General features: G+C 39.4%; 5 protein-coding genes across 15 annotated transcripts; 4 read left to right on the forward strand and 1 right to left on the reverse strand.

The window, feature by feature from the left end:
* The first annotated feature begins 667 nt into the window (after nt 1–667).
* Nucleotides 668–31694, forward strand: LOC146550803 (uncharacterized). Of its 4 annotated transcripts, none has more exons than XM_085260299.1 (17): nt 668–762; nt 4005–4089; nt 4173–4254; nt 4336–5497; nt 5616–5847; nt 6012–6308; nt 6460–6637; nt 21186–21720; nt 22139–22298; nt 22386–22502; nt 22641–22745; nt 22905–23061; nt 23172–23784; nt 23884–24037; nt 24147–24236; nt 24341–24536; nt 24686–31694. In XM_085260299.1, exons 3-17 carry the CDS (start codon nt 4206–4208, stop codon nt 30742–30744), a joined length of 10104 nt encoding a protein of 3367 aa, XP_085116425.1. In that variant the 5' UTR covers nt 668–762; nt 4005–4089; nt 4173–4205; the 3' UTR covers nt 30745–31694. The 4 variants fall into 4 exon arrangements, with proteins under 4 accessions (XP_085116425.1, XP_085116427.1, XP_085116428.1 ...); XM_085260301.1 differs by having other exon boundaries at nt 6015–6308; XM_085260300.1 differs by lacking the exon at nt 668–762 and adding an exon at nt 807–965.
* A 502-nt stretch (nt 31695–32196) lies between these two features.
* LOC146550804 (uncharacterized) lies at nt 32197–37724 on the forward strand. 5 transcript variants are annotated; one of them, XM_085260308.1, is made up of 8 exons: nt 32197–32376; nt 33439–33525; nt 33625–34010; nt 34106–34262; nt 34365–34431; nt 34546–34702; nt 35592–35733; nt 36145–37724. In XM_085260308.1, the coding sequence occupies exons 1-8, from the start codon at nt 32314–32316 to the stop codon at nt 36265–36267; spliced, it is 1182 nt and encodes a 393-aa protein (XP_085116434.1). In that variant the 5' UTR covers nt 32197–32313; the 3' UTR covers nt 36268–37724. The 5 variants fall into 5 exon arrangements, with proteins under 5 accessions (XP_085116434.1, XP_085116432.1, XP_085116436.1 ...); XM_085260309.1 differs by lacking the exon at nt 32197–32376 and adding an exon at nt 32434–33123; XM_085260306.1 differs by having other exon boundaries at nt 32299–32376; nt 33439–34010.
* col9a3 (collagen, type IX, alpha 3) lies at nt 37097–64766 on the reverse strand. 3 transcript variants are annotated; one of them, XM_085260305.1, is made up of 36 exons: nt 64463–64766; nt 63875–63940; nt 63697–63778; nt 63519–63597; nt 60972–61038; nt 52106–52174; nt 50804–50839; nt 50178–50249; nt 49989–50042; nt 46859–46894; nt 46408–46431; nt 46166–46219; nt 45348–45401; nt 45126–45167; nt 44965–45021; nt 44402–44455; nt 43847–43900; nt 43662–43715; nt 43522–43575; nt 43338–43391; nt 43205–43258; nt 43067–43120; nt 42922–42975; nt 42775–42819; nt 42632–42685; nt 42460–42513; nt 41672–41725; nt 41518–41589; nt 40935–40970; nt 40696–40740; nt 40148–40180; nt 39388–39534; nt 39222–39276; nt 38919–39101; nt 38168–38245; nt 37097–37992 (listed from the first exon to the last, which is right to left on the reverse strand). In XM_085260305.1, the coding sequence occupies exons 1-36, from the start codon at nt 64586–64588 to the stop codon at nt 37808–37810; spliced, it is 2391 nt and encodes a 796-aa protein (XP_085116431.1). In that variant the 5' UTR covers nt 64589–64766; the 3' UTR covers nt 37097–37807. The 3 variants fall into 3 exon arrangements, with proteins under 3 accessions (XP_085116431.1, XP_085116429.1, XP_085116430.1); XM_085260303.1 differs by lacking the exons at nt 60972–61038; nt 63519–63597; nt 63697–63778; nt 63875–63940; nt 64463–64766 and adding an exon at nt 52931–53180; XM_085260304.1 differs by lacking the exons at nt 37097–37992; nt 38168–38245; nt 38919–39101; ... (26 more) ...; nt 50804–50839; nt 52106–52174 and adding exons at nt 56342–59784; nt 59874–60022.
* Nucleotides 64767–76459: 11693 nt separating this feature from the next.
* Nucleotides 76460–79622, forward strand: kcnk15 (potassium channel, subfamily K, member 15). Its single transcript, XM_085260679.1, has 2 exons — nt 76460–77082; nt 77328–79622. Exons 1-2 carry the CDS (start codon nt 76791–76793, stop codon nt 78326–78328), a joined length of 1293 nt encoding a protein of 430 aa, XP_085116805.1. The 5' UTR covers nt 76460–76790; the 3' UTR covers nt 78329–79622.
* Nucleotides 79623–86142: 6520 nt separating this feature from the next.
* LOC146550807 (uncharacterized) lies at nt 86143–120643 on the forward strand. Of its 2 annotated transcripts, XM_085260235.1 has the most exons (4): nt 86143–86198; nt 87423–87705; nt 100430–100551; nt 120401–120643. In XM_085260235.1, the coding sequence occupies exons 1-4, from the start codon at nt 86188–86190 to the stop codon at nt 120579–120581; spliced, it is 597 nt and encodes a 198-aa protein (XP_085116361.1). In that variant the 5' UTR covers nt 86143–86187; the 3' UTR covers nt 120582–120643. The 2 variants fall into 2 exon arrangements, 1 of the variants encoding a protein (XP_085116361.1); XR_014890211.1 differs by lacking the exons at nt 86143–86198; nt 87423–87705; nt 120401–120643 and adding exons at nt 88665–88846; nt 89049–89136 and having other exon boundaries at nt 100430–100506.
* Nucleotides 120644–144179: the final 23536 nt, after the last annotated feature.

Consider the following 144179-nt stretch of genomic DNA (forward strand, 5'->3'; position numbering starts at 1 on the left):
TAATAGAAAGAAACAATAATGCCAGTTATTAAAGACAATAAATTGAATGAATTACGACACACTCAAAATTTTTTCTATTAGATCTGAAAACGTTGTGTAATACTACAACCTGAAACAATAAATAGATTGCGTTGGCCTGTACATGAGATAAAGGGAAAGAAATTAACAACACCTGTGAAATGGAATAGTCCAAATCACCAAAGTCAACTGGACCTGGGCTTGTTGCAGGGATCTGAAGTTACTAAACATTTTGTGAGTGTATGCACTAAAACTTAGGACCATATAATAATAAATATGTGCGTGATGAAAGTCGGGCAGCACGCTAACGTCCTTACTCCACTCTGTATGCTCGTATGCGTCTAACCCTTTCACTCATTTGATTTTTTTCGTTGTCCTTTTTTTTGCCTTTTCGTCAAGTCTGTCTTTGTACGGACCTGTCGTGTTCTCCGTCGTTTTGTACATAACTGTTTTGGGGCAAATAAAATGCAAGTAGGGATTAAAACCGCAGAATTAATGATTACCGGTGCTGTAAATACTAGCGCTTGATGCAGTGTTTTGATTTTGTTGCCACGGGTACCCACAAAGCAATGCGCGAAAGTCACGTGGTCTGACGAAGAAGAAACCACGTCGCTCTCCATGCGAATACTTCTCGCGAGAGTATGTTGCAGCAAGGTCCAGAAAATGGAAGGCTGTACTGTGGGTGCTAGCTAGGTTGCCGAGCGACTCAAACCATAGCTGGAAAATATATAAATTACATCGAAGGTATGATTTCCGTGTCTGTGTACGGGCGTTCAGCATTTAATTCCGTAGTCGGTATCGCTAGTGAGACGTAGCGCTGCTGCGTAGAGTATTTATTAACAGGTGATTTAGAAGCTTAAGTTTAGCTTTAGCTACGCTAGCTGCAGAGAACAATGTCGTCGCCACCACATAGAAGACGCCTCTCTTTTACCTTTATGGAATAACTTGTGAGTGTTTGCGGGGTTTCAGGGCAAGGACGTTTCGTTTGCGGTTTTACAACTGAATTAGGTGTGGCAGTTAAATTAGTACGTGCTGTGGTTTCATTTGGAGTACAGAAACATTATGGACTTCCCAGCCACACTTTGCTGAGTTTTTGCATAAACGTATCGCTCCTAGCAGGCCAGTTTTGCAATGTGAAGCATCAGTGAACACAGCAGCTGGTTGCACCGGGTAACATTAGCAGCAAGTAGAGCTCAGAAATTAACCACAGTGAGAAAATGAACTGTGACTTTCATCACCATAAACGTCTCTGCGAGTTGCATCTCATAAACTGTTAATGCAGACTACAGCCGAGCTGAATTTTAAACTCAACAAAGTAATTTGTCTACGAAGCAAAACAGGGACACAGCACGTGTTTACAGACGTGCAGTGCTGTGAAAAGTGCAAACATCTTTTCCTTTACTGTGGCAGTATGGGAAGACTTAATACAAGTTAAATCCTCAAAAGTACAAAGGGTAACGTGATAAATTATACACATTAAACAACATTTCACCCCTCTTTTTATAACTGTATCCTACAGTTTGTTAAATTATATAGTTATTAATATGCAGTTTGTTTCTATTTAAAACTCCGAAAATGATTCAAAGATATTGTTAACATGATTGTGTGTTATGTGGTTTAATCTTACCTTATCTTAGCTTAAAGGTATCTGTAACCTTCCAACAAACCTACTTGAGCAAAAAGTACAGATTTTGCTACAAATTGTATTTAAGCTGAATTGTAAAATATCATTATTTCATGTACATTTTCCACATACACCCAATTCAGAAGTGGAAAACACTTAAATGCAGTGCAAAGAAAGCACTTGTACGGTGCTTGAGTAAATGTACTGACATCTTTGCGCATCAGATGGATTAAGCCCAATGTTGGCATTGTTAAAAAATCAAATCCAATTGTTTCACAGTTAAACTATAGGATGATTTGATTGGCTGACTGTAAGTTGTGAAGTCAGATTTATTTCTAAGCACATTTTAAAAACACTTGCTGACCAAAGTTCCAGAAAACGATGTGGTTATGGGATATGGGTAAGAGATTGAAAAAAGAAAACACAAAGTGGAAAAAAACATGATGAAAGCAGGACAGATAAAAAAGTAACTCAGTCTGGTTTAAAGCCAAAGGAAATAAAGGGTTTTCAAAGGGGTTTTGAAAGTGTCTGATGTCGGAGAGATCCATGTAACTAAGTGTACAGTGAACAAATGCTCATTTCAGGCATGAAATGCAGTCATGTGAAAAAGAAAGCGGACTCTATACAGTCCTGTGAAAAACTAAGTATTCCCTTAATGTTTTCATAAAAATTAAGAGGGTAAGGAGAAGCCAGGTGGTGCTAAAAAACATACACTTGATTAACTGATCATTATCATGTTAACACAGTACCAGAAGTGGATGTCCATGCAAAATCACTTTAAGGTCAGTGCTCAAAGAAATCCTAAATGTTGATTCTGTTCATCTGGATGTGAAAAACATTTCTTCACTCAGTGAAACGTATCTTCCACTGAAAACGCTACAACTGTTTGGGATTTCTTCTGGGTTTGAACAGCGTGGCTTCCTTTGAATGTCAGCATTTCTTTCTTTTTTTTCTGGATGATTGAGCATACATCAAGACGTACTCTGAAGAAAAAAAAAAAGAGCTACATCTCATGCTCTAAAGGCCTCAATATGTTAAATGTTCATAACAGTACAATAAGAAATGACTTATTTGGAAGGGTTGCCAAGAGAAAGTCTCTTTTCTTTATAAAAGTCATGGCAGCAAAGCTTAGGTTTACAAAATTGCATTAGAACAAACTCCAAGACTATGCTGACATGTAAGCACAAATTCCTCATACCCACTGTGAATCACAGCATTGGAGGGATGAGGATTTGGGGTTGTTTTGCAGCCATAGGACCTGGGGACCTTGCAGTCATTGACTCAACCATGAACTCTTCTATATACCACATACCTGGACTCAAAATTGAGGCCTTCTGTTTGTCAGCAAAAGGTTGACTGACATTGGGTCATTGGGACAAGGACCCCAAACACACCAGCAAACCTACAACAGAATGGTTAAAAGAAATTCAGAAACATGGTGTTGCAATGGCCCAGTCAAAATCCAGACCTCAGTTTGACTGAAATGCTGTGGCGGTTCTTTAGGAGATCAGTACATTAAATAATGCCTGTAAACCTGTGAACTTAAACATTATAAAGAAGAGAGGTCTAAAGTTTCTCCACAATGATGTGAGAAACTGATAAAGTCATACAGAAAATTACTTCCACTAAATACAACTAAAGGTAGTTATATACACTATTAGGTCTTTTATTGAGTCATGGGAAAACTTTTACATGACTAACATTTTTCAATTCATAAATTGGTGACCCTCATGGTTTGTTCAGACATACCCACAACAGTCATGGAGACCACTGTGCAAGTGAGCTTGGAAGTGTGTATACACATAAAAACAGTATTTGTGTTTAAGCAACATGTCATGCATTTTAATGTTACTACAAGGTGGACAAATATTGGTGAAGAGTGGTTTTCCCCACATGTTGTTGCTCCAAATCAAGATGCATGAAGTTCAAGGAGATGGATGCATGAACACAATCTTGTAACTGCCTTTCTTTTAAGGCAACTGCATGAGTTTTAGACTTGTGTTAAAAATTATACATGAACATTGCATGGTGAGACTTTGTAAGGCTTCCACTGCTCACTTTCATAAATTAAGATGCAATCAGAGTATTGAATAGGAGTTCATGTCAAAGAGGCCCATTAGCTGGCCAGGAGCTAAAGTTAATACAGGCTATCAGAAATCCTTTTAAATCCTCAGTGTTGAAACTGTTTGTGGTGCTAATGAATAAACTATGTGATGTGGAGTTTATTGCAGTGCTCTTTCATTGCAAAGCAACAAATGGAATTGAGCTTTTTAACAAAATTGTTTTTTGCGTATATTTTTTTAAATCACCTGTCTCTAATGTAGATTGGTTTGGGTTTTTTCTCCATCCATGATTTTTACAGGTTCACAGCAAGAAACATTGGGATGACTCTTTACACACCCTAAACACATTTGGTGTTTGCAGCTGTCTGCATACAGTTTGCACAGGTACGTGTTTTCTGTTTTATTTCTTGTTTAACTTAGTGAATTGTGAACATAGTTTACAGACACTAACTAAAAGGATCTTGTAGGTTTGAACAGCGTGGCTTCCTTTAAATGTCAGCATGGACATGATGGACAACAGCAGTGTTGCTGATGATAATAATAATTCAGGTACAATCAGCCTGCCAGTTGCCTAAAGGTGAAACGTGGGTGTTGCTTTTGTTAAATCAATTTCTTTCTGTTTATCTGCAGACGAACGGCAGATGCCCTCAGAAGAGGCCGAGTCAAGTGTTAGGCCGACCTTGTCACAGGTTAGAAAGTCTTGGGGGTTTCGACGAACAACCATTGCAAGAAGGGAGTTCATGGAGGAGGTTGGAGACCTAACCTCCAGTCCTCCAATTGTTCGACGAGGCAGAAATCGTCGGACCAATCAAACAGCAGCCCAGACCGCTACAGAGACCCCCACCACCCAGAAAGCTACTCGTACAGCAAGGAGTGTTATTGATGAACTTCAGTGGTCTGCCCCATCCTCACCTGTCTCTGAGAATAGCAAAACTGGTTCAGAAACTTCCGCAGGAGGCAGCCTTGATCCCAGCTTATGGCAGGATTTTGGGTCTGCTTTCCACACTGCCTTCACACTGCTTGGGGGCAGTGAGGGCCTGTCACTAACAATGTCAGATGAACTGGCGGTTCCTGACATTTTAGAAGCCACTGAAGCCATTGAGTCTCCTAATCCACAGGCTATAGATGAAACTGAGATGGCTGATAACATTGATGACATGGAGATTGCACAGCCAGTTGCTTCTGGCAATGCAGAGGGAGAAGAGATCCATGATGTGGTTTTAATCTCAAGTCATGAAGAGGATAGTGATGAAATGACTTTGTTACAGATTAAGGAACAGCTGGCTTCTAATAGCAGACAGGAAGACTCCAAAGCTAGAGGAGGGAAAGGAGGAAAGGGAAAGGCCAGAGGAAAGGGGAGAGGTAGAGGAAGAGGTAGGGGCAAAGGTAGAGGGAGGGGTAGAGGAAAGGGGAGGGCTGTGGAGTTTCAGTCAACCATTGCAGATGATAAGGACAGTGATGATGATGTGGTGCTGGTTAATTTAACTGAGCAACAGCATTTACAAGAAGTGGAAAAAGAAACTGATCCACAAAGTCCTCCTGAAAAAGAGGGTTCGGCTGCTCTCTTTGATACAGCCCTAAGTCCTGCTCAGCAATCAAACTCAGACTGCATGATCATAGACAGTGACTTTGATCAGATTCCTGAGCTAACTCCCGGTCAGTTTGATGAAGTGCCAGAGGAGGAGGAGAAGAAAGATGCTAAAAATACAGAAGAGTTTTCAAGGATATCACACAATGAAGGATATGACTCAAATGCTCTGTTCTGCATCTGCAGACAGAAACAAGATAAGAGGTACATGTTTATATGTAGTAACTGGATTTCTTAGGCTGAGCTGTTCTTTCGGACGATTTGCATAGTTCAGCTGTGTACCATTTTTCACTTCCTATTATCTATTCACTGCTTTTTAAAGGTTTATGATCTGCTGTGACAGCTGCCAGGAGTGGTTCCACGGTGAATGCGTCGGTGTCAGTGAGACACAAGGCCATCAGAGTATGCAAGAGTACGTCTGCCCGCCTTGCACTATAAAGAAACAAAGCCAGTCTGAGTCTCACCCTCAGCCAGACCCTGAGCTTAGCTTTCCTGAATGCTTGACACAAAGTCCTGCTGTTGAAGAAGCACAAGAGGACCAGCGAGCAGTTAAGGTTTGAATTTAATTTGGGTTGTCATCAATCTTTACACTGCCCATCGCCTTCATTTACAAAACCTTTAGCATTTTCTTTCATTCCTGTGTGACCACATACGTGTGATAGATAATCTTCATGAAGAAAGTTTGCTCTCTGAATTTAAGATGAACATCTGTTTTCAGCAGACTGTGCTGGTAGAGGAGGAAACAGAGGAGGAGGAGCAAGAGCAGGCTATTGAAGCAAGGCCAGACCCTGATGCTCAACCTGAAGCTCAACCTGAGCCTGAGATGGATAGCTCTCTTCCCTTGTGCATCGGACCTGGTTGCTCTAAACAAGCACTACCAGATTCTGTTTACTGTGGCAATGACTGCATCCTTCAGCATGCTGCTTTCACTATGAAGACACTCTCTGGCCCTAAGGTGCCCAAATCCAAAGGACGGGCACAGAGAAAAGCTTCCATGTCAAGACCTGCTGCAAAGGTAAGAAAAATTAGCTTGCAGACTGAGAAGAGTATTGAGGTGTGTGGGTAATAAGATTTTCATCTTGGGCTCATTTCTATAGTTTCAGGTAGTTAGTTTCAGCAACTGAAAAATCATATTTTTTCACCCTATGTAAACATTTCAATCATAGGCTCAAAGGTCAAGTCGGACATCAAAGAGGCTAGCAGAAAAAGCTGAGCTGCGAGGTGAGGAGGAGAAAAAGGAGGATGATGGTGAGCAGGAGGCGGCTGCATCTCCTGTCATCTGTGACCCCAGTCTCACAGAAGCTCAGGCTACCTCCACACCAGCATCAAACTTACACACAGCGTGTATGTATCATTCTATACTCACACACATTCAAGCAGTTTACACATCATGCACAAAGTGCCTGTTTTGGAATTACAGCTTTACCTTCCCCTTTTGAATCAGTAGAATTCGCAATGTGCGCGCACACACACATTTTTACTTATTCCCTGGTTCATAGCAGGGGTCAGCAGTGGGTAAGTATTTTCACTTTTATAATTCCCCTGTTCAGTTGCAGTAGCACAGATGTTCTCATGAAACAATCTTGACAAGTCAGAATGCCAGTCTTACCGAAGCACATGCATATAAAATCCGTGTCATAACAAAAATCCCTAAATGAGCAACACACAGCTGCGCTTGGTGACTGTGTTCAAACAATGCTTTGATCTTTGTCTAAACCTTTTGCAAATGTAAAACTATGAATGCAAGCTGGAACCAAGTTATTGTTGGGATGATCTCTATTTCTACAAACAAAATATCTATTGTGATGCAAAGGGCTCCTTAAGAAATACTATGTTAAATTGATGGACGAAACAGCACATAAAACGTACAGTAATGCTTAGCTCTAGCATGGTGCTCCCATATTCACAGCATTACTCATTATTTAATAATTTAAGCATTTTCGTGCATTCTGTTTTCATTATACTCTCTAAAATTCAACTATAACAAGTTGTAGCATCAGAAACTGAAAGTTTCCATTATAGATGTCTGGCCATGCAGTATAATGACGTTGTTATGAGATTTATTTTTTAGAATCACAATATATGATTCTGTAATTGATTGATGGTTACATATAAGGGAATATAAAGAAAAAATGCATACTCAATTTTAAAACTATGCAAGGGATTCATGTGAAATTTTGGCTCCAATGTCAGTTTAAAGTCACAAAATCAGTATATATTTCTGTTTTAATTTATTCCAACATTTTGCTAGTGTATAAAACATCTTTAGTTCTTTATATTCAGTTAGAAGATTGTTAGAAGACAAGTGCAATGGTCAATAAGTCATCTTACCAAAATCAGCATTCAACAAGACCGACGTCAACTTATAACAGTAATATGGTGCATTGCGACATACATTAAACACTACATTGCATATATTTTATTCCACACTATATATGACATTCCTTTAGGTCTTTGCCCAAAAGCTTGTTTTTATGAAAATTGATATGAGGCTTTCTTTTTTCAGTAGGTTTTTTTCAGTATTGAATAATAATGAGAAACTTTATTTATGCAGAACTTTTTCTGAACAAGGTTAAGTCTTAGACAGACAGAAAGAAATTTTAAATGGATAAAAAATACTTGTTCAAAACTAAATCAAAGTAATGAAAGGTTTTGGTTTCTGAAATAATTTAGCGCTAGTTATACAAGTTCTTCTTCTCAAATCAACTGCAGCCAACATATGATGGTGGATGTAAGGGTTGATTTTTTTCTATTTAACAAGTTAGGATACACTCATCTAAAATTACATGCATGTTTTCCACTCCTGTAAAAAAGCAGACCTCTTTTCAAGACCGCAGTTCAAACACTGTATAGACCTGCTGCAGCTGTCCTGCTGCTGGTTTGACCGTAGATAACATTAAACATTCCGGTTTTTGGTATTCCTGGGTTTACATGTATTAAACTAAATCACCTGCACACCAAACCACATTAAACCATCAATCACACACTGCTCCACAATGCCACCAAGTACACTGGCTTTGTGAAGTCCTCATAATGATGTCTCAAGTGCCCAGATGGTATAATTTTTTCAAAGTTGATCGTCTGTTCAAAGAAGTGCCCTAATATTCCAGCAACCCTGCCATAAGGATGCATTTTGCTTTCAGACATTGGTCTGATTCCTCCAACATGCAGCATCTTCCTGGTTTATTTTGTGGGCAGTCAACATTGGAGCATAATCTACCCTTTGTGTTAAATACACATGCACAAGTTGAAAACCTCTCTGTCTCACTGTCACGCAACGTTTTGGGTATTTCAAGGAAAACTTTATTTTTCCAACTTCCAATGCCTTCAGTCGTCAACACACAAACAACCACAAGCACACACTCTTGGATCAGTCATTTCACAGACACACCAGCCTTAAGTTGGATAGGATTTGGAATCAATAGAGACGCTGCAGCTGGTATGGAGGAGGAAGAGGAGGAGGGGACTGAAGGATTCATGAAGATTTTGAAGTGTCAGCTGGCCACTGTCAGCAAAAGGCTCCATTCCTCTGAGAAAAGTCTTCACACTGCTGCAAATGAAGAAAAAATACTTCACAATGCACGCACACGTGCACACGCACACACACACGCACACACACACACACTGGGAATGAAAGAGGTGTACATCTTTTTTTTTTTTTTTTTTTTTTAATTAATTTATTTTTTTAAACCTGGTACATTCATAGTGTTAAATAGCCTTACTTAGGCCATGTTATCCCACATTTAACTTAAAAATTTAAATCCCTACACTCTTTTTTTTGCTCTTTCAAACATGTACAAAACATATTTCTTTACAATTTTATACACATTAACAACAATAATTAATTAATAATTTTGTGAACTTTGGGCTCTGGCCCAACTTGACTGGATTGTCAAAATTAAAATTTTGCAAAATTACTCAACAGACTAAAAAACACAAAGGTGAAAACAACAAATGTCGAGATTAAAATAGTCTGGTTATGACAAGATAACAATATCATGTCTTTCTCACATTTTGAAAGATATAAATAGGTAAAAGAGGGAGAAAGATGGGAGCATGAAATTTAAGCTATATACTGATGGCAAAGGAAGTCTACTCTACACACTTGCACAAACACACAAAACAACTCAAGAGATCAAAACAGTAAGTTTCTTGAAAACATGAACTCAATTTACAGTAGCTACCCAGCAGCCCATCGGAAACCTGGTTGATCACTGGTGGTAGCCACTGCTTAATGCCTCATGGAGCCTCTGAATGTGTGGAGCTGTGTGATCACTGGCACAATTCTGGCAAAAGCTGATGGTTCGGAGTCATATCTCCAGCTTTTGTTCTGTGCCACACAGTGTCTCAGTGGGATAGATATCAGACAGCGATGCAGGCTGAGACATAATTTTTCACCAGTTTTTCCTCAGGGTGATTGTGATGGCAGCAGTCAATTATGACCTGTTGAACTGTGGTGTCACTTAATGTGATGATATTCTGCACAATTCATTTGCTGCAACATGAGCCGACTCAGAAATGGAACGTTGAACTCATATGGCTTTTACCTTTGTGTAAGGAGGAGCTTGTTGAGGATTGCCCCTTCCCACCATCAAAGTACTCTCAGGGATCTCTCGCTGTGGTTTCTAATCATATTAATTATATTGGTACTCCTAAATTAGAAGACAAAAAAATTTTCTTTGTTCCTACTTGGTATGCAGAATTTCTTTTACATCAGAGTATATATAACAAATTGCATTTCTAGCTGTCCCCTCAATAAGCATCTGCACCTTTCAGAAAGATGTAACCTCTTTCATGTAACCTAACAACCAAAGGAAAGAGCATGTTATTGCAAAGCTGAAAGCATGGTTCATGGACGTTGAACCTCTTCATAGTTGCAGAACAGTGATGGAATGGATGGGGTTTCCTTTGGATAGTAAATGAAATCAGATAGGTTTTCCATCTGTGTCCCATTAGTTTTCATTATTGGTGATACAGTACATGGAACAGCAATTTAGCATTTTTGCTCTCAGATACACCAATCCAAAAAGGTGGTCATTCGTATCCCATTTTTTCTTTGGAATTTTAGCACTGCTCCGAAAAATGCATAGTGCACTACCAAGCAAATTAAACCGCATAATGTTTCACAAACACTCTCAAAAGCAGGCGAAATAGTCTAGTGTCTGTACGCTGAACAGTAGTATTGCTTCGTGTATTGATAATTCTTTTATTTTTGTTTTGGAAAGAGATGAAAGTTCTGTGTTAGAGCCAAAATGCTTTAAAGAAGTTTTTCTGTACTGCTGGAAGTCAGTGCATGGCATTGTTAAAATGAAAAAAAGAGAGAAAGGGTCCGTAGTTTGGGTGTCTGAAGGGTCTGTTTTCACACAGATACATTCATAGAAAAAATAAGTTCTTAAAACACCAAAGGAAACAATACAGAACCAAAATGTGACCAGCTATGATTTTTTTATTTTTTTATTTATCTTGAGCAGCGTTTATCACTGTTGCTACACATTTGATCAACTTGACCTAAGACCATATTCATCGCAAAAAGTTTGCTATTTACAACAGGTTCTGTCTCAAGTTCATTGCTCAGTAGGCAGGGAAAACAACAAAGCATAAAAATCCATTTTAACATATATTTCTTAAGTTAAAACGTTTAGAATTGGAATTCCTTGTTGAATTATAAAATACATCGAATAGATGTGCTACTTCTGTAGGTGCCTCTAAAATAGTACACACTATGAAAATAAGCAATAAATAAAACAACATTCATACAATAAATCGAACTCTTTCAGTTGAAGATAATTATGACTATGAAGACAAAAAATGCTATAGTACATTGCAGTAATTAGTCTTGATTTAGAGCAGTGACTGCATCTGGATAAAAAATTCTTTACCTGCTTTATTTTTCTTGTACAAATGGATTTGGCCTTTTTTTTTTTTTTTCTTTTCAAAACTCTGATGGAGTTGAGTGGTCTGCTGCAGTAGTCCCTGTCATACTTGTGTCATAGCACATCTTGTCACACATGACAAAACACAAAACCAATGAAGCTGAAAATGCAAAGCCTTGTTGGATTATGATCAGTTTGGAGTTGCAGGAAGGGACAAGGTCTGTGGTCTCCATCCATTCTTTACACTTGTAACCTTTAAGAGTATGTAATAATATTTCCCTGAATAACCTTTCTGATTGGAGAAGCCTTTAATTAGTAATTATAGCTTTTCAATTGATTGTGTAGCTGCACACACATATGATGTGATGGATGAGTGATTCAATGGGTGTCATGATTTTTGTGATGATGGTAATGAATTGTATCAGACGTTATCTGAGTGAAGCTCTTGCTTAGAGTATATTTCTTACTTTTCCAAACTTCCCAAACCAGCATCCAACTTTCAGCCCACTCCTCTGAACACATGTCACGAAGTAAGCATGAATACCAGATATTTCGTATTCATAGAGCTTGCACATGACAAATGCTTTCATATGAGACCTGAATGATTTTCTGGATAACATACGGGCATGCAAGCATTTTTCCCCCACAGTATTTCTTAGGATATTACCACACATGTTGCCCAGACAGTTTCAGGAGAACGAGGTCCAAATATTATCCAAAGTTATCCTTTATTCATAAGTAGCACTCAGCAGGCTTCATGTATAGTCATAGTTTGCTTCATGCTTTCTCACTTCTGAAAATATTCTGCTTGGTTTGGACGAAGGAGCTGCCTGGGAATGGTGTACACAAACATGACACCCACTCACAAACTGTGAATGCATTTAATCGTTGCCTGTGCCATTTTCACCTGCCTGCAATCAGACATCACACAGACTTTGGAAAGGGAGCTGGCAGGCTGAAGAAAATTTATGTTCAATCCAGCTGTGCTGGACATTTATGTGCATTCTCCCATCCACCTCTGCTGGGCTGTGTCGAGAAAAGTTTGGGAGCTGCGCTGCATGTGTGAAAATTATAGCTATATGTCCTCATAGACTTCACTGTTTTCAGGTTGAGCACCAAGCTGCAACCTTATGGTGTGTAGTGTAGCTTTTGAGGGAAAGACTTTTGATTAGTTTGATTGTTTACACCAAGAAAAGAGGGGGCTGTATTATATTTAATTTGAATCAGAGCACAAATACTTGATTGTTAAATTCCATTTTGAGAAATTTTGCCTCAGCGGATTGAAGGTTTTTTTTTTCATTTTTATTTTATTTTCGGGGCTGCATCTTAAACCTCTTTAGTTTTGTCTTGCATGCTTCGAAAGGCCTGTATATATTCAGTGTGTTTTTTCCAACAGTCGAATCTTTTTAATACCATCTCAAACCTAATTGTAAAACACAAGCACCCTCTACTGGCCAAACAAATAATGTGCAACCATGGAAAGAACACTGCTGATGTTCTGAGTAGTTCACATTTTTGACATCTGCTCAGTGTGGAGATTTCTTGACATTCTTGTGTGATAGCAGAGAATTAGTAACCTAGAGTATTTATTATTGAATATTATTCTAAGTAGTATCATTTTGAAGAAATTAAATGATTTTTTTCCATCAAAAAACAAACATATGTGCTAGCATACCTATAGTTGCAGTGTTTGAAGCGTTCACTATTTTCTCCTGAAGGGGTGGGTGTGTGTGTGTGTGTGTGTGTGTGTGTGTGTGTGTGTTTGTGTGTGTAAGTATGTATAGCAGAACAGTGCTGAATAATCTCTTATTTATGAAAGGAGATATTTAGAAACGCAGCTTACAAACATTTTTAAACTCTTTTGGGTTTTGGGGTTTTTTTGTTCAGTGAAATTTGGTGTGAAGTGCTCTCAACCTACTTTACCCCTATTTTGATTTTGTGTTGGGAACGTGAAAAGATCAGTAACATTATGCCGTCTTAGTTTTAAAAAAAAAGTTTAATGACCAGAAGGGAATAGCTTGATTGAAAAATAGCCCAGCATGTTATTCATCATTAAAACACAACTTGATTATAAATGTATTAAATTACTGAAATTCTACTCTCAGTGAGTCTTAAAGATGTGAGGAGGAGGTTTACAGTTTAAATTTTCTTCTGGGTCCAACTTAATTATGTTTCTCGCCTCATAAAATCAAATTAGGGTAGTGTCATTTCCAAAAACGTTGTGATTCTTCTTTAATCTAATTTATTTGAAGTTGAGAAAAAATATTTGATTTTAAAACTGGAAACTAAGGGAAAATCATTTGATCTTTTAATTTTTTTTAAGCTGCCACACTGCAGAGGAGACATGCTGTTGTAGTACTTGCATAATGTGACTTGGTAATGTCTTACTGCAATGAGCAAGCCTCAAGCAGTATATGTTGCTGCAGAACTTTCAAATATCGGTCACAGATGTGTAAGTTAGCCACCCATTGTGCACCAATTTACCCTTTAAGTAGAAGCTGACCATTGATAAATATGACAGTTCTAATGGATGCTCTATTTCTTCGTCCAAAGCATGCCAATTCCATGATTCACATTTATTTTTTATTTTTTCTAAGTTAGAATTTTTTTATTTTATTTTTTCGTATTTGTTAATGCAGGGTCAGAATATGTTTGCTTGCAATTTGGGTGTGACTCTGATCACAATATTTTGCACTATGGAATATTTTTGATCCAGGCAGCCAGAGGATCTGAAGATTAGTATTGGTTTTTAGATTTGTCCCCTGTGTACAAAGATTTTCTCTGAACTTTTCAGTTATATGTATCGTAAATGAGAAAATCTCCAATCTTTGCATTTGGTTCATAATTTGTTCAATCATTTGCCACACAGTTTTTAACACATTGGAGAACTCATCACTGTCGCCATTTCTGAAAGTTTCAACTCCTCTTGGATGTTCTCCCAACAAGGTGCTAGAAACTAAATTAATTTTGAGGCCTCAACAGGTTTTTTTAAAGACTGAAACACATTTTCAAGATCATCATCCGACCCATATCCAGACGTCTTCCCATGCGGATGCTATTTTCAGTCCCATTTAGTTCCCTAGCACTTGTGCATCTGTACTCCTTACCAGTTCTTTGTCCAGTATGTCAGCAGTATAGGGTTATGGTGATGGATGTCAGAGATCACCTATGGGCAAAGTGAGCAGCTATAGCTCTCAGGTCAAGGCATTTTTTCACAGATCTCATTTCCCAAGTAATGCATTAAATTATCATTATTATAAGATTCATAAAAAATTGAGTCTGCCTCGCTCTTGGTTCATTTTGCACCTCCACATATAGCCGACACTTGCAACACAGGTATCTGAGCATGCTTGGGTGCACACAAACAGGTACATGTCTGGACTTCTGTGCTGCTTTGAAGTCACTGAAGCAATGAAGCTCAACCATCATCATCAAATGAGAAAAGATCTGTATTTTTCGACTGCTGGACTCAGCTGTCTAGGACTAGGCAGTTGAAGAATGAAAGTGTGACAGATGAAATATTTTACACACAAAACACAAGCTGGACCAAAAATGTACTCCTGGTGTGTGTGTTTCTCTTTCACCTGTGCCCTCTTCTCCTGCTTGGGCTACACAGTGTGCATTATTGAGGGTATGCTACTGGCCATTAGCAATGCCGAAAGCAACAGTATGGCATCTGGACTGTGGAGGAAATCACCCAACCATATTACAGTTATCCTTTAATTTGATTTTCATTTTGTGGAAGTGCATAACTTGCAGCGAGCAAAGATTGTGTTGCTTAAAAAAATGTGTACTGGCACATAATGGCGTGCAATTATTTAAGTTCATTCCAGAACTCTGCGTGTTGATGGTCACAGTCTGAATTTGTAATACATTAATGTTTAGAACCTGGGTTCAAGTTAAAACATTTGTATATCACAAATGTCAACATGCAAGTGGTCTTCCAACGGGTGACTTAAAAATAGCAGCAGTGCTGAAAACCCAGAGATGTAAGAAAAGAGAACCTCAAAAAGAAGACTGACCCAATTTTAATAACAGGATTATTATATTTTTACTTAGACTAATTGCTTAATTTAAATAAAAAGTATATACAGTGTATGCAGTATATTGTTTGTATCTCAGCTACTCAAAGGTTTTATTGAGAAGAAAAATTTGGTTTGTGCAGTGGGAATAAAGCTAAAGCAAAAGTTGATTTTACAGATAACACTTAATTGCATTGTTGTAATAATTTCTTAGTGCTGGAGTCATTGCAGGAAAAAAAACTATAAGATTTAAATTCATTTCAGTTTTGTTTATATATAGCGCCAAATTACATCAATAGTTGCCTTGTCGCACTTTATGTTGTAAGGTAAAGAACCTACAATAATTATTTAAAAATCATTACATTCATTGTTATTTTATCTTATTCTTTGTGCATATGGATGGATTAGATCATAGGTGTCAAACTCTGGCTCGCGGGCCAAATTTGGCCCGCAGCCTACTTACATTTGGCCCGCGAAGCCATACCAAATTACTATCAGAGCTGGCCTACTGGTATTATACAGCTAATATATATATTGTTTAGTATTAAACTTTGCTTGTTCCATATTCAGTTTTTCAGCAAAACGTGTTTGAGTCCATAAGAAAAGATTCATTCTTATATCTGGAGGAATAAATATATTTCAATAAATATTAACGTTAGCCCGCGACTTTGTTCCAGTTTTGAATTTTGGCCCACTGTGTATTTGAGTTTGACACCCCTGGATTAGATGGATTCGTATGCTTAAGAATAATGCTGTAAAAAATATAGTTAAATTAGAAATCGCACTGTTTAAAATAAAAAAATCAAATGCATCCATTTTGACAGGGCCTTGTGATGGATGAGTATATCCTGCTTGGAAAAATTACAAAATGAATAGAAAAGGAAATTATTACACCAGTCTGGCTAAAAAAGAAAGAAAAAAAGAGTGGTACAAAAAGTTATGATAATAACTTGGTAAATCTGTTGCTGTTAGTAAATACACCAATCAGGCATAACATTATGAGCTACTGCCTAAAGCTGGGCATACACTGTGCGATTTTGAGACACTGGCCCATTTCGAGACTATTTTTCAGTCGTGCGACCGTTTTGGGGATCGCCCCGAGTTCGGCCTTACTTGTGTGTCATGCATCCCATGTTGTATACATGGGATAACGAGAAGCGATTAAAACCTCACGATCAGCTCCCGATCAGCAATCATATGGTCACAAGAAAATCAAACCTGTTTGAAATCCTGTCGCCCCCTCGTGAGGGTTTCAACGCAAACTCTCACACTGCGCATGAGCAAACACAGAAATGGAAGTGAAAAAGACGGAGTAGCATGGCAGCGCAGCGCGTAGAACTTTTCGATGTGGCCTCACAAAATTATCACGACTGCATCAACCATGAAAAGAGTTGGATGGACATTGCTGCTCAATTGCAGCTGCCTGGTCAATGTTTTTCATTAGCAATATAGCAAAGTTGATGGTGGTGGTGTGTGTGTGTCTGTGTGAGTGAAAGACAGAAAGAGGGGGAGAGCAAGTGACAGATTTTGTGTTATAAACCTCATGTTATAGACGCACAGTGTGAGCACTCAGGTCGCATCAGAGCATCGGGCCGTATAGTGTGAGACCGTGAATAGGGACCCATGAACTTCTAACCCCTGCGATTCAATCGTACAATTTAAGCAGGAGCTGAATAACGCGACTGAAAAAATTGCACAGTGTATATATAAAATAAAATGTGGTTCATCAGATCAGGCCACCTTCTTCCATTCCCCTGTGGTCTAGTTCTGCTGGTCACGTTCTGTTTTTTGGCGGTGGAGGGGGGTCACTACAGGCACCCTGACTGGTCTGTGGCTATGCAGCCCATTACACAACAAACTCCAATGTACTGTACGAACCAGCATGAACTTTTTCGACAATTTGAGCCTCAGGAGCTTGTTTGTTGGAACAGACCACATGGAACAACTTTCACTCCCGAAATGCATTAGTGAGCCTTGCCCTCCCATGACCTGTTGCTGGTTCACCACGGTTCCTTACTTTAATCACTTTTGATAGATACTGCCTGCTGTAGACCCAGAACTCTCCACAAGAGCTGCAGTTTTGGAGATGTTCTTACCTAGTCATCTAGCCATCACAATTTGACTTTGATCAAAACTCAATCCTTACCCTTACCCATGTGTCCTACAGAAAAAGGGGGGACTGCTGTCAGGTTGTGTTTGGGTATGCCTGTGGTGCAGCTTTCAAAACGACCTCATGGGAGCTAGATACTGATTCATTGCTATTTAAACTTTAAGCCAACTGCAGTTAGCTGCCACATCGACGCTCTGTGTTTTTCACAGTGCAATAACTGATTTCCTGACAGATTTAGTACATCTGTCAGTAAATACACCAGAAAAACAACAAAAGCAATATTTACAATTAACACGTATAGTGAGCAGGGAAAAGTAAAGCTGTTTTTACTGAAGTCTGCAGCAAATATCAGTTGTTGACACCTGGCCCACTCTTGTTTTTTCACTAATAGTAGGACACTATGAAGACACCTCATCTGATAGTGGTTAGGTTAATCAAAGAAATAGTAGATGGAACCTTTGCCTTAAGTCCTCATGAGGATCCTGAATGTCAAGGTGTTAATCGGTTGGTGTTTGTGTTCATTTTCATTATAATGATGTCTGACGGTATGGGACAGTGGAAATTATGCAAAGGATGAGAACAGGATTAAAGCAGAAATGTACCTTCAGAAGACCAAAGTTTGTGACTGAAAAACTCCCTTGCTGAACATTTATTGAAACTTCAGCACAAATACCTAAAGTGACGACATTCTTAATTTTAGTCAATAAATAAGGAGTTTCATAGATATGTGTTCTGAACAACTGAAAAAGATTTGCATCATAACTTTGCACCTACTCACTGTGGCAAATGCTTGTTTCTTTCTCACTTTGACTCACATACACAGTAGCCTAATCACACAAATAAAGATTCTTCATGATTTAGCTCATAGAAGTGACTCACTTGCATGTTTGTTCCTTTGCTCTATCCTTATTTTTTTATATTGTTCATTTTGTCTTAAGCCTTTCTGCTTGACAGTGGACAAAAGAAAGCAGTAAAATCTCTGCAGATGACGCACTAAATCCCTGATCTTTTATTTTCTTGCTTTTCCAAATTCTTTTTACAATCTACGGTGCTTCCTGTCTCTCTGAAGATGTGTCATTGTTTCCTCTTTCTTTTAGCAATTTGGGTTTTCTAACCATAATGTTCATCATTTCTGGAAGTTCACTTTTTCTGTTCATTTAATTTTTATTGATGTAGTGCAAACTCACAATAAGTCACCTCAAGGCACCTTATAATCCAAGGTTAAGAGCCTACATTACTCATACAAAGTCTCCTTGATTTCCTTCACATTGCATTGATTTAAGCCTCCTGCTTCATAATAATGGTCATGCCATACACTGACCTAAAAAAGCTCATCTTTCCCATTCCTGCTAAGCTGAGGCTACACTGTGCCATCCGTCCTAATCCCACAATAAATACTCAAACACTTCCACATGTGAACATTAAGACTTCCAAACCACACCATACAACGTCAACAGGACTTTGTGTGGTCTTGCAGAGGTTGGATGGTATTTGTCTGATATTCCAAATGGGACCAGTGTATTATATGTTATGCATAAAATTCATCAGTTTTATAAGTGGAAAGGCTGAAAAATGCACGCATTATTTGTGTTAGGGTTCAAAAGCTGTGTTTATAAATAGCAATTTAAAAAGTTTTGCCTAACAGAGTAGTATGCAAAGCTGGGATGTTTTATTGCACTTGTGCAGTTTATCAATTTATATATGCAATACAAATTGCATATATTTTCTTTTTTTTGGTGTTTTAGCTGTTGAACAAAAATAATTTACTCTCACAATAAAACTGAAGTTAAATATGTAAAAGTATAATAAATATAGTAAAATCATTATCAATCATTTTTAAAAATTATTAGCATGGTTAAATATGGGATTAACTATTTAGAATAACCTGTAATAGTCACATTACCTGTCCTCAGGGGCACTTTGATTATACAGGTTTACACACAAGCCTTTATTGTTGGTTGTCTTTGGTTGAGCTAACATAAAATGTTGTCATTTCATTCAGCTGTAATTCATAAATAGCAACAATTAACTTTATATCAATACCAAGTTCAGGTTTTGGGCTGGATTATTAACGTCCTTTTGGAAACATCCTCATCAATACAACTGGCTTTATATTGTAATGTTTTTGCTTATTATCCCAGTGGCTCTGCACTAATATATCAGAGCTATTTGTATGTGTCTTATGCACAGACAGCTATTTACACAGCAAGTCCAATACACAGTAGGAGGCAGTGTGATTTATGAAGATCTGATGTTAGTTTTTCTTATGAAATTTTATTTGGAAGAACTTGTGTTATTATGTCAGGCACAGGAAGTCAGTAGATTATGATTTTCCTCCTTATAGCAGAACTCTAAAGCACATTTATCAAACATTTTGTGTGCATGTGAAATTTGTAATCTAAATATAAATGATACATTGGGTCTATTTTTCAGTAGTTTGGAATCACAGAACTATGCCTGTGTGGTTAATTCTCATTCATAGTGATAAATGTGAAGTGTGTTCATGAGACTCAACACGCTTTTTTAATGCCTCAGCATTCCACAGTAAACAATAATTGCTGATAAATTTTAAAAAGCCTTTGAGAGGAAAACAAATACACCCCAGGAGTGCTGAGGTTTTGGAAAGTCTGTCCTTTTTTTTGTACAAGAGTTACCAAACACATAGTACTGAAGTCATACAAAATGTACATGGAATATAGATGTATACAAAAAAGGATCTTTTTCTTTTTCTTCCACTGAGTGGAACCGGAAAACAATAACTGCACATATACAGTTCACTTGCTAGCATTACTCTGGATAGACAGAGTAATATAGTTATATGCCAGAATGAAAGTATTCATGGAGCAATGAGCAAACAAAGACTTCTCCACAATAGATTTCAAATATCCGCCTATACTGGGCTTTATTGTGAACTCAGCATCTACAAAAAATAAATAAAATGGGTGATTGCCCCAACAATAGCATATAAAAACACATTTTACTAAGGTTTGATATTTGATTAACCAAAAATTAAACACATAAAACTCAGTGTATTCAGAGTTGTTTGAACTTTAGCTCAGTTTGTTGTTGTTTTTTAATGCAAAACTAAAAAATAAACAAATAAATTAAGATAAATGCAAGACTTCTCACTGCAAACAGTGAGGAGAGTAAAGCCAGGCAGTGCTAATGATGCTGAAAAGCAAATATTAAGTGTAGCTGTACATGCAAATTTAAAATGCCTAAACTGCTCTTGGATTAATCATTGTAGCTCCAAAGTACAACATTTTACCTTGTTATCATTTAGAGTATGTTTAACCAGGCTGAATTGGTTAATCTAAAAAAAACAAAAAAACAAATTAAGAAGTGCTATAAATTTCCTTAATATCATTGTAGGTAAGCATTTGATGTATTATACAATAAAGTTTGTGTTTTTTTAAACAGCAGGTTTATGTTAAATGTTCATGAGCCTGTACTTGTGAGTCTCTGTGCCTGTAATTTAGTTTTTGCCTCTTCTAATTTTACAGTCATAAAATCACCAAAAGGAATTTTTTAAAATCACCTAACCTATTATTATCTGGCCGTATAAACTACAAGTTTATTCACACATCTGGCAATTTGAATCCGAATCTTATAGATGGGACTCTGAATCTGATACAGAACTTGTAAATCTTTATATTTACTGTTTAGTATCTGAGCAGTTAATGGGGTGCAAGACCAGTTTTTATTCATGGATTTGCAGTAAGAAATTGTGATTTTTTTTTTTTTTTTTTTTTTTTTAAAGATGCCACTTACTTGTTTATCTAGTGTGCCATGTTGGTTCTTATCACAGTTAGATTTATTTGATAGACTGTTCTGAGAGATTTCTTCATATTTACAGAATGGCCTCTTGTGCTTTTTTTTCCCAACAGCTAATAAGGACAGTGAACAGGTAGAGGCTGAGAAGGAAGCTGTATCTCCTTCAGCACAATCTCCAGAAGACCCTTCACTAGATGCAAGTCTCCTTTCTAAACCTACCACTGAAGCAGCCCAGCCACAAAGCCACTGTGAAGAAGGAGCAAAGGAAACTGTAAACAGTGACTTGCCAAAGCATCAGTCATCAGAATCAGATCCCCTAATAACACCCGCCCCAGAAAAATCTAGCCCGACTCCAGCCACATCGTCCCCAACCACCTCAGCGCGCAGACATCATGAGACTGGGGCTCTTATGATAACGAAGACCACATATGTTATACCAAAGAAGCAGTCTGGATCTCAGTCTCCATCAAGCCACACATTAGTCTCAGCATCATGCCAGAAGCTGTCTTCAGCCCCCACACCCCTGAATGAAACCCGAAATCTGCCGGTGCCACCCGCACCCAGTGCACCCTCCTCCAGGCCCTCTCAACCCAATAACCAGGTCAGACAGAGTATCCAGCGCTCTCTCACCAGCATCCTGTTCAAAAGGTGAGAACTATATCACTGATTAAATGAAAGTCACAGCCTTAGGTTTTTTTATTGCACATATTCTGCTTTTTTGGGGGAGTAAATGTAACATGAGATTATTAAAAACATATAATAATAGGTCTAGTAGAAAAAAATGTAAGTATAGTATCTTTTTGTTTTTTAAAAATGACACTTGAGCATGCAGTAATGAACTGCGCTGAGGGAACCAACATTTGTTTTATTTGCCTTCCACAATTCAGAATCATTCTCATCTCGGTGACTGGTTATTAAGTAGCATTACCAACACAGTGAAAATAAGTGTCCTAGACAATTTAACAGTTTTCTCAAACTAAGCTTTAAATTTTTTCAGTAAATGTCTCTCAGTCTTGAAAAACAGCATATTTCTGGACTAACTGTTTTTCTTTTTCCATTTGCTAAGGGTGTGTGAATGTGAGGATTTGGAGATGTCTGAGAGCGAAGCTGCAAAGCTTGTTGCAAGCATTGAGATGGAGATGTTTGACATATTTCGCAACACAGACAGCAAATACATGAACAAGTACAGAACTATAATGTTCAACCTAAAAGACCCAAGAAACAAGGTATGTTGAAATTTGTTAACACCAATTTTAGTTTATGTACATATAAATATAAATCAAATTGACAATCTACTTCTTTATGTCTTCTAGGGCTTGTTATACTGTGTGGTACATGGCGATATCAATCCTTTCAGACTAGTTAGGATGAGCCAGAAGGATATGCAGGCTACCAAGGCACCTGAGCCAAGTGTGAAAGAAACAACAGTGGTAAATAGTATTAGTCATAAACCATATCAGTGAAATAAAATTGTATTGTATGCTTCTACTTGATATCAGGCCCGATAAAGATCAGCCAATGCTTTTGTCATAAGTGATTATCTTAAATGGTTGCTTATGTCTTTCTAGGTTAAGGATACAGCTGCTAAAATAAGTTTGCCCAAGCCTGAAGCAGTTAAGGTTGATTTACCCAGTTTGAATCCTGCAAAATCTGACAGAAAACCTGATAGCATGGTACGTACCTATCTTATTTAAATTAAACAGTTGGATACACAGTTTTTATGGTGATTATGCTGTGTCTTTTACATCATATTTTTTTTCATGACGCGTTACATCAACATCGACTAAGAATTGTTTTTTTGTGTTCTTGTGTTGGTATATGTTGCTTTACAGGAACAGAAGAGAAGTCTTCCTGCTCCTGCAGTCAAGCCCAGGGCAAGCCAAACAAGCCTGGCCAATGCAGTGCCAGATGTTCTTGCCTGCATGCTAAAAGACACAACATCAGAGCACAAAACTCATCTATTTGACTTAAAATGCAAGATATGCACAGGTAAATTTAAAAAACGATGAGAATAAATGTAAAAACTACTAGACATCATTGTCTGCTGATTAGCTGTTAAATTCAGATTTTTAAAAGTAGTTTGTCGTTCCTTCCTAAAGGCCAAATGCAACCTATGGAAGAGGAGGAACCTGCAAAGAAAAAATCCAAGCTATCTGTATCCAGAGATAAGCACGAACCATCTTGGAGAAAGTCTGCAGGGGGTGACTCCCCACTTCTGGCACCACCTGACTCTCCTGACATGGATTCTCCAGCATCCAACCTATTGGACCCTTCATCCCATTTCAATATTGATTCTGCTGCACTGACTATAGTGGAATCACCTGCTTCTCCTGTAATGGATTCTCCAGCCTCCCCCACTTTAGAATCTCCTGCTTCTCCTACCATAGAGTCCCCTGCATCCCCAACTCCAGATACCTCTAAAGCTACTGCACCAAAAAGACCATATATACCAGTTTTGGTTCCACCTGTTTCCACGGTAACCATTACACAGCGTCGTGATCCCCGCACTGCAAACAGGTTCTCAGCTTCGTCTAGTAGCACCTTTGGTTCCAGTAACACAACTCATAAACGGGCAGCTCCTTATGCTCTTGTTAAAGAAAACATTGCATCGAACGTAGCATCATCACTACCACCAACCAAAACAGTACCTAAATCCATCTTAATGAAGCCATCTTCCACTGCTGATCCCAGACTTTATGGACCACGCTCGAGGTATAAAGAACTCCAAGCCAATGTTTTTTTGCTTTTTGTTTTAAATTTGTCCAGAAGCTGGGCATTGTGTACATGTGATTGTTGTGGTTTCTGTTTCAGAACCGTGATCTCTGAATCTCCAGCTGATGGTGAGACAACTCAGTTCCTGGCAAAGCAGGAAATACTGTGGAAGGGTTTTCTAAACATGCTCACTGTAGCCAAGTTTGTCACCAAGGGATATCTGGTGTCAGGATCTCCTGAAAATCTTAAAGCGGTATTGTAATGCATGATATTAATTACATTTTTTACTGGCTATATCAAAAGGATTTATAATTGTCACTGGGTGGAGATATAAAAAGCATTTATTTTTGTGGTTTGTATAGGATCTACCTGACACTATACAAATTGGAGGACGAATCATGCCTCAAACAGTGTGGGACTACGTTGCAAAACTAAAGACCTCAGTTACAAAGGCAAGCAGAATATACTGTATTTCTTTTTGCATCTTACCACATATAATAATGTTGAGGCTACATCAGTATTTTACATGCACTTTTGTTTGCTTTGTATTTGTTAGGAGTTATGTGTGATCCGGTTTCACCCTGCAACAGAGGAAGAGGAGGTCGCCTATGTCTCCCTTTTTTCCTATTTCAGCAGCAGAGGTCGTTTCGGTGTGGTCGCCAATAGCAGCCGTTCCATCAAAGATGTATACCTTGTCCCACTCAGTGCAAAGGAACCAATCCCATCTATGCTACAACCTCTTGAAGGACCAGGTGTGAAATGCTTTGACTGCTGCCTATTCATAAATAATTGACATTTTTCTGTTTTATATGTTTGAATATGTGAGGGTTCATACCAAAACCATACCAGAGAGTTGTTAGACTTAGTGTGTTTTCTAATGTGTTATCTAATTTTTTTCCAGGACTTGAAAGAAACCGCCCCAATCTTCTTCTTGGTCTAGCAATCGTCCAGAAGGTCAAACGTCCAGGAAGTTTGCCACAGGAAATGGAAGACAAAAGACCCAAAGTTCATATGTCCAAGGACCCTATGTGGATCCCAAAACCACCAGTCCTTTACGGTTCTGACAAATTGGAGATATTCCAACCCTATGATCCAGAGACTCCTGCTAGTACCACCCCTCCTGGTTCACCATCATGCCCTGGGTCACCAACAGACTCTTCCTCCTCTGGCTCAGTCACCATACCATCTCTATTAACTTCTGTTAAAGCGGCCCCTTCTGTTTCTACCTCAGCCACTATTGCTGCAACACAGTCCACCTTTAACAGCAGCTCTGATAAAAATCCCATTATTGCATCCAGTGATAAGACACCACTACAGACAATCTTGAGTACCTTGTTTCGTAGTAATCAGGCTGACTCCACTGTCTCTGATGGACGTTCTACAAAAACAACAGTAACTGTTAAGAAGAACCCAGTGCTTTCTGGATCAGTGGTGGATCCAATTGTCCAACAGTATGGACACAAAACCAAAGCCAAGGAGATTGAAGATGAAAATGACTTTGACCGACCATATGACCCAGAGGAAGAATATGATCCAGCAATGGGATATGCAACCGTTGCTCCACAGACCACAGAAAAAATTAAAGCTGATGCCCCAGCATTATCAAGCTTTGTGGAAGATGATGTGGCCTATGATCCAGAGGACGACACTATCTTTGAATATATTCAAAGTAATACTCCTGTAGCAAAGCCCCCTGTTACAACTCAAACATTTGATTCTCCATCATGCCCAGTGACGGTTTCCACTTCTTCCCCAGCACAAACTTCTGCTCCAGTTGCAGTCATGCCACAACTCCCTACGGGCACAGTGGTTGTCTCAGCTGCAACACTAAGTGAACAACAGAGGATGCTTGAGGAACTCAATAAACAAATTGAAGAGCAAAAACGGCAGTTAAAAGAGCAGGAGGAAGCACTACGTCAGCAGAGAGAGGCTGTGGGAATGTTCATGGCTCACTTTTCTGTTTCGGATTCACTTATGTCTCCCCCACAAAAATCTTTGCCGCTTAACCAACTGTCCTCTCTGCAGAAAGGTATTATAAAAACAGAGTCAAAATCTTCAGAAACAACAGACAAGGCTACCCCCCTTACAGAGACTGTGGACAATTCAAATTTGGATTCACAAGCTGTGAAAGTAGAAGACGCAACACCTGTCAAAAATTTAGGAAATGATACAGATGGTGTTGCAAAGCAAGATGAAACACAGAAAGGTGTGGAATCTGACAAATATTCATCTGCTGGAGAGATTGAAGATTCTGATGTAGCTTATGATCCTGAGGATGAATCACTTTTCAATGAAATTCAAGATGATGTTTTTAAGGGGGGAACTGTAACAACTATGGACTCTGTGTCTAGAGCAAGGTATGGTGGCTCTCACAAGGGTATGTCTCCAAATTCATACCACAGTAGAAAACGAAGGTCATCACCAAAAAAGCGGAGTCATCGGGAAAGGGACCGCCACAGAAGTCCTTCAAGACAGTCACAGCATCGTTCTCGTTCTCGGTCCCGAAGACGCAGAGAAAAGGATAGACACAGAAAGAGTGAAAGAGACAGGTCAAGACACAGAGTTAGAGATCCATCTGAACGGCAGGGACGCCATCGCAAAGATCATACCACACGCCGGCATTCTCTTGGGCGTAGAAGATCCTCATCTTCTTCTAGAAAAACAGAATCTGTGTCAGTTTCACCAAAACTGAACAGAGGACCCTTGCCTCAGGTCCCTGAGAAATCAAAACATGCAAGTGTTCCATGCAGTTCTCTAGACTCTGCTGGACAATTTGAAGAGAGTAACATATCACATGTTACAATCAAAAGTGATCCAGATGGACAAAAATCAGAGTGTAATCATGTTGAGAGCTCTGAAAAACACTCACACGAACCTCTATGTAATGTGAAGCTTGAGATTTCCGAACCACCAAAATTTCAGGAGCTTCAAAAGATTTCACTGAGTGACCATGATATGACACAGCAAAATAAACTCTATAAACAGGACAATTTGTTTCACAGCAAACTTGACAGTACAATTCCTCTTAGAGAAATTGATCCACCTATTCGAGATTCTCCCCAAAGCCCAGATCCAGAACCACAGTTTGTGAAACCTAGCAGCATAGAAAAGAATGACTCTGTTAGAACTGATGAAGTCAGCGATTCAAGGGAAGATATTAGAGTCTTTGAAAATAATTGTTTGCCAATTTGTGGTCAAGCAATGGTGTCTGTTGGAGATGTGATCTCAAATATTAAAAGCATGGATTTTAGAGCATTGAATCTGAAAGCTTTTGGTGCCAAGGGACAAGGTCTGACAGAGACACATAATGAGACACTAGCAGACAATCCTTGCTTCAAGCATTCAGAAACAAAGGGTCAAGAGGGAGGATATTCAAATCCAAGTACAATCTTAGGAATGAGAGAACAAGGTATTCAACATCAAAATACTGTAATAACTGGTTCATGGCCAGCCTTGAGAGATTCAGAAATGAGAAGTGAAGCACTAGATAGTAATAATGCTGGTGTGCCTTTTATTTCTGGTGTAAATCCAGAAATAAAATGCCCAAGTCCTGATGTTACACAAAATATTGTACCTACTGTTACAAATTTGTATATGGGAGAGGCAAGCCTCCAGCGCAAAAGACAAGTTAACATCATGAAGGGCCCTTTGTCTGACAGATCTGCACCTGGTAATGTTGGTCCAGGTCCAAGGGATTCTTTATCAGCTGTGTATCATCTAAATACAGATATGAGCGGGCTGTTTGAAGTTAATGAGAGAAACCAAAATGTTAGTTGTGTGCAGGAAGGTTTACAGTGTCCAAAGACAAATGAACATAGATCAGAGCCAGAAAACATAGATATCAGGAAAGATGTGAAAAAAATGGGAACAAAGCAGTCATTTGGGGGTCCACAGGTAGAAGCTATGGCTCCAGATAGTAGTGGAGGTGGTAGAGGACAAAAAGATAAAGATGAAGGTCAGATTTTTAGATCTGATGTAAGTAGTGGGATGAGGGAGTCAGGTCCATTGTTTATGGGCTTAGGAAGACCTCCAAAGACAAGACATGATGGCAGTATGGCTTTTGAAGAAAGGTGCCCCCGTAAAAGTACTCTTCAGCCACATGGCACAAATGCAGATTTTGGCAAGCTTGGTGGCAGTCATGCAGATGCAGTTAATTCAAACATGTTGAATTCAGATTGGAGAGGTCAAGGACTAAGGGATAAGGAGAATCAAAATAAACATATAAGTGCTCTAGATTGGAATGGCCCAGGATCAGACATAAGAGATCATTGGAGAGGGTCAGATTCAGTCAGGGAAGCACCATTGGTACAAGATGAATGGAGTGTCCATTTGTCTGATAGAAGAGGTTCAAACATGGAAAGCCAGGGACCTTACACGGGAGGGAGTGGAGGCCCAGAATTCGGACAACCAGGGGCTGAAATGAGAGGTCCAAACATGCAGTATCCAAAGCTTAATAGTGGAGGACCAGAGGACTCACACCTCATGGAAGAAGGACTTGAAAGGATAGACCCCATTATAGACAATCAAGGACCTGACTTAGGAATACCAGGGGCTTCAGATTTTGTGGGACCAGAACCTAAAAGAAGAAGTGTAGCCATGGAGGTTGCTGGACCTGACAAAAGAGGTCCTGTGGGTCCACATTTTAGAGGATTAGGACCTGAGAAAAAAGGTCCACATATGGAGCAAAAAGTACATGACATCAGGGGTCCTGGCGGTCCAGATTTCAGGGGAACCTGGGGTGAAAGGATGGGTCTGGATATGGCTGGTCCAGGGTCTGATAGTAGAGGTCCAGGAATTGAAAGGAGAGATTCCATGGAGGATCCTGGGACTAATAGGAGAGGGGCTGGGTGTCCAGAATTTAAAGGACCAGGGCATGAGAGGGAAAGTATGTCTATCGAAGGTCCTGGACATGAGAATAGACGACCTGGAGGTCCTGGGTTCAGGGGACCAGGACCTATAGAAGGTTCTGGGCCCGAGAGAAGAGGACCTGGAGGTCCTGATATCAGCAGGCTAGGGTCTGATTGTAGAGGTCTTGCTATGGGGCCTGGCAGAGTTTCACAAGGTCCAGATTTTAGTGGGCCAATAAATGAAATACCAAGTTTTCCTATGCATAGCCAAGAACCTGAAAGGAGAGGACCTGGAGAAATAAACACAAGTGGACAGGGTCCTGACAGGAGAGGTTCACATATTGGTGTTGCTGGGCCTGAAAGAATTGGTCCAGGTGTGGGAGATCTAGGGCCTCACAACAGAGGACGAGGTGGACCACATTTCAGGGGTCGTGGAAAAGAAGTTGGGTATCAAAATATGGAGATTCCAGGGCCTCATAGGAGGGGTCCAGAATTTGGTGCACAGCGGGTGGAAAGGCCAGGTTCTGATGTGGATCCTGGGCCTGACAGAATAGCTCTAGTAGGTCCAGACTACAGTGAAAAAAGATATCCAGATATGGAGGGCTCAAGACCAGGTTGGAGAAAATCAGATGGCCCTGATTTAAGAGTTCCAGGCTACAAACATGAAAGTTCAAATACTGAAGATCCAAGACATGGGGGAAGGGATGACTGGGTAGCGTGTGAACCTATTCAAGAAAACCCAGATTACCATGCCCCAGAACCTGATAGATTGGGCCAGAGCTTTAGAGGTCGAAGGCCTATGAGGAAAAACATTAGAAGACCAGGGCCCGGCTTCTGGGGTTCTGCTCCTGAGAGGAGAGGGCCAGACACAGAGGAACAAAGGTTAGATGAAAGAAGGACCAATATAGAATTCTTAGGACAAGACAGAGAATGCTCAGTGGATGACTGGGAAACATATGCTAGTAGAGGATTTGGACCTATCCAAGAGGGTCAAGATGAACAGGACCAAGAAGATATTAATCAAGGCCTATTTAGTGAATGGAGAGGCCCTGAAAGTAGTGGACCAGGTCCCATGCAGAATAGACCCAGTATGTTATTTCAAGGACCTGTAAGGGGTCGTAGACATAACTGGAATGCTCCTGGCTGCAGAAGTGCAGGGCCTGTTGAAGAAAATCCAGATATGGTATGCCCAGGGCCAAGTAGGGGAGGTCATGGAAATGATTGGACAGAGCTTGATAGAGAGGGTGCTGGGGAATTCTTTACAGGAGAAAGAGATCTAGACAATAGAGGACAAGACAGAAAAGCAGGGCCAGGATCACATATGCACAATCATCCAGATATGGGAAATGACTGGAGGCTGCCAAATGTCAGGGGAAAAATGAGAGGGCCAAACATTAAAGGGCGTGGGGCTCTCAGAGGAGGTCCAGGCCTGATGAATTCATGTCTAAACAGGAGGCAATTTGAGATGGAAGGCCCTGATAGAAGACCTCCAGCAGGTCGAGATCTAGGACCCCCAGGACCTGCAAACAGAAATCTAAGCATTGAAGCTCCAAGGTGTGATGGGAGATTTTCAGATAGTGGTGATCTAAGATCTGAAAGGCATAATGTAGAACCTGAAAATCCTGAACCAGGTAGACAAGGATTTGATTTCAGAAGGGAAAGTAGAGGTCCAAAAATGAGAAGTTTGGGGCCCAATAAAACAGACAGCAGGGGGCCATCACCTCAGCGTTCAGATTTTAGAAATGGACCTGGTAGGTGGGGTGACAACACTAGGTCTGAGCCAGATCCAAATAATGACATGCAGGTGTCAGATATAAGGGGGGCAGGTTATGTTAGTAGGGGCCCAAATATAAGGGGGAGAGATCCCAGGCAGAGAGGTCATACACCCATTAATGAACGAAGAGGTCCTCGTCCCATTGCAAGATTCCAACATCCTGGAGATCAACATTTGGCACAGTTTAATAGGCCCCGTGGCCCAGGTCCAAATAGCGGAGGAAAACCATTCCCTGGTTTTGAAAACCCACAAAATCAGCAAGCCATAAGACCTCAAAGACACAGAGGTGCCTTACTTCCCACTCCAAAAGAAGGTCTCATACGTTTCCCCAAAATATGATTGCTTGGATTTTGGCATGAAACTAAAACACATTTCCAACAGACAGAGCGGAGTAGATGTAGGTAAATTGATAACATGTAAAGAATGGGTAAAACCTGCTTGTAAGAAAGAAGAAAGAAAATAGCACACCTGAAGGTCCAATCATAAGGGAAGAAGAAACAAAGGATAAGGTCAATTTGAATGAAAAAATAATAATGGGTTTCAGAATTAAAAACAAACAAACAATTAACCTCTATTATCAGTGTTGGAAATTAAAGCAATGGTGAGCCAGATTAGTCACTGGGAAAAACATGCAGACCTTTAAGGACCTAAAGCTGAAGAATCAGACATCTAAAATTGCTTAGCATTGTTAGACTTGACAGAAATACCTTATAATGCCCAATGAATGTATTTCTTTTCTCACTGAGACTGACTACCCATGTGCTTGTTAAATTTTAATATGACATACAGGCAAAGCCATGCAAAAAATCCAACTTTGTAACTTGATAGAAAAGTGCTCAGAGATTACCATTTAAGTTTATTGTGTTGTAGTTTTTCTGTTTTCAAAGTAGATGCTTTTATTATTGTTTTTTTGATTATTAGTAAAAGTCCTGCTAAATATAATTTTCAGTTGTAAATTTAACTTTATTTGTATTTGTAGATTGACAAAGTCATAAATGTTTTGTACAGAAAATGTACAGTTTTTTTTCTGTGTTTGTTTTTTTTAATAGCCAGACTGTCAATATGGTAGCTCTCATCTTCTTTTATGTAGTTCTGTTGGTTAAAAATGACCCGTTCCATTTCTTTTAGAATGCAAGAAGTCAATAAAGTAACACACTTTATATGAAGTCTTATTTTGTCACATTTAGATTGATAGCTTAAAACCAGTTAATTTAACAAGCAAATCTCATATCAAAGAAAAGTGACAGTTTTACTACCTTTATGGCAATAAATTATTCTGAGACATAAAAGCTGGATTATTTTATTTAAATACAAACTGCTAAAACTATTCGGTGAAACATTTCAGATCTTCTGATCACTGTAAAGATTACTCATGACTCTGAGGTATTAATTGTTACTGGTTGTCTTGTAAAGTGGGTGCTGATTCACACACACACAATGGATTCAAACTTCAGGCAAATTAAGGCAATACTTAATTCGTTTTTAGGTTTTCGAGGCCTCTTGCTGGGTAGTGTGGAAATCACAATATGCGAAAGTGGGTCTACATATTTTCTGTAACCCTCCACATGTATAAAACTTGTATTGCAGGAGTCTAGTTTAACTCAAGCATTGTTACTGCTGTTCTGTTGTTTTCTGTCATTTTACTTAGGATTAATTTCTCTGTTTTCCATAGTAGTGTTATTCTCAGGTCTTAAGAGATAATCTGTATAAAGTTTGAACTGCAACTGGAAATAATCTTTTATTTAAAATAAATAAGGAAGTCATTACAGTTTTTGCAATGTGAATGAGTATTGTGGAACAGTTTTTGTTATGTAGAAAAGTACTATGTTGGCCAGTTGTGCTGTTAGGGGTGGTGCTTAAACTTCTTTTTCTTTGTAATATATATTTAATTCATTTTCTCAACGACTTATGGAAGGTAGGGTCATTTGTGTGGGGGAAACCTATCCCAGGTTGCTCAGAGCAGGAGATGAGGTAAATCTGGAAAGTTCACCAGACCATAACAGGTTTAACACATGAGACACAGTCTGTTTTGGACCCCACGAGGTTCAAACTAGATAGTTATTTTATATATCTAAAGACTTTAAGATATTTTTTTATTGTGCTAATTTTTTTTTAGGCGCAAATGCTTTTATTCATTTAAAAAATGACACTCTTTCAGTTTTTATGAATCAAATAATCAAAACAGAAAATCTGGAAACCAATCTATCTATCTATCTATCTATCTATCTATCTATCTATCTATCTATCTATCTATCTATCTATCTATCTATCTATCTATCTATGCGCATGTATAAATGTAGTTGTCTAACCATGAAGTTTCAAGAAGCTGCAATCAATGTATTTACATATTCTGTTTTTTGTATAAAAATGTAACATATTTAACTATTTTTGATCGCCAAAAAGATACTGAATGACAGAAAAGCGTGGAAAAAGTAGGACTATTCCGCCCCCTAACTGATCAATAAAAAAAATAACATTTTCTAATTTGACATAAGTAATTTATGATGACAGCTGTCGGTTTTCTTTAGGACCCCTCGTATATTTTCCGCTTGTTTTTGTGTTTAAAGTTCCGCTTACGAGCTTAAAGAAATGATTGTATACTGAGATAATCGGAGGTTTATCTGTGACGGGGAGAAGGTTAGCGCCGGTAACTGGACACGGTCGTCGTTACAGCCTGAGGCCAAGCATTAATACGTGCTAATCCCCGAACAGAAAGCGGTACAAAGACTTTATTAATTCAGTAATAACAACCTTTTATGCATTTGTATAACTTAAGACTGATTGTTTTAAATGCCCTGGAGTTTCTAATAGTATTACAAGTTTTAAAATGGCGGTACAGCCTGTTGATTTTGCCCAGGTTATGCCAACGTCTCCTTTGCTAATTGTAGCTAAGCTAAAATTCACGACAACGTACCTTCACGACCTAAATTATAATTATACAATTTCTTTAGCTAACATTAAGAGTAACTTTAAGTAACAAAGTATTTAGAGTAAGTGGTCTGTATTATATCTAATATTTTTCCTGATCTGTAGGGAAATATGTCCTTTTCTTCAACCTGTAAAAACATCAATGTGTTACCTTCATCGAGAGAACAGATAAGTGACTCTGCTGGAATGATTGTGAGTCAAGGTGGATGCTTTACCCACGAACATGGGGAGGTATTGGGCAGTGAGCTTGGGCTGATGGAGATGACAGAGGTTGACTGTTCTCACCTTCAGCATCTTCTCCAAGCCCATGTGGAGGCACAGTCAGAGTTTCCAGATGTCAGATGTCACCTCTCTACAGTGATGGTCAAAGAACAGGCCACATCCACAGTGATTTCTCCCTTCAGAAGCGCTCAGGCTATTGATCTATCAACTTCAAATGAAGACCACTGTATAGTAATGCCTGGAGAAAAGACACCAGTGTCTTATGGAGAGGTGCCAGGTTTTGTGCTGGCCAGAATTAGAGCTGAAGAAAGCCCAGCTGAACCTTTTACCAGTGACAAGAAGTCTGTACAGAATCGCACCAGACCAGCTGCTAGAGTTTGCTTAGAGAAAAGATTTAGCGCCATGTGTGCTGAAACCACAAGACAACAAGATATACAGTCTGCAGTTCTCAGCAAGTAAGTTTCAGAGATATGTATATACTATATGTGACTATCATTTTATTAAAGTATAGCATACATGTACTCATTTTGTGTGATATGTCATGTTTCAGTTTTTTGACAATACTTCAGCAGTCTGCAGAGGTTCAAGAGACAGTCACGCATCCTCCAAAGCAGAAGTGGGTGAAAATGGACAGAGCAAATTCTTTTGGGGTGTCTAGTTCATATATAGAGGGTGTTTATGGCCCAGTCACCAACACGTGTGGACAGGTATGCTGGGGGAAAAAAAAACAAATCAATGTGCTTTTAATATTTCTTAATGGTAAAGCAGAGCCCACTGTTTAATCCTTGGTTTTTCTGATTTAATTTCAGGTTATGATCCCCAAGAGCGTTTTAAATTTTCACCCAGCAGAAGAGCTGCCTTTGGTTAATCTAGAAAGTAATAATTAGTATTCTAATATTTCTTCATAAGCCATAACTGTGTTGTTGGCTACAATTATGGACTGAAAGGCTGTGTCTAACTTGGTCTCACATGCTTGGGTTTTTTCCACAGAGGATGCGGTGATACCTGCTGCGGTGATACCCAAAGCTGCTAAAGCCGGCCCAGACTCTGCTGGAGAGCCACAGAGCAGCAGGAGGAAAATTGCTAGATCTAGTATGTTGCTCAGCCAGCGCCGGGAGAGACACAACAGTAAGGAGAGGGAGCGCAGGTGAGCAGCCGAAGGTTACACATGGAAGCGTCCCTGCATCCAGTGTGCAACAAGATAAACATTTGCATTTCAGGAATATCCTGGGATGCTTAAAGTGTGTTAAGTGTGCTTGCTTTCAAGGTCAGAGATTTAAAAGGCGTTGCATTTAGGCACAAAAAGAAAACTATTTACAAATTTTAAACATTTTGTCCTCTATTTCGGGTGGAACAGTGGTGCACTGGTTAGCGGTGGCTGTAGTTGAATATGTGTGGTTGTCTGTCTCTGTTTTAGCAGGTCATCTATTAATTGGAAGGTCGGTGGTTCAATCCATGGCTTGTGCAGTCTGCATGCCAAAGTATCACCGGGCAAGATACCGAACCCCATATTGTACTCTGATGCATCCTTCAGTAATAGAAAGTGCTTGCGTGAATGGGCGAATGTTGTATAAAGCGCTTTGAGTGCTTGAGTAGAGTAGAAAAGTGCTAAATAAGAACCAGTCCTTTTACCAAAAGTGCATTCATAGTTTCTTCTCAGAGCCTCGCACTCACAGTGTGGTGATGGCATGATTTAAGTGAACTCAGTCCTCGTTTGAATATATTCAGATAAGTAGTGCAACAGCAACGCATCAGAACTGAACATCTTTTGGGTTGTGATCATTAGTTTTAGCTGCTTTATGTGGAAACTTGATTTATTTTGATTTAAAATAAGAGTGTCACTGAGGACTGAAAAGAAACCTGATTCCTATGCAAATGCTAAATCAGTTTAAAACCGATACACTCAGAAGTTAAATGGTTCATGATTTGAAACTGCTGACGAGTTACCAAAGAATTCTTAGTGACTGATGACTGATTATTAAATATACAGGACTGCATCGCTCAAAATCATCTGCATTGTCTGCGCTGTCGTACAGGAAGAGGATTCGTTTGTGCTGTGATGAACTGAACACGTTGGTGCCGTTCTGTGACTCGGAGACGGACAAAGTCACCACCCTGCAGTGGACCACAGCTTTCCTGAGATACATTACTAAAACGTATGGAGACACTTTTAAAGAGGTGGGCATGTGTAGAAAAGTGATTGATGAAAAGTGTCCTCTAACTGAATTATCTGAGACTAGAAAGCTGTGGCTGGAAGATAAGAGTTAATTACATTTCCCCTTGCTGCCTGTCTAATTAGTGAAGGAAACTTTGTGACTTTTGTTATTTAGAGTTCAAACTAAAGTCTTCACATTTTTACAGTTTAAAATCAAATAAACTTTATTGTTTTAACTGAGAGAAATCATCTGCTGCAGTTAGATTATGCTGAAAAAAAATGTACAACGCAGCAAATAAAATCACGCCATACTTACAACATGCACTACCGCCACCAGAAGGGCGATCTAGACAGCTACAGAGTTGCAGGAAGATAAAACATCTCTGGTACTATGTGTCATGAACCACTTCAACCTCCAATTCTTCTGTTTGCAGGAGTTCCAGAAAGTCTTCGCTCATGAGAGAGAACGCTTTGGTAAGTCCAGCTCAGGTCAGGACCCAGTGCACCACAGGATGGATGAGACACTGAGCAGCATTTCCCTGGCAGCAGAGCAGTGACCTCTCCTCATTGTTTTCTTCTATATGTCAGCCACTAAACTAAATTCAACTGTCAGAGTAGCTCAGGCTTGCCCAGTGAGGTGTGGGTGTGGGGTTAAGATGAAGTATTGTTGACATGGTAAAATATATCCTTTCGATCTCACTGCAACGATCTAGAAACTGGAAGGATTAGTTCAGGTAGTGTGAGGGCCGAGTTTAACACATCAACCTTTTGGAAAGGAAGGGCTTTCCACACACAGATGGCGCTGTTTCTCTTCGAAAAGCACAGGCGGCGCTCTAGTTGGCAGATGCCGTCCCTTCAACTATTTTATTTTGATAATATGTGCAGTATTTATACCCTGTATTCAAAATTGCACTTTAATGTCTTGTTTTCTGTTGGTTTTTATTCATTCAGAATGTTTTCTACTGAGTGCCTGCCAACATCTGTTCTGTATTTGGATATTTAAGCAGTTTGGTATCAAAGTAAGTGTTACTTCCTAGTTAGTTAATGGACTTTTTTGATTTCAGTGTTTACAGCAGAGTATTCTGAAAAGCAGACTGTTCATTTGATATGTAGAGAAGAGTAATGTTTTACTGAAAAGTGGCTTTATTTGTTCTTTCTTACAACATGTCGCTGTAGCATCTTACTGTACATACAACAGTCACCCACAAATAATAAATAGTATTTAAAGTCATGTATATTTAATAGTTACAGCACCGGTAGTACATAGTGGATGTGGTCATTGCAGATTGGGGAAAAAAAATAAAATACTTTGTTCCTAATATTCTTAAACTGTATTTTACAATGTGTGATTTATGCTTTCAGGAGTTTATTTTGCTTTTGATTCTGAAGTCTGAAGAATCAAATTCACATGTCATAAAAAAAACAATAACAGAAAACAAGCTGTAAAAAAAAAAAGAAGACTCAAATCTTTTTTTGTCTTGCATTAATCTACACAATGTCTGGGAACCTGGATTTTTGTTTTTTATTCCTTTTACAGTACATACACAGCTCCTCCACAGAGGCTTTTATGCTTCTTGCACTTATTTCCATGTTGAGGTAACATCTGTGATTTACATAATGGGCCATGATAAATGCACATTCACATCAGAGACAGTCACCATTTTTTTTAGTGTTATCTGCAGAAGGATGTTAATCAAAGTGTTTGGGGCGTTGAAGCAACATGTACAAAGTTTTTATACACAAAGGACTCATCATTCACTTTCCAGGTGTTTGTAAGTCAAGTCTTGTCATGTGATAGTACTTGGATCAATGCAGTTGTTCTCTTGCACTTCTCCTTACCTCTCTCCATTTCATATCATAAAGTTGTTTGTTTGTTTTTTTGTCTCTCAGTTGCGCTGATGTTCATGTCACTCGCTGGATGTTCCTCTATTTTGTCAGAAATATCACACCGTCTGATGTTACTCTTCCCAACTTGTGATGCATGTATTTAAATAAAGAGGACTTTTTTTTTGTGGCCACTCTCTTCTTTCATTCCTTTTATCCTCACTTATAACTCTCACCTCGGAGTGGATGGTGTCAGGGTGCAGGAACTTATGCTTAATTGTTTTTGGGGTTAGAGGATTTCCCAGCAGGTGATGTTCCCTGACAAGCTGATGTGTCACAGATTCCAGGAGGTCCTTGGTGCCCAGTCCTGCCTACTCTGCCTGGCTCTCCGGGCTCACCTGGATCTCCTGGAGAGCCATCGCGCCCATCTTTAACAATTCCAGGTACCCCTGGAAGACCTGTGGGAATGTGCTGTAGTTAGAAGTTGCAGGAGTGATAGAAGACTTATACACTTATGTCTGTTTGACAAGTCAAAGTCTGAGATGAGTGGATGTTTAGAACAGTAGTTCAAATGTAGGTATAAAAAAGAAAATGACTGGTTCAGATGGAAGTTCTCCGTATGAGAGCACATACCTTGGTATCCTTGGTCTCCGGGAGGCCCATCAATGGCTTTACCAATGAATCCCTTATCACCTGCCTCACCAACATTACCTGTTGTGAAAGCAGAAAATTTCAATCGGTGGTGGAAACAAAGTGCATTTACATAGGTGTTGTGCTAAAGTACAGTTTACATGTTTCCTTTTTATACCAGTTTAAACTTTACAGTGAATTCAAACCTTTGTGTCTTGCTGCCTCTTATAAAAATCCCAGTGGGGCTTTTTGTCATGACTAATTAGCTTTTCCACCAAATATGGCTCTCTCTTAACCCCAAAAACTCGGGATGGTTTTATGGAAGTAACTGCTCGAGGCTTAGCTAGATCAAATGATCCAATATTTTAGTAAGGAAAAGCAAACAAAAGTAAGAAAACAGAATTCATATTTGGGTAGCAAGAAAGTTTTTTTAGCCCAATAATCATCTCACAATCTTTTGCTGGTAATCAGCAGCCTTAAATATCTCATGTATTGTTTCTACACTGAAGTAATGAATGATTAAATCTCTTTCCAGCTAAAATGAATATTTTTATTTTTGAATAGTTAAGTTGTTATGTTGCTAATATATCTTTTAATACAACGTGTTTACTGGTACTTGTGTACTATTGCTATTTGAGTGAAGGATCTGAGTATGTCTTCTATCATTGATGTTAACCATCTGATTATGCAACCGTAAGGCTAAACAGCAGTGAAATTATTTTTGTGCTCCTGTGACATGTTTTATTTTTCATACCTCTGGGACCTGGATCTCCAAGTTCTCCTGGCAGGCCTCGGTACCCTGGTGGACCTCGGGCACCTGGATGCCCAATAGAGCCTGCAACTCCTGGCTTTCCTGGCGGCCCTGGAGGGCCGGGGCGGCCCACCATTCCAGGTGCCAGGGGTCTTCGCAGGTTGGCAGCCAGTTGTGCAACCTGATCTACATGTTGGAGAAGCACCAAAAGGTAAAAACCCCACATTTAAAAAAATATATACCGGTACATATATATATTTGACAATAGAATGAGTTACACGTGAAGATTGAATTAGGATCTCTCACCATCAATCATTGGGCCACATAGCTCTCTGATGTGTTGCTCACTTGCCAGTTTACCCTGAAACACCAGATTTGAGGCAGTTTATATGAAACCATTTACATCTATATGTTCTAACCAGGTAGTTTTGTGCAGTCAAAAAAGAAAAAGAAAAAAGAACAGCACACTTACAGGTACACCTCTCTTTCCTGGAAGTCCAGGCACACCCTGTTCCCCTTGGAAGCCCATTGGGCCTTCTTTTCCTGGAAGCCCTCTTCCCCCAACCTCTCCTTGTGGACCTGTCACGCCTTTAGGCCCCAGTTCACCTCGCTTCCCTGGCTACAATCAACAACAATTATCTGTTAAATCGCTCATTATGTTTGCAAAAACAAATTGATTTATTCCAAACTGAAGCTGAAAACATCCATAACATTTGATCGCTGACTAAACACCAAATGAGGAGCAAAGTGGGTCTGTTGAAACAACGCGAGGGTGGCATCTTGTTGCTTGATAATTACTCCAACTAGCACAGCAAACAGTAAATGAGACTAAGAGAGGGTGGCTCATCAGTGCTGTCTCTAATTACATAAATTGTGCTGCAGCTTAATGTTACTCGCCTTTCCCTCGTGGCCATAGCAGCAAACAGGCCAATAAAGCTAAAGCAGCAATACCTATCTCTAATTAATCCTATTAAACATGGAATGTGAGGCTGAATCATGTGCAGTGACTCTGATAAGTAGGCAAAAGCTCAGAGCTAGGTGCCAGTTTTAAATGTTTAGTGAGGGAGCAGAAACAGAGGGAGTTTGGAACAAACTTGCTGCTAATTACACCCACACACAACATCTGATAAATGTTTGGTGTTAATAGATGTTAATAGTTTGGTGATAAAAAGCTGATTTCTAAGATGTAAAAGCACAAAACATTGCAAAATGTGACAGGAAATATAGCTCACCTGCCCTTTTTGTCCCACTGGCCCAAAGGGACCCTGGAAATAAGGACATTGTTTTAGATAATTCTGAAAACGTTATATTACAGAACAGTATGCAGCATTCAAACAGTCAAACATTGTTTGGTACAGCATCTTTCATGCAGCTTTGAATAAAAAAAAGAGGGGATAAAGACAATAGATAAGAGCCCAAAGTCATGCTAAAATACAGAGAAATACACTATCAGAATAAGTAGATTTAAATAATTGTTTATAATTATGTACAAATATCCATATTTTCAGTGTTTTCTGATCCATTGGCAGCAAAAACTAAAAGATACCTCCCTAAAACTTTTTGTCCAGCACCATAAAACCCGTGTGAAAGGACCCGTAGAGCCAAATACACTTGTACAAAACAATGAAGTGCGTTAAAGACATGTGCATGTACTTGAGTAGGTGGAATGGTCTTAGCCTCTGTACCAAGAGTACAACTAACTACTGCAAACACAGTAACTGCTCTGTAGGTTACGAACACCGCACAGTGTTAGTATTCAGACAATGACGAAAACACTTACAGGATCTCCGTTCTCTCCTGGTAACCCATCACTTCCTGCAACACCCTGAAATGACAACGTGAGATCTGAACTGCATGTGACATAACTCATAACTGAAGAAAGTCTTTCATCTTATAAGCTTATGAAAAATCGATGTATTTGCAGGACTATACATATAAAATAATCATTTCTTTAGTTTACTTTTCAAAAAGCTGGATGAAAACTATCACAGGACATCAGTGGAGATGTTGGTGACTTACCATGTCTCCTTTAGGTCCAGAAGCCCCGACTGGGCCCTATAGGATTGAAAAAAAGAGAATGAGAGAATAAATAAGAGGCATGCAGAGATATTTATTGAAGGCCGGCTGGCTGGGAAAAGGATGGGGGTGGGGGATGAAAGGAAGCACGGTGGGCTGGTTGAGGGGAACCAGGACTGGTATAAAGGCTGGCTTTGTTCTGTCCTCATGTTCTGAACAGGAGGCCACTTTGTGTCTGTGCTGGGCTGCAGTTTGAGTTTATACCACTAAGACTGAGACAGGATGGTAATACAGTGGGATACAGTGTCCTAACGTGAACACAGCTGGACAGTCACACGTCTCCACTGTGATTGTGTGGAGATACGCGGGGACACACCCACACATGTCCATGTTTGTTTTATACTGGGGTTGTTTTTTTTTTTTTAGCAACAAATAAGTCAGTCACTCCATCACTTTACATTTCTTGCTGTCATATTCTACTTCAGCTGTAAACTGGTCACATTTGCATTTTGGACTACTGGGGTGACAAAATAGACATTTTAAGATGTTACAGGGACATCATTCTCCTGAATAATTAAAAACCCACCCTGTCACCAAATTCTCCACGAATTCCCGTTGGTCCTGGAAGACCCGGATCTCCCAAGTCTCCTTTGACTCCCTGCAGCACATGACACAAAGTCATTAAATTAAGAAATAGTAATAAGAAAAAATGATGATGATAAATCATTTAAAGCAACTACCTGGAAGCCTTTCACTCCCCGAGGCCCAGGGTTGCCCACTGGTCCAATACCTCCCTGTCAGAAAGAGACATAGTCATGTCATTTTTCTAGAAAACATGAAGCACTAAAAAAAAAAAAAAAAAAGCACTGGAAATTAATGATGCTTCCTTCTTTTGATTCGGGTAAGAGAAACTAAACAAATGCAGGAGGTCGTTATGTGAGGCAGGATTTATTATGCAGTGCGTTGTGTGATAGTAGGGGTGTTAATTCCGTTGCGAGTTTTATCTTTCTTTCCTTGCCGCAGGCTCTGATGTGAAAAACAAAGATCTCTCTGTTTATAAATTCTTCCCTCATGAATACCTGCTCTCCCTGTAGGTATCGCTCCATTACTCCACCTTAGTAAGTCACTGAATCAGAGAAAAATACTCCTAGCACTCTTCGAGATTATCATTCACATGGAAGGCCAGTGGTTCATTTAATTCCAATTTAGTACCATGTTGTAGACTGCTCCTCGTTTTAGCCTTTTACTTTGGGCTCTGTTAATCCCATCTCTTTTTCAGCCATTGTGCTTTAAAAACTGCCTACTGGTCATTAAAGAAGCAAACTTTAAAGTATTGGAAACTCCTAAGCCTAAATTCTATAAATGGGTTATAATCAAAAGATGTGCAGCAGGAATTTTAATAATGTGGCAGAGCTTATATTGAGGCTTTTTCTGATTTTTTTTTTAAAATAGCAATGCTAGAATTTCAGCAATGCACCAACAGGTAGTGCACGATTTCACTTAATATACAGCGTGATCATTAACTTACCGCCACTCCTCTTGGACCTGCTATCCCCCTCTCTCCTGGGATGCCAATCTCACCCTGAAGAGAAGTGAAAGAAATTGCAAGACAAGTCAGAAAAGTTTAGAGAGCTCACCTGCTGGGTCAAGTGACACATTTATTAGACTGTAACTCCCTAAAAGCACCATCAGATACATACAGGAATCCCTGGCTCTCCAGAGGGTCCCATCTCCCCGGGCTTTCCTGGATCACCCTGGTGTAAAGGAACGAGAACATAACAGTTTTCCTCCATGTTTCTAATCATAGTTTTAAAGTTAGAATAGATTTTGTGGTGATACTCACAGCTTCTCCTTTAGATCCTGTTGTACCAGCCTTTCCTGGCAGACCCTAGAACCCCCCAAAAATGACATGAATGTACATCATAAAGCACAGAAAGTGAAGGTGATTCTCATGGCAGTGATGAAAGTGGTGATTATTAATAACACTTACAGGAAGGCCATTTGGTCCTTTCTCTCCAACTACCCCGTGGCGTCCAGGATCGCCCTGTCAGCAGACAGACGTCATAGTTGGTGTAAAATCTCTTTAATTAAGCAGTTAAAGCAAAAGATTTAAAAAAAAAAAAAAAGCATCTTACCTTCTCACCATCCAACCCTGGGGTTCCGTCTTTGCCATCTCTGCCAGGAATTCCCTGTTGAATCCATCAGATATGACTCGCATTGTTCTGACAGGTTATATAAATATAGAATCTTAAATTCTGTATATTTGCACTTACAGGCTCTCCTTTGGGCCCTGGTCCACCAGAAGCTCCTTTGGGACCAATTTTACCCTGTTAAAAGACACATTGAGACTTGATATTTACATCTTATGTATACGCTCAAATCACAGATCAAAATTCTTTTACATACTATTTCTCCTTTGGGTCCTTTGAATCCCTGTGGTCCTTTTTCTCCGCCACCACCCTGGAAACATCAGATTAAACACACACACAGCTATTCATTGATGGGATCTGCCATTTATTTAAGCTGTGAACTACTAACCAGGACTAATAAACTCTTTCTATTTTTGTGATATAAACATTGGGAGACTCACTGTCTTTCCAATAATGCCAGGGATGCCAGGCTTGCCTCTGAAACCAGGGAAGCCCTGGGGACAAACAGAGAACGAGGTCAAAAGAAACACCCTGACACAAATCTACATCTACTGAGTGAAAACAGGTAAAAGCTGCTTACTCTGTCGCCTACAGGTCCCATTGGGCCTTGTAAACCTCTTAGACCACGTGGACCCTGAAACACAGCATTTGAACATTTTGAAAGCACAACAAAAGACAACAACAACCTATTATCATCAAATAATTCTTCAGAAAATCCTTTTCGTAGTGCATTAAATCAGCAAAACTTATGTGGGCAAATCTCACCTGCAGACCCACAGTGCCAGGAAGACCTGGTGGACCCGGTGGTCCAGCATCACCCTACAGACAAAACAGGGCAAAATGTAAACATTAAATCACAGAAAGATGTTGATTCTCTTTTCAGCCATCCATCCATCTTCATCCGCTTTATCCGAGGCCGGGTCGCGGGGGCAGCAGCCTAAGCAGAGAGGCCCAGACCTCCCTCTCCCCAGCCACCTCCTCCAGCTTATCCGGGGGAACACCAAGGCGTTCCCAGGCCACCTGAGAGATATAATCTCTCCAGCGTGTCCTGGGTCTGCCCCGGGGCCTCCTCCCGGTGGGGTATGCCCGGAACACCTCACCCAGGAGGCATCCTTGTCAGATGCCCGAACCACCTCAGCTGGCTCCTTTCGATGTGGAGCAGCAGCGGCTCTACTCTGAGCCCCTCCCGGATGGCCGAACTTCTCACCCCATCTCTAAGGGAGAGGCCAGCCACCCTTCGGAGGAAGCTCATTTCCGCCGTAATATAAAATAATAATAACAGAAACAGGAAAAAATCTTCAAGCCATATATCTAACTCACTTTCTCTCCATCTTTTCCAGGTTCTCCCTTGTCTCCTTTATGCCCAGTGTGACCCTAAATGAACACAAACACACACAGAAGTGAATGCCGTCATAGGCCGAGTGCTTATATTTACACACTGGGAGATTTCAGCAACATTTTGGGTTTACTGTGATCTAGATCTAATAAACTGTATGACAATAACACCTCTGCTTCTTCTTTTCACCACACAGCTTCCTCTGTGCAGTTGTGATGGACTACGGATCATTTAAGCAATGCTCCCACAATTCAGCTCATTTTAAATTTAATTTTAATGGAATGCCAAACATTTAGTTTTGTGCATTTTAACTCCATACATTGTTTTTTTCATGAGCAATGCCATGCTACATTGCTGTTGGTAGGTTAGTAGATATAGGCTGTAGCAGCAGATGCATTCTGAGAAGGTCATCTTACATTTCTGAAACACTTTTGTTAGTGCTACTTAAATTGCTTTTTATAGTATGACTCTTTCCTGTCGGCCACCTTTGGTCTAGCATCGTGCTTAAAAAACAACACAAAACAAAACCCCCCAAAACTCTGTTTACCTTGAATCCCGGCATTCCCGGAGGACCAGGCGGGCCAGGGGGACAGATTGCAGGACACTGCAGAGTACAGAGACAAAAAACTGAGACCTCTACAGCCAGTGCATGTAGAGAGCACATCTTCATTTTTCTGCAATCACACCGTTTTCACAAGAAACACTTACCAGAAGGTCTCCATTGAGATCATGAAGTGTACCGGGAAGACCCTGAAAGATTGAATAATGACAACACACACAAGTGAGAAATACGGCGACATTTACTTTAAACGTGACTTTGCTGCATTCTTTGTTTTTTAGTGCTTTTCCTGATATCCACTGGGTGACTGGGAAAATATGACAATGTGGCTACTGTACCAACACCAGATATACAATGATAACTGCACTTACTGGGAGTCCATCTGGGCCAGTAGGTCCCGGTAGTCCTGGAAGACCCTCAGGACCCTGAGAAACACACAGAGGAGCATCAGGGGAAGCAGAAGCACCTTCAGCATCTCAGGATAAAAGACGTGATTATTTAATTTGGAAGGTTGTGATGGAACTAGATTAAAATCAGGAATTTTCTTTGTACTATACTCAAAAAAAAGTGATTTTCTTGTTTTCATTTCACACTGTTGTTTGAGCTTAACTGTACAGAGTGAAGTAAACTTGAAACCTCTAGAGCAATCAGAATAATTTAATTTAAAAAGGAAACGTCTTGCTAGACTTTTTTTGTAGAAAACCCATATCAAACACTATTTATGATTATTCAGTGAACAACCGATGACCCGTTGCTATAGTAATTCTGAGAGTAGCCTGAACATTGCACTGACGTCTAACAGGCCTGTGGGGTCTTTGGAAACCTACTGAGCTTTTACAAATGAGCTGAGTTCAGCCTAAATAAAGTGTGACCCAGTAGAAACACTGACGATGTGTCCTTCTCGGTCAGTGGTTATTCTTATCCTCCTGCTACAGTATACAGAAATTTAGGGCAATGTTGTCGTGGTTGATTTGAAGCTGAGATCACAGGATCTGTTAGCTTTACTGTAGCTTATTGTTTCTGCTGCAGAGGCTCGTGTATACATTTTCTGCGATTATCTTTTCACATTAAAAATCAAGCGGAACATAAGAGTTTCCTGTAGTTACAGAAATGAAACAGACTACCTCATTCTTATTTGAATGAAGAAATCACTTAATGATGACAGGAGATCTTAATTAGAGACACTCACCACTGGGCCCTGGGGTCCGGGTCCGCCTGGCAACCCGTTGGTGCCGGGAAGTCCCTAGAAACAAAAGAGACTGGGTGTTCGCATGCCACCAGAGTACATATGCCGCACACTGTCTGAACTACATCAAAGAATAACGAGCATCTAATCGCAGAATGCAAATAAGCAAAAATGAATAAATAAAAAAAGGACACCACAGGTGTACTCCCCCAGAACAACATAAAAAGACAGTGCTGTGTACTCACTGAAGCTCCTGGTCTCCCTCTGCCCTACGGAAGACACAGGAAGGCAAATTAAGTCACAAACACCTGGGAAATGATTAGATTCACACACTGAAACAATATCCACCATGAGAATATTTCTCATGGATTGTTGCTTTGAGGCTAGTGTGCGCTTATGTATATGACATCTGAGTAATCCTAAGACAAAATGTGACACTGAGTGTCACATTTTGTCGCGAGTCAGGCAAGAGCTGATCATAAACCTGACTTAACAGGAGCACAAGTACAGAAAGGTATTCTCTCAGCATGAAATAATAAAGTCGGAAAAAAGCAACTGCTGTAGGTTTAATAATTACTGTGGGTAAAAGTATTTTAGGGAAATATTCTGTGTAACAGTAGCTTCAGTCATGCGCTTACTTATAAGAGAAGAGGAAAATAAAGGCTTGTTAGGTTTTACACATGTGGGGTTACTTACAGGAGGTCCAGGTGGCCCAGGAGGACCTGCTTCACCCTGTAGATACACAAAATCACAATCAGCCTCTCAGGCATAATCACACCTAGCAGAAACTTTTAAGGCCCATTCTATTCAATTCAGTTCAGTTTATTTATATAGCGCCAACTCATAAAAACACTCACCCCAAGGCACTTTATATTGTAAAGTAGAGACGCTACAATAAATGCTCACATATAGACATAACAGAAATTCCGATTTTTTTCCTTTTTATATATATACTTTAGCTTTAAAGTAGCCTGTCTGCAACAGTTTGTGTTTTATGTGTTAATAAAGTCTGCTATTCCAGCAGGATGAACAGTACTGGTGATAAACATCAACTTATTCTAAATGAAAAAAATAGTTTCAAACAGTACAACGTCTATCTCGACGCAAGCTTCCATAGTTTTGGCAATACATTTCAGCCTAGTGTTAGGTCAGGAAGAGCCAGCCCACAGTTCTGGTAGATCACCTGATCTTAACAACAGAGCTACATCAGCTGAACACTCATCTGATGCCACTTTATGCATCCAGTTGGTTAATATCATGCAGTGCTGAATTTGTCTTGGTCTGTCTGCCGTTTTTGTGCATTTGCAAGCCACTTTGCAACCCGTGCCCACCCAAACACCTGCTGTCATGCTGTATCAGATCTGTGATCTGCTACTATTTATGGCATATAAATGAAAAATAAAGGTTGGAGGACTTGGATGGGTTGGGGATGGAGCAAATCATTTCACTGCTCATGCAAGGGGCCTAAATTCAACTTGGTTTAAGTTAGGCATTAAGAATTACTACCTTGGATTTAGAAAAAGGTTATTGTCTGGGTTCAAATTCAATGGCTGTGATCTCTTTTAAAGGTTTGATTTCTTGTTTGCAATGATGGTTCCTTCCTGCTTTCTCTGGACAAAATATGTGCCTCTGACACAACAATTACAATACAATACAAACAATTACAACAATGCAATACTCTTTTCTGGCATCGTTGTATTTTTACTCAGTTGTATACAGCATTTGTATTCTATTTTTATTCTATTGTATATTTTATTTTATTCTACTGTATATAGTATTTTATTTTATTCTATTCTGTACAGTTGTGGACTGTATTTATTCTTATTGTATTCTAATTTTTGCTTCATAACTTTTGCACTGTCCACTTCCTGCTGTGACAAAACAAATTTCCCACATGTGGGACTAATAAAGGTTATCTTATCTTATCTTATTATCTCTAAATATGTCACTCAAAAATTTGTGCTCACATGACAAAATATTAGAATTAATGTCCATGAACATGAACATAGAAAAAATATGAGATTCTTGCACTGAATTGGAGGCGTACACTGAGCAACGTTATGTACCTGAAAAAATGAGATCAGCTAACTACCTGAATATGTGGAACGACCTGGTTTTTCCATCAATGGATTTTTTGTTCCCTGATGGCAGAGGCATGTTCCAAGATGCCAGTGCCAGGATTCTTCTGGCTCAAACTGTGAAAGTGTGGTTCACGAGGCATTAGACATCATTTTCACTCGTGGATTGTCCACCACAGATTCCAGATCTCAACCCCAGAGACAATCTGTGGGATGCACTGCAGAAGACTTTAGCAGATGGACTCTCCCATCATCAGTACTGGAAGATGTCGGCAAAAAAAACGTGTGAATCGTGTGAAATATGTGAGCTAAAGGGCTTTTTTGGGCTGAGCTGTAAAGACTGCTTTTTTGTGAGCATCTCGTGTGTCGTTATGACACTTTTTCACACGTGCATGGGAGGACGGGGAGGTCTCAGAACAAAAGCATATCGTCAAATATTTAGTATTGCACATTACAAATAAAATATTATTTGAACTCATGTGTAATATTTATACAATGATGCCCTCCCAACTAAACAAACAAACAAACAAACAAACAAACAAACAAACAAACAAAAGAAAGAAAGAGCAATAGAAAGATAAAAACAGATAATCTCATTGGCTGGGCCTAAGTTTGGTTTTCTAGCCAAGATTTAGGCTAGCTGTGGAGGACACAGTGATAAGATGCTTTTTCAATAATTATTTTTCAAGTTATTGGACTAAATGATCAAACTGTGGTCTGCTGAGGTGCCCCGTCTTCTTTTCTTTTAGTTCTCCTTTGTTTACTTCCTCCCAGCTGTATTTGTGGTGCCTCAGAGGACGATTGGCAAAATGACTCCAAACAAACAGATGTAACACAGCAATGTTACACTAATTCGCTCCATTCCTCAGCGTGTAATAGGACATACTGTCACACAAATCATAAACAAATGGTTGTGATGTTGCTGTGTATACACTCACACAGATTTTACTTTGTCTGATTCAGTTAGTTGTACTTTGACTCTGTCAAAGACTTTAGCACTTTAATCCTGTTTGTCTTTGCATGACTCTTCAGTACTATGAGCCAGCAGTAACAGTGTAGTCGTCTGAGTAATCAGTGACATGGGTTGACACAAGCTTCCTCATTAAGTTGGCTAATTAGTGGAATTGCTAAGGGGCTTGGAGAGTGAGAGCATTATCTGTCTAGTTGGTCACTTTGAAGCCATTTTATAGTGGCCACACGGTCTTTATCATATCATATGTTATATTCATATATTCACAATGGTAAAGAAAAGCCTTCCTGTTTCATTTTAAGATGCAGCAGCAGTTGATGTCATAGGTGCTGTAATTCTGTCTTCTCTTGTGCCTCTGATAGGATAATACCAGTTTACCCTCGGCATTGGAGCAAGAGTTCATTATCTCCCATGGTTTCACAGATTGGTGGGAAACTGTGTGCATTCCTAGCCGGATTATGGAAGCAGTAGAAATAAATCCGATTCTGATCCCTCATTAAAAATATTCCCACTAGGAGGCTGAGCCAGCTTGACAAATCCAGGCTGACAGAGAAAGCACAGACCTTGTCCCTGTTAGGCCTCTTAAGCATCTTCATGCAACAGAATCAACATGCAGAGTTTGCATGCATACGTTCCTACATGTGTCTTGCAAGTGGCTGACTTCAGCTAAATTATGAAGGCCAGTGTGAAGTAGATAGGAGGTCTTTAAACCCAGCTAGTGCATCTTTAAATTTATTCGCAGTGTCCCAGAAAGCTCATAAAACTGAGAAAAACTTACTGGTTCTCCTGGGGGTCCATCCCTGCCAAGAGGACCATCGGGACCTGTCAAACCCTGGAGAGGAAGTGCAATGATGTTTTAAACAGTAACTGGTCATTTTATAGCATCTCTATGTTTGTGTACAGATAAAAACAGAGCTGGTGTCCTGTTAGTTTAAGGACTGGCTGTGTTTGCTTATCAGACACTTACATCGACACCTGGAAGTCCCGGCAGTCCTTGTTGTCCTGGTCCCCCTGGTTTTCCTGCTTTCCCTTTGGGACCCTACAAAAGCAGAGTGAGTAATTTACATCCCAGATAAACAACTGATTTCTTCTTCTTGTGTCACAAAATCATCATCAAACTAAAATAAAGGTAAACACGTTAAAGGGAAAACCTAAAAGAAAGACTGTAAAGTAACACATTTCTGATTTCAGGTTATTTAAGGCACCAAGGTGATGTTTTCTTTTGACTGAAGGCAGGTTAGTCTGATTACTTATGAAGCAGTAGGAAAGACTCCTAATAATGTTACGCTTAATTTATTTGTTTTGCACATCTAGTTAATTGTTAGTGAGTTGCATATTCACTATTTAAATTTAAATGGCAGCCTTTCTTTGCTCCATAGTTCATGGATATGCATTTTACTTCAAGTGGAGGAGAAACAATTCTGTCTCTGGATCATGGTCTTTAAACAAGTTGCAGCTATTTAACACCATTTTACAATAATTTGACCTATTTTGAGGAACTCAAAAGGTGCAAGAAAAACACTTACAGTTAGGTGCATGCTTATAGTTGTGGCTGAATAAAACGCACTTTGCTAAAATTGTTGGAATACTTACTGGTTTCCCTGGCAGACCGGGAGGTCCTGGTTTACCCTGTTAATCAGATTTAAAAAAAAAAGAAGTAAATTTGTTTTCAAGCTAATCTTGAAAGAGACAAATTTCAAAGCCACTGCTACACAGACCCAAAAACTTTAGTGTTTTATTGGAGAGCTAGCATTAGCCCATCTTTAATACTCATCAGTAACTTAGTGTTGTAGGTAACTGAAGCAGTGAGACTGTGGGTTGCTTCACTCTATACAATGTTTAGCTTCTGCTGTGACTGGGGAAGAGCAAACACTACCAAACCAGTCAGCGACCTGATGCTGACCGGTCACATGACAGTTTGGTTTGTATAGGGGAGGGGTGCTGAAGGTGCAGGCAGGAGGTATGAGGTGTAACTTCAGATGGTCTCACGGGGTTGGGGAATGTATGAATGGGCCCTCTGTTAGCCTAAGCTTCACTGGAGTCACAACTAAAAGTTTTCTGACAGGCATGGACAACATTTGCTTTCAGTGTTTTTCTTTTTTTAGTTTAGTTTGACAAAAATCAGAAAGGATAAGGGAGTACTCTGCAACGTTAGCAAAGTTGTTCTTTTTACTTAGCTTGCCTGTAATCCAATTTCCTCTTCATCCCTGTGCAAATAAAGCCTTGTTTTATTGTTTTACTCTCTATTAATTTTTTTACTATAACATCATATGCTTACCTGCAATAAAAACCTTAAAGGCAAGGCATCAGGGGAATGTAAAAACATTGTCTGTATTCTCTGATTTGTCTAACTACATGCTATAATGGCCTTAACACTGTATGAGTCCTGTAATCATCTTAAGGAGCACTGTAGACAAAATAAAATGTTTTTTTTCAAGAAAACATAAGTTTTTCTAATTTAGAACAACTCTGTTCACAAGATAAACTTAAAGCCTGCCTACCTAATAGCCATCATTATTATTTAATACTTGTAGGAGGGGTTGTGGGAGGAGTCACTCAAATAATGCTAATAAATAATATCACCTATCCACACCTAAACACAAGCAAACCATAGTATACCATACGTAACTGAGTGTGAATTTCTATATAAACTAAATTTTCGGTTAAAAAAACCCCAACATCTGTCTGTATTCTTATTCTGTACTTTTACTCCCAATTTTGCTTAAAATATGAAAATAAATCTAAAATAAATTAATATATGTGGGTTTATTACCCACAAAAATATAAGTGCTTACCATCTACTCTTAACTCCCATCGTCTTGAACTTTGGTGCATGTTTAATAGTCTAAGTGACAGAGAGGTGTTTTTATATGCAGACACCCTTGGTCTACTCACGTCAGTGCCATCCCTTCCTGGTGGCCCTGGGGGTCCTTGTAGGCCAGGAGCTCCTCTGAGGCCTGGCCTCTGGAACATGAAATTAATGAGAATCAACCCTCTTTTGATGGAATGCAGTAAAAATTTGGAGGCAACAGAAAGTGGTGATAAATGTTTGGCATATTTTGACACAGTGACTGTGAGACTGAATAAGAGAGAGGGAGAGAGATAGAAAATAATACAACTGATATTAACGATGTAACGGCAACCATATACATCACGATGAAAATCATTATTCAAATCAGTGCTGTAAGAACACTATGAGAATCCTCTTCAATTAAACCTGTACTGCTATGATCACCCAATACAACAGTTTTGCTCTAAAGACTTGCTCCACAGCTCAGCTCAGTCAGGGAGTGAACAGAGGTTTCATTGTGCGCACTGATCTCCAATCCGCGCATTCCACAGGTTCGGCCTGACTTCACTAACTAGCGCAAAAGAGAGCCACCTGCACACAATTACACTGCAGAGCAACAAACCTGCAGAACCAGAGAGACCCCTGTTCATTTTAGTTCCTCTTTAATTTGTCAGGATTAATTACAATATATGTACAACTAAGGAAAAAGGTTTACAGAAAGCATCAGGTTCTCAGGTAGTGTGTAAATGTCTGCCTGAAACCTGCCGGAAGAGAGTCACTTCTGTCATCATCATCATCATCACTGTCACCAAAACAAAAGACACACTTTTTAAATTACTGGCTTACTACATGAGATCTGCAGGTAAAAAACAAACCCATCACCAATGACGCGCAAAGAAAAAGAAGGGTAATAACTTAGTAACTCTTACCTGGGCTGAGGATGATATCAATAGTTGGGACAATAAAAGCACCCAAAGCGCAGAAAGCACCGCCATAGCTCCCCACTCGCCCTCACAAACCCGAGTTTATACAGAAAAAGTCAAATCCCCGGCCCTCGGTCCTCTCTCGCTCCCCCCCAGCGTCCAAAACGGAGCCTTCCTTCACCTGGCGGCGCACAGCTCCTGAATAGCTTTCTCTTTAGTTCCAGATAAACCCGAGCCTCCAGCCGAAGGGGCTGAACTCAATCTAGCTGGCTGAACACAGGCGAGAGGGGGGTGGGAGGTGGAGAAGGTGGTAGTATGCAGAGGGGAGACAAGATTTCGGACTCTGAAAATGTGGGCCGAATTACCCCCCAGAACCACCCCCCCCCCCAAAAAAAACTTCACACAGTGAAATGTATGTGGAAGAAACACAGGAAATAAAAAAAAAAAAACCATTGGCCAGCAGGGGCGACACCTCTGGTTGTTAAAAGGAGCCTGATTATCCAGAAGTAAACGGGGAAAGCTCTGCTGCTCTCCTGATGTATCCAAACGTTTTCCATGAGTTTTTAGTTTCTTTTTAGATTCTTGTCTTTTTAGGAGTCGAATAGAATAGTTAACAGCTGGTTGAGTCTTCACCCTCAGCATCTGAGAGAACAGCTGTTTGATACAAATACAGGATTCTTGATAAATTTCAGTCTGGCTTTTAGAGCTTATTCCACTGAAACGTGTCACCAGTGAGTGACCAAGCTATGGTTGATAGGTTGAGATACTGGGTGGGTGTATTGGGGTCTGCTTTGGAGTGATTCTCATCAATTTGACAAAAATTGCCACATGGTTTTGTTTTGGGGCCTTTAACATTTCTGTTATATCTTCTGTAGCACATTTTGAACATTTTAAGGACATTTCTTATCAATACCACACGATCGATCGATCTAGAGCTATTAAGTCCTACTACAGATATTGCACAGGTGCTTAGACTATTGAAACTTGGGTATCACTTTATGTCACACTAAGCATCAGTAAGGTGCAAGTACTTAATTCATCATTTATATACCATTACTCCTCAGTATGTTATTCATAAATACAGACATTTATTCATCTGTTACTCCATGTACAGCTATCACTGCTAGTAATAATCATAATCATCATCATAATAATAGTATCTGTATGTAGAAGTGGCATACTACGGAGGAGTATTGCTATACAAATACTTACTAATACCTTAATGATGCTTAATAGTTTAACATGATTATGAAGTGCTACCAAAAGTTGGATGGCTAACAATTTTCTCCATCTTAATGAAAACAGAAATCCTCGTTTGCGCTGATGGTAACAGAAACTCTAGATGCCCTTGCTACTTTTGCTAAATCTTCTATCAAGAACATTGGGGATAAGTTTTGACTCTGCTTTCCCTCTGGATGTTCTCATTCTAATCTCTGGTTTGCTCTTACTTTTATTACTTCCCTTTATTTCATCTCTGGGTTTTATTTTTAAGTCATTGTCATCTTTGGAGGTTGTGAAGTGAACAAAACATTTGCAGGTTTTTCAGAATGCCCCTGCAAGGCTTCTAACCAAATCTTCTAAGTACTCACATGTCACATCATTGCTAATTCATTTTTACTGCCTCTCTATTAATTCAGAGTCCACCTTAAGATTCTCCTTATGAGCTTTAGATCCCTGCATTGACAAACACCAGTGTATTTTTGCATTCATCCATCCATCCTCCACAGGTTTCTGAGATCATGTGATCAGGGTCATTTCAGAGGCAGGAGACTGCAAGCTGATTGCACATAGGTGCAATATTTTTGGTCAGGCAGTGGTCTCCAACCACTGTTTTGTCTAGTGTGACTGTAGCTGGAAGGACAACAGTGGTTGAAGACCGTGGCATGAACAATGCAGCAACATGGTGATAAAATGGCACTAAGTTGGAATCAGTCTATCAGTCTGCGACTGAATGAAGTCAACTTGAGTTACTTGTCTTAACAAAGCTTCCCTGGAGTTTTTCTTTAGACAAATGAAGAAAAAAAGTATTATTATCTGTGATAATACAGCAATTAACTGTGATGAGCTGGAGAAATGGCAATATTGTGGTCTACATTCACAGAAACTAACATCAGCTACTTTCAGAGTTCAGCCATAACCTCACAATGACATAGTGGCTGCAGGATGGCGATTTAAGGCAAAATGATGTAAGCACTAGGCAACCTTGCTCTTCTATAGAAGTGTACTCAAATACAACCAGTTAACAACCAAATGAGTCAATGGATGGAGCCCAGCAGGCAAGCTAGCCAGCAGGCTGTCACAACTACTTGAAATCAGTTGCCAAATGCAAAATCGGTGAAGTCACTGGACAACCAGTTTAACTATTTGCAAGAAGGCAGTTGTCCTATTTTTACTCTAGTGTGACTGAGCCATTACAGTTTACAGGGGCACAACAAAGCGCATCCATGGTTGAGCTATTCACGTTAACCACTTGTTGAAGCAGAGAACAGTTCGATGGATATAAACTACATTCTCGCAAGCTATGGACACTTTGCTATATAGAACATCAGGAAATGCACAGAAAAATAAGAATGAACAACCTATTTAAAATGAAGGTTGTGTAAATGTTGTTAAGACCCAAAGACACTCAAATGATCATCGACCAACAGTTTAGAAAGAGCATTAAATCCTCAGAATTCAGTTGCTTGAACAAGTAAATATTTGGTATTTAACCATTTAAGCCATTAGGCGTTTCAGCCCCACTTCAGATAAAGAACATCATCATATCTCATCAGTGACATAGTAGCTAACACTCACAACCAGCCAAGATTTGACAGGTTATCATAAAATGTGACCTTGAGAGCAATTTGGTTGAATAACTGTTTGGCGATCGCTGTGTGTGACCTTCTCTAAAAGATTTGACCTGTAGCATAAGAGAAGTAGTGACTGTTGTAAATTATGGACGGACACCATCAGCTGGATGAGCTAAAGCAGCACAAAATTAGTGACACATTGCAAGTTTTGTGTAATTTAAATGTAAAATATTGCATTGAGGTATGTCTAATATTCCAAAGAGGGGAAGGGTATATGTAACGACTGAGGGTGGGCATAAAAACAATGCTGAAACTCCAGCAGTGTGTACCTCTAGCTCTCCCTTACGCCCTCGACTCCACACTGCTCCTGAGTCCTGAACAAGTTGTTGTGCATCAATATCAATCCTTTTTCTTCTTGTCGCTGCTTTGAGTCACATCTTTTCACACAGCCAAATTTGTATACTAAAAACAACTCATATTTCAGTCGACATAACAGTTTCACAGAAAAAGCAAGGGTCTTGGGAATTGGCGCAAATGCTGTCTGCCATCTCGGTGTGTTCTTAAGAAATGCAATTTTAACACAAAATCTGGACTCCGACATCAGAAATGCATTTCAAAAAAAATAATCAGAAAATAGTACAGCTTTATTCTGCTTCATTAACGGCCAGGTAAGTCAGGAGGGAAAAAAAGGAATATATAAAGTCATAACCATTTCATTTTGCAAATACAGTAACTTGAACAATAACAGTGGAAATTAAGTGCAAATATAAAAAGATGCATCGATATAATCACCCTGGCTTGTAAGTTCACAGACTGTACCCATTTCAAATTAACATACAGCAGACTTTAAATTATATCCAAAGCTTTATCAATTCTGCCACAAAGAATTACACATTGTACAATCAACCAGTCTTATCACATTTTTGGCAAGGATTTCAGTTGTTCAAAAGTCTACCTCCCAAATCCGCATGGAGACATACAGACTGTGCAACACTACTGAAATATAACTTAAATGATACCGAGTATTAATTCCATTTTAACAGCAGGATCCAGCAGAAACACAAGAATCTCTCTCTCGCACGCACGCACGCACGCACGCGCGCGCACGCACGCACACGCACACGCACACACACACACACACACACACACACACACACACACACACACACCTCAAAGAGGGGAAAAAAGCTCTTCAAATTCATTATTTCTCAGTGCAAAAAAAATGTTCAAAATTCAAAGTATTAAGGTGTTAAAAACGCTGAAAACTTCATTTCATTGATATTCAGTAATAATAGTACTTTATGAATTCTGCAAAATTATTAAGTATCTGCTGCTGACAGTCTTAGTCATAACGACTTTAAAGGATAAGACAGGCCATATTCTATATTTTTACTGTTGACAAAAAGCAGAAGACCAAAAATAGCAGTAGATTTATCCAACTTGCATATTGCAGTCAGGCTCTAGGTGCCAGAGAGCTCCACTGTCATTCTAAAACTACTGAAAATGCATCAGTGACCCACCATTTCAATCTCCCAGACACTCTCCTGCTACTGTACATAACATACAGTATACTCAGAGTATATAAATTACTCAGAGTCTAAGACCTCAGTCACACAGGCCTAGAGACCAGTTGGCGACCAGCCTGATCTCTAGGGAAAAATATATATTACCTGACTGGTTGGTGAACAGCTGCTGACTGTTGCTGTGTGAAATTGGTTGTAAAGAGCGTGGTGGCATCAAAGAACTCCTTGTGATTGCTTTGGGTGCTAGCACACCAGAAACTGAGAAGGTTTGTATCAAAGTAAAAGTTGCATCTTGTTGGTTTGAGCATCAAAAGGCACAACTGTTACTTTAAAGGCGAATGTTCTATATTTTGCGTTGCAAGCCAGCGTCATCCATGCAAACTACTAGCGACTGCAGCAACCTGCTAGTGACCAAAGCACCCGCACACAAACCTTTGGTGCAGCACTGTACATCTCTCTGCCACCAGCTTCCTTGAGCAACAGCAAGCAACCTCCTGCAACCACCCATCAACTTGTTGCACATTTACCCGTTGGTTACCAGAGGGGGTCTCGAGGTCCCCCTTGTTCATGAAAGTGGGCCTTTCATTAACAATTTCACAGCAACTGCTTGCAACTGGTCAAGCAATACTAATTTTCCTATAGAAACCACTGGTTGCCAGGCAGTTGCCAATCGGTCTCTAGGCCTGTGTGACTGAGGCTTAACTAATCACACACTTTGGTGACGCTTTGGTCCTTTTTTTTGGGATTGGTTTAAAAGTCAAAAATATACAATACGTCGTGTTTATCCTTTAATATTGTCTGATGGCCATGTAGAAATAAGAGTCGAATCCGGTCCCACATTTAACAAATTAATCAATTCATATACCCATCAGCCACAACATTACAACTAACTACATAACACTGTGCAGGTCCTCCTCATTCCACCAAACAGCTCTGACCAACCTCATCCAAAGCATGGACACAGTCTGGTGGTGTCTGACATAAAGAAGTTTGGGTCCTGATCATTGAGAGTTGGGTCCTTCATAGTCTGGGCTCCGTCTGGCATGTTGGATTGGGTTCTGGGGACATTGGTGTTGATTGGGTCAACACTATGGGTGATTTGTCATTTTTCCTGAGCAGTTTTTGTGGTGTGTTGGGTCACGTATCCTGCTGGGTGAGGAAGTACATCAACTAGGCATGTACGTGTTCTATAACAATGTTTAGGTAGGTGATATGTATCAAAATATATAAAAGCCAGGACGTAATGTTTCGCCGCAGAAACTGTAAGATCAGTGCTATTTACTTCAACCTCAAAGTGGTTTTAATGTTGTGGCTGATAGCTGTATAGTCCTTCAAAGTTAACATCTTAACATTAAATATAGTAGAAATAAGGCCTAGAAAGATTTTAAGCCATACTTTGTCCCTATATTACATTTTTTCCATTTAATTTAATATGAATCAGTTCATTAATGAGTTCCCCACATTCTGGTCTGAGCTCGTGGGGTTCGATTCCATGTCAATATCCTCGGGTTCCTTCCCATTTGTCTGTTCATCCACACCGTTGTCGGTTTTCATCAGTGACCCGTTTGTTGCAGACATACTGTCCTGCAACGTTTCGTCTGCTTCTTTTTTATGTGACACTTGATTAAAATCAGTCCTAGGGATTTTTTCCTCCCTTTCTGAAGACAGAGAGGGCGGGTGTTTTGAAGTCTTATGAGGAGTTTGCACTGACGGGCTCGTTTGACCAGTGGCTTTACTAGGAACAGCTTTTTCCTCTATCTGCCCACCGGCTAAGCCCCCAGCCAGGCCATTGCTTGGCAGCACCTTGTTATCTTCTCTTTTCTTCTTCGGTGGTTTTTCGGGTTCTACATCCTCTTCCGTTTGCATATTGATGTCTCCATCCTGGTCATTTGAGTTACTTGTAGATTTCAGCTCACTGTCTGCACAGGACTCGCTTTTCCCTGTCACAGTGTCGTTACTGGGCGAATGTTCCATTTCATTAACGTCATCTGAAGAGTCATTTCCATTACCCAAAATTTCATTATTACACTCAGTCTCCACACTTCCATTTTCGATTACTTCAGACTCTGGTTTAGGCTCAGGGGATGCCTCGGATGGTTTGCTTTTGTCCTTAACTGCAGTTTTAACAGTTCCTTTCTGAGCCTTTGCAACACTATCCAGTCCATCTTCCTTCTGTTGCAGGGCTGCTTCTCCATCTTTGCCTTTAACACGTGAAAAGACTTCCTCCTTTCCATCACCATTCCCTATAGTGTCAGGTCTCTTCTCTGCCTTTCTGAATAGCTTCTGAACCTTTCTGGGACACCACACAAACTTGTCCTTTGGCTCAAAGTGAAGGTAAGCAAAGCGCACAAGCTCCTGACGTTTATGCTTGTCCAGCACAGCAAACAGAAAGTAGTCGAGCACGCTCCGTTTAACACTGCTCAGAGTCTTTTTGACCAGAGTCTCCTCCAGGAAGAAGCGCACCAGAGGAGCCTGATAGTGCTCAAAGCCCAACTCCCCGAGGCTTTTCAATATGCGAGTTATCCGCAGGTTGTTGTGCATATTCCTGCAAAGGACAAGGCAGTTGAAGCTGTAATCACAAAAACAACTACTACATATGCGGGAAATTACTGACATGAGAATAATAATACTTACCGCTCCAGATTTCCAAAGCGCTCCTTCCAATTTTCTGCACGTTTCACTTCACCCGTCTCTTTGTTAACCAAACGGATTCCATAAAAACCCAACATGAGTTCATAGGACTCGACTAGTCGCCTTTTGGCATCTTCATTCTTCTTGAAGGCCTGGTGAGAATTTACAGCACATTTAAAAAGAAAAAAAAGAAAAAAGAAAAAGGAAAATAGATTTACTGGCTAGAACTGTATCAAATATGAAATGAAATTGTCAAATTTTCAGTGATGCATCTTATTTGACCTTTTGACCTCTACGGTAACCTTTTATTGGGCGCTCCTAGAGGCAGGAAAGCCACAATGCTGCAAAGAGGTTACATCACATATTTTGTTTCCTTTTTCAACATGCTGTTGAAAGAATCGTAGAACTTGCCTAGTGACATGCATATAGCCACTGCATTTGCTCTTTTGTTTCCTTACAATGTAAAAGAATTAAATAAATTTGGCTGTGGAGACACCACTGTAGCCAAGTGATAAAACCAATGCATCAACCTGCAGCCATATTGTAGACACTGACAGTTCTCATGCTACATTTTTTTAGGAATAGTTACCAAACAAACAGCCAACATTACTATGTGATGAACTTATTATGGAAAACATAAGAAATTTAACCTGTCCAACAAACTGACTTTGTTTCACAGTTAATGGTCAAACAAAGTGGGTTGGGGGGCTGGAACGAGAGGCGGGGTACACTCTGGACAGGTCGCCAGTCTGTCGCAGGGCTAACAGAGAGACAACTAATTATGCTCACAGTTACACCGACGGTCAGTTTAGGATCGCCAGTTAACGTAACCCACCTAACTGCATGTCTTTGGACTGTGTGAGGAAGTCAGAGTACCTGACCAAGACAGTAATTTTAGGAAAACTATAGCAGTCTTTTGGTTGATTTAACCTGGCAGTTCCAGTCCAGATTCAATAGACTTCATTTCATTCCGACTTTGGACTCTGACAACTTTATGGCATTAACCTTAATTCTTTTTCAGTTGCTTTGTGTTGTGATAGAAAGTCACTGTTGACCAACTCTGCTACTGTTTGGTGAGAGCGCTTTCCATTTTACACTTACCTCAATTTCCTTCTTGGTAAGTTCTGAAGCCATGTAATTAACCCCTGGTTCTCGCAGTGGAAACAGCCTTGCAACAGCAGACAGTTCAAGAGAGAAACAACAGAAGACCAATTAACTTCTAATGACACGACACTTTAATTCAGTGGTGCTGACGCCAGATGTCCCTGCGAACAGTTTATGACCCAAATATAATATATTCTAGTGCCTTCATCCAATACTTTAAAAGAACATGTATATCCTATAATTTCATAAATTGCCTCGTTCTTAAAAACATTTTTAAACAAAACACCACTGTGTAAACAAACGTGACATCCTTCAGTGTATTAACGTTTATTTTTTGGCAGTTTACAGTAACAAATGTAAAAACTATTAACGTGCCACGAAAGGAAAGGGTATATGTAACAATTCTTTTCCCACTGTGAACACTCCATCTATTTCTGGTATGTACTATGGATGTGGAAAAGCATTTGCTACTTGACATCTTGTGCACATGTAGAGCGTAGGCTTCTCTCATTTCTCCGTCTCCTCAATCCTCCTGCCTGTGATCTGGAAATCGATCTCAGTACTCCATGCTCAAAAATATCTCAAATCCTAAAACGTGTCAGGAGAACAGAGGCGTATCGATGTAGCTATAACTGAGGTTGTACAGGTGTGTCCTAGGCACGCAGCTGGAATATACAGTACTTTGCAAAAGTCTCGAGTCAGCCCTTATTTCTTTATATTTTGCTAGGAAAATAGGTGTTAGCGATTTACTGAAATGTGCAAACATGCATGGAAAATCAGTATATAAAAAGTAAAAACTGAGTTTTTTGACAGTCAGCATCTGGTATATAAACAAACTTTCTTGTAATTTATTTAAGTAGTCTTCAGGAATTGTTTTCCAGGCTTCTTTCTTGCCTGTTCAGTTTTCTGTAAAGATGATCTTGCACTGCTTCAATGATGTCCAGCCTGTGGGAAGGCCAAAACATGACTGATAGTTCTCCACTACAATTCCTATCCAGGTACGCCTTTAGTGCATTTGCACTGAGTTTGGGATCATGGTGCCAAATGAAAGCGTTGCTTATAAGACTCTTTCCAGATGGTAGTTTATGGTGGATCAAAATCTGAGGGTACTTTTCTGCAATCATCCACCTATCAATTTTAAAATCATCGCTAACAGCACTGACTAAAAGACAGCCCCAAACCATGACACAGCCTCCACTGTATTTTGTAGACACTCACCATCGAGTCTGTCTCCTTAACTCCTCCATAGATATTGACATATTTGAACCTTAAGACCCATTGCCATTGATTTTCAGTGCAGTTCTTGTGTAATTTGGCATACCTCAGCCTTTTCTCCCCAATTCCCTTTCACTGAGGCCATTTCTGATAAGGTTTCAGTGAACAATAGACTGACCAACCAAAGCACCAGATGCATCTCCTGTGCCAGGTCTTTGCTAGATTTGTTTCATATTTTGTAAAGGCATACTTTTATGATATAGTTCACCTCCTACTGTATCCTTCACTTATCTAGTTTCTTCCAATTTGTTTTTAAAAATACACACACACACACACACACACACACACACACACAGAAGATATGCCAGGCTTCTGGCTAATAGCTCTCTTTGTTCGTTGCAAAAATACAGTTTTATGCCTTTCGAATTGTTATTTTTGGCTTTTCCACTAGATTCAACAAAAGAAATAGGAAAAAAATCTGTTTTTGTGACAGGCTGTGAGGACTAAAGTGCTTACAGATACAATTCAAAATTGGTTCTTTGCTGAGTTGTCTGCTATGTGTAGACAGCAGTAGATCACCCCTTGAAGTAGATGCTTTTTTAGGCTTAACAAATAGACTGATTCTTATATTATTTCTACTCTACCGGAGCACTCAGAGTGCTTTATACAAAATGTCTCCTTTGCACAAACACTTTTTCTATGCTTAAGTACTTTTTATCTAACATTCAAACTCTGATAGATGCTAGGAGATTAGTATCCAGCCAAGGATATTCGCCATGCAGACTGGAGCACCCAGGGATCAAACTACCAGCCTTCTCATTAATAGATGTCCTGCTCTAACTATGTCTCCTTAAAAGCAAAATATAAAGAAATGACAGGTGGCTTAGGACTTTTGCACAGCACAGATGGAAGGATGCTACAAACAACTAGTCCAATCATTATTCATGAGTAGTGTTAGTTACTTAAATACAGTAGACTGTGTAACCAGCTTTAGTGAAAATTAAAAAAAAAAAAGAAAAAGACAGTTACATCTGACATCATAAAATAAAGCAGAAGTTGGGCAATAACAGAAAATAATGCAAGTGTGGCTCATTTCCTATTTAATCAACCCTACTGAGAATTAATAATGTCTCTTCCTGTTTGCGAGGAGGGGAAGCAAGGAATGAAGGAAGTACAAAATGAGAAACGAGTGAATGTGTTTGTGTGCATGCGTAACAGGCTTCAGACTACAAGTTCATCAAGATGGCAAAAGTAAGCTGTGGTCAGTTCTGTTGCCGTTAGGCTGGATATGGCTAAAGTACAAAGTTCAAAGTGTCAAACAGTACATACCACTGGATGTACGAGTGAACTCTCTCCAGCCGTTTGTAGTCGTTTTTCCATTCTTTAAGAAAGGATTCAATGTAGATATCTGCGACAAATGAGACAAAATATTGGTATCATCACCACAAGCACGACTTTCACGCATACAGCAAATATTATATTATATGCAAACATATGAGTATTTTACCATCAGGAGCAGAGGGAAACTTATTGAGATAAAACTGCAGATTGTTCATTTTGTCCTCTGAGCACTCCTCGTCTGCAAGATTCTGTCCAAACAGAATAAAGGAGACTTTAACATCTTTCAGCTATGAGCACGATTTTTTTGTTTTTTTGTTTAAGAGATGAGCTGAGGTGTAACTTACGGGGTATCCTCTCCTGTAGTTTTGCATGTCCTTTGCTGCTCTCATGTTTCTGGGCGTGTGGTGCCACTGCAAATATTAAGCATACATAATAAAAAACATTGATATGCATCAGGCGTCTCACATAAATTAAATACAGGTCTTGCATTGTATTGCATTAAAAGTATAAACAACCTGAACTGATATACTACAAATCAAGGGGTCATTAATAATTGTGTCACGACCTATGCTGTTCCTGATAACGTCATAGGAGTTGCCATATAAGGTCGGGTTAATAAAATTCCCACTGTTGCAATGAATTAAGTCTAGATGTTAATTAATTCCTCCTCCATTCTAACTATGACTCACAGACTACTGCTAACTGTGAGCAGGCCAGAGTAAACATTGACGACGATTTTCAACTAAAAAGTAAACTAGCAGCAAGCTAGGCTAGTTAGCAAAGTCGCAGCAGTGATGCGTAAAGCTAACGTTAGCTTTCCACAACAGGCAACAGAAAACGTAGCATTGCATGTAAAAGAAACGAGCTACACTAAGGTACAGTAGGGTTTTTTGTCCTTTGTCCTCTGGCTGAGTAATAATAAAAGCACGTACTAAAGCCCAGCTCGATTTGTTTTTGTCTTGATTTGACCGACGGGTTTGGCTCTCTCCGGCCGGGTCGTCTCCATCACTCTCTGTGTCCCAGGTGGAGTCGTACTCACAAACACAATCGTCCTCCATGCTTTAATTTAAAAAAAAAAATGCGACTAGCTAAGGCTAAATTGTCGAGTAGCCTGGTTTAGCGCTGCAACCGTTGCTGAATGAAGCTACACTTGCATGTTCAGGTTAGACGAGGACGGCCCTGACCATCCGTCTTTCAGGTCTACCATCATCAGATAGCAGCTTCGCTGGCGGCTGCAGTCCTAGTGCTGCTTTCAGGAGCTTCATTGAAAAATCAACCACGTGACTTAACTACGTTTACTAGCACTTTAATCCACCTATATTTTATATTTATTAATTCTGGAAGCTATGCATTGCTAAAAACCCTCTCTTAGTAATTGTTATCATATAAATCTAACTCCATTTTGGTGTTATTTGCAATCGTTTGTGTTTTTAAATATACTCATTAGCAACGCGCTTTTCCGATACACCCCGAAGACATCAGCTTACTGAGCTGGTTGGCGGTGTTAAAACCCGCAAACCAGCTGAGTCAGATAGCATATCTTAAATGCAGAAAAAACTTTCACTTTACTGTTATATAATAACGAAGCAACAGGGCAGGAATGAGAGATGAGGACTGATTAACGCATTAATGAAAAAGAAAAAAGAAACAGCTCTACATAAAGAAAAACGATATAAAAATAGGAAAACTAACCAGACCAATAAACCTAAAATGTGTCTTACTAATTTATCTCATTTAATTTGTAGATGACATGTGAATCTAATGCCCCTCCTGTCTGGTAGCTGAATGTCTCAGATATTAAAGGAAGGTCAAAAATCCAACAATAGTGATCTGGCAACTTTTATAAATGTGAAGGTTTGCTTAAAATGAGCAGTTATTTGCAATCTTGATTATAATATATATTTTTGAGCAATAGCAACAAAAAATGCAATCTTTCAATTTCCTACTCACTCACAAAGCCATCTACTTCTGGGTCAGGAGGGAGTTATTCTGTCTATAAGGATGCACACTTTTCCTGTTGTCATTGGGGCAGGGGGGCAGTATATCACACAACAAGCCAGACAACCACACACACACTCACACAACAGTCCAGCCAATTTAGAACCACCAATTAACATAACAACAAGCATGTCTTTGGACCGTAGGAGGAAACCCTTGCAGGCATGAGAACCCACTCAAAAATCCCTCAGCAAACCAGGAAGTTTGAAAACTGGGAACCTTCTTATGGTGAGATGATATCACTTACTACTATTACTATTTGTCTGACCAACAGCCTAAAATCCCAAGTTAATCTTTTACTAGTTATTAAACAGTGCAACTTTGTTTTATTATTTCAGCTTAAAAAAATGACATTATCAATTAGATCATGACATTTTTTGTCTACTAACTAGTTATTTAATTGATGCCAGAAAATGCACACTGACAAGTTATGTGATTGTGTATTTTCTTTCGTGCAATATCTTCAGCATAACGGTCTAATAACTTGCATTTAGGTTTCATACAATAAGAACCTGCAGCATAAACAAGGATTAAGAGGTGATAACATATAATTGGACCATTATATCATTTTTTGACAGTAATTGGACAGAGTTATTTATACGAGACGCCAGTATTTCAGCATTAGAAGGTATAAATAGAATCATGTGTTATCACAGGGGATTCAGTGTTGAATAGCCGCTGGTGTGGGTTACTATTTTTGGTCTCAGTTACTGTGGAAACCAGAGGGCTCTGCAGGCATCCAGTATTTGCTGTTGCTATTTAGTACCTCTGCCTCATAAAACAGATTCTCTGTCGCCTTTTCCCCCCCAGCAAGTTCAGTACAGATGAGAAGCTCTACACAGAGATTAGAAAAAGCATGTAAGCCCATCTAGCTGTGTTTGTCAGAGATTTGATAGTAATATAATGCCTAACCCTTGCCACCCCTTCTGACTATGAGCTTCCGGCAACAGGCTGGTGGTTGGAATTAAGGATCATCTGCAACAGAACAAGAAGACACCTGGACCGGCTGAACATTTGTGGCTACTTCTGCAAAAAGCACCATATGTTTAAGCCAATTTTAAACTAATTTACTTAACTAGAAATGATTAAAAAAAACCCCACAAAAAACACAAATTCAATAAATCTGTTGCACTGCCATCCAGAAACATAAAGGCATGCATGCAAGACTTTCTTTTCACAGTAAGTACACAGATTTTCTTGGGCAACAGCACTTTTACCAGTAGTATATATGGTCATATTTCCATTTGTGATCGATCTGCAAGTTCTTCTTTTTTTGTGTTGCAATACTCCTGTTTGGTAACTTTAGGTAGTAATTCAGGTGCTTAGCAGCTGGAGGTACATAATTAGTCCTGACATGTCTGTTTTTCAGCAAGATTATGCAAAATGAAGCTGAAATTCATGAAACCTGGTGGAAAGTAGAGTGGAGCAAAGTTTGCATAGAAACTTCTTTTAGCTAATTTGCTCCCTTTTTTTTTATTTTATTAATCCTTTATTTATTCAGGTAAAAAATCTCATTGAGATTAAAAATCTCATTTCCAAGAGAGACCTGGCATCATAGCAACAAAAGTCACATACCACATAGGTATATAACATTTAAAACAAATACAATATCCCATACAAACATGTGTAAAATATACAATTACAGATCAAATTAAGAGTACATTAAAAACAATCACACTGAGTAAAAGAGCTGTTCTCTCGTTCCTTTAAGACAGACTTAAACTCTCCCAAGGTAATCCAACATGTCCAACATAAGCAGGCACACAGCTCATGGCCCGGCTGCCAGACCACTGACATTTATGTGTTTCTCTTGATCCCTGCATGGCTCATAGTTTGTTCACCAGTGGCTATTTAATGATCTTACATCTTAAAGCATAGGACAAATGCACACAGTCACTTCTGAAAACCCATCTGAAAACCTACTAATAAGGACCTAGTGGCTCTATGACGTTTGTGTGGATGGTTTACAGCAATTAAAGTTTCAAATGGGCACAATCATGGTGTATGTATTTATTTTAATTGCCAGTTGTTGACTTTACTATGGTTAGCCAGGCATTATAAGTCTTACAATGAGGAGAAGATAATGTGCCTTATGGACAAGTTGATATCATTAATACACAGCTGTTTCTGTTTCCTTTCCTTCCTCATACAAATAATGTAAATGTTGAAAAATGTGTGCCTTTATGCACAAACCCTGTATCTCTGATAAAAACCCAGTCCCAGCATTTTAAAATGTAGTATTTAATTTATTTATGGCATCTAAATATAATTATATTTAGCATTTACATACTCATTTATGCACTGTATTCTACACATGTTAATGGAGCACTGAAAGATTAAGTTTGAGTGCATTAACTTTAATAATGACCTTGCTGTTATAATAATTCTGACATTAAATGTGGTCACCAAATGATGTGCAGACTTTGTGTGTTAAAATGTATCGACTGCATATTATCAGAATAAATCAAAATCCTAATTACGTGCAAAATATGCTTTCGCTGGCCATTTAAGAACTCTGTGCTTCAAGTGTCAAAGGGCACACTTTATAAAGTGTCCATCAAGAGTAATACAAATGTTTGATGCCTTTTAGGTTTTCACAAAGGAAATGAAGATTTAGCTCAACCTTTATTGAACATCTTTAGTTCTTGGTGCCTGACTCTGTGGAAAAAGAGAATCCATATCTCCCTCAGCTGTTTAACAGGGAAAGCCTTGCAGAGGTATTACCATGAGTCATATTTTTTTTTTCAGTCTCATCATATCTGGGTGCTTTTATTTGAGGGAACTGGGAAAATGGGAATCAATAGTATGCATTTACACCTGCGGTACAGAATTCACAAAAATGGTTTAATTTCTGATAAAGCACACGGAGGAAAGAAAAGTTATTCATTTTAAGCGAAGAGTAAGAACAGGAAAAAAGAGAGCTGCCAAAAAAGATCAATTCTCATATCAGACAGAAGTCACAGACTGAAGGATGAACATTCAAAACTATTCTTGGAGAGCTGCATAGACTGTGACTTCATGTGCAATTTCCCTTTGGAATTAATTAAGTAAGAGAACTGATGAAATCAGGTATGATCAAATAGTCTGTGTTATGCATTTAACCCTTGGTCTCCCTTGTGTACAGCACAAAGATGACAGGCCTGTGTGTCTGCTACACCCCAGCAGTTGTTATAACTGTAAATTAGAGACATATCCAGGGGGATAATCCGTACTATTGCCTTCTTACCGGCTGTGTTCCTCTCTTGAGATAAAGGTCAAATATTTTTAATGCTGGTCTTGTGTCACTTTGTGGAGTGCAAGTATTTTTAGGAGATTCAGCTTACCTCCAGGAAGAAAGCAGCTCCCGTAACATTTTGTAAATATGTGTGCAGAGTACCCTGAATAAAAGCTTATATTTTGATTGTTATCCTGTGATAAAATTCTTTCAGTCAAGTTTTCAGCAAGTGTTGAAGAATTTAATTTCAGATCACTCTGCAGATTATTTCCATACCTGGGCTATGTGTGTCTATTTTGGCCCTGCTGTTGCAATAAAAACTTTAATATAGACTTACACTACTATATATATATATCTATATCTATATATCTATATATATATATATCTATATATATATATATATATATATATATATATATATATATATATATATATATATATATATATATATATATATATATATATATGTATAGGTGCAGGCTGTGTAAAGATGCCCCAGAGACAATCCAGCACATAACAGCAGGGTGCAAGATGCTAGCTGGCAAGGCATACATAACCAAGTGGCCGGCATAGTGTACAGGAACATCTGTGCCGAGTATAATCTGGAAGTCCCGAGGTCAAAATGGGAGATGCCCCCAAGGGTGGTGGAGAATGACCGAGCTAAGATCCTGTGGGACTTCCAGATACAGACGGACAAAATGGTGGTGGCTAACCAACCGGACATAGTGGTGGTAGACAAACAGAAGAAGACGGCCGTAGTGATCGATGTAGCGGTTCCGAATGACAGCAATATCAGGAAGAAGGAACACGAGAAGCTGGAGAAATACCAAGGGCTCAGAGAAGAGCTCGAGAGGATGTGGAGGGTGAAGGTAACGGTGGTCCCCGTGGTAATCGGAGCACTAGGTGCGGTGACTCCCAAGCTAGGCGAGTGGCTCCAGCAGATCCCGGGAACAACATCGGAGATCTCTGTCCAGAAGAGCGCAGTCCTGGGAACAGCTAAGATACTGCGCAGGACACTCAAGCTCCCAGGCCTCTGGTAGAGGACCCGAGCTTGAAGGATAAACCGCCCGCAGGGGCGTGCCGGGTGTTTTATATATATATATATATATATATATATATATATATATATATATATATATATATATATATATATATATACACATACATATATATAGCCTTGGCCAGCCGCTTGAGGAGGTACACCAGAGAGATAGAAGGCAGGAGAATAAACCAGCTGTTCTCCACAGAACCAGCAAAGGTGTACTCTCAGTGGCAAGGGAACAATAAGAGAACAGCACCACCAAGGCTGGAGACGGAGCAATACTGGAAGAGCATATGGGAGAAGGACACAACCCATAACGGCAATGCTCAGTGGCTAGTGGATCTGAGGGCAGACCATAGCGACCTCCCTGAACAGGGTCCAGTAACCATCACAGTGGCAGATATCCAAGAAAGGGTCTCCAGTATGAAGAGCTGGGCAGCACCAGGGCCCGACATCGTTCACGCTGTAACAGCCACTATGGTGTGGTGTCCCTTTAAGACACCCAAGTCGAGGGTTGATGGTGTCATCAGTTTGTGCCACTGGTCTCTCTCTCTCTGTGATTGTGTGGACATGTGCTTGCACGCTAGTGTATGAGGAGGGACGGATTTCATGTTTTACCTCTCCAGACACCTTTGTTTGCCACGTTATGGGTTGTACGAACACTGTGCGCTATGTTTGTTAAGCCGCAGCCGTTCAACCGGGCTTATATGGTTGATGAAGAGAAGGTATATTAAAGAACACACTGTGGAATTCCCAACGCCAGCGTGAGTGTGTACTCTTTTGGCTACCCTGCTAAGTGTTTTGTCGCCTCCTCTCAACCACTAAACGCAAACCGACGTTACAAAATGGCGCCCGAACATCTTCTCTTGGACCTCAGTATGCAGTATCTTCGAGCAGTTGATGATTGGTACATAAAAAGGTACGACGCGGCAAAGTGGCTGTTCGCCATGTTTCGCGGGAACGGACCAGGCTGGCCTGGACGAGGACGTCGGGAGGATCAAAGGGTCGCGGCGGTGCATTTCCATGGCAACGACTGGAGCTGCTCCAGCATGGTTTGTGGACTGTGGCGCCGTTCTCTGTTTGGCCTCTTCGTCGTGGCTCCATTGGATGTGCGTGGACCTGCGTTTCCTGGGCATGGGTTCGATGCAGCTTTGCCATAGTTCCTGAATTTGCATTTTTTTCTTATGTATTTCGTGTTGGTTACTGTTGTAACATGACTGTTGTTTAGGTTTTCTACAGTACTTTCTGGTACTGTTTTCACATATTATGCTGTCTGTTGCAAGTTTGTGAAGTAGAAGAAACGCAATGAAAGAAAAAGGGAATTTCATTCTGTAATTGTCCTGGCTATCCTAAGTTTATTTTCTTTCTTTAACATTTATTTAAATGGACATTCACCATGTGGGACACTGTCATGTATGCCAGTTTGTCAATATTGCACTGTACATTTCCCTGTTTTGGTTTTAACTTCTTATCCTGCTGACCATGTATGGAGGCTGGTTAAGTCTGGACTGTACCAATGCTGTACAGGTGTGTAACAATTCCTCCACGACCTGCTTACTACCTAAAGTAGCTATGTGTGGTGAAAGGGGGTAGCGGGAGGAGGGTCATCTGAGTCCGGCTGAAGGCAGCCTTTGTTAACCCGGGGGGAATATGTAACAGCCACTATGGTGTGGTGTCCCTTTAAGACACCCAAGTCGAGGGTTGATGGTGTCATCAGTTTGTGCCACTGGTCTCTCTCTCTGTGATTGTGTGGACATGTGCTTGCACGCTAGTGTATGAGGAGGGACGGATTTCATGTTTTACCTCTCCAGACACCTTTGTTTGCAACGTTATGGGTTGTACGAACACTGTGCGCTATGTTTGTTAAGCCGCAGCCGTTCAACCGGGCTTATATGGTTGATGAAGAGAAGGTATATTAAAGAACACACTGTGGAATTCCCAACGCCAGCGTGAGTGTGTACTCTTTTGGCTACCCTGCTAAGTGTTTTGTCGCCTCCTCTCAACCACTAAACGCAACCCGACGTTACAACGCCTACTGGCTGAAGAAGCTGACTGCACTCCACGAGTGTCTGGCAGCACAAATAAACCAGCTGCTAGTTAACGAGAGACACCCGGAATGGCTAACCGAAGGTCGGACGGTCCTGATCCCCAAGGACCCCAAGAAGGGACCGGTCCCATCCAACTACCGACCAATAACCTGCCTCAGTACTACATGGAAGCTCCTGTCAGGCATCATATCGGCTAAGATGAACAGGTACATGGGTCAATACATGAGTGGGGCACAGAAAGGGATTGGCAAGAATACCAGAGGTGCAAAACACCAGCTACTGGTAGACAGAACAATCAGCCAAGACTGCAAGACCAGACTGACCAACCTGTGCACTGCCTGGATTGATTACAAGAAGGCCTATGACTCAATGCCCCACAGCTGGATACTGGAATGCCTAGAATTGTACAAGATCAATGGGACCCTAAGAGCCTTCATCAGGAACTCAATGGGGATGTGGCGTACAACACTAGAGGCCAACTCCAAGCCCATAGCACAAGTCACCATCAAGTGCGGGATCTACCAAGGAGATGCTCTGTCCCCACTGCTGTTCTGCATAGGCCTGAACCCCCTCAGTGAGATCATTAACAAGACTGGCTACGGATACCGACTACGGAACGGAGCAGTTGTCAGCCACCTCCTGTACATGGATGACATCAAACTGTATGCCAAGAGTGAACGAGACATCGATTCACTGATCCACACTACCAGGCTATACAGCAATGACATTGGAATGTCGTTCGGACTGGAGAAGTGTAGTCGGATGGCAACAAAGAGAGGGAAGGTAGTCAGAAGTGAGGGGATTGAACTACCAGAAGGCAACATTGCAGACATAGAGGACAGTTACAAGTACTTGGGGATCCCGCAGGCGAATGGGAACCATGAAGAGGCCGCTAGAAAAGCTGCAACCACCAAGTACCTGCAGAGGGTCAGGCAAGTCCTGAGGAGTCAGCTGAACGGTAAGAACAAGATCCGGGCCATCAACACGTACGCCCTGCCCGTGAACAGGTACCCAGCTGGTATAATAAGTTGGCCAAAGGAGGAGATAGAAGCCACTGACATAAAGACAAGAAAGCTCCTTACCATGCATGGAGGGTTTCACCCCAAGTCCAGCACCCTGAGGCTGTACGCTAAGCGGAAGGAAGGGGGTCGGGGACTGGTGAGTGTCAGCACCACAGTCCAGGATGAGACAAGGAACATCCAAGAATACATTGGGAAGATGGCCCCAACTGTCCGAGTGCTCAGTGAATACCTCAGGCAGCAGAAACCCAAGAAAGAGGAGGGAGACGAGGAACCATCATGGAAGGACAGGCCCTTGCACGGTATGTACCACCGGCAGATAGAGGAGGTGGCTGATATCCAGAAATCCTACCAGTGGCTGGACAAAGCTGGACTGAAAGACAGCACAGAGGCACTAATCATGGCAGCACAAGAACAAGCTCTGAGTACAAGATCCATAGAGGCTGGCAAGACCCCAGGTGCAGGCTGTGTAAAGATGCCCCAGAGACAATCCAGCACATAACAGCAGGGTGCAAGATGCTAGCAGGCAAGGCATACATGGAACGCCATAACCAAGTGGCCGGCATAGTGTACAGGAACATCTGTGCCGAGTATAACCTGGAAGTCCCGAGGTCAAAATGGGAGATGCCCCCAAGGGTGGTGGAGAATGATCCTGTGGGACTTCCAGATACAGACGGACAAAATGGTGGTGGCTAACCAACCGGACATAGTGGTGGTAGACAAACATGAGAAGACGGCCGTAGTGATCGATGTAGCGGTTCCGAATGACAGCAACATCAAAAAGAAGGAACACGAGAAGCTGGAGAAATACCAACGGGCTCAGAGAAGAGCTCGAGAGGATGTGGAGGTTGAAGGTGACGGTGGTCCCCGTGGTAATCGGAGCACTAGGTGCGGTGACTCCCAAGCTAGGCGAGTGGCTCCAGCAGATCCCGGGAACAACATCGGAGATCTCTGTCCAGAAGAGCGCAGTCCTGGGAACAGCTAAGATACTGCGCAGGACCCTCAAGCTCCCAGGCCTCTGGTAGAGGACCCGAGCTTGAAGGATTGACCGCCCGCAGGGGCGTGCTGGGTGGTTTTTTTTTATATATACATATAGATCAACACACTGTTTTATTCTTGCAGTGTATTTTCTTTATTGATAAAGACAGTATGTTATACTGTGCTGACACTGATTTAACCGATGTGACTTCTGCTCAATCAATTCATTGTGACACAGCTCTCACATATAGAATTTATATAAGAAGGTTATGTCAGCATCTCTTTTTTTTTTAAGGGTCATAATTTAAATATTTAATAAGACATAAAGAAATTAGAGTATGACATGTCCAGGCTGTCAAGCAATCTGATTTAGATTTTTTGCTACAATTTCTTATTTGCTGTCCTAAATCGCCACGCTATAGAAACAAGAAATTCATTATCTCGATTCAAAAACCCACAGCTGTCCGTGTCTTTGTGTCTAGCTGCTTCTTGCATCACACGTATTGTCCCTAGATAATTTTCTTTCTTCTGTCCTTGCAGCCTGTTAAACAAAAAGACCCTGAAAGGTTTTTTTTCTTTTTCTTTTTTTGTAGAGGAGATTAATTTTTACAATCTCTCCTCCAGGATTTTGACAGATTTACATTTTTGTTGTTGTAGAGCTGACAGATGGGTTTTATTTAGTGGAAAAAAAATGGGCCTTCAGGCATGAGGTTCTCTTTTCACTGCATGCCATGTGCAGCTTTAACAAGGTTTTGCAAAATCTGCATACACTTACCAACTACCACATGCACTGTGGGTGTAACTGACTTTGTGAGATAAAAACAAAAACAAAAACAAAACAAAAATAGCAAATGCTGTGCGTGGACAGTGCACAGCTCTGCATAGCATAGCTGTTTATGTTCACATTTTTCTCCACAAATAATTTAGCCTTATAAACTTACCAGCTGTCATGTGGCAGCTGTCAGAAAGTTAATATTAATGTAATGAATATGGACGCAAACACAGTATAATCCAGCCCTTGAACATGTACTACTTGATTTCAAGTTTTCATTGTGATGTGTCATACTGTAGTATCATAAATATTAGATTGAAAAAAGCAAAACACAAGTACTGTTTAGGGAACAAAGGAAAACACTGCCTTTAATGCATCCTGCTGAATGTGTATAAATATGACCTCACCATAGTCTACTTAATATTTTCCTGACATATTAATTTGTAGGTCTGCGGGGTTATAATAAAATACACCTTAGAGAAAACAGACAACAGGTATAACTCGATTAATGAAGCTTCTGTTTAAGTCTAAACACTTATCCTTCAACTCTGTGGGGATTGATGGGCCTTCTCGCTTTGTTCCAGGTCCTTGGGCTTTGAAAACGATGTGAATACAAGCTGTCTGGATTGATGGGTGGCTGTTGGGGCTTTGTGTTCCTCTCTTATCAGCTGAGATGTAATTGATTTATGGAGCGCTGGTTTGAATCAAAACAGGGATGTAAGTGCGCTGATTTTGCCACAAAAACAGGACCACGGAGAGCAGGTTGCTCTGTTTGACAGGAACAAAAGCACACACAATAATCCACCTGCTGCTGCCCTGTACTGACATACAGAGGATTCTTCTTGCTTAACTTAAAAAAAGGTCTAAATAAGGATAATTTATGTTGTGATGCTGTGACAACGTTATTAACGAAACCGGCTTCATTACTGTTAACTTATTAGTGTCAACCTCACTGATAGTCCAAGTCTGTGCCACTGGTACAAGTAACCATAGCAACCAGCATCACCTACAGAAAAATTTCTAGAAGCGTCTACAATAGCAGTGCTTTTTTTTTCTCTTTAGCCACTGCACATGAACGCAAGAGCTCTCTCACATAAGTAACGCTCTAAGGAAACTGATTTAAAAAAGGAATTGAGATTGTATTAACTTCCGTTTGTATTTTTGACCACATTGTAATTTGGGATAAACTATATATATGTATATATTTACTTTATTCCTTCAGTCTTATTTAATTTTTACTATTAACTTGATTCCTTAATTTTTTTGTTGTTGATATCTTTATTACTTCATTTTTCTCGCTGTTTTATTACTGATCTATTTTATAGAACAAATCCAATACGCCAGATTTCTAAACACTGTCTTACCTGATATTTTATTTGTTTCCATGTCTTTAGCTCATGAGGACCTTTATATGTTTATTTTTTATTATTTAAGGCTTAAATTAGGCTTTCATTTTAATGTTAGTACAGTTGAATGGATTTTAATTAACTTTCGTTTAACCTGGGGATTACTTACTTCACGACCAGATGTTAGAACTTTGAGCTTTTTTATTTTTTATTTTTTATTTTAAACTTTTTTAATGGTTATGTTGTTCCCCAGATTTGGTGTCTGCAAAGATTTTCAGTCATATTAAACGCACCTGAACCTTTTCCCTGCTTCACAGCCTCTTGAGCCTCCACTTAGTATGTGCAGTCACAGTGCCAGGTCAAATGTGAAATCCCACTGGTTGCTGTCCATGGTGCTGAGCAAACCTCTTCATATTAAATAGGCATAGAAATTGCTGCACATAACATAACTGAACATCCGCGGAAAATATTACTTTGTATTTTGTGCTATGTCTTATATATCTATGTTATATAGATATACACAAACATTTTTCCTTCTTCTTCTTCTTCTTCTTCTTCTTTATTGGTGATTGTTTTGCGCATGCGAAAAGGCAAGCTGAGGCCACTAAAACAGATAACGGCGCAGAGAGCCGATAGCTCTCGGTACGCACAGGAAAATATGCGCGTTTTAAAAACAAAGGAGACGTCTGAACCATAACACAGTCAAGAGTTAAAGGCGTTATTTTCCCACCCGCCCCTCGTGAAATTACATTTCACGCAACAGGCTGCAAAACCAATGTGGAGTCTAAGCTGAAGAACAGTACCACCTGTAACACCGTGCTCGTGCTTCCGACTTTCGTGCCGATGCCGAGAATGAAGAAGCAAAACGTCCGGACCTTGTCGCTCATCCTCTGCATGTTCTCCTACTTGCTGGTGGGCGCCGCGGTGTTTGACGCGCTGGAGTCTGAGTCGGAGAGCTCCCGTCGGCGCATCTTGGAGCAGAAGCGCAACGAAATGAAGAAGAAGTACCGCTTCTCCGAGGACGACTACCGCGAAATCGAGAGAGTAGTGCTGCAAGCTGAGCCCCATCGCGCCGGGAGACAGTGGAAATTTGCTGGCTCTTTTTACTTTGCCATAACAGTAATCACTACCATTGGTAAGTCAATGTAAGGCTTCTTCTGCTTTTTTATTTTATGTTTTTGGAAATGACGGGTGATGTGTCACTTTGCTTGCTTCGTAATTCACAGCACAACATTATTTTTTCTGCAAGAATGCAATATTTGAGGCTTGGTTTTAATGACGTGTTGATTAAAAATAGACAGTTGCTCCATGTTTTACCAACTAAGCGTTGCTTCATGATGCGTCACAGTGTCATTACATTTTCCATCTCTTTGCATTAAGGTTATGGACATGCAGCCCCTGGAACAGATGCTGGAAAGATCTTCTGCATGTTCTATGCTGTACTCGGCATTCCTCTCACTTTGGTTATGTTCCAGAGCCTGGGAGAGAGGATGAACACATTTGTCCGCTATCTCTTACATAAGCTGAAACAATGCCTGGGCTTTCGACGCACTGAGGTGTCCATGGAGAACATGGTCCTGGTGGGCTTTTTGTCCTGCATCGGAACACTGTGTGTGGGCGCCGCAGCCTTTTCCCACTTTGAGGGATGGAGCTTCTTCCATGCTTACTACTACTGCTTCATCACACTCACCACAATTGGCTTTGGGGACTTTGTGGCTTTGCAGAAAAAAGAGGACCTCCAGGAGAAAACGCCCTATGTCGCTTTCAGCTTTATGTACATTCTGGTGGGATTAACTGTTATCGGGGCATTTCTTAATTTAGTGGTGCTCCGTTTTCTCACCATGAACACTGAGGATGAGCGACGGGATGCACAAGAAAGGGCTTCAATGAAGAGAGACAGAGGCCTTTTGGATGGGACCCTGGGCCTTGGTGTTTTAGGGGAACAAAGCAGAGATAGCCACAGTGAGAGGAACAGGAGCAACATGGTGCACAGCCATAGCACACTTTTCCTCCCGATGGAGGAAGGAACCAGTCGCACCAACCTCATCTCTTCTCCGGTGGATCAGGAAAGACGAAAAAGCCCCTGCAGGCACAGGTTGCATTTCCAGATAAAGGCAGGCAGAAGCAGACAGGAGTCGAGCCTTAGCTCCCTCTGTTCCTGCATGTGCTACCGTTTAGAGATTTGCGATAGCCCTCTTATGTCCCACAGTGAACATCGTGGCTGCCACGTTAATTCTGTTTATTACAACTCAGTTTCCTACAGGATTCAGGGCTGTTCACCAAGTTCCAGGGACAACACTGGACTAACTTCGCCAGGAAGCAGGATCTCACTTGGCCATAGTTTCCGGGAGTTCCCTCATTTACGAAGAAAGTCAGTATAAGGAGCATTATTGTGTTTGCACAAACTGTAAACAGTATTTTCAGAGACACTGTATTTTGTGTTACTTCTCCATTGTGCATGAAGACAATAGTTCTGTTTAGTAAATAAGTTGTCTGTTGTGGCTATTGAAAATAATTTTATTTCTAAAGCGAGAAGGATTTTTTTTCTTTTTTTCTTTACTTTCACTGTTTTTTTTTCTGTTGGTGATTCTGCTGTTTTGCATGCATGTTAGGCACAGTGCAGTGCATGCTAAAGAGAATGTATAGCACAAAAGGTGACTGCACGAGTGCCATGTAAAGATGTAAAAAGTCAGCCTTTTTAATCTACACTTTTAATCAAAAGTATTTTGGCTATGAGGGTTATGACTGTATAACTGTTTGGTGAAGATATGTGAACAATCCTCAGTGGAATTTGCTCCTGGTTTGGAGAGAATTAAATTTTTCGTGCCATAGATGGAAGATGTCATAAAAAAAAAAAATAAAATTCCCCACTTGCCCCTGTGGGCGGTCAATCCTTCAAGCTCGGGTCCTCTACCAGAGGCCTGGGAGCTTGAGGGTCCTGCGCAGTATCTTAGCTGTTCCCAGGACTGCGCTCTTCTGGACAGAGATCTCCGATGTTATTCCCGGGATCTGCTGGAGCCACTCGCCTAGCTTGGGAGTCACTGCACCTAGTGCTCCGATTACCACTGGGACCACCGTCACCTTCACCCTCCACATCTTCTCGAGCTCTTCTCTGAGCCCTTGGTATTTCTCGAGCTTCTCGTGTTCCTTCTTCCTGACTTGCTGTCATTCGGAACCGCTACATCGATCATTACGGCCGTCTTCTCATGTTTGTCTGCCACCACTATGTCCGGTTGGTTAGCCACCACCATTTTGTCCGTCTGTATCTGGAAGTCCCACAGGATCTTAGCTTGGTCATTCTCCACCACCCTTGGGGGCATCTCCCATTTTGACCCTGGGACATCCAGGTTATAATATATATATATATATATATACACATATAAATGCCTTAAGGAACTTTGACCAAGCACATGACAAATGTGGCTTTTTACTCATCGAGCATTGCAGGTGTGAAGTGGGATGCACTGCTGCACTCTGATATAAAGAAATTACGCTTGTTAGAGGACTAATCTGAATGTAGCACACAACAGAAACGTATATGTAGCAGGTTTTTAGTGAAACTGGAAAACTTTTTTTTTTTAGCAAAGGAAGTGCTGTTTCTTTGTAGACTTGATTTGTATTCAATGTGAATGTCTGTTTTATTGTTTTATTAAACCAAAGAAAAGGGCCATTAAATGAGTGGCTTCTTTTTCTTTACTTTTTTCAAACTTATTGTTCATCAAACAAAATCGCTCCTCTTTGTATGCAGTTATTTTCCTTCACTTGTCTTCCACTGATCAGTTTTTAATCTACTGGAACATCTCAATATGTGGTAAGAAGAAAAGAAAAAAATAAGCAGGAAAGAAGCAGTTTTCTCTTTGTTGACTTCCCTTTATCTGCAGAAACATATCTGAGCAAAGGCATATAAAAAGGTGCCTTAATGAAGGCACTTACTGTGGTGATACTTCATCATTTGTTAAGATGGTATAGGGTTTACATAAAGAAAAAAACAACCTAGTCCATTGGCTTATTTATTTTAGGTCAGTAGACAAGATTAAAATTAGACAAATTTATTTGAAATATCAAGATTTTTTAGTTCTCTGTGTTATGTCAGCTTCAATATATCAAGTGCATGCTTTACACTCAATTACAGCTGTTAAAGCACTGGTAACATAAATATTTTTGTTAATCTGTATCCAGTTTAACTGTACCTTCACCATTTGTTTGTTCTGCAACTCATGAAACGGTTGCCCAGTTGTGTTAAAAATTTGAAGGTATTTCACAATATCATCCATCCATCTAAACTACCATAGGGTGTGAGGCAGTGTTCACTCTGGACAGGTCAGCTGTCTGTCCAAGGTGGATAAACTACCAACTGCAGGCTGCTGACAAATGGAAATCTATGGCCAATTTACCCAACATGAGGCAACAGTGCAAATCAACAGCATACTGTGGTGGAATTTAATAAAAGTAAGCCTATATTTATGCATTGTAACTTACTTGATCCAGTTACTGGAATTACACTGAGCCACTGAAATTCTGATTCAGTGAATGCACTTTACACATTGTTTACTTTGTGTACTGCATAGATTTTACATTACATTACATTAAGAAAATTAAGATGTATTATTAAACTGCACCGTTCTGCTGTTAGATAATAAACTACCTAATAAATAGAAATATATTAAAAAAAACAAATAAAACAAAAATAGTTTCTGAATGCTCTCTTCATCATGTCACCATGTGTGACACACACACGCACACATACACTTATATATACACTGTAAAAAAGTTTAAATTACATACATATTATATTAAAACACCACCCCCAAAAGCAAGTTAATAACTACCTGTGGACTTAAATACATATGAACTATTCATATGTAGTTCCCTTGAGACTATTGCATTAAATCCAGCCCAGGAGCCCTTTTATGTTATTTATACTTCTAACTCTCCTGAGTACCCCTGTCTATTTGAGATATGGAGTAAATCAAAAGTGGCAATAAACAACAAAAATAATAAATAAAACTACATTCTCGAGTGGAGCACCCAATATTTCAAGCCATTAAACACTACGTCTTCTCCACTGTCATGAGATAAAATCACATTACGTGTCGTAATGTCTGCCCATTGCCTCCATTTGCTATTTTTAAAACCTGTTTTTGGTTTGGAATGGGAAACCAGAAGTCATAAAGTCTTTACATAAGTGTCCCTGAGCTTACATTTCAAGCCATCTGTTGGTCTGCTGGAACAGAAAGCTACTTTACATATAAATGTAAAACTGATTGGGCAATAGAATCTGAAATGGTGATTGGTTCTGAAATGCCATCTGCTCCTGCTGCTTGTGAATGCACACAATGGCATTTACGCTCTTTCTTATATTGTCACATCACTAAATCTCATCCTTTCTTCGCTGAGTACAACAAGCCCAATCACACAATTTGTTTGTCTCATACTTTAGAATATGAAGTATTTTGATCTTTCTGTATGGCAGAGAAAACGGAGGGGAAATCTGCTACAATACCTTTGACAAGGGGGCCCTCTAAAGGTGGTAACAGTTTTTGGAGCTATTTGAAGTAAGTAAAGTCATAAAAAACCTTTAGCCACTGGGGGGCAGTGTATGTCTTTTAAAAGGCAGTGAACCCCCTGATGTTTTCATCTGTTAAAGTGTAGCTTGAGTAAACTCAGATATACTGAACAGGATCATGCACTCCAAACCCCCCCCTCATGACACGTACAGACATGTCATTATTTTGTCATTTTTATGAAAATTGTGTTTTTATCTGATATCTATAGGGTTGAACTATATAAATCAAGAGTCTAGCAATCTAAAAACTTAAGTGTGTTTGGGTTTGCACTATCAAAGACATTAAAAAAATGCAGCACAAGCAGCTTGTTAGTCAGTACACCGACATCAGGAATCACACCTCCTACTGTTACCCCCTAGAGCTCGACAATCTGTACAGAAAATGACACGGTCTATAATCTGACCCCCAATTCGGTTGAGGAAAAAATCATGGAAACCCAAAGGATTCCCAGGAGAGTTCCAGTAGGAAAGAATCGGAAGGAATCTTTGGAAGAAAATGGGGAAAGAGGATGGATCCTTCAGACATGCAGCAGAGGTCACACGAACAGAATTTATTGATAGTATACACGGAATACAAGATGACAATATTATTGATGAATTGTGAAACGATGGAAAATATGGATCCAGGAGGACAAACGACTTCCAGCTCTTGCTTAACAGGTATGCCAGGTACGGGTATACCTGATCCAAAAAGGATATAAAAAAAGAATGTACAGAAATATACCTTTCACACTTATGGGAAAAGAAAAGATACACCCTGAGGAACTGAGAGCTGAGAGACAAACAAAGGAGAGGCAAAGATGTGAGTTTTATTACTTTGTATCGAAACAATGATCAAAAATAATAACCTGCTACATGTCAGTATTTTAAAAGGTTACATTATTTCCTTTTGAATTCTATTCAGTTTTATTAATACAGCGCCAAATCACAACAGCAGTTGCCTCAGCGGGCTTTATATTGTAAAGTAAAGACCTTACAATAACACAGAAAAAACCCCTGACGATCAAACAACTTCCTTTGAACAAGCACTTGGCAACAGTGGGAAGGAAAACTTCTCTTTTAACAGGAAGAAACCTAGGGCAGCAGCAGGCTCAGGAAGGGGCAGCCATCTGGGGGTGAGGAGAGGGGTAGAGGATAAAAAAACATACTGTGGTAGCTAGCCAGAGATTAAAAATAACTAGTGATTAAATGCAGAGTGGTGTATGAACACATGGTGAAAGAGGTGAGTGAAGAAGAAACAGTCAGGGCATCATGGGAGGGCTCAAGCCATCTAGGCCTACTGCAGCAACTAAGAGTGAATACAGGGTCGCCTGATCCAGTCCCAACTATAAGCTTTACCAAAAACGAAGGTTTTAAAAAGCAGAGAGGATGTCTCATCCCCAAATCCATACTGGGAGCTGGTTCTGGGAGAAGGGCCTGAAAGCTGAAGGTTCTTCCAATGTCACCATTACGACACGTAGACGTAGCTCTTCTTTTTACTATCGAGTCTCAGTTACTTCACTGAACATGTATGTAACATATGTGTATGTTACAGATAAGGTATTCTAAACAAATACCCAATGAAAAAATGTAATGAAACTGAGGATATGATTGCTCCATGCATGCCTGCGTTCAGTAGCAGTGCCTGTAGTGTTTCTTACCATGTGGCGAGTTAGCTCTGCTAATACTGACAGTGATAACGAAACTCAGAACAATGTTATATATTGGTTTTATTGATACTTTTGACAAGATAAATTAAACCCATTTTCAGCCACAGGAATGTTGCCTCAAATGTCATCTCACATGCCCCCAGGAACAGACACTCCCCCACATCCCTTTAACTGTCAAGTGTGAGTGTTACACAGAGACGTATAGAAATGTACAGATGTAAGGTGATATTGCTGAACGTGCTGCTGTACTGTACACATGTATATACTTTCTCTTTGACTGGCCACGTTGCCATAATTACATTTGATTATCAATATCTGTCGGATCAACATCTGTAGCTATCGTTTCTAATCCACTGCACAGTTCTTACTGAATCCATCGATTTAAATATCAATTTTCCAGGAACCAGTTATCAAATGAACTGCATGAGTAGTACAAAGAAAGTATTGGCTTTAAACCAGGACATGATTAATTTTACGATGATGGAACAAAGCCAAGATGGCCAAACTTTTAGAACATGGAACATAAAACAGCTAGAAATATGACAGGGTGTGCTATGGATGGCCACTTCACACGTCTCATTTGGATGTCTCTGGATAAGAGGTTTCAGTTGAATTAAATGAATTTAAATAACCTCAGATTAAGCGTATTGCTAATTAAATTTTTTTTTGTACTGTACATTTTCCATTCTATCCGAAAGGTAAAATTTATCCCGGCTGAAGTGGGCTGAAACAGAGAGAGTGATATTTCTCTCCTAACACATCAGTGTTACATAAACCCAAGAAAACTCCCCGCGGTGACAGGAGAATCCCTTCATCCTATTTTATGATCCGCCCAAACAATTTTGGGTTTTACAAGGTTTCTTGTGCCTGAGGACATGGATCAAAGTAAGGTGCTACATCTCCTGCTAAAATGAATGATCTTGAAAGGGATAATCAAATAGAGACTCATCAAAATAGGAGATGGTGCTGGTAGCATTTGAAAAGCTTATTATACTTTTGTGATGGTCACTGCAAATTAATTGAAAATTTGAGTCTTTTGAAATGTAACGGGAGGCCGGCGCCTTAGGTCTAAGACCCCCCCCCCCCCCCCCCGTTCTAGGAAGTGAATACATAATTAGCATTCACCATGCAAAAAAAGTTTTGGTCACTTTATTGTTCTGTCTTCAATCTAAGCTCACGTGGATAATGGGGCTGCTTTAAAGCATCTGTTCTCTTTAGCAGCTGATGATGGCAAGAAAACATGCATCAAAGACTTTAAAGCCGAATCTCTCCTTCCATCACTCAGCAAACTCCTGCCTGATGTAAAGCATTTTTGTGACTCCTGTCTGTGAAAAGCGCTATAAAAATAAATAACGCTTTCTCGCTTGCTTGATCTCTTTAATGTGAGATGTGACACTGATGATGAGGAACATGTGCCGCATACAGCCCAGGGCCTCTATAAATCAAACTATAGACGTATCCTAGAGGACTGCAGTACAGAAACAGGGAGCACACTCCATATTTTGATGGATTATTGGTTTGATAATTTGATAGGATTAACGCAACTTTCTTTACATGCATGGGTTGCAGGCAACGGTTCCTGTTCCAGTTTGTTTTTGTTACAGTGTTATCCATTTTCCTTTATAATTATATGTCTGTTTGTATTTCCAATATATTAAATTATAATGAAATTCAAAATCATACACATGCACATTTTGGTTTCTTCTAGACTCATTCTAACTTTCTAACTTTTCCTTCTGGATTTTCCTGCAAGGATTATTGCATTACTAAAGTTTGAATTTATTCTTATGTTGTTTATTTAGAGCAGGAGAGTGCAACACTGATATATACCCATCCCCCCTCCCTTTCCAAATGCCTTTGATGCTTGTCCCCTCCCGGGGAAGATGGCGGTCGACTGGACCAGCGCAGATATGCTGCAGGACCGGACCCGCCCCTGTTGCTTGTCTTGTGTTTCTATGGTGTATTGATAGTCATGTGCTTTTTGTATGCGCTGAGGTGTTTTTTTTCTGTTCTCAAACTGATCTCCCTGTTGGAGCTCAGTCTGGGGGGAGATCTTTTTTCTCCTCGTCTTTCCTCATGTTGTGTATTTTCCATTGTTATACCTCTCTGACCTGTCTTCCCCATGTGATGTTTGTGTAATGTATGTATGGTTGGAAGGGTAAGATGGCGCTGGCACGGCTGGCAGCCTTAACCCGATTTCCCTCGGGATGAATAAAGTATGATCAATCAATCAATCGATCAATCAATCAATCAATCAATCAATCAATCAATCAATAGTCCATGTGATAGAACTGGTCTGTTGGACCGCTTGCCAACGTGTGAAACTGCAGAGAACTAAGGCCTAAATTTTGATCTTCCCATCCTCTTATATTAGAAAGCATCATTTTTCAAGGTGTTATCCGTGGATCAAGCCATGAGAATGGTGGCCTGAGCTGTTAATAACCAGAGGTTTAAGTCATTGTGAGCTTTATAGCCTTCTTATTGACAAAGACGTTTTCAATTGCCTGAGAAATCACGATGCAGTAAGACTGTTTAGCCAAGGAGCCGCGCCCAAGCTTTTAATGTATTTACGAGGTCCATGAACTAAAATGACTTTGACACCCCTGTTTAAGAGTATTGTTATGTATATATATATAGAGAGACAGGCATTACAAATGCTGTGGTGTACATATAAACAACATATGTATTATTTTTGGGAGTTTGATGGTTACAGGACCAGAGCTCAAGCATATGCTCTATTTTTTTCTATTAGGAATCCAAAGGACCCTTTTGATGGTCTTTTAATTAACAGAAGCACACGTAGTCGCAGAAACTAGGAAGGGGATGAGCTTTTAATAAAGATGAATCAGTCATGCAGCTTTCGTAGCCACCACTAAGAGGCAGTGACACACTAGATAGCTTACACAATGCACCTCCTATGTTTGCCCAGCTGTAGCTTGTGTGCTGTCATTACCCCAACCGCCCCACTTCCCCCCAAACTCCCAATCTCCCCATCCTCTTTACTATTGCCACTACTGAGCTAAGCATGAGATGGAGGTAAGTGATGATGAATAACAATCAGGGTCTTCCTAAACGGATACAAAAGGAAAAGCCAATATTAATGTGCTTTTTTTTTAATGTGCTAAATCTTTCATCATTCATTTCAATACAAATGTTGACAGAGCACATTGTAGCAGGGGCTCAAACACCACAATAATTAAACACTTACTTCAAATAGATATGTGAGCAAATGAATAGGACACCAACACGCATACACACGTGCAAAAATGACAAAGTAATCTCATCCATCCTGCTAAATTCTCTGCAGGAAAGTCATTAATGGTTTTAAATGAGGACGAGCTGCCACTGATAGAACTGATCCATGTGTGAAATGGAGTTAAGTGGATGAGGATGACAAGTGGAATATTTTATAGCCAATTCTCATTGCTCATGGTGGCAGTGTAAATGATGCTTTTTTGTCTAGGCCTACTGCTTGGTGGTTAACAAATGACACTGACAGCTCACATTTTACTTGTCTTTGACAAATATTCAAGAGTCATCTTCATCACATGACTTTTAAATCTCCATTGTCATCTGACAGAGGTGGTGCCGGTCACTTGTCACAGGTGAAGGAGGTAAAGCCGTCCAATATAATCCAACCAAACTTGTTACTTTGTGGGGAAACCTCGGCTCTGGAGGTTGTCTATTAATCACAGGGTTGGAGTACTTGAGGAGACAACACCTCCTCCTGTCAAAGTGTCCTTGAGCAAGAAATTGAACCCCGAGATCCTCCCACTGGGAAGGTCGGCGTCTTGCATAGCAATTCTGTCACCATTTGTGTGCCAATGTGTGATCAGAGGCCATTTGCATTCTTGTACTTTTGCTCCACTACATTTGAAGGAAAATAAATATTTTTTTATTCCACTTTCAGCTTCTCACGGGTTACTGTAAAAACTGAGGTTTTACATAAAATGCATTCCCACAAATTGTGCACATAAGTGAAACCATCTGAAAAAAGGGCCATTAAGAGTACTTTTACTTTTTATATGTTCATTTTACTTATATTCTTTTATATGTTTTTAAATACATTTCTACGTGCCTGACCTTTACCTGCAATTACGTTCAATCTGTAGTTTTGCACGGTCCACTCTTTACAAGCAAAACAGTCACATCACCATGTTACCAGTTACTGTATTAAACTTTCATTTTAAATACTTGAGACTTTAGGGTTAAAAAATAGATTTTTTAAAACATTTTTCTTCTTTTTGTTGGTCCTTTCAGGGTTTGCCATAGCATCCTCTGCAAGTCCTTCTTCACTACATCCATGAATCTTCTTTGTGGCCTTCCTGTTTTTCTTCTGCCTGGCAGCTCCGTCTTCAACATCCTGCATCCAGTATATGCACTATCCCTCCTCTGCACATGCCCAATCCATCTCAGCCTTGCCTCTCTGTGTCCCTGTGATATACTAATTCTAGTCCTTTCTCTTCTGGTCACTCCCAATGAAAATCTTCAGATGGACCCCAGGTGGTGCTCAAGCACCAGCCCTTCTGGTCTTTTTCACTTGGTAAGTTCAATTTTTTCAAGAGTTTTTTCCCTCAATTTCTATTTTATAATTTTACTTTTGGTCCGTGGCATCAGTTCCTAATTAAAAGCTTAAAAACCTCTTTGGCAATTCATTGTCATCGTAACCAGGTATGCACAAGCAAAGTCGTAAGGCGCAGCATTATGTGTCTGACCTGCTTTTATGACAATAAGGCGATGGTAGCATTTAGCCCAGATACACCCTTGCTTGTCACTGTTATGAAATTAAAATACTATTACAACATGTCAATACAGTTAAACATAAACAACAAGAGTCCACCATAAGCCTTTAAAAAGCAAGCTAGTCTGATTGAAAATGTACAAGTGAACTCTGTAAGGACCTTTGTGTGACAACAGAAAGAATTCATCAATGCAAATATTTGGATGTCAGAAACACTGGGCCTTGACTGATCCGCCTGGACTCCCACATGTCAACTTTTTCGGAATTTCCATTATTCTTTCACCATTTTCTTAGCTTACGGGTGTAGCCAAAAATCTCTTGGATTATTATGAACTCATGAGCACACACTGCGTCGGATGAAATCAAAGTACATACATCCAGTTGCAGTGGGTGTACAATAGTGATGTGTTGGTCATGAACGAAATGGCTCTTAGAGACGACTCTTTGAAGTGAACGATGCGAGCCGCACATTTTTTCTGCTTCACTCTGCACATGAGCCTTGTGCTTGCGCTGAGCAGAGGGGAAGGGGCGGTAGTTACACTCGAGGTAGCAGAGAAAGAGACCCAGGGACAACATCAAGAGACAACATCATCACTTTAGAAAGGTATAGTAATCATCCACAACCAGGGGCGGAGCGTGGGGGTGGCTTACGGGGCTTAAGCCCGGGTTGTTTTGTCAGAAGCCCGGGGTATTTTGGAGTGTAATTTTTTCATAGTTAGATGCCTGGCTGACTACTGTATAAAACAAAAAGTACACACAATATTCGAAGCACATAGTGCACACTGTGGGAATTTACGACTGTGCGTGAATCCCCCCCTGATATTGGTATGATCCAAGCTCAGGCACTAAGCGACTGAGCGAGGGGGCGGGGCAGCTGCTGCCCGTGAGTGCGCTGTTGGAGAGACGGAGCCAGCCATACTAAGGAGAGCTTAAGTTTGACCAGGTACCAAAGCAAATCATTCGTACCGTACAAATAATGTAAATATGACGGTGCATCACGAAAGATTGATATGAAACTGATCACTTGACCAATATTACGTTACTTGCTCTTCAAGTGAATCAACAAATGGCAAAATGAAAAGCCGAACAAATGCTATTTTTTTTTAGAGAGTCTTAGCTTACGTGTGTTTATTTCATATTTTCAGTTCTTACCCTCCCCGACTAAATCGGTTTCAGTTATGTACTGAAACATAAGAATGGACATTCGAGGGTTCTTTCAAAGAAAAAACTCAGGTAAATGTTATTTTATATATTATGCTTTGTATGTTGTTCAGTATATTTCTATGCAAAACAAGAGGGATTTCAGTACACAGCAGGATATTCACATTTGTAACCAGATATTTACATACACTTTAGGGAGAAAACATAAAACATTTTTACTGTACAACCAGAGGTGTGGACTCGAGTCACATGACTTGGACTCGAGTCAGACTCGAGTCATTAATTTTATGACTTTAGACTTGACTTGAAAAAATGTTCTAAGACTTGTGACTTGACTTGGACTTTTACACCAATGACTTGGGACTTGTATTGGACTTGAACCGGTTTACTTGAAAAGACTTGATATTTTACCCAAAATATAAAATTTAACATGCATATTATATAGAGATTGAAAATGTGACGTCATTCACGGGTAGAACCGCAAAGGATTCTGGGAACTCGTGGCAAGCGGTAGTAGCGCACGCAGGCTTTCAATTGAAATCAGTCACACAGCGATAAAAAGAAACACAAAAATGTCAAGAAGCTGTTGTATTATTAACTGCAATAGCCGGTCGCATGACAGCCACAGGAAGCCGACGGGTAAAGAGATCGGTTGTTATCGGATTACGTCGTTGAAGAGAAATTGTTCAAGCCATGTTTCCGAAGTAACAAAGACGCGAAGGATGGCCTGGATTGCAGCCATTCAAAGATCAAATATAACGTCCCAGAACCCTCCAGCTCACAGGTTAGTCTGCTCCAAGCATTTACACGAAGGTCAGTATTTTTTAGTAGTTAATACGTCATTTTCATAACATAATTAGTGATATAGGTTACAAGCAAGTCTGGCGCTGAACAGAAATTGTTGCGCTATGCTCCTGTGTTTATTGTGCATAAATAGTGAATTGTCCTGACACAATATTGTGTTTCGCTTCTGTTATTATGGTACATTAACAAAAACATATACTTTTATTCACAGGATAAAACAGGTTTTTTGTATCACTAATTGCCCAGTACGATTACAGCATACAGTATTATTGTCACTGCTACATTTCTGTGATGCTACCAGAAATTATTTCCACTACTAATTAATTACCCTTGAGCTCAAAGGTCCTATTAATAAACGGTTAACGAATGTGTATTTATGACGACGATTTGTGAGACTGGTAAACTTATGATACGTACGATGGTCTTTACTTTCTACACGGTGCATTTCAAGGTCCTGCACCCATCCGTCGGTAAACTGTACCCGGACTTGTTGCAGTGACCTGAAGTTACTAAACTTCACGAGTGTATGCACTCACTCCAAGAACCGTATGATTATAAATATGCATATAAATATGCTACAATGAGATAGCTGACTTCATCTAACTAGCAAATGTTGTCCAGGCTACGTTGGTGATGCAGTTCTTTTTAATGTGTATGATATTTTTGTCATGCGATTTTAAAGCCGGTCCTACAACCGCATCCAAGAATAACATGCAGCTTATCTCAGAACTGTCGGTGAAAATTATTCTTGGAGCTAGGTTTAATTGAGCTGCATTTTAAAGAGGTGCAATTTCACAATTTGTGTATATTTTCTAAGTTCACTATTTTGTCATGTGTTGAGAAAAACACAGATTTTAAAATTACATGGTCTAACATTTACATTTAGCATAACTGCAACATTATTTTTTCGTTTTTTTTTTTTAAAGACTCGAAAGGACTTGAAATTCAAAGTTTCAGACTTGTGACTTGACTCGGACTTTTACACCAGTGACTTGAGACTCGACTCTGACTTGCCTGACATTACTTGAGACTTGACTTGAGACTTGAGGATAAAGACTTGAGACTTACTTGAGACTTGCAAAACAATGACTTGGTCCCACCTCTGTGTACAACATCAATTTAGAGTAAATTTTTGTTTTAGATAAATATTGAAATATATTTTGAATTAGTTAAATTTCAGAATAAAGAGAGACAGAGCTATTTTTATCACTTTCATCAAATTTAGGAGTACATGTACACTAAATTTATTGTTAATTAATAAGAAAACTCCAGACGATTCCATTCTGAGCTGAAGAAGCTTCTGATAGGTTAGTAGAGTCCATGTGAGTAAATTGGTGGCACAGCTGTGGATGCATATAAGGCAAAACACAGAGCCTGTTTCTTTGACATGGGAAAATCAAGAGATATCAACCAAAACACCAGGAAAAGAACTGTGGAGCTCCATAAATGTGGCTCAAGTTTGAATACAATTTGGTGCCATTTGCAATTAAGAAATACAGATAGTTTCTCTCTTTACTCTTAAAGTTAACAAATATGTTTTTATATTTATCAATCTAAAAAAATAAACATTTAGTCTGATTTGATGTTACAATTAAAAAAGTGTTTTTATCTGAAGAGTAAATATCTGGTTTCAACTGTATATTTGATGATTGTCAGCACAAAGAGGGAGAGAGAGGAGAACGAGGACAGAACAGATGAACAAGAGCAGGTGAGACACACATGTTAGTCAAATGGTTGTTTACCAAAAGTATCACCGTATCATAGGTCCTCATGTATCTCGTACCTAGTGTTTCTTTTTAGGTTTGTTATTTTTCAAATTCTGTATTTATTAAGTTATGCAGGCTTGTTTGCACAACAAGGCTAAATAATTATATAAACTTTTCTCAATCTAAATAGTGGACTTTGGTAGAATTAAAAAATAAGTGTAGTGCAGGTCTATGATGATTTTTAGTGCTATCATCTAGTTCTGATTCTGGTTCTGTCTTGGTTAAGTCCTCAGTAGTCCTGATTTTGAACTGTTGTAGTCCTGTTTTAATTCTGGATCAGTTCTGGGTCTGGTTGAATTGGGGTTTAGTCCTCGTGTCTTGATACAGCCCTGACCTTGTTCTGCCTTGCTGCTTAATTAAAAAACTAGTTTAAGGTGTCCTGCACATGTGATATACATTTTTCCCTATATGAAGTCATTCTTTTTTGAACAGAGCCTATTAATCTTTTAGTCATTTCTACACCCCCCCCCCCAAAAAAAAAAAAAAAATCCCACATGCATACTACTCTTTGGGCTAAGCCCCGGCTGTTTCAAATGTCTGGCTCCGCCTCTGTCCACAACTATTTTCAGTAGCAGATGATAAAGGATTCAGAAAGTTTATTCATGCAGTGAATCTTATGTATGCAATTCCAAGGAGGAAAACACTCTCCCAAAAAATCATCCCAGGCCTATATGACAGAGAAAGTGCATCTTCTTTTTGTTTTGCATATTTTTTGCACATATTTTATTGTGCTGTGGTTTGCAGTGTTTTCTGTTGTTTCACTTTAAATTTGTTTAAAAGGAAAAAGCTGAAAATTTAAATATTTAAAAATTTAAATGTAAATAGTTGGATTTTCTGTTTATAATTTATTTATTACATTTTATGTGTATTGAATAAATAAAAGTTTATTATATTTATTAATAAACATATATAAATAAAACCACGTTTGTTTTTTTTAATTAGTAATTCGTTTTGTGCATAATTTTATATTGTTGTTGATAATAAATTAACTAAAGCAACAAAACAACCTGAAGAGCCGGTTGGGAGCCGAAAGAGCCGGCTCTTTTTAGTGAGTCGGTTCTCTAAAAAGAGCCGGAATTCCCATGTACAAGCGAACCACATGTCTCTAGCTGTGGGCCCTCTATGATGAAGAGCAATCTCTCAGAGCAGGCTGTATGTTACCAGCAAAATGAAAGAACTCCCAAAGTTCATGTGCAAGTGATTCTTTATCATTTTCCACTCTATATGAGGCCGTATAGTTTACAAAATTAACATAATGCTGTAAATAAGTCTTGAAAGTAGCGTTCGAAACTGAAATCCTGAGAAAAGCGTTTACCGGGGTCAGGTATAGTGATGGGATTTCCAGCTCTTTTTAGAGAACCGGCTCTTTCGGTTTGGCTCACTAAAAAGAGCCGGCTCCTTCGACTCCGAACCGGCTCTTCAGGTTGTTTTGTTGCTTTAATTAATTTATTATTATCAATAATATAAAATTATGCACAAAAGGAATTACTAATGTAAAAAAAAAAGTGGTTTTATTTATATATGTTTATATATAAATATATGCGGTGCCTAGAGACAAAACACGTACAAACTCCAAAAAGCACATACAAACTCCAAAACACATTTCTAGCATGAACTGAACTTCCAAAACAGAGCTACCTAGATCACTTAAATTACACAATTGAAAGCATGAAAGCACATGTGTATTGTTTGTGTATTTATACACAAGCATTCATATATAGTCAAATCCTTAAAAAAAAAAAAAGTTCATTTACCTGTTATTACCACACACCAAATCTGGTCGTTGGTACTTGATGGCTTATGTAGCCACTAGGTAACAAAAGCTCAACACATAAAATGTAATAAATAAATCAAATAATACAAAAATCAACTATTCACAATTCAACTTTTAACTATTTAAATTTTCAGCTTTTTCCTTTTACAAATTTAAAGTGAAACAACACAAAACACTGCAAACCACAACACAATTAAATATAAATTATAATGTGAAAACAAAAAGAACATGCATATTCTCTGTCATATGGGCCTGCATGAATAAACTTTCTGAATCCTTTATCATCTGCAACTGAAAATACTAGTTGTGGATGATTACTATACCTTTCTAATGTGACGTTGCTGTCCCTGGCTCTTTCTCTGTCTCTCCCTCCTGCTCTGTTCCTGTGCTACTGAGTGTAACTACCGCCCCCTGCCCAGCGTAAAGCACAAGTGCGAGAGAGAGAGGGTGAGAGAAAGAAAAAAAACCCCATGGCTCGCGATAAGGAGCCGGTTCGCGTCGTTCACGTCAAAGATCCGGCTCTAAGAGCCATTCCGTTCGTGACCGACACATCACTAGTCAGGTAAGGGAGCTGAAACCAGAACACTTGCCCCCTGCTGACCATTAGGAATAATGCAAGCTCAAGGTAGCTCCGCACTGGCTAAATTTATAGTTAATATAATTAATAGACAACAGAAAAATATATATTTTTTCAGATATTTCAATAGAGAGTTTAAAAAAAACCCTTTATTCTTTATTTAAACAGGAAAATTAAAAATATATATATTTTAAGTGTGCCCTGGCTGAGATAGACAGACAAACAACCAGCAGTGGCTGCATTAAATTAAATGTAAATACATTGTGGTAATTTTACTTTGATGTAACTAAAGCAAGTGAATGATCAGAATACTGTTTCCATATTTGTGTACATGTGCTTAGTAACTGATCATTATTCTCCTACACACACACACACACACACACACACACACACACACACACACACACACACACACACTCACATATCACCAGCACAATCGATCCAACAGGCTGACGCTCCTCATCCTCTCATCCCAGTGCCTCATGTTGGTCTCCGAGCAATTAGCCTGCTTGCATCCCAGTCAGTACACAGCACATATGTGGCTAATCTCTCTCTCTCTCTTCACTATCTCTCTTTCCTTTATCGATTCTTTTATCTCCCGCTGGACATGTTTCTTTCTTTCTTTTTGCTCAGAGCTTGACACACATAACTGGAGGTGTGACAGGTTTTTACAGCTTTTACACAAATACCCTTTATTTGCCTGTAAAGGGCTGTTGTTGGGAAGTCGGTAATGGATGTATGCGTCTAAGGCTGTCAAATCCTTGCCATGTGTGTGTGTGTATGTTGTTTGTGTAGGTGTGTGTTTCAGAGACATTTCTTTTGCAGAGCTGTCGTAAAAAATAGACATTCACTGCCCCAGAGAGAGAAGCCATTTCTGTTTCATAGACAAAAAGGTTTCTGGACTCTTTAGAGATAACAGCTTTATATGGGAATATATAGCAGTAATTGTCTCTGACAGCATGAGCTTCTTTATATGGTCTCCTTATGAAAGTGGGCAAATTGTATTTATTCACTATAGAATATACACTGAGTGACCACAAAAGCAGAACCCCCAACATAACAGTTCTGTAATAAATACCAAATAAAAGTTTAATGCTTCGTTTTTGTTCACGCAGTGTCAGAGAGCTGCTGATTCAGCTCTGTGCTCACATAAGCTGGAAGTTTATGGTCTTGTACTGGATGACTTTGACAAGTATTTTCTCATGTTTTGGGTTCACAGCGTACATGAAAGCTGCGCTCATAAAATAATATGAACAATTATAAGCAATCTAATATAAATCAGTACAGCAATAAGATACAACCTCTATGGTCCATCTATAGAAGCTGTATAGAGACATCCCAAGACAAATGACAGCACCAGTCATTTTTAGCATCAGTCACTTTATTGGTGGTGACTCACAGAGCTATGAAGTCTGCAGGGGAGAGAGTAAGGGTGGATGCACGGGCTGTTTGCCACAGGAGACTAAAGATTTTTAGTTTATCTCAGCTGTGACCCTGGTCATTACCTAACAAGTTGTTCATGATTATGAAACTATCCTCTGCGGGAAAAAATGGCAATATATAAGAGGTCCTCAAAGGTCCATATACATATGATTTTTTCAGAGTGGTTTATTGTTTCAGATTGTTGCTCTTTCAGTCCAGTCCTTCTGTAGTCTAAATCTAACCAAACCTGTGAAAGGATTTGTAGTTTAACTGATGAGTAAATGTAAAATACTACTTTTAGAATCAATTATTCTTTTCTTTGATTCAGTACAATTTACTGTTAAATAGCTGCAGACTGTAAAATGTAAGCATTTTATAAAATGTAAAGCAATTAATATGAGCTTTAATTCAGTGTTGTGGCTCTCTATGCTGGCCGGACAAATCTTGTGATTTGTTTGAGTTTTCTGACATTTTATCAACCAAACCATTCATGCTTTTTTTTTTCTAGCAGAATATTTTTTTCATTTTATGAATGAATTTGGTGAATGCAAGCAACAAAACTACACACTGAAAAGTGTTTGTAAGTCTTCTGTGCAGACACAGAAAGAGTTCGGTGAAACCTTCAAGCTTGGGGACAAATGCGATTATATAGAAACAGCTCAGCCTCAACCCAGCAGGAACCTTTTGTCACAATATAGCTTAATGAATTGGAAAGAAGCGGAGATGCATTTAGTTTATAAACTTTGAACAAAGTAATCAATCCTTCTTTTTTTATTATTTTTTTTACGTTGCAGCCAAAAGACTAATGACAGTTGCCATCCAGCAGTAGAGTAAACACGACCAAGACTCCCTGCTGGCTGCTGCATGTGGTGACCTGGGAATGAAGGAGCACAGTCGTGCTGACTCTGTAAATCTGAACACCACAGAGGCAGACTTGTCACAGTGCCAACCATTCGATTTGTTTAGAGACACAATATGGCCATCTTGGCTGTGTTCTGGAAAAGACGCCAGGGGAGCCAGTACTTGCCAGCCAACTTTCTCTTGTCGCTCTTTCTCTCTTATTTTTCACTGCGAGACCACGCTCTGCGGGGAGCATTTGAAGAGGGAAATGCGTTTTCATGGTAGATTCAAAGCATTGATCAAACATACAGAGTTCTCTGAAATAATTCAACATTATGACACTTACATTGTCTTTTGCTTGATTTATGGCTCTCAGGCTCATAACATATTCATGTTTCAGTCTTTTTTTACAGTTCTCTGAAATATGATTGTGTTTATACACATTATTTAACTCTTTAATGCAAAACATCTTAATGAGCAAGCTTCTAGCAAGAAAAACCTCTTTGAATGATTTCTGCAATGACAAATAAAAGCCATTATCATTTTTACATAATGACTGCATTAACAGCTCTGATAACAGTGTTATCGCGAGTATCATCTGTCAGCCTTCTCTTCACTGCAACAATAGACGCTAATTACACCTGTCAGAAGAATTCAGCATTCACATAAATGTAGATAATGTCTGTCTGATAATTCAGCTCTGTCAATACTTGGATTTTTCACAATCTGGGCGCTACACACCGCACAGCAGCAAAGATAAAAGATAAAGACATGATACCAGTAATCATTAGCCATTCGGTCTGGTTTATGAGCACACATTTGAGCTCCCCTAAATATTAAAGGAATACATCCATCCATCCATACTCATGGAGTCTATCCTAGCTTTGAAAGAGCTCGAGATACACCCTGGACAGGCCACCGGTCCATCACGGGGTTACTTCAGAAAGACAAATAACTATCAATGCCCACAACTGTGTCCCGCCTCTATAGGTTCAACATTTAAATTACAAAACATATTTTACCTTCCTTATTACATCCTTGGTGCTGTCTAGCTAGACTTCTCTGCCCTAGGTTTCTCCCATAGACTGCACCTAAAAGACTGCTAACGTCAGGGTCTGACAAGTAAAGCTAATGCAGAAGTACCTGTATTATTTCTAATGACCATCAGGAGGCGACTCTGATGATTACGAGAAGACGTCCATTTGTCTGTACTTAAACAGAACTTGTTTCTCCTTAGCCTTTAACCATACAACATTTTTTCCTGATGAGTGTATGTTAATTTTAAATTTGAAGTAATATATGGTGTTGATTTAATAAATTATGGTCGCCATTAGAGTCCCAAAGGAGGATAAATGATTATGCTTTACCAGGTGACTAATGCTAGTGTATGAGTGCGCTTGTCCTTCGCTTTCTGGTGGAGGCAAAAACCATCAGCTTGAGGGTTCCCAGCAGGACTTTGTTAACCAATGAGTCTAAATATTGCTCTTTTCTCCACTTATCTGTGCATTTTTTGTAGTGATTTCTATTATGTCAACTGGAACTCAGGTTCACCTAGCAGAGAGTAAGCACAGCTCTTGGTCATCATTAATGGCGAACATGTTGCAGTAAGTTGTGCATGTCAATTTGAATACTGCTGCAAATTATCAGACACACCGAGAACCATTCAGTGGTCATTAAGTGCAGCCCAAGGTTTCAGTAAGTCTTTATGATGAGTGGTCATTTTTCAAATATGACAAAAGAATGAATGGATCCATTCACGTTGGCAGCAAAGCCTGTGTGTCATTCACATGATGGAAAAGTACAATACCAATATCAGATAGATGATATATCATCTTAGTCACCAGGTCAGTGCTTAATGGGGCCTTGTGAAAGATGATGTATATGTGCGTATAGCAAAAGTGAACTTTATGAAAGTGACAATGCGTTCTTTCATAGCTGTGTTTCTATTATGAAGGTAATCAGTGGTAGACAGTAAGAAAAACTCTCAAAAATTAATACAAATGTGTACGGCAACAGTTTATGTTCCCTTGTTTCCTTTCCCATTAATCATCTTGTGACCTCCCACATTTACTTGTGACCCTTAGAGGGGACTTACAATCAGGTTGGAAATCGGTGGACTAAGCTAGCCGACTTTATGCTTTACTTTATGCTGATTTGGTACTTCGGAATAACCGATTAGAATAATCACATCAGATAGTCCTTTACCTTTGATACCTAAAGCACATACCATAACACATTTCAAATGTTTTATTGCACTGGCACTTTTCATTCAGGAAAGGATCCTAATAGTAATGCCATTGCACTTATTTGGATACAGATTTACCTCTCTATCCTTCCACAGACAGCCTGCATGTGATGTTTTTTTTATTAAACAAAAAGTGTAACTGTCAGAGACAGCTCGTGTCTGTTGACTGCAGAAACCATAAAAAACAGAATGCAATATGTTTCTCAAATGTCAAGCGCAAATCTCAGAGAGGCAACGGAGACCTTTTCTTTCAATGCTGCATTCAGGCTGGAAGAAAATTAAATGATTTCATGACCCACCGTTCTGTATTTCTGTAAAAATGCTGCAGGAGGTCAACATTTGCATGGATGTTATCTATATGAGGGCATGGTGATTCTTTGGTTCGGAAGCTTTTTTTTGTGTTGTTGCAATTTTGTTGTTTTCTTTCATGTTCTTTCCAACAACTCAATTTTCATCTGATGAAACCTAAAGTAAGTGTGGTGGTTTTCCACCGAGGAGGCAGACTTTGGAATCTGGAGACCTGAATGGAAAAAGAAAGTGAAGGAACAAAAAAGTACATTTAAAAACTGGAGGAAGTCGAAGAGTAAACTTTCTGTTTACCACGAGTGTGTTCTGCTAGAATAATTGCCACGGAGAAAGATATGAAAAGGTGTGTCAAGTGTGACCTAATTAGCTACAGCAGAGACTTTAACGCTGCAGACTGTCTCTCAAGTGAATTGCCATCGAAGAGATTGCTGAACTGAACTACCTGTATGAGTCAGTGGAGAAAAACATGCAGCTTCTTTCATTTAGGAGTTTTAAAAATGTTGTTCTGCTACAAAGGAAACAGCACTGATCATTAGAATATTAGAGATACTGAGATTAAAGGTCAGGAAGTTTAATATAATACAGCTGATCAATAACAATTTAGAATCCAGCTTCTCTATTAAACAGATTACAATCTTTCTCCTACCTTTTTCACCTATTCTTTCTCAACCACATCATCTGTTTTTATTTACTTATTTTTACTCATCTCTTCATCTACATTAAAAGCATCATTAAAATGTCTTAATTGTTCTCCTCTTGTCTTGGCAGAGGTTTATCTCTGTAATAGGCTCACTATTGAACAATCACTGGTAGTTGAACAGTAATGAACTGTTATGTGACCTGTGGTGTGTGAGTAATTGATTCTGAAAGCAGTGTTTGTGGGCAAAATGTGTGTCTGCAGGGTGAGCAGGCACTGTGTAAAAAGCAGCTGTTGTTAAGGCTCAAGAGTGTCGTTGCCGTACCAGCCTATAGATGGTGATGCTGCACTTCCTGCTGTTCTCAAAATAAGCCTCGATCTGACTTTGCTTGGGGCTTTAAGTGATCATCCCTCCTCAAACAAAGAGACAGCTGTGGTCAAAAACAGCAGATGCCCATGCCATATAGATTCAGATTTGTTATGTTGTGTTTGGGGATTATCAGATTATCATGGTTTATTTTACTGTTCTCTGCCTCCAACTTCATACTGCTGCTCATTCTTTTAGCATTGCTCTCACACAGTACCTGTAACCGTTTCCTCAAACTGACCAGTGACTAATTAGCTAGCAAACGTTCAGTGGACATCTTTAACAGGTGTGCATCAGACTGTTGTAAGAGTGATATTCTGTATTTTAAGACTTTGCAGCATGGACTCTTTCTTTTCTTTCACAAACAAAAAACAAAAAAAACAGAACACTGTTTTCTATTTTTTATTCAAGTTGCTAAAATTAGCAGGCCATGCTAATTTGGCTCATTAAGAACAACTGTTAAAGTGCAACCTGAGGAACTCAAATGCAGGACACAGATGAATGATTTTAACAAGTTTCAGCTAAGTGCAACAGATTATGCTCAAGATCAGTTTTTCTAGAAGCAAAGACTTCAATTAGGTAAATGCCCTTAGGTAGGTATTCATGTGGGTATTTTTACTTTTCCAGCACAGGTTCAAGCTTCCAGTTTTCCATAGACCAGAGATAGACAGGTCTCCAACTGAAGGAATGCGAGAGTGGGTCAGGCAGGTTATTATTGTGGTACCACAGGATGGAGAAGGTAAGCTCAGGTAAGGACAAAAGGTGAGCGCAGCAAAGCAGAAGTATTTGGCCTGAGTTATACTACAACATGAGTACAATGACAAAGTTGCAATAAGTGGAGAGAAGAGCAAGTTTTGTGATGAGTCCTCCCTGGACCACACCCACTCCTCTAAGAGAGTGCTTAGTGCCAGCCACACACACAGCTACACAGAGAGAGGAGAGCAAGAGAGAGTAAAAGGACACAAGAATGCTAGAAGGCAGGTCCTCACCTGAAGGATGGGTGGACCATGACAACAACACCTATTGTTATTTTTAAAAGCAACATCTAACAGCTTCATGCAACTAAAACACCTCCTCCAAATTATACTTTTGCAACTGGAGCTGAATTTGTGTTTCATAATTTAATATTTTCAAGTATCTGGTATTTCTAACTCTCATATCTTTTTCTTGTATGAAAGTGAAGCACACTGCCTGAAATTACAAACACTGTTTCCAAGTATACACCAGTATATTGCTAGAGAAAGGTCATGCTCATTTCTACCTCTATATTTTCATTCTGGGATTCTACCAGAGCTTTACTTTATTCAAAGTTTAAAAAAAAAAAAAAAAAAAATCTTTATTTGTATCATACTACATGTTATTTGGCCCAGTGGTTGAGCCTCTGTGTGCTGAAGGAGGCAATATCAGCTCTCAGCTCTTTAATGCCCACCAGCCTCAAAACCAACTGTTTTCTGATTAGCCAAATGGCCTACGGGAAGAACACAGTGCTTATGATGTGGGGGAAACTTTTCTAAAGTAGTGATAGGATAGAGTTCGCTGGATTCTGTTCACCTAAAATATTAATTTGGATTTGTTTACTGACTCACCTTACCTCACCTTTACCTTGTGAAGGTAAAGAAGTGGACTACTGCGCAATGGACCGAATCTCAACCCAGTTCAGCGTGCATTTTAATTTCCGAAGACAAAGCCAAAGGCTGGACGACCCACAGAATAAACAACTGAAGATAGCTGAATGAAAGGCCTGAAAAACAAAAGAAAGAAAAACATCCTTCAGGGTTCTCTGGGTTTCAGACTTCAGGCAGGAATTTCCTCTAAAGTGTTTTTTTTGCAAAGTATTAAAAAAAGCTCCACTTTAATTATGACTATGTTCATTTTTCCAACTGCATTCAAACTGCAGAATGTAACTGTGAATAAACATGGCTGTAATTACTCAGTACCCCCCCACCCCCATAATTTGAATCTAATACGGAGCCATAAAGAGCAGAAACAATTAAAAATTCTTTCTCTGTCAAAGCATGTTAAAGCCAGACTGCACGTATGCAGCTACCATTTTACATTTTAAACATTAATTAGCTGAAAATGTTGAGTAATGTGGAAAAGAAGCATCAATCAGCTGACACAATCCAAAGTTGCTGGCTAGATATAAAAGTATTGTTTTCTGTAACTTGCTCTGAAGTTGAAGACCCCTTTTCTTTCAAAACTATTTAACCAAAAATTATTTATGGGTTAAAAGGCTTGTCTATTGCTACCTACAGAAAAAAAACGCCCCATTAATTTTGTCCTTTTTATCCAATGTTCCTTTCTGATGGTGTAGTGTAAAGTATTAGTATACATTAACCTCCCAGGTTCACCTCTTTCATTGTCTCTTCACTATAAGGCTGTAGTGAGGTTCTGCCTTCAGCACAGATGGTGAATGACATCAAACTATGGGGACCATTCAGGCTTTTGGCCAAATGCTTTTCTTTGTGTGGGCAGGTAAACTGTTTGCTGAGTGATGTGAAATGACAAGAGGCCAGACACGATGAACACAATAATTTCCTGATGGCTGGATCATTGAATAAAGATGCTGTCATCTTGGCTCTTGCAGTAAACAAGCAATTGTTTTAGAAAGTTAAAAAAGAGAACTAATCGGATGGAGAGCTTGTAATTTCAGTTGGAGCAGTCTGCAGTGTTTGCTCTGCAGTTTTTATTGTATTCAGGGATGTGAAAAGGGGCCGAAATGGATTTGATTGCTTGTGCTTTTAGAAGTGATGAAATGATTCACAACACATCCGATGACATTAGGTTATTGTGACCGTTAGTTTGGCTTCTCTGGGATGAGTGGTACATACTGAAGTGCATCACAACCTTGCTTGAATATCTGTGTGACGCCAGTTCCAGCTAAGTTCAATAAAGCAACATCCACCTAACCGCCTCTAAGAGAACTAGCGGTATGAGCTGGTATACATTTTCTGGACAGTAAAATAAAGTAAATTAAGTAAGGTTTATTTGTAATGCATATTGCACAGACAAAACAACAATGTGTCTGACACTATTACCAACATACCAGCATTAGTTCTTATGGTACTTCTCCTGTTAACTCCCACTAAGTCTCCTAAAGGGTCAGAACAGTGACATCATGAAATTGCATATAAACAGCATGCTGTTATTTCTCAAGCTGTAAAATCTGGCCCCTCATCAGTTTGCCTTGGAAGTCCACACAGCTCCTGGAATCACTAGGGCAAACAAACCCCTCCACTAGAGAAGGTGGCAATTCACTAATGATTGGGTGGGCTCTCCCTTAGAGATAGGATGACGAGGCTGGTCAATCAGGAGGGCCCAAAGTAAAGCTGCTACTCATCCACATCAAAAGGAGCTAGTTGAGATGGGTCAGGCATCTAGTAAGGAGCCCTCCTAGATGGGGTATTCTGGGGATGTGTTACCTCCAGTATCCTCCCTGAATGAACTCAAGTAGGTGGTCTGGGAGCGGGAGGTGTAGGTTTCCCTAGTTTGTCTGCTGCCTGCATGACCCAGACCCACACATGGATGGATGCTATTAGGGTGTCAATACTCCACATACCATAAACATGAAAAGTTAATTACATATTTTACATATTTCAAATGACACACTTAACTTAACTTAAGAAAATTGCTGTATTATCTATACGTCGCAACATGAAGCTGGTCTGAACACAGCCGTCCACAGGCAGTAAAAACAGTATATATAAAATCTATGTTGACATTCAGTGAGGAAGCATGTAAAAAATTTCATATGCATTTCAAAGACCTGTTTATAAGAATGAATCCTTCCATATATTATCATTCTATGGCTCTTAGAAAAGATCTGAGAAGTAAAATTGGTGAAAATCTGAAGTGAAAGTTGCTTAAGGAGAAAATTCGTTGTACTTGTTTATAAAAAGTACAGGGTAGCCAACCTCCCCAGCACTTAATGAATGCTTGACTGAGTGGAGCAATTACAGGGGATAGCTCCATTAAGCCATTTACATTTGCTCAAAGTTAGATTGCCTTTAATTTACTCTATTTGGAAAACTTGACAAAAATAAAGGCATGCATATTATGGAAATTACCCATCTGCATGTAGATGTTTAAAAAAAATCTCTCTAGTGTCCACATGTTTGCTGTACTGTATGCTCGCATGTGAATAACAAGCTGTTATCACTCATATAGTTCATATGGTAAATGCTGAAGCAGCTCTAATATGTTATTCATAAAGCTTATTTGAGGTTGTTTCCATATAAATAAAGTATAGTTACAGTTATAGATACTTCCCGCTCGAATCTACCACAAAGAAAACTGTTGATGGTGTTTGTGGATATCCCTTACTTATCGGGATATTGTTTTGCTATGGATTCTTTTTTAAATTGAAGTTTTCCCTCCATCATGTTGGGGTCATCTCAGATGTTTCAGCAACAATCATTTGAAAACCGCAGTACTAGGAATGTAAACAAATGCGAATTTATTGGATATGAGCAGATAATGTGCTCTGTGCAGAAGCATGAAAGGACCATGACTTTCCATGATTCGCCATAAAATAAACAAACAGACCACAGGCAAATAACACCGAGGTGGTTTATGTGTAATATTTAGACATTTTGTGAGGTTCATCCTCACTGAAGCTGGATTTGTTGTGCAATGGAAAATAGCTTTGGATTTGTGTTTTTTTACGTTATGATATGATGTTGAAGCCTGCACCCTGTCTGAGCTGACAGTAGGAAGTGATGAAGTTTCAAGTTTGAGACCAAAAGCATAGACTGTTTATAAAGGATAGACATAGTCAGCTTGACCACTGCCACCATTTTTTTTTATTTTCAGAGAGGATGCACTTCTAAGTTAACAGGTAAGCTTGTTTAACAAGCTGTATTCATAAAGTGCATGTGTAATGTGCAAAAACACACATCATTTGATTATCATTTTAATACTCCCCAAGCCTGAAACGCAAACTCTTGGAAGTTTGGGAAAGTTTCTCTTTGCTTAAAATTCCCCTCAAATGTGCTTTTTTGTAAGCCTTTACAAACTGTACTGTGGTTACAAAGTCATGCCTCACTTCTTTATATTTTGTTTGAAAAATGATAAATTGGTAAAGTGATTTATTAATTTATTGGCATTTATTGACAACAAGCTTGGAAGTCATGATCGCCTTTATTCTTCAGCAAAGCTTGAACTCTCCTAGGGAAGCTTTGATGTAATTTCTTTACAGAAATTATTCTCTAGTCTTCCTCTGAGACATTAAAAGATCTTCTTTGCATGTTGGCTGTCTTTGTTCCATTCTTTGTCAGCACTACTTCAATAACGTTGAGGTCCAGGGTCCGGGGAGGCCAATCCATAACTGACAATGTTCCACGATGCATGTATTTTTTAAAATCCACATTATATGTCATGCTGAAAAATGAGGGTGTTGCATATTGATACTCTTATGTCATTTGACATACCTTAGCCTTTTCTCCACATTTGCTTTCCATTGAGACAAAGTGTGATGAGGGTTCAGTGAACAGTAAATGGATCAACCTCTCAAGTCCTGCATTAGGTCTTTGCTGGATTTTGCCTCCTATTTCTTAAGGACTTGGCTTTCAGATACTATTGATCTACTGTAGATAGATTTTTAGACCTGCAAATTCGTCTTTTGCCGCTTGTCCAGTCCCGTCAAACATTTGTATGGCCACACTGCACACCATGCCTAGATAAGCCAAGTTTTCAGCTAACAGCTGCTTGTTGATACAAACATTCTACTCTATGACTGTCAAACTGTGTCATGATTGGCATTTTTCATAGATTCAACTAAAGAAATGAGAACAAATTATGTGTTTTTGTGATATGGTGCTGGTAATGAAGTGCCTGAGGACAAAATGTAAAACTGGTTCTTTGTCTTTTATGTGTAGACACAGCACTTGCCCCTGCTTTGAATTAGGCCCCTTTTTATGCTCGAACAATTCAAAAAAAATAACTCACTTCAGGTATAATCGGAACACATACACAAGCAGATATATTTGTGGCATACATGGATACAGACAGTGGCTTTGTGTTACACCCCCACAGACAGCGCCGCCCTTTAAGCCATCGGCAAAAACGGACAAAATTATATTCATTCCTTTTTAAAACGGAAATAGTTGAGATTCATGCTTCTGTACGTTTGTAGGCACCTTGTTTTGTCGTTAGCCATCATCTTCAAGTAATGTTCATAATTGAGTGACGCTTTTCCTCGCTTCACTCAAACTTAGTGTCAAGGCAACTGATGTTAGAGGTACAAATACTCGTCAGAACATATGGTATAATGAGGTGAGGGGGGGTAGGATGAGTTGTTCTGACACTAGAGCGTGATTTTAATTACTCTGCATAGGAGGTGTCAAGTGCTACCTAAATGCTTCTGAGGCAGGCGGCAGATCTGTTGAAGGTGTTATGATGAAAGTATAGAAATGCTGACAGTATAACAGAGCGACTTATAGTACACAGTTGATTTCAGCACACACATTCCCTCAGGATGTGCTAACCTCACACAGCTATGCTGTTTATGCTATTGTGCATGACCTCACACAGATGATCCCATCAAGAATGACTACAAAGCGCTGTCAAAGCAGTCTGAAAATTGACTTTTAGGTGGGATAAAAAAATATTTGCAAAAGCAGGATAATCAAAACCAAACTTTGGTACAAAACCAAAGCATGAGCCGGTGTAAGCGGGAAACATTAAGCCTGCCTCCATGTGCCACACAGGCAGAGATGGGCAAATTGATTCAGGGAAAATTCTGACTGTGCTTTCAGCAATATGATGTTCAGCACTGATGTGGGCTTGTGGGCTATATTTTGTTCAGCGGTGGTGATTAAAAGCCTTTTGAGTCACGAGAATTACCGCGTATGCCTCTCACCCTAATGCTCAGCCAAGAAAATGATCTACCTGAGATTTCTTTTCCCTTTTCCTTCCTTAGACCTATGCACTCAGGTTTGTTTCTCTCCAGCTTTTCTGTAATCTCTTAGGTAGTCCCTTGTCAAATTCTCAGCAAATTTATCATCCATTCTTTTTCTCCTTTGCCATTAGGGAGAGACACATTACACTGCACAGACTTTAAACTGCTGCCAGAAGAAAGAAGGGATAGAAACAGACGGAGGAGGGTGCATTAAAGACTTGAGAAGTGCTTGGGATAAATAATCATATTTCTATGCACCCACGATGCTGGAAAAGCACCATCTGGGACAGGCCGTGGATTTGCATTACAATATAAATGGGAAGTTGCTGGAGCTGAAAGGGTGATGTGAAGTCATTCAGCCAGCCCCCTCATACTGACAGGTCGCATCTCCCTTCCCCACACCAGGCAGCAGGCAGGCGCAAGGCACTTTGTCGGTGTGCGGTACGCTGGCGCACTTTTGTCGCTCGACTGCCCCTCCCCTGCATCCCCCACATCCTCCACCTTGTCTTTTTTTAAACATGCACGCTCATCTTTTTTCAAATGCCACATCTCCACACACATGCAGCAGCTTGATGGTGTATGCACCAGTGTCTTCGCTTTCAGATGTGATCTTCAGTGAACCTTCAGAGCGTCACTCAAATGCGAGTAGGTGCACAGGAAACAAGGAGACGAACACAGAGGAGGTGGTGTGAGAGGTGGTGTTTGTGGCATATAGACAGATAATAAAACTACTATATGTATCCTCATACATAAACTCTGCCCACACTTTAAGACAGAACAGTCAGCTCATCTTTCCGGGCCTGCAGTTTTTGCCAGTGCCCAAAACATGCAAATGCATTTTCCATATTCAATTTTGCGAGTCAAGGGGCAAAGGCGATTTATGCATGTTTTATTGCATCTTGTATATTTCTGCATTCTCTCCCACCTTTAGGCCCTCTATTAATTTCCATTTTAAGAAGTTTTTGCATGATTGAACACAGGTTCATTCCCCTGATTTTGACAGTACACCAACAGATTCTGAATACTTCATGGAGGATGGCACCACTTTGCATGACAGAGCAATGTTGGCATCAAAGAGCTGTGAATAAGCATCATGTTCAAATGACTGATTTCTGCTGTAGCCTGAGTCAGAGGATGCACTGAACCTGCTGAAATGGTCTATAAGTGGTATATTGTGTTTACTGGTGCAACCAAGAGATTATGTAAAAAGGATGAACTTGTTGATTTTGACACATTACGATTTTTCTGTTTTTCCCTTAGTGATTGTTACTTATGTTTGTCTGATCCAATATTCAGGCAGGAAGATTTAAACCCTCGCCTTTCTCATGAAACTTTAAAAATCACACTTGCTGCAGCACACATTCTGACAACATACAAGATCCTTCTGTTTATCATTTTTGGTTCTGGTATAAGAACATCTTTCACAAGCTTCCACTATTTAAATATGCATAGCAAAACTACATCACTTGAAAGAAGGAGAGATGCCAGTGTTGCAGTTCTCACACTCAACATGAGTCACACGAAATGCGCATTAAGTGTTTTAACTAAATAAAGCTTAGTTTGCCAAAGAACAGATTAACCCAAAAAAGTGAAGGGAAAGAGAATTTTTGTGCAGTTTCAGAGTTTCTTTCTCTTTGTAACTTTCTTGCCATAGCAAATGTAGTTTAAAAAACTGAGAACCAAGTTATGAAATGAAGCACTGATATATGTAACTAATATATAGGTTTAAAAAAAGGACATACAAAGTCAACAAGGAGAAAAAACTGGGATCTGAGTAAAATCACAGGAGGCAATAATGTGGATGCTTACTTTTCTTGATGTGCATGACTCCACTTCTACCCTATATGATACCCACAGGATACAGAAAGAGGATGAAAAAATGGGTAGAAAATCATTACAAAAAAGTTCAGTGTAAGTTTTAAAAATATTGATTAACATCTGCTATTTTACCACAAAAAACTGGATATCAGAGTAAAAAAAGCACTTTCTCTGTAAAAATTTTCACCTTGCAGCTATACTTCTGTGAAAAAAGGAAAGTTTGTCACATGATAGGTCTCAGTTTCTTTGTTAAAGCTTCTTTTGTCCATACGTATAAGGTCGACGTCTTAGAGCTGCCCGTGGGACTGACTTGTTTACTGTCTAAAAGTGTTCTTGAAGATAAAACAGAAATGTCTGATTTTATGACCAAACAAATGTCACCAAAGGTGTCAAGCTTAGCGTCACCTTGCGTAACCCTGTGTTTCTAGTTTTTGTGCGGAGGTTAGGCAAACAACTCAAGCTCCTTTAAATATCTTTCAGTTGAAATATCTCTCGCTGAGAATCAGTCGTGACAAAAGCTACCAAGTGATTTCTTATGATACCTGCCGTGCTATCTGCTAATTTGCAAGTGATGATGTTTCATTTAAGAGAAAAATATGATGTGAAATGTGTAGACAAAGTCGTGGTTAGAACTGGGAAACAGAAAATGACTGCATTTTGATTTATCTGAAGTGAAGTAGCAGTGGGAGGCTCAGGTACAAAGGTGATGCTGGTGACTTTTTCCAGGTCTATTCATTTTGTCTGTCCGCAGCTGTGTAGACCTTTCGTTCTACTGTCCCATTGTTTTCTGCTGCGAATCCCTCAAAGTTCTTCCATCAAAAAAAAAAAAAAAAGAGAAAAAAGAAAAAAAGAGAGAAAAAGGCTGGATAATAGCAGCCTTTGTTGGATGCGGCTTTGAAATATCACACATTAATGGATGCCATTTTAGAAGTGCAGTTGCTGTTAAGTATGAATAAATTGTGATAAATGTTGCATGGAGAGATAATATTCGTTAAAACGCACGGAAGCGGAGATACATAGATTCAACCTTCAACCAAAAGAAAAAAGAAAAATCAAGGAGCTGGAAAAAAGAGTAAAAGCACAATTATTTTTTCAGGCTTCAGAACAATAAAAGAACAGAGCAACCTTCTTACAGCACCAGCTAATTTTCCATAATGTTCACGCTGATTGTCAGCTCAACTATTTTGCATTTTCTTACCTCACATCTATCTAAGCCACATTTCTTTTCCCCCCCTTTTTTAAACAAAGGCTGGAGAATCAAACACCTTACATTCGTTTTGGGATTGTGTTTTCTTTTGTTGTGTCTTATCAAAGGATCAAAAAAGTCATAAATACAGACTGTGCAATGGCACTGAACAGCATGTATGTGCTACTGATAGATGTGAGCAGACAAGCTCTGAGAATTCAACAACAAAACCTAAACTGAAATCAAAAGAGATACAAAAATATAAAATACTTTCCCTGAAAAGTCTTTACTTCACATCCTCGTGAAACTACAGGAACCCTTGCAGTCATTATCAAGCTTGTACATTGTCCACTAATTACACGGCAATAAAGCTCCCACGTTCAGTTTTCTTCTGAAAAGTTTTCAAGTTGAAGTGGTCCACTTCTCTTTACTGTGCCTGGGATTTTGTGTCAGCTCAGCTGGTGCTATTCTCAGAGCTATATTAATTGTTAGCTCGCTCTTTGATTTGCTTCATTTAAAAGGTCTTTGGTTAATTTAACGGATCGTGGAGTGAGCTTTTCAAAGTACTGCTGGGTATAGAAATTACAAAGAGTAATCATACATCATTAATCTAAAAATACTTCTTAAAAGGAGTTGCTTTTCTTTAAATTGGTTCCGCTTCAGGATGACATTTGAGCACATTACAAGCAGACTGAAGTTCAAACAAACTTAAAAGGTGTCATTTCTGTCATGGCCGAGTCCTCTACATCCCATTACAGGTACTAAATCTTCCTTGATTGACTTCACTCAGCTGCCTCTCATTGTCCTGATTACTCCTCAGCTGCTGGCAAACTGTTCCAGTTTATTTGGACCTGATGCTGCATTCAAGCGAGGCCGACAGAGTGGAACGACTGCACAAACCTCTGCTGTTTCAGCTTGTTATGTGCTACATTAGTTCAGGATGTTTAAATAATAAAAAAAATGGTACATTGTTATATTAATACAGTATCCTAAAGATACTGAAAATACTTGTACATCTGGTCCTTTCATCCAGATTGAAGTCATTCAGATTAAAGCGTTTGGATCAGCTGGGACTGGAGTTTGCATGCGGCCACACTTTTACCATCAGGTGCAAAAGTTCAATATACGTCATGAGCTCATCCTCCCAGGTGGACGTCTTTTCTCTGTTGCTTGTTTTTGATCAGCTCCCAGAAGAAGAGTATCTGTTGGTCAGCACAGCAGTTGCCGTTAATGTGTTGCACTTAATTGTTTGAGAGTTTTTATTAAACACAAACTCACAGCAGAGAACAATTTCAGTGTTTTTGTAGAAAGAGGGGTGACATTTACCCTCGCAGATGCAATATTGAGATCATGCAAAGAAAGAACACCTCCAGACAATAATCAGATTAAATCATTTGCAATTATTCTTATCGGATTATGAAAAGTTTTATTCCACCCTTCATTGGTTTGGTCCTGTTTATTCTAATTAAGGTGTTTATATTTTGGCATTTATACTAATTTAGCCAGTGTTGTCTGGTAATGGGATAAATATCTGAAATATGAGAGAATATTTTATGCCAAGTGCAGTGCAGCAGGACAAAACTGAGCAAAGGTGAACTTGACATTAACAGGATTTGAATTAAAACCAAAATGACACGATTAAAGCTTAACTTGCCAGCTGTTTATTTACCATGGAGGTAAATGGGACACCATGAAACTTTCACTGCTTGATCATCAGCTTTTTGTGATTCAATCAAACATTTAGTGCAACATTCTTCTCTTTAGTTTTCTTGCTTCAACTAATTTAAACCTGTTCTGAAGCCCAATTTGACCATTGTTTCTCTCCTTGGATCATTCATGACCTACAGCCTAAACTTTAAGTTTACAGTTGATAACTTTTGGTTATATTTGCTGTACCCTTGTGGTTCCTGCTCATTTTTATTTATACACATTATACATTCGATTGGTAAAACCTTGTCATCCTTGGGTGCGCTTTTTTAAAAGGACACATAAATGATACAAACGCATATCACCAAGCAGCACAGCCAGATAACAGCAGTAGTTTTAATACGGCATCAAAGATTCACAACTTTACAAACAGGCACTTCAAGGGAGAATTTATTGCTTTTGCAGCGTTTGTTTGCCGTCAGCTTGGCACGGAAGTAGCTCGCCACTTCTGTGTTCAAACTTCATTGTGACGGGCCCGAAACGCCACCATATCAATCATTTTACACAAACAGGCCAGCGACTTTCATTTCCAAACTCAAATGCACAGTGATTGGTTTTCATTAATTAATTAATTTCCCCGCTTTGAAGTCCTTTTCATTGTGATGATGAAGGCTGAAGAGCGCATTATGGTGTCTCAAAGAAAAGTAGCTGTGGAATGAATAATACCTAAAAAGTTTCTTTTTCCTTTCTTAGAAAAAAAAAAAAGAGCAGTGCCGAAAGCTGTGCTCTGTTGGAAGCAAAGTAGAATTGCTGAGATGTACAGTGCAAGACTGTACTCAGTGGTTTAACTGCACTGTGATTTTGCGTGTGTGTGTATTTGTGTGTGCGCACTTGTGCGGGTGATTGCAGAGTCCTGCTACACTCGTAGCAGGCTCACACTCATAAATCAATGTCGTGTTTTATTTAGAGACATGGCCAGCTCTCGCCCAGTGAACCCCCCCTCCCCCACATCTCCCCGGGTAAAGACAGCACACACGAGCAACAGCAGTCGTGGCTTTTGTTATCAGCCGAATCATCACAGGAGTCCCCACAATTTCCTCCCCCTCCCCCCCTTTTGTTCTCTTACTCTTCTGCCTTTCATTTTCGACCCAGCATCCCATTCCATTACCTTCAACTGTGACATTTACTCACTCTTTTATGATGAATTCATAAAATCACGACAATGATAGCACACTGAGTGCTTTATGGAAACTCATTATAGAGTATCTATCTCTGTCTCTCGCGCTCTTCTACACAGACACATACACACTTTCTGTCTCTCAGCTGCACACAAAAACAACAGAAGCAGCACATTGATGTGAAAAGTTTGGCTGTTTGGCTCTCTGTGGAGTGTTCTGATAATGCTATCAACGCTTGGCTGGCTGATACACTTGGTGAGGCTGCAGTCGTTTTTCTCTGAACTCCTTTTTCAGATCACTCAAAGTGTCTCTTTGCCACATTAAACCAAATGTTGTTGGTTAAAGGAGAAAATGGCCTGTAATGATACAGACTTTAAAAAAGATATTCAAGATATATTTCACATAGACCGAGAAATGACCACCTTTTTAAGAAACTTTACTTGTGCTGCAGTAACGAACAGTCTGCTGAGTACTATCGCATTTTTGCCATGATGTGCTTCAAGCCCATTTCCACAATATTCTTGCTATGCGATTGTTTAGAATTTCCGCTCTTTGTAAGAATTCCATTTTTAAAAGAATGCGTTTACAGAACACATCGTGCTGAGTATTTCTCAAAACAACATTCTTCTAAAAGGAAATTGGAAAATCTACAACACCTAATTCACACGAAAACATCCAACACATCACCTCCTGACTTGCTTTTTCAGCCGTCCACTCAGGACTCAGCAATACCAGGCTTCATCCCGCAGCATAATGTTTTCTCTCACTGCTTACATCATCATCTCAAACCTTAAGTGACCTGAGCACCCACACCCTGATTCTCCACAGTCACCACAACCCTTCAAGGTTTGTCTGTACCAACCATATTACCATGCTCTCTGGTTTGATGAGAAAACTCATATAACCTGAAGGCTGAGTTTCCATTACCGACCTACCCGTAACTCAAAACTGCACGCTTTGCCGAGGCACTTCTGAGCAGCACTCTCACTTTTGTGGGTTTAAATCGGAGCAGAGGCAGATAAGACCCCATAGCTCCAGGTGAGCTCACCAGCAGCAAGATGTACATCATCAGAGGGTGGCAATACTTCAGTTAAAAATAGCTTTGCAGAAGTGTAATGCAACAACATGTGATGCACTTCAGATGCAGCCCCAGATTGGGATGTGAACTTTTTCTGAAATACTGACATCCAGGTTTCATCATTTATCATGAATTTCAGATGCTTTCTTACAGTAAGATCATAACTATTTTAGAAATAATCTTGTTTAGTTAATATTCTCTGTTGGTATTTTTTTCTAGTGCAGGGAGCACAGCAGAGCATGGAGTGCATGATGAAAATGGAGAACTGAAGCGCTTTGCTTAACACACATGTTCCACATAGATCAAAAGGTTAGACTGATCAACCGCAGCTCAACTTTGCCATTTAGGCACAGCCAGAAGATTTTATCATTCCTAACTTGCAACAATACAAGGAAAAAACGCCCAGGACTGGAAACTGCTTAGGATGCATTTGAAGTGGAGGCTGATGGTTCATGTACTACATATCTTTTTAAAGTTGATCTGACTGATCACCTTTCTGTCATAATTGGAGTTGTGCCCTTTAATGATGATAATCACACCACCTATAGAGCATGAGGGGGTTGGAAATGATTTGATGAATATAAAAATATGCATAAATGTAATACAATAACGAATCCACAACACAGCTCTAATTTGCCAGATAGCTGCATCATTTTTGGTGACGTCTGTTAAGAATTTTGAAGCCAAAAATCACCTTTTTTCTGCAGTTTTCTCCCTGGTGGTTTGTGTTTCTGGAAATCTTTGGTTTCTAGTTACTCAGAAATGTCACCTTCTCTCTGTCTTCTTTGAAGCCTTGTTGATTTTTGTTCCTGGTTGCCAATTATATGTTAGCTAAAATGTGATGCTACTACACACGGGAGTAGTGAATGGTTTTCACCCTTTTTTCACCATTGTGATGCTCCAGTTATCCCCAAGTTCAATATTTTCATAGCAAAAGGATTCTGTATGTATAGATTTTTAAAATGATTATGAACTAACGTCTCCTCCAGTTAATTTGTTCCACAGCTGGAGCAAGGTCCTAAGGTCCTTTGGGCTTAGTGCAGCAGGATGTTATTTGATTTGAGGGGGTACACAAGGAGTCAGGTTTAGATGTTTCTTGAGATATAGATTTTTAACATGTTTTTATTTATTTATTTTTTGTGAGTACAATGGAAAGTCTGGACAACATGTTTGAATTCTGTCCCAGGGTAGAGAGAATGCCAGTGTGATGATGAAACATGCTATCCTTGGCAGCACTGATGATGATACATGTATACTGGTGGAGGGTCCAAGAGGGGGTTAAAAGGCCTTACTGAGTGATACTGTCAGGAGAACAGTGGGTCACAGTTGTCACCTACAGCATCTCAAAACTTTGCAAGTGTCCTGCAGCGTCACAAACTATTTTAATTCCTACTAGAGAAATGCTGTAGTGCAGGATCAAACATTTGTGAAATCACAACAGGGAAAGTGAAAAGGAGAAAATTACTTTGAACTTGAAAGACTGACACGTATAATTGGCAGCATTAAAAAGAATGAATGAAACTATAATGTTTCCGTGGTTTATGGTACTGACTAAGATAAGCCAGGATCAGTCTAGAGAGTATTTAAGGACAGGTTAAAGGAAAAAATGTTTTTGCACCACCATCTTACACCACAACAGCTTCAGCGCAACTTGTACAAGTTTGTGGACTGTACTGGAGGAAATGTATTTTTCTACTATAACTATAGTCACTAATTTGGTGTTTTGATGATTACAGTGGTCTAAAATAAACTTTACTTTAGTTTGTCTTTTACTACACACTGTCATGAGCTCCTGACAGAAGCAAGGACCTCCCATAGAGATCATGAATCATAGACATTTGTTGTGCAAAGGTTGTTTTGGTGACATTTCATCAGTGACATTTTAGGAGGAGATTATTTTCCCCTTCAAATGTTTTAAATGTGTAAAAAATGAGCAAATATATTTTCTAACAAATACAAATACACTTTAAACTACAAATATTGGAATTATTTTGCAATCCATTGATCAGGCCAGCAGCTATTGTGGCTAATAGTGGCTATATTAAAACTTGATAAAACCCCCTAGCCCAGGTTTATGTCACATGAACAGCAAAGAGATATTGATAAATTATGCAGCTTAGGCCTTTTGCAAAATGATTTGTAGTAATTAAGTTACTTTCAGACTCAGTGCAGGACTCAGTGGAAGTTGACATGTTTTCTGTAAATGGTTCCCTCTTTCTTTAAAAAAAAAAAGCTGCAGTTCATTTCGAAATTTCCAAGTAAGGTGACACTCAGGTTATAATACTCTCTCATTTGCACTCTACATAATGGCTTATATATAGACTCACTGTGCACACAGGCATAAAATGACGTGCACAGACACACAACTATACACACATGCACACAAATCCAGTCAGAGAGAGACAAAGCCCATAAATAGTAGCACTTGCATGAAAGAGATAGCAGGAGAAAGTATTTCCGAAGGTGGTTGCTTGGTTTATTTGTGGGGGTGTGATGGGATGGCAGGAGCCATATCTGAATAAACTAGACTTAAGTAAACAACTCGAGGATAGCAGTCAGTGTGGAAGCCAGTACGTAATTAAGTGGGATTAGAGACGTTTAAATAAAGTCAGCGAATAATTTGTAATCCTTGTCTGCCACAAATCATTTACATTCAAAGCAAAAACACAGCTTGCATTAGATGTCAATCACACAGAGACAAGCTGATTTACATACATTTAAAAAGCAATGCACACCACGGTCCCTCATATTTCTACATTTCTTATGCATTCAGAAGGAATTGCACAATTGTATATGTGTGCAGAAAAGAAGTGACACGGTCTGGCATGGATCTCAGTAAATGAATAAGCATATACTGCAGCCCTGCTACAACTGGATGAAATGGAGCAAGAAGAGTGAAAAGAGGGCAATTTTCTGCCTGTGGTGTGTGGAACAGAAAGTTCTGCTGTGGTTCCAGTTTTGTCATTTTCCAGTGGCACCGAAGCTAAGAGCAAAGTGTCGAATGGAAATGACACCGGTGCTGCACACACTGGGGAATACATCTGGCCTGTAATAGAGAAAGATTGAGCAGATGCGAAGGATGGGGGATTGGAAATGAATGGCTTGTGAGCAGATTTCCCTGACCAGTCTTCATCATCAGTCCTTATTCACTATTTTATCCGTTTTCTTTTTTTTTCTTCTTTCCAACAGTCTGCCTGTCTCTGGTTCCCTCACTAGTTTACTGGCATTCATATACATTTTATTGCTTGTCCGAGTCCAAGACAAATGAAGGCCCATCGACTAATCTGTTAGAAGTTATGCAAAACATAAAGCAGACAAAAATATCCCACATCGAGGGGCATCTGTGTTAAAAGTCTAAGACTCCATCTAAGCTTCACAGCATGTGTTTTAACTCTCATCTAAATTTGAGAGTTAACTCTTTTGCGTTTTCTGCTTGCTTTTGCAATCTGCAAGGTTTAGAGTTCCACAACTCATTCATTCCTCAATCTGTCACACAGTCAACCCCGTGAGCCTCAGGCTATTTTTTTTTCCACTTGAAAAATTCCCAAAATTAAAAGCTCCTTAAGTCTAAGGCCAAAACAACACTTTGCTCTAAATAACACCTGCAAGTCTTTGAGTGTACTTCCAGTCAGTGAGGTTTTAAAAACTTAAACACAAATTAATAATGCCTGATCAAAACTGCAAATTAGCCAACAGTGATAACAGTGATAAATAATAATTTTAATGATCCTGTTTACTATTCCTCATGTGTGCTGAATTTGAAACAACAGAAATTAAGCACATCAAATGGTGCCTTTATGAAAGTGCTACCACAGGCAACAAACAAACAATTAAACAAACAGATTCAGGTTGTATTTTATATATGGGCATGTAGACCAGTGTATATATATATATATATATATATATATATATATACACACACACCCAGCACACCCCTGCGGTCGGTTTATCCTTCAAGCTCGGGTCCTCTACCAGAGGCCTGGGAGCTTGAGGGTCCTGCGCAGTATCTTAGCTGTTCCCAGGACTGCGCTCTTCTGGACAGAGATCTCCGATGTTGTTCCCGGGATCTGCTGGAGCCACTCGCCTAGCTTGGGAGTCACCGCACCTAGTGCTCCGATTACCACGGGGACCACCGTTACCTTCACCCTCCACATCCTCTCGAGCTCTTCTCTGAGCCCTTGGTATTTCTCCAGCTTCTCGTGTTCCTTCTTCCTGATATTGCTGTCATTCGGAACCGCTACATCGATCACTACGGCCATCTTCTTCTGTTTGTCTACCACCACTATGTCCGGTTGGTTAGCCACCACCATTTTGTCTGTCTGTATCTGGAAGTCCCACAGGATCTTAGCTCGGTCATTCTCCACCACCCTTGGGGGCATCTCCCATTTTGACCTCGGGACTTCCAGGTTATACTCGGCACAGATGTTCCTGTACACTATGCCGGCCACTTGGTTATGGCGTTCCATGTATGCCTTGCCTGCTAGCATCTTGCACCCTGCTGTTATGTGCTGGATTGTCTCTGGGGCATCTTTACACAGCCTGCACCTGGGGTCTTGCCTGGTGTGATAGACCCCAGCCTCTATGGATCTTGTACTCAGAGCTTGTTCTTGTGCTGCCATGATTAGTGCCTCTGTGCTGTCTTTCAGTCCAGCTTTGTCCAGCCACTGGTAGGATTTCTGGATATCAGCCACCTCCTCTATCTGCCGGTGGTACATACCGTGCAGGTGCCTGTCCTTCCATGATGGTTCCTCGTCTCCCTCCTCTTTCTTGGGTTTCTGCTGCCTGAGGTATTCACTGAGCACTCGGACAGTTGGGGCCATCTTCCCAATGTATTCTTGGATGTTTGTTGTCTCATCCTGGACTGTGGTGCTGACACTCACCAGTCCCCGGCCCCCTTCCTTCCGCTTAGCGTACAGCCTCAGGGTGCTGGACTTGGGGTGAAACCCTCTATGCATGGTAAGGAGCTTTCTTGTCTTGATGTCAGTGGCTTCTATCTCCTCCTTTGGCCAACTTATTATACCAGCTGGGTACCTGTTCACGGGCAGGGCGTACGTGTTGATAGCCCGGATCTTGTTCTTACCGTTCAGCTGACTCAGGACTTGCCTGACTCTCTGCAGGTACTTGGTGCTTGCAGCTTTCCTAGCGGCCTCTTCATGGTTCCCATTTCCCTGCGGAATCCCCAGGTACTTGTAACTGTCCTCTATGTCTGCAATGTTGCCTTCTGGTAGCTCGATCCCCTCAGTTCTGACTACCCACTGACATCCCGATGTCATTGCTGTATATCCTGGTGTGTGGATCAGTGAATCGATGTCTCGTTCACTCTTGGCATACAGCTTGATATCATCCATGTACAGGAGGTGGCTGACAACTGCTCCATTCCGTAGTCGGTATCCGTAGCCAGTCTTGTTAATGATCTCACTGAGGGGGTTCAGGCCTATGCAGAACAGCAGTGGGGACAGAGCATCTCCTTGGTAGATCCCGCACTTGATGGTGACTATATATATATATATATATATATATATATATATATATATATATATATATATATATATATATATATATATGTGTGTATATATGTGTGTATATATATATATATATATATATATGTGTGTATATATATACACATATATATATATATACACATATATATATATATATAGGGCATGTCTATGCAACAAAGGGCATTAAAAACTTGGCTTATTGAATAAACTAAGACTCCAGCTTCAGTGAAGTAATGAAAAATTGACAAATGAAACGAATAAAAGTGCAATATTTTCATCACATAGTTTTTTCATAGTCTAAGATATGTCTGATGCTCTTTTAATTGTATCCCCTCATGAAGCCTCTTCTTCTGCAGTGGTTTAATAACAGCGACTGAAACATGAGAGCCATGAGCTGTTTATCAAATATTATATTCAGAGCAACAGTGCTGACTGCAAACCCATATTAATTCAAAATTTAGTTTGCAGATTTTCTGAAAATTGTGTTTCCCATAATGAAATACACTCTAGCTGTCTGTTTGTAATATTGCTCTGCATTTAAATGAGATGTTGTTGGCTTGTGATGCAAGACAACGCTCAGAAGAATCTAACCACAAACACCAGTGTTATATAATTTTACCTAACAATGTAATCTAATAGTATGTATCGTTCCATTGTCAAAGTCTACCCTAATCTGGATGGCTAATGTGATATAGTTTTCTGAAAGACATCAAAAATTGTCTAATTTATTAAAACTATGAAACAGCAATGTTGGCTAGATACAAACTCTTCATGATAAATTTCTGTCAGGATTAAACGAAAAAATAAAATTGAAAGAAGAGTGATAGAGCTTCTTTTATTGGGTAAACATTTAAACAGTGTGAGCCTAACTCACTCCATTACAGCAATATACACACTCAACAGCCACTTCATTAGGTAGGGGGTTGGACACCCTTTTGCCTTCAAAACACTGTAATTCTTTGTGGCATAAACTCATCATCATGCTGGAAAAATTCCTCAGAGATTTTAGTTCATATTGACATGATAGAAACACAGTTACTGCAGATTTATCAGATCTTATCTCCTGTTCCACCACATGCCATAGGTGCTCTATTAGACTGAGACCTGGTGACTGTGGAGGCCATTTGAGTATGTGCTGCATGTCGGAGCACAAATCAAGATTTATTAGAGAAGGCAATGTTTTTCTAGTATTCATATTGTCAAATTTCTGTGTAAATGTGTGTACAAACGTACCATAAACGTTCATTCCTATCGCTTTTCTCCTCCATCTTGAACTTTTGTCTTATCCACAGGTCCTGTGGTATATCTGGTGGTAAGGAACGTAGACCCAGTCTTCCTGCCATGCTGATCTACAGCACTGACCTTCACACTGAGAGAAAGAATGGAAGCAAGGAGCTGACCCATAACCACCACTCAGCTCAGTCCAATTTTGGTCAACCTGTGGGAACTGTAACATCAGTTTCCTGTTCTTAGCTGACAGGAGTGACATGTGGTCTTCTGCTACTGTTGCCCACTTGCTTCAATGTTCGATAACTTGTGCCTTCAGAGATTCTCTTCTGCAAATGCCAGTCGCAATAAACGGTTATTTGAGTTACAGTTGCCTTCCTTTCAGCTCAAAGCAGTCTGGTTATTCTTTTCTGACAATAAACCTTTTTTAGCCAGAGAACTTCTGCTCACCAGATATTTTCTCTTTGGACCATTATCTGTAAACCTGAGAGGTGGTCATGTAGAAGTTTCTGAAATACTCAAACCAGCCTGTCTGGCACCAACAACCATGTCACATTCAAAGGCACTCAAATCATCTTTCTTCCCCAGTGTGATGCTTGGTTGGTTATCTTCAGCAGATTTCCATGACCATGCCTACACTAATTGCACTAATTTGGTGCCACGTGATTGACTCATGAAGTATTTGTATGTAAAATATTACTACTGTATTGTGTTATTTCACTAATGATTAAGATTTCTAGTGATGGAATAAACTTTTTCTTTGGAATCGCAATAACATCATATATTTAACATGTTAATCTTAGCAAGTGTACTGTTTATGCTTAATGTGCCCAAGTGAGGTGGCATATCAAAACTTTCAAAACATAAAGTACAGGTGAGGCTAATGAGAATGCAATTAGTTCTGCAGATATGTAGTCATAAACCAAAGCACTGAACAGCTGCTGGAGGAGAAAACAAGAGCTCATCATCCTGAGGGAAATGGGAACGTGCGCATCAAATTTCAAAGCAATCCAATTAATAGTCAAGTCTTTTTTACTGAAAAACAAAAGACAACCTCATCACACTGCTTGAAGAAAAGTCATTATATCACCAAATACACAAAGGCTTCATCTGTAAATCCCAATGAGACCACAAATATCTATGCAAACATTCAAGGAAATCAGTAGTGTTACTACTGCCATTTAGGTCTGAAGAAAATAAAATCGAGCATGACTTTAGTGCAGGCAGGGAAGTCAAGCTGAGCTGCAATCTGGTAATTTAGAGGCTTTCAAAGCCAGCCAACATCAGGTGATAATTCTGCTGTTCCACCTGGCAATACTCTACTTTTACCTGCCACTCATCATCACGAATTTCAACTCATCTGCAAGCCATTTTGCAACCCGCCTCAACCTGCAGTCTTCCTCATTTGTGTAAGTGTCCTGTCTGTTTTGTTCCCTACATGGATCTTGCATGTAGGGAACTGCATTTCGTTGCGTTGTACTTGTGAAATGTGCAATGACAATGAAGTTGAATTCTATTCTATCTTACTACTGTTCTCTGTAGCCTTCTAACATTCGCCTATGGAAGAGAGGGGAGGTCCCAGAAAAGAGCTCCATACTTACCAGTTATAAATTATAAGCTGATGAATGGATGGAAATAACAACACTGTCTTCTTACTATTAAAAAACAAACAAAAACATTACCAGTAAAACAGGCCTTACTATTTAAAAAAAAAATTGCATTCAGGTCACTGTGCTGACAATCTCAATCTGAAATAAATTGTGCACACCTGTCCCACACTGCACTGCGATAATAGAAAAACAAGTGGAGCTGAAATGTCACCTGAGTTTAAGTTATGCAGGCTGCCCATTACCTTATTGCTTAGCTGACCATTCAGTTTAAAGCACTGAATTGTCAGTACAGGTCAGGGTGTACTTGTTGACTCTGTGTGCTGGAGTATAGTGATTGTCTTTGCAAATCATTTGTGAGACAAATTAACTGTTTCTTTTCCTGTAAACACAAAATTTTTGTTTCATTCTTTTCCATCCACAGTCTCACTCGGGGTCATTTCATTTAAACATGACAATTTTACCCATTTTCTCTTGACCTTATTGTTTAGTAATTGCTTTCAAGGCAGAAAACAGAGAGGAGTTTCTATGGAGACGATAAATCTGCCATGTAGTGAATAATATGTATTTGCACAGCAATTTTGTGCTTCACTGACCCCTAAAGTCTAAGCCAGCAAATAAATAGATAAATAAAAAACAAAATACTTTACTACCAATTAGACCATGACTGCACCTACAAGTTTTAAAGTGCTATACCGTGTTCATGTCTAAGCAACAATAATGAACCTTGAAATGAAGCTTTTAGCTGCTATCCTACTTCTTGTTATCTTGTTTGTGTGTCCTGACATGAGGGTTTCTCTGGAGCTCTTTCCAGTCACAACCTTTGTAACTGAAACCATAAATTCTCTTTTTCTATCTTCAGGGTGTTGTGATATTTTGATACCACGGTAGCATTTACAGGATATTGCTATGTAGTGAAAACTGTTACTCAATAAGGCCCATTTACTAGTTGTTTTTCTCTTTCTCTGTGACCCAAGAATTGATGTGTAAGAATCACAGGCTGGTACCCCAAGGTCGAAAATACCACAGAGACGAGACCACTTCCTTACTCCCATCCTCCCTTCTTTATCTCTTAGAAAAAGGCTCGTTAAAGGCCAGGTGGTTTGTTTCAGAATTCACTAATGAAAGAACTCTGTATTCTATGTCTAGGAGTGTATTTTGCTGGAATGATCATAAATTGTAGCTGAACTGATAAACTACACAGGATACTTCTCTGCTCACAAGGCAGGAAGACGTTTCCTTATTTGGTCTGTACTGGTTTTGAACTGAGAATCTGCTGACACACGAACCTTTTTCCTCTATATAAGCTGTTGTCTGATGAATAAACCTTGAGTTGATTTGGGAAGGCAACCTGAAGCAGTCTGTGTTTCCTTGTTCTCCCAAGCTACTCCCGGCGCTGTAACTAACCCAGCTGAACGGCATACTTGAGTGTTACTTTGAATAATTAGGAATCTAATAAAGAAAGGACAGAACTCTGCTTATCGGTGCTCGTGCCTTGGAGGGAAACCGGGACGGAGATTTTCTCTTCACAGGGTTTTATCATTTCCCATTTCAGCTGTTTAGTGGGGGAAGAGCTGCATTGAGAGAATCCTCATTTAAAAAAGAAGCAAAAAGTATCCTTGTACAGCCGGAAAAAGGAGCATCTTCTGAGGGGAAATAACATGGAAATCCTGTTACTGTCAAGTGTTTTAGGTAAATTGTGATTGAAAACTCAAAACAATTAGCACTAACTGTGACACTCAAAAATAGCTGGAAGTGTGAAATTCGTGATGATAACAATCTACTTGTCATCTAAATTCAAGCATCACTAAAATACATTTAATGACACTGTTGAATAGAAATTTCATTTCAATTTCCAATCTTGTGTAATCTTGTGATTTTTTTTTGTTCTATACTAAAATGCATAATCTTATTGTTTTAGTTTAATTTTAAAATCTAAATCCTTCTTTTATTTTCCTGCACAAGAACAAATAAAAAAAATCATCTAACATAAAACTGCTCATGACTGTTAGCTGATGGGCGGCATTCAAAGCAAAGAAGGAAGAACAGCACAAAAACATGACTCCCACAATGATTCTGCAGTAGAAACATGCACAGGTAGAAGGGGAGGCTGGATCCTGACTGCTCATCTGCATGTTACCTGTTATAGTTAAGGGTCTGGCTGCTGGGGTCGGCACTCACTCAGCTTTTGCTCTGTGATCTTGGCTAGCTTAGCGTTAGCATGCTGTCTTGGCAGATGCTTGCAAAGAACCAATGTTGTCTGTTTTCTGTCCTGGATGCAGTTTTCCACTTTACTATTAATCTTGTCTTTTTGTGCAATAAAAATAAATGTCCATGTTTACACTCTAGAAGCTCTATGCTTCCTCCTTTGACACGCAAACTGAAATCAGCTGATTGTAGTTCCAGTGCAACAACTGATAAGCAGGATCGATAGGCAGGCAGACTAACAATTCCAAGGAATTGGACTACTGGCAACCGGTTTTCTGCAAGCACCGATTCTTGATTCTGATCCCTAGTCAGATGGCAAACTGACATTTTCAGTTAAGTTTTAGTTGCACAGGTGAGAGGTGTGTGGCTGGAGGCCTCTTAGCTTGAGCTAATTTGTCTCTCACATTGAGTAGTTTAACACGTCAGCACGAGGTCCCAGTGCAAGATGATCAACATGAACCCTGACTAGAACAATCCATCGTGACGTTCCTCTTCGCAGTCAGTCTTTCTCCACACTTCTTAGAGCCTGTCCTCCTCAAAGAATATGCTGATTACACAGGGTGATTAAAGCATAGAGAAGGCATCGGCCCCTGCCAGCAGCTCGCTCAATTTCACAATTAACAGACATTAATAGACATTAAGACATAAAGCGATTTAATGTCAGTAGGGAATTAAAGACAGCTAAGCATGGAACTTAAAAACAACCTTATACAGGGAAATTCACTGCACAGTAGATGCCTAAACTTGATAGAATTAGGTGTTTGAGCACCAATACAGCTTAAAACATAATTGGTGATGAAACACCTGTAAATTACCGTCATTATTCAGAAACTCAGGCTGTTAAATACTGTGTTGTCTCATGCTGCGTCAAAGACATACTCACAAGGTGTCCTTTGGCACTGGTGGTCTGATGCCAAGGGATCCTTTTACAAGTGCCCATATGTAATGACTTGGTAGCAAGGCCCCCTCTCACTACCGCCATAAAGTGTCTCATGGTGCCGACATCAAAGGACACCTTGTGTGCATCTGTGAGATTCCAGACTTGTCCAAAACCACATGACTATTAAGGAGAAAATGTTAATTAAAATATGTGGTGAAAGCTAACAATTTTCATGTTTAAAAAGAATAAATGAAACTATGATATGAGCAGTAGCCTCGACCCAGCTGGGATCTAATTCAAAAGCCTAAGCTGATGACCTCAGTAATAATAGGAAAGCTGAGGCATGTGCTATGAAGAAAATTCAACATAACTAGGCTTTCTTTGCTAAGCTAAGCTAACTAAGTTCAGCTAACTTAACAAAACTTAAAACCCCAGGCAGAGATGGTGGTTGTTCACTGTCTTTCTGCTTAAGGAGCATTTTTTTGTGGGCATGCTCACATAGAAGGGGGCGTTTAATGGACCATTTGACTCTTTTCCTTCCAAATAGAACGAGTAATGCTGCAGAAAATTGTTAATCTTGCAAACTTGTGATCATCTCAAGCATAATGAGCGGGAGAAAAGAATATTATCTCAAGTTATATTTATTTTAGTGCCTGGCGCTGCTGTTTATTATTAACACAACAGCTGCACATTTGAACTCTGAAACTTTTGATACATTGAATGTTACTCACCCCCCCTGTGACCCTGAATCAAATAAGCGGAAGAAAATGGATGGCTCGCTGGCTGAATGGATCCATCCAACCAGCCCTGATGGATGTTACTCCAAGTGTTCAGGTCTGAAACTCTCTCACAGCCTAATAAAGGAAACATGGAAATCCCTGCTTACTAGTCAAAGTGAAATTAATTTTATTGATTGTATGGCGCTCTTAGTGAGAAACATTCTAGTGTCAGATCAGGACCATACATAAAAACATTCACACATTTTCTGCATCACCAGCTGAATGTATGCAAATTCTAGTCACAATGTGACGTTTCATTTTCACATGTCAGTAAGATAAAGTTCAACAGGTTGCACATATAAAATATACTCTTTAAGCAGAGCATTTTTATATTTAAGCATATTTTAAATAAAATGATTGTTGAACAGGTGGTGCTTCCAGCCAATATTAAACCAAAACTCTGAACATAAACTCCTCTGGACAAGATTATGTGCTCAGCATACGTTACTATGGTGATTTAGCCAGGTTAAAGAGCCACCTTTGTGATACAGAAATCTCTGACTCTAAGCTCAACATGGCTCACTAACTCATTAATCTCTCTTCATAGTACTGACCTCAGTCAAATTGAAAGTAAGAGTTTAAAGACCTTAAAAGTAAAAAATGTGTTAAAGGTAAAATTTTGACTAATTTGCTTTCTACAAGCATTAGACGTTTATGTTCTGAAGTTACAGATGAAGTAAGAATAGCACTGATTTGTTTCTAGATTTGAATGATTTACTCTTTGCTATTGTAGTTTCAATTTGCTAAGTATTATTTATTAAACTACTGAATAGACTGATAACTTGAGTGGAGTAACCTCCACATGGTTGACCCCATGTAGGAGGATGTTTTTTATGTGTGGGCTGTTTGACTAATCAGGAGAAAGTTTGAAAAAGCAATTATTTGACTGTCATTATAGTGTTAGTAAAACAAATAAATAAAGGGTCTCCCTATTGTATTTATGCCCGTGTGTGTATGTGTGTGTGTGTGTGTGTTAACCAAAAAAATAGCAACAAAAGTTACACAGTTTAGTCAGGGACACTTAGTGAAAGATTTATGATTACTGAGGGCGAACAAAGTACACAGAACAAAGCCCCTTCAACACAACATTGTTTAAATTTGATACAAAAAGTCAGCAGATGCCATTTAAAGTACAGAAAATAGAAACGACAGGAAGAGACTAAATTGAAAACAGCACAAAGCATTTCCCGACTCACAGACATTTAAACTGTAAAAGATGTTGTGTCACTGCAGGCATTTGGTGTATTTACAAGCGAATCTACACAATTTTTCAAGAAAACATTTTAGATCATATCAAATAATTATCCCCACGAGGACACAGTTCCAGTTTCATGTGTAAATCTGTTGGTTGGTCAGTTCAAACCACTTTAGTGTCTTGGGATGATAGGAACAGCACTGCCGGTAGTAGCCATTAGTACTGTTGGGATTTCCAGGGTGCCTCAAACCAGTCTCTACATCAGTGGATAGTGAGTCATTCCCCAGTGAATCAAACACATTTTAGTGCGTTAAGATGCAAACCTGTGTTGTAAAAGTCTTGAGCATCTTTGCTCATTATCCTCACTGACTGGTCGTGTTATTTCATCTTAAGTCATGTCTGAAAATGACAGTAAGTCAACAGTCAACATTTTAATTAACTACAACACAACAATAACACAATAATAACACGACTATAAGTTGTCTTAATATTATTTTGCAAAACACCTGATATTTTAAGAATGCATTAATATCATGTAACTTCACATTAGAGTAATACTATTTTAATATTTTAAGACATGAATCATTCATTAGCTGATAACTGGAAAAAATAAAGGTGTATTGGTGCTTAATAACTCATAAAGATGTTTTTTTGAATTTATATTGTACAACTCATCTTGCACCAACTCTAAAACTGTGAGTACTACATATTTGGGAAGCTGAAATTCTATGTGACCCTTTTACAAATCAAAAACCTTTGTTAAGTAGGAAGTGCATTTGTTCTCTGCCTTAAAGAAACAAGCTGAAATGTTTGAAAATCTCCAAAGTGGATCATTATAAAAGAAAAAGTTCTAGTTGTTCTGACACTGAGTAGTGCAACCTATGCATGTAAATACACTTCGTTTTTCGTGCTGTAACCATCACTTAAGAAAAGAGGCTGTTAATTGCTGTACTTGTGCGCTATAATGGATTCACTAAGTGCGAAGAGAAAGCAACTCAAGAATAGGGAACTGTGTAGGTTAATAAGTGTCAAACTACTAGTGAATTAGTTATGAGTAATTCCTCAATTTAGACTTGAAGAATTAGAGATACGTTTTAGAGTTGTATATACAACTTTCAGGCTTGTGTTTTGCTACATAAAAATAGGGTCCATTCTACAAAGCAAACTTTGAGGGTTCGTGTACTGCACAACAACTTCCTTACTCCTAAGGGTTTGGAGAAAACCCTTGCTTAATATCTAAATGGTTATTGAATATACTTTAGTATAAAAGTAATGCACAGTATTTATAATGACTAATACATATGAACACCAAAAAGCAGCTAATTACTGGAGAATGCATATCTTTATTTAAAATGAAGAAGATGCATTAGCTGTCTCACTGTCCTTTCCCCCCTTCCCCTCCCTCCTTCCTGTGTTGCGTTTATTTATATAACCACACAGCAAATATTAGTTTGCATTCTGCAGACATATGAACATTTAAATAAACTTCAGCATATGCGCTGAATGATGACATCCTGTGCCGTTTCTGTTCAGAAATATCTGAACCTTATTGTTGTAGTCTTTTTAAGTGACTTTCAGAGTAAACACCTATTTGGTTTGTACTGCAAGCTTTGGATGTTTTCAATATGCAGCCTTGACATTAATTTAAGATTCAAAGCTCTGGTGTTGTTTTTCAGTGTAACGGCTGCACTTAAACGTACTAGGATTCCTCAGAGGGAGGCAGCATGCTGTCTTAAATGTTATCCATTAACCTTAACAGTTTTGGATAATTTCTTTCCTTTTTCTTTTCTTTTTTCTTTTTTTAATTTTCAGGAAGAAGAGTGCCTCACAATGACGATTGGCTTCACAATAGCCTTTGTATCAGTAGATGGTCACTGGGGCCCTTGATGTTGTTCTGGCACACTCACTGTGCAATGAGAAATCTAACCATAATGGGAACCCATTAACCTCATCTTAAATTGGCCAATCTAAGCTTCGTCAAGCCTGAAATTGTCATGATTAAAAGCAAAAACTCAATCATGGTGCTGCATAATAAATTTTCCTTGCATGTTAATTCTATTATGGACAAGACAAGAATGATTTTAATCATTTTCAGAAAATTTGGATTTAAAAAACAGTGACTTTCGACCATCTAGGCAGCAGGCTTTCACGCAGTTCATTTTCATTAAATTATAGCTCATTGTACACAGGCTCTCTGAGCCTAGGTAATATATGTCATCATGGAAACCCGAGCTAAGAGCACTCTGATATTGTGTCCCACAGCACAAGGAGGTCCACTGATACCATTTCTAGGTATTTAGATAAATACCCAACTCGTCCACTTTCCCTTCCCAACCATTTCCATATCTCTGCCATTTCATGGCCCCAGGCTTTTATAATGAAATATTTTATGTGATGCTTTTAACTTCATTGTCGAGCTTTTTGTCTTTGGGCTTTGTTGCAAACACAGACCCAAAAGAACGTTAGTGCTTCAACTATAAACATTTTCATCGCTCCCTTAGATGAGCAGCTTTGAAAACAAAAACAAACTGAGATGTTTTTGCAAGTTCTGGAGTTATAGGCTCCCCTCCCCCCCCTCCTATGTTTTCGAAGCAAATTTATTGGACATCTGCTGAGGAATACCAATATCCTGAGAGACTGGAAGCGCCACTAAATCTTTTTAAGAAACAAAAGCTAGTGGACTGAAATGCAACACTCAGACTCTTAGAATAGAATAAGAGTTTATTGCACACTTAGATATTGAAGCTGGTTGTAAGTTGATGAGGGAATCACCGCTTGAATAGAGGGGACTGAGAAAGCTGATGGCTCTCTCTGGAGATGCAGTCGGTAGAGGGGTTGAGGGGTTTGGAGGGGGGGGGGGGGTTGCAAGCGCTGGAGAGGAAGTGGGCAGAGTGGGGATGGTGGAGTCCCAGGAGTGGCGTGCTCTCGAAGCCACTGTGGAGATATTTAAGTTACAGAGAGAAACACTAATTAAGCACAAGAAATCAGGAACCCTAGGAATTTGGCCTGAACAGATCTACCACTGCGAGGAGCTTAAGAGTGGGAAGGTTATAGCCCTTTAGACTTTCTGCTGCTCTGATCCTTCTCACATCATGCAGCATCTTTGTCTAACATCTCTCCCTCCCCAGACAAGCCCAGTCAACTCTCCTGTGCCTCTTTGGGGAGGTCCGAGTCAAAGTTTGAAACATCAACAAGGAAAAATTTCCAACAGTTCAAACAGACTTGAAAAGGATCAAGTTGTCATTTGTTGCATGTTTAAGAAACACATCAAACATCAAGCATACACTGCATTTGCAGCAGAGGTGGGTAAATTGAGTAAATTGTACCATTTGGGTACGCTTTCACTGCAGCATGCATTTATTAGGCCGGTGGTCTACTGATCTAAGTTGGCTGCCCCGGCTTGCTGTAACGGCTGAATCTAGGGTGGGAGATGATACAAAACCATCACTGGCCTAATTTCTTTCCCTTGGAACTGAGGCTGTTTGATGGGAAGTGAAACTTTTTTTTGCTGAAATTATCAAAGTTTACAGCCACTATAAGGGAAAACGAATCAGAGGACTATTAGACTCTAGAGAGAAATTTCTCAACAAATACACTGAAATATAAGAACAAGAACAATAATGACAATGATAATAGTTTTACAGTACTAATGAGGATATGCAGTATTTTGATAATAATTTAAATGGAAGTTGACAGTAATAGCAGTAGATTGTGAAGAATGTTATGCTATAGTTAATTGCTACTTAATTTATCTTGTCGGTAGTGCTCTTGTACTTTTTTTTACCTATCACCATATGTTGACAAATAAAAGATGCTTTCTTTATTGCTTCCTTTCATTCCTTGAATTCTGATGATTTACCAGCTGGCCACTTATTTGTTCATACTTTGTTCTCGCTGTCATTTGATTTTACTTTTTCTGCAGATTTTCCCTGTACTGATACACAGAGTACGAATACACGTGTCCACCTCTCCTTCACGTCAGTGACTCACTGCATTGGAGTCAGAGAAAGATGCTGGCTACGTCTAAAGGACCTGCTTCTGTAAAATGCCTCCTGTAGCGATGAAACCATAAAACAAGCCAACAGTTGTACAGATGGTAATGAAAAGATTGTGAAGGCAACGTGAGGAATATATCATTCACAGTAAAAATTGGCTGTTCTACAGCATGCTGATATTTAGACTATATATATACTATAGACTCTGTTTCAAATTGCTAGATAAGTAGAAGAGACACACAGAGAGAGAGAGAGAACATGCACACATTCACCTTCTGTGGTCTTTCACAGCCTTATAGCTAATAACATGTGTGAGCTGTAGCTATAGCTGTTGTTTTAAAGAGCAGCTTCAGCTCTTTACAGCAGGCCTGATTCTCTATCCACTAGCATTTTTGACTGGATGATTTTCCTCGTATGTTTCACTCAAGATAATTTTACACAGTGAAAAGTCTTAAAGAGAACACCTGCCAGGAGCTGCGCCTCATCTAGGTCTCTGGTTGTTTGGATGGCTCGCATCTAGGGAGCAATAATAACCAGAAACTACTTGGATTGTCTCATCTGCACCAGTAAAAATAAAAAATAAATAAAAAATGCTACAATGAACTTAAATGTGAAGTAAATGTGAAGCAGCACTGCAAAAGCTGGTCAAGACGGATGTGGACTGAGAATCCCAGCTGTGAACAAAAGCAGGCAAGCAATGACGCAATCAAGAACAACCAGACAGGCAAACATTTCCAATGTTTGTTCTTTTAATTTCTCTGTATCCAAATATCTCTGAAAACTATGTCAGAAAACTGTATTGAGCAGTTTCTGATGCAACAACTGCAAATAAACAGTGCACTGTTTTGCCCCAAATCTTCGTCCAGAAAATCTCGGTATGGTCATGCATACGTAAGGGTGTGAAATCTATTTGCATCATTACTAACCTACAAAAATTCATTTTAAATTCATAGAAAATCAACAAGGATACATACAACCTGTTTTTTTACTAGGGAACCTTAAAAAGAAAACAAAACAGGAAACAATGATCAATTTGGGCATTAGCCTGCTTAGCTAACACATGTCTGTCTAAGTAGCTCAGGCCAGAGGACTCACTTTGAATTCTATGGATACTTAGAGCCTTACAGACTGTGCTGAAAGCTCTAACTGTTTCAGAAAGTTTGAATTTTAGGGATAATACAGCTTTTTTGTGTCAACTCCGAGTTCCATATTCCTACCAGGATTGCACAATGGCAATCAAATGTAGTAGCGCTGCTCTCCATTTCCTCTTTTCATCCTTAAGTAGGGCCATCTCTTGTTTGTCAGTGGTTTTGCCATCCTTAAGCATCGACCCATATTCTTCTACTCATACTTCACTTGACCTTTACCTGATCAGAACTACTTTCACTGGAACTCAGCAGAGTTGTTGCTTTATTCCAGAAAGCCATGCGTCCATGTATCAAATGAATGCTTTATAAAGAGAAGGGTTTGCAACAAAAACTTAAAGAGAGTTTTTTCAGTGAATACACTAATCCGCTTCTTTTAATTAACTTTCCACTTATTAAAGTTGTGGAAAGGTATTAATTGTAAAAACATGTTGTGTCCTCCCCCTTGAAAGCTCGTATATAAAAGACCAATATTTTCACTTGTTTATAAAGAAGCTTAGTGATATCTAGAAAACCTGCTCATCTCAGTGGTAAGTAAAATAGAAGGAAATGTTCGGTACTTTTCATCATACTAAACTTTAATTTGCATCAAATCCAAATTGAAACGTTACTGACCTTAAACAATAGGACTATTTCAGGAGGAAAACTTCAGTGTTTGCTAATGCATATTTCAAAAGTGCATCTGTAATGATAAGTGAACTGTAAAATACCTACAACTATTGTGTTTCATTATATTAATGACTCATAGCATATTGCAGTGCACAATGACAAGAGATAAGGCAGAACAGAATAATGCCATAGACAGTGCATTAGTATCTATATGCTGTACAGTGGTACCTGTTATGACACATAATTATAAATAAATATAAATTTAAAAATGTTATAATAATATCATTTAAAAATGTTAAAAGAGTTTAAAATTTCTTGGACTATAAATTTCCTTGTCAGGCTGTAGAAACCAATGCAAGCATTACACACATATTAAAGGAAAAAACAAACAAGGTCATTTTATTAACCTTTAACCTAAACCTTAAATTAAGATTTGATTGTTGACCAGAGAACAGTTTTCCACTTTGCCCAGTCCATGATTGCTTTCTGGATCATGTGTTTGTTGATGGCTCACACAATGCTTGTAGTCACTGATTTCTGTCCATGCAAAGATTATTTTTCATGATTGATTCATACCTGTTTTTAATTCAGTGCCCTCTGAGGGGCTGGACATCACAGGAATCCAATATTGATTTCCAGCCTTATCCCTTGCACACAGAAATTTCTCAAGATTCCCAATTTTTTTTAAATGATTTTATGCACTGGAGATAACCAGATGAAGATAAAATCTTCACAATTTTATGTGGAGGAAGATTTTTCTGAAATCGCTGCACAATTTATAGATACATTTTTCTGCACATTCGTGAATCTCTGCTTATCTTTATTCCTTTCACATCCAACTGGTTACAAAAGATGCGAATGGTTATCTGTCTCTCTGTGTTGGCCCTGCATCAGATTGTCGACCTGTCCAGTGTGTACCCCTCCTCTCGCCCTGTGGTAGCTGGGGCTCCCTGCGACCCTGATAAGGATAAGCAGAAGAGACTGGATGGATAAAACTGAACTGAACTTCTTAGAAACTCGGCCTCTCTAACATGCTCTTTTTATACACAATCATGTTACTGATTTGTTGCTACTTAACCTGTTAGTGGCAAAATCTTCCTCAGGTTATTTCCTTTTACTATCACTTAATTATCCAGCCTTTAGTCCACCTGTTGGTGGCCTTTATCCTTCAAGTTTGGGTCCTCTACCAGAGTCAGGACTTGCCTAACCCTCTGCAGGTATTTGGTGGTTGCAGCTTCATGGTTCTCATTTACCTGTGGGATTCCAAGGTACTTGCAGCTATCCTCAGTGTCTGCAATGTTGCCTTCTGGTAGTGCCTTAGTTCTGACAACCTTTCCTCTCTTTGCAACCATCCAACTACACTTTTCTTCCAACATGTCATTGCTATATATCCTAGTAGTATTGATCAATGAATCAATGTATGAGACCGCTAATAACCCTCTTAAGACAGAAACGATTTGATTTACAATTTTCCAACCGTCCTTGAATGACCCATTGATTAATGATTTTGCCAGGAAAATAACCAACAACTAAAATATGCCTGTATTCCCAATAGGAAGAACCAGTCCTGACCTACAATTGTAGTTTCTTTGTGTTTAATCTATCTATAAATGTTTTGTTTCATGGTGTGTAATGAGGTCTACAGCCTCAGGGGGCTCTGACTATAGACTTCAATCGTTCTAAAAACATATTTAAAGCATATGAAAGGAAGAGGTGAGAACAAATCCAGACATATTTATATATGATTGCACAACACGAAGAAATCAATCTGCAGATGTGACTGCTGAAAATTACACCAGTTCTAGAGGGGCACTAATCCAAAAGTATAAATAAAATGAGCTTGTGATTTGTGATCTCTCTCCCTCACATGCTCTCTCTCTCTCCCTTTCTCACACACGCACACACATGCACGCACGCTTGCATGCACGCTCGCAGACGTGTAAAACTTTAAAGGCTTTATGTGCTGAAACACACCTCCATGTCCATTCCCAGAGGCCTCATTAACAGTGCTGGGCAAAAGAAGGGCTCATAGTAGCCTAAGATACTCAGAGACTGTTCACTGTACAAACAAAAGCTTCAAAGTGAGTGTTACACACACACACACACACACACACACACACACACACACACACACACACACACACACACACACACACCAAAATCACAAAATGTAGTGAAAGTACACCCATGTGCATTGTACATGGATGGTGAAAGCTCATTATGGTGGGTATCATGTTGTTTAGTTAAGTTGTTGCGGCATAGCCTGCAGTCTGAGCTAGCATCTGTACATTAGGTTTCCTTTTAATCCCTCCGTGCCTTTGGCATCCATGGCCTACATTAAAGTCTACTGCTTTTGTGTTGCGCTGACCATTTGATACCAATATGTTGTGGAAAATATCACATAATTACAGTTCAAGATATCACGTCTATTATACCGGTATATGTTTGGCTGCACAGCCTAAAGGATTTTAGACCAATTTCCTCTTGTGATTGCTGCACCCACTGCACCAATCATAATACATTAATGTGGAGTAACAGCACACTGAGACAATCTGCAAGATGATTTTCACCACAGCATGAAAACTGTCTAATGAAAAGGCACTAAGATAATTATTTCTTAGCCTTTTAATACACAGTAGAGATTTGGGAGACTAAGAACTGTGATAGAGAAAGAGAGAATTATATTTAGAGGGAAAAAGGCAAAAGAATGAAAAATGTAATGATTGTACCATGAGCATGTCCACTGCACATAGTCATTTCCATGGTGAGCATTAGATATGTATCTGAATGCCGTTTGTGCCTCTCTCAAGGCCAGCCAGCTTAAATAATGATGATTCTGCCTGGGGGACTGTTACTAAAGGAATGTATTTTCTAATTAGATAAAGCCACTTTCCCAATTTGCTGGCTGCTTAACCATAAAGCATGGCTGTGAGAGAAGCCTCAAAGACATCTTGAGATGCTGCCAATCCTCATCTCTGCACAGTCTATCAACCAATGCTCAAAATCACATCACCAGGGAGACAAAAGAATTTGCTTATGCATTTCTCCCTGTCTACTGATATGAATTCTGTGTGTGTTTGTGTGTGTGCATGCGTGTGTTCCAGAGACAACTGATGGTAAAACTATTTTTCATCTGTAGCCAAAGAAAAAATCAGATTGGCATTACTTAGCCATTACCTTACATGTAATGTGTTTTAGCTGATTCTGGGTAAACACACAGACTGATGACAACAAATGTTTTTCAGGCTTTGTTCGATATTTTGTTTTATTATTTATAATTTTACTTATTTACAACAATTCAAGTGAATTCAGTTCAATTTTATTCACATAGCACCAGTTCATAACAGCCAGCTAAAACATAATATTAATGAGAAAACTCAAAAGACAACAAGAAATCAAATCAAATCCTGTATGAATAGCACTTGGTGATGGTTGGGAGGAAGAACTCCCTTTTAACAAAAAGAAACTCCTGGCAGGCAAGAACTGGGCTCAGCCAACTCTTGTGTCTAGTTGGTGAGTTCAAATTAAGGGAATTATGAAATAGAAATAGAAAAAGGAGAACAAAGGAGCAGTGAAAGGGAAGTGGAACAACACCTATAGCGGCATTACTATAGGTGTATCCAGCCCTGAATCTAAGCGTTATTAAAAAGAAAGGTTTTACACCTAATATTAGAAACAGAGAGACTGTCTGTATCCTAAACCCAAACTGGGAGCTATTCCACAAAAAACTGAAGCCTCTGCCTACAACTTTACTTTTACTTTTGTAAAATCTGCCATGATGCCAGGTTTCTCTTGAAAATGAGATTTTTAATCTCAATGAGATTTTTTACCTGGATAAATAAAGGACTAATAAAATAAAAAATAATAAGAAACCACAAGTAAGCCTGCGCTGGCCGTGCAGTGCTCTGTTGGGATAAAATGGAACTCCTGGGTTTTTAGATATGATGGATAATTCTGGACTTGTATGAGAGACGAAGGATTTCATATTCAAGTCTGGATTTAACAAGGGGCTGATGAAAAAAGTAGCTAATATGGGAGAGATGTGATCTCTCTTTCTAGTGCTTGTTAGTACTCTTGGTGAGGAAAGCTGGATCAACTAAGGTTTTTTCAGGGAGCTTTTGGGACAACGGGATAATAAGGAATTAGAATAGTCTAGATTTGAAGTAACAAACGCATGAACTCATTTAACTCAGAGACAGGATGTTCATAATTTTGACAGTGTTGCACAGATAAAAGAAAGCAGTCCTAGACAGGGGCACAAACACATTTTAAATGAAACCAGCAGAGATCTGGTGTAGATTATGAGTTCTGTTTGCTTTTGTTGAAACTTGTCCCTGCAAGTAAGGACACTGCAAAAGATCCCATGTCATGGATCTTTGACCTCTAAGCAGTTGTGCAAGTAACAAAAGAAACCGGAGAGAATTCACAGTGGACACAGAACAGAACGGACATTTAAGGCTGCTTTATTTTGTAAGTGCAACAAAATTAAAGCTCTGAGAATTGTATGAAAGGATATGCAGGGGAAAAAGAATTGCAGGGAAAAATACGTCCATTGTTTATTAAGACGATTTAAACGTGTTGTGTGTGTGCACAAACTCTTCGAGAAACCACACACAAATCTAAGTGAAAAAGCAGACACACACAAAAGGAAAAAAACATTTCTAAGTCTCCTTGCTGTTCAGAGTAGATTGGGGGGTATGAAATGAGAAACAATATCACACATGGACAAACACTCTTAATTAGTAGTGAGATAGAGTTCACCTGCAGTGGATTTAATTTGCCTGCACAAGAGGAGAGAATATTTAAGCATCGGGTGGATAATCAAGATGGCACAATACTTCAGGCCTGCAGGCACCTGCACACAATCGAAACGCAGCCTTCCTCTTTTGTCTGCTAAGATTAAATGATACTTATGTGGAAAGCGACCTTCAGTCTGTGTTGCTTTAAAGAGACATGATCAAAATTGGTAATATGTCACTCAGAGGTGGAGGTGTGTTAATCTCTTCGTAGTCTTTCCTTAGAATTGCAGCAGAGGACCTTATATTTAAATTACTTTTTGTCAAAACAGTTATCTCTGGCTATTTACGTGGAAAGGTATTATTATTCTTCCGTTTGATTATTTCCTTTGAAATACACGATTTCAATTATGAAACCATGACCTTGATAAACAATTACGAAAATCTATGGACAAAATAGATCCTTTTAATAGTAATACTTTTTTTCCCAAGTCAGGAAGTGCTGTCAATAAAAATTGGCAAAAAGCTGAAGATACATCAGGGAACAAAGCTTTTTAATTAAAACAACAGGCTTCACCTGAATCCACAGTTGTTGTTGTTTTTTTTTTATATTAAGTCTGCTTCATACAAATTTGGGTTTTAGTGAGTTTTTCCACAAAGATGGAAATCCACAAAGTTTTAATGTGACTGATGAATCATAATGGCAGGAAGTGATTTCAGTTTATGAACAATTCACAACAACAAAACAAGCTATTAAGAGTTATATAGATATATAGATGTTTTTGTGTGCAAAAATAGGCATAATTGCTACCGCAGGAAGGATTGATATGTGGGGGAATAAGCTTATTTTCTTTCTGACTGAGTGTTAGATTAGAAATACAACACTTGTTTCAGGACTCGAAATGTGAAGCTGCAAGAAATCATCTGGAACATAATCCCCCATAAAACCTCAACTTGTTCTGTTTGGATGTCAGTGTTTGTATGGAATTAACAAGCAAGATTAAACGTGTTAAAAAGTGGGCTTTTCAGGCAAATTCAGGCTAGCCGCTTCCTCTGCTTTGAGCCACTTTATCAAACTAAAAGCATGGCTCGTTTTTTTCATCTAACCAAGCAAATAAGTTTTTTTTTCTCAAATGTTAAACTATTCCTTAGACACAATCCTTTGAGGTGCTTGAACCATAAAAAAGTGTTTGTCACAGTCCGGGCGGCACCTCTCTTTTATCCCTCGTATTTCTGCTGTTTTCACCTTCTGAAAGCTCTGTTTGCTCTGCCTGTGCCTGTGGCGCACACCCTGGCTCTTCAATATCATAGTTATAATCACAACATTGTGAACAAAACAAACTTAATTGCAAACAATAAACATACTGTGCCCCCTGCAGCCTGCACTTTGAAGGAGGATTGGAGGATGAGGGAGGTAACTTCAGGACTATTTCTGTGTTTTTAGTGCTACAAAGGTTGCATTGTATGCTGCAAGCTAGGGGTGTCACAACAAGTGGTACTAATGATAACAGTGGTATTTAACAACTTGTTCAAAGTCTCTGCACACCTGAATAAATGACAGGTGCATCAGAAAAGGAAAAAAATGTTTGCAATGTTTTATTGATTCACGATGTATCGGTCCAACTCACCGTCCTCAGGATTTAAGGAATTAAAAATATAAAAATACTTATCACATTAAAACAGCACATATAATAACATCCCAAACCATCTAAGTAAAGTGTAGTTGCTTAAGTTGCTGGATGTGCATACACACAAACCTTTCTTAATGAGGCTCAACAAAATAAAATTAAAGTTTTTAATACATTTAACAGGAACCTCTGGGGAACTTGTTTTGGACAAATGCTCACTTGGTCTTAGAAAGCATACTCAAAGGTCAGCATCACCATAACTGTAAATATATGTTTTGTTTAAAACATAGCCAATACACTAATTATGATCAAATTTCACAGAATGGGATAAACTGAGAAGACAGGCCATATAAAGTACAGCTTCAGTAGTTGCCTATTAAAACTACAATTACAGCCTTTTTACTATATGCCTTTGCCAAACTGCTGATTTGAGGTTTTGGACCAGAGCTTATATTTCTTCATATTACTGAAATCATGACTCCTATTAGCGGGTTTCAACAGCTTTTATGGACCATTATCACATTTTTCAGCCTCCAGTCTTCCAGGGAGTTTAGCAGCATTACAACTTTTTGTGTAGTGATGTCAGGATTTTCAGGAAATGTTTAGAAGCTCTAATTTTTATTTAAAAATATAGGCGTCACAGAAATCTTTTGTTACCCCATCTATAACCCCATAAAGGTCCCTGACGCCAAAGTTGAGAAACTCTGCTCAGCTGTGTTTTTAGCCAAGCTGTGAGCCATGTGTATTGTTACATTCACAGCGAGCACTCTGATGTTTGGGCCAAAATAACAGATGACCATGTTGACGAGGCTGGAGCTGTCACAATTCCCATTCACCTCTGTGACTGTTGGCACAACAAACCACACTTCTCAATCTGCCTCTCCTTCCCGACTCAAATTAACAGTTGGACTCACATAATTATAAGTTATTACAGTAATATTTCCATTCTGCTGCGTAGTAAATAGTGACTGCTAATAAAAAAAAAGAAAAGCTGATCCCATAAAGCGTCATCAGGGATTCTAATGAGTTGGACTGCAGCCAAGAATATTTCCCCCATTTGACGCTGTTTCGGTATAGGAGCTTTTAATGAGTGTCATAATTATGCACCCCAAACATAATCTTGAAATGAAACACAAAAAATGGGGAGGGCAGGAGATATCCTCTTCCTCAGCAGCTGCAAGGCTGAATGCGAATTTTCAGATCATGATGGTATGAAAATTTATTTTCTTTGGGAAAACATTCATTTCACTCTGTCAAGCAATGATTTAAAATGCAGGGCTAATAGCTTTCATTCATTAATATCATATTATGACACAGTGAGAGACGATAACAAAATCAAACTTGGGTCTCTCATTAATATATAGGGATAGATTGGCTTGTTATGCATAAACCATGAATTAGCTAATTAGGAAAATTACATTAGAGGTTGAAAAGTGAACCCAGCACCTGTTCTTGTGCATGCTATCAGTTAAATCTGCAGAAACAGCAGATTCATCTGGATGATAGATGCAAATTGGAAACTCTCGTCCCGTCCGGACTAATGCTTGTTCCTCTCACTCTTTCCTTTCTTCTGTTTTTTTAAGGCAGCTCGGAGAACACGACGAGTATGCCAAACATCCAAGTGCATGAAGAATGAACGCCGTGTTGTTTAATCAACTTAATGCAGATTAGCGACTGTAGTTCTGGTTTGTTTCTTAAACTTTTAAATTAAGGTAACAACCTTCATGCAGCTTTAACAAACCAAAAAAGTCTGAAACTTGCAGCAAATTTTGTGGGACAGGAAACTTTAATTAGTTTTGTAAATGGCTGAAAAGTGAACAAAATGCGTGTTGTGTAAAGCGCAGTGTAGACACAAAAGCTAAGCAACAACTACCTGATAACTTGGAAAACGCCAGAAACTAATTAAAGACCTCGAAACCTTTGTTATTTTTTCTTTTTTTTGGTAAAAGTTTTGGGTAACTCTCATAGCTGCAAAGGATTCTCAATTTTTTTGGTTTGTTCTTATGCAAATAATTATTGCACCTAAAATATCTGCCTGTGATAAATCAGATTTATTGATGTAGCAAGATATATTAATGTGGTGAGGTAAAACAAATAAATCACACCACCTACAATCGGAATCGCAAGCTGGGGCTCTGATTGAAATGTTACATTGCTTTCTCATTATAACTGAACACAATTAAAGAAGCAGACTCTGAACATAGTGTGCATAAATGTCAGTGTTGTTTGTTGTTGTCTACCAGTCAGAAAAACGCAGTGCTGGGTTATAGGATCAGGAGAATAACCTTGGAAACAAGCAGCCTCTTAAATTCTGTCTAATAATGCATTTTATCCTCTTTTAGCCCAGCAACAGAGGGGGAACATTTATACCTTTTTGCTTGAGCTTTCCTTCAGTTTCAGCTGTCGTTTTCAGACATCCAAATGTTGGGTCCTAAAAGATGTGTGTTATTAAATGTTACAGTATATTTTCTTCACAAGTTCTAATACATTAACCTGTGAGTAGTTTGACTTGATAATGACTTGAAAATTTCAAATCCACACACTGATTAATTCACAAAAATGCCTTTTCCCATTTCACTATGTTCAGTACAAGCCACTAGGAAAGGTACAGACAAAAAAGACCTTGGAAAAAAATCTGTTACCTTGCATGTTCGCCATCACTCATAATTAAGAAACTGACTGGAAAAATATGTTCCAAGATCTTTAAAGCAAAACAAATTAAGTGCAAATAACTTAACTATTCGGAACTTTTTGGGCCATTTTAAATGTGAGAAAACTTCGGTAATGCGATTAAGCCACAGGAAGTTGGATGAAAGCTCATTGGTAATTCCTGTAAGATGGGTAAAACCAATCCATCCCGTACAGACTGGGTTTGTCCTTAAAATGTTTTTATTCATTTTTGCCAGAGGGAGGATAGTTCCACTTAATGTTTAAAAAAAGGTTTGCAGTTGCCACACTTCTCTTTCACTATTTATTTTTTAAAATTATTTAAAAAAATGAATATGCAAGTGCCAGGCTATGTAGTATAATTGCATATGAACGTCCTTGTTATATTTGGATAATGTTAAATGAAAAAACAAACTCATGACTTACGCACTTTCGACTTGGTATTCTGCAGAGTAATGCACTGATCTGTTAGCTAATGAATTCACCCTCACTAGGGGGTACTGAGCTAGGTGATATCTCAGTCTCTTTCAAGCACATGTAGTTTTGAATTACCTGTCTCACTTCTTCCTGTGAAGAGGTCTTCTTAAGGACTGAGAAAAGACCAAAGTGTCAGTTATACCTGCAGGCAGTGTTAACCTCTACAGTCTTTATATAGATAGTTATTCATGAAAATAATGAAGGACATCAGTGTTTGTTGGTGGCTTAACTTAGGTGTTGATGCAAGAAAAGTAACTAGTCTATAAAGGCTTTATGAAGCTCTATTACACAGCTAAGTCCACCATTATGTTGGAGGTGCAGTGTGATGGCCGTTGCGATTGAGATTGCAAAACTAACTGTATATCAGTTTTTCGTAACTTGGTGCATACAGTAAATGGTGAAGTGATGTAATAACAAGAAACATGATATCATGAAAAATGAAGACAGGAGCGCCAAAAACCAGCTTTTCAGATTTCTAAGCCATGAAAGGCTGACACAAAGCTGAAGTAATTGCTACCAAAAGACTTGTCTACAGTTGTATATGACAGTATCTGGCAGCCGATCATATACACATTAAAAATTATGTTGAAATAGTAGTTCTTGTAGGTCATTCCACTGAACCATTTAACTAGAACTATGAACCGGCATTGAATCAAATTTCAATAGTGGTACACAGTTGATCCTGCAGACTCAATGACAATTGCTTATTTGCCTGCACCTCCAGCACAATGGGAGACATGTCATCACCCTAGAATGCCTAACTGTGTGTGAAAGAATGCTAACATGAAATCTCCTGGAAAAAGGTTTATCTTTCAGGGAGTCTCAACAGACCTTTTCATTCCCTTAGCATCAAATACTGCTGTTCTGTCAAAGCCACTGACATTTTACAGATATGCACAAACTGTGTAGTGGAATCAGTAGTAGAAATTAGCAATGGTTTTCTATCAGCTTATTTCCCCATTTGCATAGTATAAGGTAGTACTTTTACAAGCTGTCGGCATTTTTTGGGGGGGATGAGATAACGCATCTGCAAAAAATATTAATGTGTTGATGCCAGAGGCAAAGTTTGGGGACTATTAAAACCATTGGAGTGCTTTGTCTGGGAACTACAAGTGTCACATTTTGTGCAAAAATATCAGGTAGCTATCAGAATAATTACACTGAATAATTACACTTTTTTTTTATCAGTGAGTTTATTCTAGCATAAATGTCCTCAAAAAAGGACCTTGAATGTCTCTAGCAAATTTCATGGCAATCCATTTAATAGTTTTTGAGAGATTTCTGCATGGACCAAAGTGATGGACGGACCAAATTATAGTTTGATCAAAAGAGTAGAGCTGTGAGAGCGAAAGAGGTAATAAGACGAGAGTGTGGCTTTTGACTGTGTGCATCAGATCAGCGCAGGGCAGTGTGTGTTTAAATCAGGTATAATCATAACTCTTAGAGGAGGTGATTTAGGGTCTGAAATGTATGAAACCACTTAGTAAGCAGATTAGAGGGTTGGAGGGCGAGTTCTCAATTTTGTAGTTGTTTCAAAAACATTAATTAAATTTTGCTGCTCATGAGAACAAAAGATAATAATACCAAACAATTTGTTTGTGAAGGGCAACACGAGGTGCTTAAAAAGTAAAGCAGAGCTGATTAGCGACAAGGACAAAGTGTAATAGAGTTCTTGCTCGTGTAAGAAACAATTCTTTTACTGTGGTCTTACTCTGACCTTCTGCCAACAAATCCCTGTTTTTGTAAAATATTTTACTTTGCTCTTTCATAATTTAGATAACAATATCCTAAAATATGCATTATTTGTCTCTTGTCTAGCCGTGAAACAGACACACATAGCCTAGCATTTAGGTACATTCACATTTTATTTAGTTGCTCTTGGGTTTAAGGTGGGTTGTTAGCTTCTCAGGTCAAATCT

This window comes from Mchenga conophoros, linkage group LG20 (genome assembly GCF_057382185.1).
Source record: "Mchenga conophoros isolate Kocher_MC1m ecotype Shallow Benthic linkage group LG20, M_conophoros_male_GT1.1, whole genome shotgun sequence".
Classification (NCBI taxonomy): Eukaryota; Metazoa; Chordata; class Actinopteri; order Cichliformes; family Cichlidae; genus Mchenga; species Mchenga conophoros.

Excerpts from the sequence above, each read along its gene's own strand:
- col9a3 (XM_085260305.1), bottom strand. The coding sequence starts at position 64,588 with ATGGAGGACGATTGTGTTTGTGAGTACGACTCCACCTGGGACACAGAG. Across the intron at positions 45,168-45,347 it reads CTGGCCCAGATGGACTCCCA|GGTCTTCCCGGTACACTTCA; the intron begins GTAAGTGCAGTT and ends TCAATCTTTCAG. Across the intron at positions 37,993-38,167 it reads CGGAGACCAAGGATACCAAG|GTCTTCCAGGGGTACCTGGA; the intron begins GTATGTGCTCTC and ends ACATTCCCACAG.
- LOC146550803 (XM_085260299.1), top strand. The coding sequence starts at position 4,206 with ATGGACATGATGGACAACAGCAGTGTTGCTGATGATAATAATAATTCA. Across the intron at positions 4,255-4,335 it reads TGATGATAATAATAATTCAG|ACGAACGGCAGATGCCCTCA; the intron begins GTACAATCAGCC and ends GTTTATCTGCAG. Across the intron at positions 23,785-23,883 it reads CTTTATGGACCACGCTCGAG|AACCGTGATCTCTGAATCTC; the intron begins GTATAAAGAACT and ends TTTCTGTTTCAG.
- kcnk15 (XM_085260679.1), top strand. The coding sequence starts at position 76,791 with ATGCCGAGAATGAAGAAGCAAAACGTCCGGACCTTGTCGCTCATCCTC. Across the intron at positions 77,083-77,327 it reads AACAGTAATCACTACCATTG|GTTATGGACATGCAGCCCCT; the intron begins GTAAGTCAATGT and ends CTTTGCATTAAG.
- LOC146550804 (XM_085260306.1), top strand. The coding sequence starts at position 32,314 with ATGGAAGGTAGGGTCATTTGTGTGGGGGAAACCTATCCCAGGTTGCTC. Across the intron at positions 34,432-34,545 it reads GCCTTTGGTTAATCTAGAAA|AGGATGCGGTGATACCTGCT; the intron begins GTAATAATTAGT and ends TTTTTTCCACAG. Across the intron at positions 34,703-35,591 it reads AGTAAGGAGAGGGAGCGCAG|GAAGAGGATTCGTTTGTGCT; the intron begins GTGAGCAGCCGA and ends GCTGTCGTACAG.
- LOC146550807 (XM_085260235.1), top strand. Across the intron at positions 87,706-100,429 it reads CTTCTGGTCTTTTTCACTTG|CACAGGTTCAAGCTTCCAGT; the intron begins GTAAGTTCAATT and ends TTACTTTTCCAG. Across the intron at positions 100,552-120,400 it reads GATGGAGAAGGTAAGCTCAG|GTCCTGTGGTATATCTGGTG; the intron begins GTAAGGACAAAA and ends TCTTATCCACAG.